Source organism: Pteropus medius, unplaced genomic scaffold, assembly GCF_902729225.1.
Source record: "Pteropus medius unplaced genomic scaffold, Ma_sr-lr_union100, whole genome shotgun sequence".
In the NCBI taxonomy this organism is placed as follows: Eukaryota; Metazoa; Chordata; class Mammalia; order Chiroptera; family Pteropodidae; genus Pteropus; species Pteropus medius.
The window spans coordinates 36,562,188-36,698,477 of NW_024344378.1; the positions used below are offsets into that span (position 1 = coordinate 36,562,188).

Consider the following 136,290-nt stretch of genomic DNA (forward strand, 5'->3'; position numbering starts at 1 on the left):
AAAGGTCCCAGATTCCTTTCATACTTCATTAGGTCTCTTATGAAACTTTGCATTAAAGACTGGGCAAAATTCGAGAAGATGATCATTGCATGGAAGAAATCAGAATTTTGTGAAGTGTGCGTGTCCAATGTAGAAAGCTCAAAAAGCAGAAGTTCAACAGCTGTATTTTCATACCGTCAGAAAATGAGGAATCAAGAAAACAGGGGAAGAGAATGCATTGTCTTGTAGGTTATGAGAAAAGAGTAAACAACCTCTCTTATTATAAAATATTTTAAAAAGTAGAATAAGAACATCAATAAGGGAAAAATACAATAGTCCTCTCCATCTTTTCCGTGGTTTCACTTTCTGCTGTTTCAGTTACCCAGGTTTTTTTGAGGTTCGAAAATATTAAATGAAAAATTCCAGAAATAAACAATTCATGAGTTTCAAATTGCATGTCATTCTGAGCAGTGTGATGAAATCTCAAGTGGTCTTGCACAGGATGTGAATCATCCCTTTGACCAAGTTATCCACGCTTTATATGCTTCTTGCCCGTTAGTCACTAGTAGCCATCTTAGTTATCAGATCGTCTGCTGTGGTATCACGGTGCTCGTGTTCAAGTAACCCTTTTTTTACTTAATATAGGTCTCAAAGCACAAGTGAAGCTGGCAGTTTGGATATGCCAAAGAGAACCTATGAAGTGTGTCTTTTTAGTGAAAAGGTGAGTACAGTACAATAAGATATTTTGAGAGAGAAAGACAGAAAGAAAGAAATGGACCACATTCACATAACTTTTATTATAGGATATTGTTATAATCATTCTATATTGTTATTGGTTACTGTTGTTAATCTCTTACTGTGCCTAATTTATAAGTTCACCTTCATCATAGGTATGTGTGTATAGAAAAACATAGAATGTATAGAGTTCGGTATTATCCCTGGTTTAAGGCATCCACTGAGGGTCTTGCAACATATCTCCCGTGGACAAGGGAGGACTAGTGTACAGCCACAGGGTCTTGAATAAAACATTATTGTGGAAATAGTTGAGCTCCACAGATTGGTTTTCAACCACACCTTTATTATTATTTACCTTTGGTGGTGACACAATATTACGGATTGTGAAGGCCCAAGACCTGGTTCTGCCACTTCCTAGTTATGATCTCAAGCTAGCATAATTCTTCCAAGATTCAGTTTCTTCATCTGTAAGGGAACAACAGACACTTGCCTCCTAGGATTACTGTGAACCTTACATTATATGACGTAATACTATCTACCCACAGAAGAAGTATATTTATACGAAAGATAAGTATTAAATTATTGATACATCATATGAAAAGATTATCATATGTTATGATGATTGGTGTGTTGAAATACAACCACATAAAGTTTCACATAGCTATGCATCCTTAAAAAACCAACCTCTTTTATAATTGCACCTAGAAATCTTAGTCATTCTACTACCAAACAGCAAGCACATTTAAAAATCAAGAAGTTTTATGACTCAACAGGGTAGAATTTTGGGGGAAAAAAATCCACATCAATTTATGTGAATATTTTCTGAACTATAGAGTACTAAACACAATGTTGTTTTTATTGTAATGTCCTATTGGCTTCTAGAATAATGGAAATGTTATCGAATTAAAATTACTTAACTACATTAAACTACTAATTTTTATTCACAGGAATTCAATATGAAATATACTTGTAAAGTAAGAAAGGTTAGCTTTCTAAGAAGTTACAACAGCATATATAATAGACATTAAGTCAACAAAGATAACCAATAAAATTTTTAGAAGTCGTCCCACAATTTCATCTTCTAGACTTGTGGGGGTAGTAGTGGAAATTAATATCCAGTTTTTACATGTCATATTCAGAACGCTCCTGCTCCCTAGGGGAAAAAAGAGAGACATAGTCTCAAATGAACACATTTATAATTCTGATTCTTTAAATTCAATGTAATATTTTCACTATAAAGAAATAACGATGAAGAAACATCTATCAGGCAGGACTTTACATATTTGTACTCAACCAACAAACTAAAAAAAATTTTCCCTAGTAAATTAAATATTTTTCACTCACTCAGTTTGACCAGATGTCATAATCAAATTTTTCTACATGCCAAACTTGCCTTTCTTTCTAAAAAAACAGCTCAGCTACGTTGTAAGGTATATAAATGTCTAATCACTATATTATATATATGAAACTAATATAATACTAAATGTCAACTGCAATTTAAAAATTAATAAAAAGAAAAGAAACAGCTCAAGGAACTATCAGAATGACTATTCTTTTTTCATGTTATCAGTATTTAGAAAGTCTTATCTTCCTAATCATTTATAATTTTATCTGCTAAGTCCTTTAAAATCTTATCTAAATAATTTACATTATTTTACAATGGCATCAATGAAATTACCATTCTTCCAACCTATACAGTAGGTATCACTAGGAAGTAAGAATTTGAAGATATGGGAAAAGGCAGGTGAAATTTTTTTTTAATTAGACAGCAAAAGGTCATTTTCGTTTTCTTGATATTTTCTCAAGAGCCTCTCTTTCATATTCTGATGACTTAATAAGACATCAATCAGTTAATTTCCTCTCCATTTCTGTTTTAATTCAACAGTTAAAAAAAATGGCTAGAATTTTAAAAAGTGTTAAGGGAATTTTTAGAAGTATTAATTTGTAGTCGATTTAGCACACTGTTGGAAATTTTACCAAATGCCAGTCAGGAAGGGAGTTTAGAACCATTATTAACTCCTTTTTCAGAAATGCAAGGTCGAATAAGACAAATAATTTTCAAACACATCAAAATCTTTTATGTACAATCAAAACGAGCATCAATACTTTTAAAAAGTGGCAAGATTGAGGTAGGAAAATATTTTTTGCTGTATTCACTCAAAAACCATAAAGGCAAGTTGGTTTTTAAGAGAGGAGAGAAAGGGAGAGATAGATGAGATTTATACAAGTGTCATTTTCTCCTGCTTAATTTCTGATTGATTTCTGTAATAACTAGCCCCATTCCTAAAAGAGGGAATAATGTGCCCCAAAATAACACAGCAATCACCAGCAAACACCTAGAATTTCCCCTACGTTCAACAATTTCGTTTGCCTATGTTACAGAAACAAGGAGTAAAAATAATACATTAGTTTGCAAAGTAACTTTCTTTGTCTCATAACCACAGCCTCCAGCTGTGCTTCTTTTGTTTGTGCTCTGAGAGGTACATTTCATTTTCTCCAACAACAGTAAGAGAGAGACTGAAATAGGAAGTGAGGGAAAGACCAGACTACTGGTAGAGATTGAAGAGTGAATAGAAACCCATTTCTCACCTGACTTAATCCCAGGTCTTGGCATGTAACACTGGCCCTTGGTTTTGTCTGCTCTTGCTAGAACAAAGTGGATTCAGCACCAGTGGTCTCTTAGCAACCTTGGTTCCTGGGTCAAAGCACATTAAAAGGTTTTATTGGACAGCGAGGTGGTATACGAAGTTGAGGGGCAGGGAGCCTGCATGAAGAAACTAAAATATTCTCAAAGAAGTCAAGCAGAGCGGAATTTGGAAAATATGACACTTTAATTACAATTTATCAAACAGAATTGTATAGCCAAAAACTGCACCTTTAACAGAAGTTTAAACCGAATTCTAGGATTTTGATGGCAGGGCAAACATTCATCACACTTTTAAAACAACAATTTCTGGGTAGGGGGATGGGAGAAATGTTATTTAAGGGTATATACCTGTCACTAGTAGATAAATAAGGACTGGAGACCTAATACATTGCAGTCATAGACAAGAAAACTATTATAAACATTAAACTTGCTAAGAAACTAGATTTTCACTGTTCTCAACACTAGAAAAAATAAAAATTACATGATCCAATAGAGGTGTTAGATAATACTACTGTGGCCATCATATTGCAATATAAATGTATCAAATCAATATATTTTACTCCTTAAACCTACACAGTGTTAAATGTTAAAATAACCCAATAAAAATTCCCTGAAAATTATTTTAAATATGTGTGCATCAATATTTACCATGATAATGAAAAAACAAAACTTCTCTGTCTATGTAAGAGAATATAATTCATGAGGTTGCATGTCTGCTATAAATTTTTTATTTTAAGATTTTTATCACTTTTTTGAACAAATTAGAAAATAGAGGAGAGAATTAATTATAAAAGAGCAAAACACTATTTAGAAAATTGTTTAAATATTTAAATATGATTAAAATCCATATCTTATTATCACCCATTACACTCCTAGTTATATACTCTGAGGAAGTGCATAGATATCCACACCAGAACGCATATCCAAATATCATTCATATTTTCAACTTAGAAACAACCCAAATGCCTATTAGTGGATAGATAGATAAATTCACATAATGGAATACTATACAATAATGAAAATTAAGCTACAGCTACATACAAAGATTGGTGCATTTTACAAACGTAATTTAAAAACTTTTAACGCAAAGGGCAAAAGAAAACACAGTGTAAGTGTATTTATGTAAAGTAGAAAAACAGTTAAAAGTGTATGGTTTAAGAAACTCATAGATACAGAGAACAAACTGATGGTTGCCAGCGACATAAGGGGATGAGCAGGAAAGGGGAAGGAGGTTAAGAAGCACAAACTTCTAGTTATAAAATAAGTCAAGGGGACATATAGTACAACATAGTGAATATAGTCATTAATATAATAACTGTACTGTGACAGATAGTTACTAGATTTATTGTGGTGATCACTTCGTAAAGTATGTAAACGTTCAATCACTATGTCGTACACCTGAAACTAATAGAATATTGTCGACTATAATTAAAAAATAAAGGAGTTTTTTAAGCACATGGTTTTAGGGGTGCATATATGGGTGGCAACTGTGTAGTGGTAAATTTATCAAGAAAAGCAAGGGATTATTTAACATAATCAGGATAACGGTGAGTTTCGTGAGAGGAAGGGAAGGGATAAGTGGGGATGGGGAGCTTTCAGCAAGGTTTCGTTTCTTGTTCTGGGTGTGGTTACACTGGCAATCACTTTTTAACTACTTGTAAACTGTAAATAGAAATTTTATGTGCTTTTCTGCATATTAGACTTCACAATTGAAATATTAAGAAAAGAAGACAGAGATACCTACAAATATCAGTAGTGCCCATAGCAGTTGAATTTGGGTGGAAGGACTATGTGTGATTTTTTTTCTCCTTTGCTTTTTCCATTTCTCACATTTTCATTTAAAAGCATGTTATTTGTGTAATTTTAGTAAACTGAAGAAAATTGTCCCATAATTGCTATCCTTATTCCTTCTCCATGTATTTAAAATATATACTGATTTTATCTTTGTCAAACCAATCCTTTAACAAAAGATTATAGCCTGGTCTTTTATAATAATTTCACTTTTGGAAAAGAACGTGTTTTTGTCTCATTCAAAATGCTCGTGAGAAACAGGAATGTGGGTGATTCCTGTTTGGTTTTCCTCCTTGATGTTAGGTCTGTTTGCATGTCATAAATCATTGTTCGTCACAAGTTTACAAACACACTCAAATTTTACTGTGGATTAAAATCATGAGTATCACAGAACTTTGATTTATATTAGCCAAAAGCTCAGTAATCAAATGTTTTTTCTTTGAGATTGTAGGGACATTCTTTTAGGGAAAAATTGTTTAACAGCAGCGATTTTCAGGAAAAAAAAAGATTCCTTACTGGATAAAACAAGCACCAAAAATATAAATAAATTTCAAACGAGTTAGGAGACTTCAAATAATTTTCCTCCCATTTGAAAGCTTCGACCTACCTTTCTTTTCCTCATTTCCAAAAGGCACTGGGAATCAATTCATCGTTTTATAGAATGTTGTACTGAAAATACAATGAATACTCTCTTCTCTAGTCTTAAAAACTTACCTTTATTTTTTATTTTGACTCCATCAAGAATCCAAACAAACTAAATGAAATTGACCTGTTCGCTATTTATTGAATGGTTGAACACAAAGCAAGTTAGGCAAATGGAGAGTAGCAGTATCCTTTGGTCTCTGGGAGTTGAACTTCATTGTATTCTCTGTTCTTCACCCTGACATCAGCTTATAACTGTGTTTTTATATAAAATAGGGTTTCTCAAATCAACTAACTCCTGAGACTCTAAGAAGAGTACATTTGCTAAATGGCTTGGTCACCCAACAAAAACAAAGCAATACAAAATAAACAAGAAACCTCTATTATCTAAAACTATTCTTAGTACTAAGATATCACCCTTTACTCAATTTCTCTCAACTTCTATTTTTTCCCCTTTTTAGGTATGGATTCTTGGTCAAGGCAAAGAACAGAACATACGTTGCGAAGTCTCTTTTACAATCAAAAGAAAAACACTTTTCGTTGGATTTGAGTTTATAGTCTTAAACACATGAGTCACATTTCAAAAATACTTTCTTGACGAGAATATGCTAATCTTACTTCTTGTTTCTGTCAATATCTAATAGTCAAGATAATATTGACAGAAGTTCCCTAGAGACACATGTTGAAAATGAGACAATTAAGATCTGTCCATTTTTGCTTAATTGGTTATTTAAGTAAAGTATCGTAACGATCATTTATTGAGGGTCTCTGTATGTGCCAGGCCATGTTATGTGCTATCGGGAGACAGAGCCACTTCACCAGATACTGAGTATTCTATGTTGGAGCCTAGCTACTACTAACCTAGGACTCCAGTCCCCAGATGCTACCCTTTTTCAACTACATGGATTTTTTAATGTTTTCAAATAAAAAGTCACTTTTGAAAAGACCCGTATTACAATGGAAACTGTATCAAAATGGAAATATCCACATGTCATTAATGGTCACTCTTCCTCTGCAGTCCAGCTCCTTTGTGCATGTGTGAACTGCTGGTCGAACAGTGAACTGGACAGTCTTGCAGTTACCCCTGTGGGCCTAATGTCCCTGAATTTGCTAGAGTATCTTTAAAACAGCAGTTGTTAATTATTCACTTCAAAACAACCTGCTCTTTGTAAATGAGACATTCACAAACCACCGCTAGGAGCTTGCTGTCTAGCAACCAGGTTAGCTCAAAGAACAGTTTTCTAAAATCTATTTTTCATTAGCTTTTACTACCTGCAATTTTATTCTTGTTTATTATTAGTTTGTTATCTACCCACAGATCAACTTATGACTAACAAGTTTCTCCCTTTGGCCTCCTTAACCTTAGCTGGACAGAGAAATAACAAGAATGCTTCTGGGACGTGGTGATTGAGAGATGGATCCGGAATCAGACCAATGGGGTTTGACTCAGATCTATCACTTACCATGAGACCTTGAACAAGTTACATTAACTCTCTGTGCCTCAGCACACCTTTAACATGGGGGTAATAATAGTACCTACTTCGTAGGGTAGTACGAGAATTAAATGAGATAATACTTTTGCCTAGCAAGTAAACATTTAATAAGCGATGGTGACTAATTTCATTAATTATCACTTAGAATATTACCTCCTAGAAGGTACCCTTTGAATGAATCAATATTTTCAGGCTCTCTTTAAGCACCTAAACATGCAAAACTGTCAGACGCCTATTCATCCTTTGAAACCCAGTGTTACCTCCTTTGTGATCCACCCTGACTTCCTCAGATAGAATTTATTGCCCACTTGTCTGTAACATATTGTAACTCGCTGCCCTGTATTATGGTGATTTGTTTGCATGTACCACCCCACTGATAGTTGCTGTTTTTCTAGAAAGTAGGGATGGCCTTACCCATCCCAGATCCTAATGCCTCATAATAACTGCATATAAAGTAGAAGCTTTCTTGGAAGACTGAAAGGTCATTTTGTTCCAATGACAATTACAAGAAAAACATATATTTAATCTACTTTTCCCAGCAAATTTTTAAAAAATAAAATCCCAGAGTGGGGTGCTTTCAATTTGTCTCCATATGGAAAAGGTCTCCTTCCCATAAAAGTTATGTTCAATAAAATTTTCTTTTAGACACTTGAGAAATCACATGGTAATTGTGTCTTGTTGATGTTTTTGCTTTTGTATTTTGCTAGTAATTAGGAAACCAAGCCAAGTTGTTGGAAGGCACCAAAAATTTGGCACCAGCCCTACAGGTTTTAGAACAGGAGTGTCCTGTTGCAATGTCTACCATTTCTACAGCATAATGGAGATTTGTCCCCTTAAGATTCCAGAAATGGATGCTGGTATGCCAGGGCAGGACATGTAAACTCCTCAAATTTGAGTCATTCAGAAGTTAAATTAAAACTTGGGCACATTCGATGGTAAATGAATTTTGTATGTTCTGTAAGGACCTAAAATTCAAGTTCAAGTTGCATTTTCTGAACTAATTAAGGTTCTACCTAATTCTGCCCAAAGCTGCATTATGTGAGAAAGGGAGTTTAACACGCATCTGAGAAATTAACTCATCAATCATATGAACCTTGTATGAGAAAAAGCTCGAATGAGAATCATAATAAATGACCTATGGCATTATACTTAAATGATTGTTGTTGTACTTTGTTTTCTGATTAAACAGGATTTCAAAGAGATTTTTCTCTTTTCAGCTAAGAAAAACAACAGTAGTGAAAGGTCTGGGATATTGCAGAAATGTTGGCACTGGAAAAGATATTTGAGATTTTGTAAACTTCTCATTGACAAATGAGGCCCAGAGAAGTACAGCAACTTGTCTGAGGTCACACAGTTACTCTTCTTCAGAGCTACTATCATAATTGCTTTGGGAACTGTTTAACATTTCTGATAAACTAGATTCTATGTTTCATTAGACTTGGCTATCTGGAGATGTTTTATCCTCATCACCTCCCAACTTTTTTGATTCAGGCCAAGATAAGACCAGAGAGTCCAGAATAAAGGAGGTGAAAACTGGAAAACTTGGCAGGGCAAACTCAAAGTGGACTTTGGCTAAAAACAAAAACGTGCTTTGCCACAGATGGTCAGTCAGCAAGGTAGAGTAGGGAAGGAGGGTGGGTTTTGGAGTCAGATGGAACTGGTGTTATATCTTGGTCTGGCTGGTATTAGCTCGGTAGTCTTGGACCAGGCACTTAATCTCACCTGCTAGCTCATCTGGAGAACAGAGATAACACCTGCCTTATAGGGGTTTGAAAGGCTTTTATTCATAACTACATTTAAGAAGGGCCTACACGTGCTTTGATATTAATCTCGTAAAACATTATGAGGTGAGTTATGACACTCCTATTTCCTTCGTTAGAGACATAGGCCTAAACATGCTTTGATTTTAATCTCGTAAAACCTTATGAGGTGAGTTATTGACACTCCTATTTCCTAAGCTGGAGAGACCGAGGACCAGAGAAGTTAAGTATGCTACTTAAGATCACACAGCAGGGATGACCAGGGATTTGAATGGAGGTCTGTTTGGCTCCAAAGCCTTATCCACTACAGTATCTCATGATTGGAAGAAGGTAAGGCAAGAGCCCAGCATGCTGCCAGACACTGGATAAAATAGTGGTTGGCACGATGAAGCGGCAGAATCAGAAAGGCAGCCACTTTCCTGCAGCCCAACTACAGTTAAGAGAGATTAGTGACTCAGAGAAAAAAGCCTGATCCCCAGGGGGACAGTGGGGTCAGACTCGTGTGGAACCACTGCACTTCTTGTCTCTTCAAATGTACCTCTCATGCTTTCTATATCAATGCCTGTCCAGTCTGGGCTTTCTCAAGCCATCTATGAACATGCCTCAAATGTTTTAAGTAAATATTTTGGCCCTAAAATAAACAATTTTCCAACACATGAACAAACATCTCCTCTTAATCATCCACTACCAAGACTTCTGAAGGCTGAGCTTTCCTGCTACCACATTCCTACCCCAAATAGGAGATTGGGCATTGCCCCTAAGAAGACATCAATTACTTAGCTACGGGCACTTAACATTAAGAAATATTCTAGAGCAAAAATAATCAAAAGTTTTCTACTTTCTCCCTGCCAAGCTCCCCAACCCTCTCCATGAATCACAGCTGTAGTGTACTCTTACAAGGCCAGATGAACTGCCCAGAGTCCTGGCTGGGCACCAGTCCTGCTGGATTTCAACAGGAAGTCTCAACACAGCAATGCCATCCAACTCTCGTCCTTCCATGGTATGAGGAAGCGTGAGTGAGACTGAGGGTATCTGTTAGGTTTTACCTTTTCATCTGCAGAACTTATATATCCAAACAAGTGTCTTCCTAGTTTTGGGGGGTGGCGAATGGAAGAGAATAGAGAATCTCTGGGACTTTTTGAGTTTTCAAAAGCATTTGACCAAACCCTTTAAACTACCTTCTCGGTCTGCACATGCGCTGCTTTGCATAAACTCACTGGTGATTTTTTTCATCCATTGAGGTGCAGATGTGATCTCTGAAACTAGTTAAATGTTATTTGGAGTTAAGTTTATCTTAGAAGGTAGATGGCTAGGTTGGAGAACACAACTTCAAAATAAATGAATGTCAGTGACCTCTTTAAAGGCAAAATTATATTTTCAGCATTTCGCGTAAGGCTTGGAACTAAATAAGGAAAAAAAATTTTAAATGTGTGTGGGAGCAAGGGTGAGCCGTGACTTTAAGGTGTTGTTCCTCTATGCCTCACAAGCTTATTACTTAGAAGGTGAACCCAAGGAGAAGCCCTGAAAATCACTGAATCATTTTCCAAGGACGTAACAGCCTTCCGAAAGGAAGTCTGACCAATCATGCTCGTTTCTGGCGAGTAAGTTTCGGGTGTGAAGGCCCTGTGGAATGCCTACAGTATCCTGTCTGTGCTTTTCATATATCATGGAACAAACCCATTCTGACTTATAACATGAAACAACTATCTTCTATAATTTAAAGTGTATTGCCCCCTTGCTAAAATAGTACTGTGTTTTGCCCACAGTACAAATTAAATAAACATTTGTAGAATGAAAGCTTGTAGAGGAAAACAAAAATCTCACCCTATCTCCCAAGTTTTAGGGTAACACTTTGGGAAGCAGGTATTCTCTCAGACAGCCCTTCATTCTGTGTCATCCAGACACAGAATTAAATCTAGCAAGGCAGCAAACCAGTCCTTTGGAATCATAGAAGCATGTAACCAAAAGAAAAATTTTAGAATGCTGCTCAGTGGAGCAGGTAAGTTTATTAAGACAGTAGCTTATGCTTTGAAATTGTTTTGCAAGGTTCCCTCCTACCATCGTTGTTCTTAGCTATAGCCTAATGTCCTGAACTGCAAACTATACATCATCCTCCCATGCTCTCATCCTCAGCATTCACACAGCCTTCACCATCCTAAAGACGAAGTTATTAAAAGCAATAAAAGCCAATTATTGTCTCTACAATATAGATTAATGTTTCTCACCAATGACCACATTGGAGGCTGTAGGTTTGAATTGGAAACATATGAGAGATGATTAAGAAGGTTCAAATGAAGGATTCCTAAATAATGTTACCAAACTCGGCCCCTTTTACACATTATGAGTAAACTCTACCATCCTGTAAAACGGTGATGACTCTTATTTCACAAACAAGGAAACTGAGGCTCGGAGAGTTGAATACTTGTGTAAGGTCACATAACTTGTTAGTGGTCCAAGCCAAGGCTCAAGGCCAGGCCAGCACCTGCCTCCTACCAAGTCATTGTAATGCCTCCCTTATACATTTTATCTAGAAGTCCGATGGACATGTTCAAGGGCATTGAACATACGTAACCAAAACAGAGAACTGTATTAGTCTATCGTGCTGAAGAAGAACTGGAGTGCAGGTTTCACCTCTGCTCATGAGAACCAAGCTGGGTATCAGCCTTTCTGGGTGTCAGGAGCCTCCTTTCCAGGCAGAAAACACAGTGACCTACTTTGCAGGACTCTCAGAAGCAACCATTATAAAAAGACCTCAAAGACAAAGCCCTTGGCTAAAATAAGAAGGCAATGAATCATGGGACGGGCGGGAGCCCTCTCTGATCCCAGTCTCAAACGTGGAAAAGTGACATGGCCCAAGTCTGTCCGACACTCTCCTGTGAATACTTTCCATATATGAAATTTCTCTTTGAAATCATGGAAATCTTCTATTTGGAGAGGAAACGCAGAGAGACGGGAATATCAAGCACAGCCACAAGGCATGGTCAAGTAATTTAGATATTATTCATCCTTGGGTCTCCTCCTGTCTATTTAGCCAGAATGAAAGGGGAAAAATAAAATTATAGTTCACTAATCTATCTTGTAATCAACTTGAAAAAAAATTAGAGAGATGTTGAAATGCAGGGAGGGGAAATAGGCTTTATGAGTCTAAGTTTTAACTTACTATAGTCTCCCTCTACCAGAAGCAAACAAGAGTCACACTAAACTTCCCTCCTGCATCAACATTTAAAAATGCAACGATTTTTAAAAACCAAAAAACTTACTGTTCAAGAATTCAGTAAGAGAAGTCCAAAGTCAAGGAGATGATCTCTCTCTTGTGTGAAAAACACCATATGCTCCTAGGTGGATCAGGAGAGTCACTGGACTGTTATTAATAACTGGCTTAGAGCTTTATGAAGAAACATGAGCCAGACCATCATGGGAGGAGGCAAGTGGAAAGGAACTGACAGACACAGGTGGGATAAATTATGACAAAAACGTACTTAGTCCCACATAGGAGCTCAAAGACTCTATGAAGAGGGGATCAGCCCTTCCACAATCAATGGATCTTTATGTCAAATGTTCTAAGAGTTCAACAATCAACTAACAAAAATATTCTTACTGTTTAACTCTGTTGAAAAATGACAGGACTCATTTAATGTTATACTATCCTTTGTTCTTCTGAGTAATGCTTTCTCATGGGTATCTGAATCTCCTCTCAAATTTAGACATTTTTGCCTTGCTTAATTGACTTCCCCCATATTTAATATATATAAACAAATGGATTTTCAAGTGTACATGATCGGTACTTTGAGATTTGTTTACCTGTGAGCAATCAGCCTCTCTCCCTCAGGATCCCAAAACAATTCTGGCAGTGTATCTACGTGTGTGTGTGTGTCGTGGGGAGGTGGGTGATCGTGGGATTGTATCAAATATCAAACGGAAGCTGCAGAATTGAAGTCCAAAGAATGAAAGTGTAATCATGACCTAGCTACTGATTTGTAGTGGCTTTCCTCTTGTAAAAAGCTATATTTCAATAAAGTCCAGTGTATACCTTCCCCGCCTTCAGCAATTAACATCAAATTATTCAGACCATTAACAGCGTGTTTTCAGACCTAAATTATATTAAACACTGGCTCTGTACCAAGTATTAAAAGAAAACTGACAATTAGTTATTGAAATATATAAAGATATAAATTGAAGGGAACAAATACTGATTAAATTACTTCATTCTTAAGGTTATAGCTGTCCCTCACCCTGGCTCGGGCCTGGTAACTGTTCTTTTTTTCAAACTAAACTCTTTTTCAACTAAATACTGGGGCTGGGGAGGTTGGAAAACCTCCCTACAAACTTCACACAGTAGAGTGTCTTTCTGCTGAGGCACTGTCAAAAAGAGAAAGTAATAATCCAGTGCTGGACGGATGAGAGGGAGTAGGAACAGGGCCTTAATTTATTTTTTTTAATACTCTGGTTAGTTTAACATCGTTGAGTATCCACTGAATATGTGTATCTTTATAAAACATATTTACAGACTATTGTAAATATATTACGTGCATCATAATACAAATAGACATTTTCGAAAGATAAACTTAGGAACAAATAAACATTCTCTTAAGATTCTCAGTGAGTCATTTTTCCTGGGTCCCTGGGGCATGAACACTCCACTCTGCCAACGACTAAGGAGGGGTTCAGAACCACAGCCCCACCACTTACAAGCTGTCGTGGGTCGAATTGTGTCCCTCAAAAAGATATGTTCAAGTCTTAACAACCAGTCTTAACCTGTGAATATGGCCTTATTTGGGAATGCCATGTGACAAAGGAAACAGACACTACAGTGCTATTTACAAGCTGAGATTCCCAGGACTCTCTGGCAGGTCTCAGACTGAGGCCCTCTGGTTGCCTTCTTCTCCTTATGTGGTCACAGAATCTCAGAAATTCCAAAGGACTTTAGCAGTCTCCTTACAGGGAACTTAACAGATGGGGAGATAAGGACCCAGAGATTCCAGGGTTTGGGTTCCAGTGTAACATCCACTGAGACCTCCTCGAGCCAGGCAGAGAGGACTTGATATCCTTAAGGAACTCAGCCAAGTGGGAGAAACAAGTAAATAGATGAACATACTCAACAATTTCTCCAAACATACCATGTCTTGGTTTGGAGCTTGTAAATGCCATTCCTTCTGTCTGGCAAACCTTTTCTTCCCCTAGTTCCTTGCTGTGAATTTCTTTCCATCTATGAGTTCCTAGTTTCAACATTACGTCCTCTGGGAGGGCTTTCCCCACACTCCAGGCTGGATTCCTTGACTGGCATATGACCCCTGAAAGTGCCCTGTGCTTGCCTTTCCTGGAATGCTCATGCTGCTGTTCTGCTCCAGGATTTTTTGCCTTTTCCCCAAAGGAACATAAGATCCTGAAGACCACCTCTAGATCTTGGTTTCCATTGTCTGTCCCATTCCTAACACAAAGCAGCTATCTGGAGGTGTGCACACAGCACAAGGGCAACACAGCAGGGAAGACTGACTAATGCAGGAGGTGATGCCAGGGCCAAGTCTGAAAGGAGAGGTAGGAATTTGCCAAGGAGTCAATGGGGAAAAGGCATTCCAGGCTGAGCTATTAACAGAAGCAAAAGTAAAGGGAGGAGGAGGTGCGGGTAGGGTGGAGTGAGAACTACAAGTAGCTTGCATTGCTGAAGGATAAAGATCAAGGCAGAAGCGACCAGAGACTAAGCAGGGATACATAAAATTTTAATATTCTGCTTCATCTTCTACGAGCAGTTTAACTCTGACCAAGTTATTTAATCTCTCTGTGCCTTATTTTTCTCACCTATAAACTAAAGATCGTCACATAAATTTGTCACAAGGATTGAGTGAGTTAACGTGCAGGGAACATTTAGAAGAGCACAGAGTAAGAACTATGTGCTTGCTATTTGTACTATGTTAAAGATTTCATCCTATAGGCAAGACAGGATTAATGCTTCTATTCTAAGCAGGGGCCAGATATGGTCAACTTTCCTCTAGAAAGATTTGTGGAGTTGAGGTTAGTGGGGCAGGACCTGAGACCAGAAATCAGCTGGAAACTATTTCCTACAACAGTCGAAGAGTGAGTGATAAGAACTGAACTGGCCTGCAGCAGGCATGGAGAGGATAAGCAGGATTAAATAGCATTTAGTAAGTCAAATTGGCAAGATGTAGTGCCCGGCTAGAATTGAGAGAGATTGCAAGAAATCCAAGAGGCTGCCCAGATTTGTGCTTTAGGTAATTTGGGTGGCTAAGATACAGGAAGATAAGGAGTTTTGAGCACTTCCTATGTATCAGGCACAGAGCTAGACTCTTGATGCCAAGAGATGTTGAAGAACTGGTCCAAGGCCACTGCGAGTGAGTGAGTGGCCAAAGGAGACTTGAAACTCTCTCTTCAGGTGCCCAGTTTATGCACTTTCTGACACACCCTACTGCAATCTGAGAAATGGGTCCTTCCCAGGGATAAAATTTCTGCCTCTCACATCGTAGCTCTTAACCCATAAAAAGGTCCAACAAGGAAAATTCAGACACTGAAGGAGATGGGAGGGAGGACTTTTTAACTTCTGGGGCCTTCCAAATTAAAAATAGTAAAATGGAAGTGTCTTACTTCAAACCACGTCACTTTGGCAAATTCCTTGTGTTCCATTCATTCTGATGTAATACGTGTTTTACAATACCCATTTTTATTGCTGGGGGCAGATCTCTTGCCTTTATTTCTTAAATTTCCAAAAGTGTTGCAGTTTAGAATCGCCATCGAGTATAAGAATTAAAAAGTATCCTATGGAATGATGTATTCAAGCTATTTTTAAAGTAATTTTTCCTTCATTCCATTTCAAGAAGCTGGTTTGAGTTTTTGTTATTAAGTAGAACCTGGCTTGATAAATAAATGCTGAAAGGAGTCAGTGAAGCTGATAAGAAAACTCAGGAACAAAATTCAGGAACCAACACATTCCCTTTTCACAAACTCAAAGCCTCTCCAAGCACCATCAGAGCAGCAGAAAGAAGTGTTCCTCAAACTCTGGACTCCAATCATCCCTCGACAGGACTGCTAGAGTGGGATAGAGCCTGCTCTTGTATTCACTTTGTGGAATACACAGGGTCCCATGTGACTGCAGCTTTGAGGAAAGGAGCCTGGCTTCTTGCAGGGAGGTTCAAATAAATGAAGGTTAACTGGCAACATGCACCTGAAGGACTGCCCTTCAGTCCTTGATAATATTTATCAGGAAATTACCTTCTGGTCCTAAATAGGCTGAGTATTTTTAAAGAGATGAGAATGGCTTGGGCATAGACAGTAAGGAGGAAGTGACAAAGAACAGTTACCAAGTTCTTGTGCCATCTGACTCAATTTTGACCCAGTTTGTTTCTGGGCAAGTTGAGGGAAAGTTGTATGGCTGATACAGGCAAGAGGTGAAGAGTTCTGCTCAGTTCGGGGCCTGACAGATATGTCATCACATTTTCAAGGTGGAACTTGATAAGAATCAAGCACATAAATTTAGCACTCCAAATGAGATTATATAATACTCAGAACTAAGTTCTGAAAGGTAACCCTACGTATTTAAGATGCAGCATTCACACACTACTACTGCTAAGAAAAGTGAATGTCAGTTTTGAAGAAAGAAATTGCCTTTGGTAAAATTGCATTTTCAGAAAATGAATACTGAAAAAGAAAAACTTAGAGCTATGACAAGCTAATTTGACATCTATCATCAGAACTTAATATTATAACAATCCTGGTGCTGTAAAGCCATGGAATACAGGAACATATACAAACAGTTCTCATATATTGAGGGCTTAACGTGTCCTAAGTTCTAAGTTTCCGTAGTGAGAACTTCATATATAGCGACACACTTATTCCACACAACTCCATGAAGAAGATGAGAAAATGGCTCCGAGTGATTATACAATTTATCCAGGAACCTGAATATCAGTCGTTATCTGAAATCAGGCACTCAGGTTCCAGTGCCCATCCTCTCATTTATACTCAAAAATGCTTAAGTAGCCAGAACAAAAGTATGTTTTGATGAAGAAAAAAAAAAAAAGCCACACCTAAAATCAAATGTGTTATTTATTTTGGTTTCCTTGAAACCACACTTGACAAACAGGTAAATCCTGGAGAAGTAAAATTCTCAGAAACCGATTAGCTTGGAGAGATCAAGGTGAATGGATGAATGTTGACACTCTATGTATAAGCTGAGCTTTCCTTCAGAGACAGAAACAGGCTCAAACAAGCTTATAGATAATTCTATTTACTATGCAAAAACAAAAATGTAACTCAGGGTATGTGCACATAGATACTGTAGGTCAAACCTGGCTCTGAGTTTGAAATGTGAGTATTTTTTCCCTAACATTTGGAGGGGCACTCGATGAATAAAAAAGGCCAGTAACATGAATAACTGCACTTTTGTCTGAATGGTAATAAAACTGCCTTAACAATTGAGGATCTTAATGCCAGTTTAAGGCACTTGTTTTCCTAAAGCATACGGAGAAATATCAAAATAAAAATCACTTGGTTTTTAATTGCTTTACAAATGAAATCACTCCTTTTCCTCTCTGAGCTGCTACAACATCTCAGTAAATCAGCTTTGGATGCCTAAGTCAGGCTGGTCTCAAGGATTTTCTTTTTGAGCAAGGAAATTAAGGACCTCTTTTCGGATGAGAGTATGGAATTTGAAGACAGGGTTCCTAAGATTAGAGAGAGACGATGACTGGAAATCTGGGTACTGGTAGAATCGAACTAAACTTTTGCTGGTTCCATAGCTCAATTTTTACTCTCCTAGACTCTGACTCTGACCTAGTTAAATTAACAAATTCTATCCTTATAAAGAAATTAGGAGAGTAGAGAATGTTAGAGGTTTTCCCTACCGTACATTTGTTTACATTTAGTTTTATTAAACTCTTTTGTTTAATATCCAAGATTAAAGATGTGATGACCCTTTTAGAGATGAAGCTCAGAGTATCAGAAATGTGCTTCCCATGTGGCTATTTAAAATGTTCTTAAATTACTATGCTTTAGTACTGATCTGGAGCTAGTGAGACAAACGTTAGAAGCTGCTTAGAGGTCTGAAATCGGTCACATAGATCATTCGTCACATCTCAGAGCCCCACCCTCAGAGGACTGACCTGTTATTCTGCATCTCACCTTGATCGATGCCTAGTTGTGCTACCCAACCAGCTAGCACATTATATAACCCGAAAGGCTTATACAATGAGTCATAAGCACCTACCACAGAGAAAGGTCAGCAATTTAAAAAACACCCAAAAGCTGAACCTCATATTTCCACAGAGAGATTGAAAAGTCCAAGTAAAATAAAGCCCAATGATTTTCTCTCCCTAATCACACTCTTAAACCCAGGTGTACGAATGGAGGTCTCATTCCACACTTGCTTAAGCATAGACTGTTTCTTCAGAAGCCTCACTGCTGATGTACCTTCTTCTGGACTCATGAATTCATCCTAAGCCTCTTACAGTCCCAAAGTTTCACAAGTAATGACAGTAACATTACATTGCTACTAAAGAGTTAGAACCCCATGGGACAGCTGCATTGGCCTTTCCCAAGCAAAAGGGAAGCCCCAAGCATGCCAGACCTATTATCTGTGGAAAGGTGTATATCGCAACAAAAAGGAAATGAAGGAGAGGATGTTCTCTTGTGTTTAACTTTACCAGGATATAAATCAGTCCAGTTCAGTTGCCCAGTCAACAACCTGCAAACCCATGAACTTATGCTTAGTTCAGTACAACTTCTCACCATGTTTATCATTCGGGAGAGTGGTGTATAAAATACTTCTGCCTTCTTGCAAAAATTAGAATTTCCTGTGGTGGCATCTCTAGCACTATCCTTCCCAAAACTCCCTTCTTCTTCTCCATACTTAAAATCTCTTGATCCCCTCTCTCCATTTCTGAATATTTTATTATGAGAATGTTAAACGCATAGAAGTAGAGAGGTAGCCATCACCCAGTTTGGGGACTCGACATACACCTTCTTATTATTAGACTCATGCTAGGCCTCGCTCCAAACAGGGCTTCAGTTTTCACCTCTCACCCCAACTGCTTCCCCTTTTTCTCTTTCTCATGCATAACACAAGCTCTAGCCACACCAATCTTCCTTCATTTCTCAGGTGCCCTATGCCAGGGGTTCACAAACTCAAAAGCCCGCAGGACCCACACTGTAATAACCAAATGCCATACTCTCATATTCCCATACTCACTCCATGGGTGGAGTGACCACCATGGTGTAGAGGGGCAATGGCCTGCTGCAACCGTATTTGTCAAGAAAAGTTAAGAATCTTGATCTATTTTTAAAGAAAACTCTCCCTCCTTTTAAATAAAAAAGTTTTCCAATTTTTTCATAAACTGTAACTATGTGAAGTGATGACTGTGTTAATTAACTTTATTGTAGTAATCATTTCACAATATATACATGTATCAGATCATTATGTTGTATACATTAAGCTTACACAATGTTCTATGCCAATTATTTCTCAATAAAGCTGAGGGAGAAAAAAAGGAAAGTAAAACATGTTATATCTTTCCACTCTTGGGGAAACAAATGTTTTTTCATGAACACTTCAGGCCAAACCCAATAGATGACAGTGAGAAGTATTCAGCACCCAGGCCATCTGTAGCAGACTTGGTGCAATGCATCGCACCCCCTTGGTGCACCTGATTTCACCAAACACGCATGCACCTTGCCAGCATCCCTCATCAAACACGGGGTGCTACCCTTGGCTTTGTTGCCAAAAAATAATCTTTCGAGGAAGCCTCATTTGCGACCCAGAAAATCTGAACGTGGGGGTCATTCTCCCCAAGGGCACTTTCGACCAACAAGTAAAAGGAGTTGGTAGATCCAGGTCCCAGCATTCCTGTTCTCGGGGGGTACAATGCCGAGGCGCCTTCAAAATTTCCCCGTGGGTCTGAGCTCCAGTTGCCCGCAATGCAAACAGGCTCGTCATCACATCTTTCACTGGTCTCACTTTCTCTACGTCCTCATTGTGCTTTCTGGAATCGCTTCCCAAGGAAACTTCCTGCACATGGTCCTTCCTTGTCTCAGTTTGCTTTCAGGGAACCCCGTCGTCACTTGGATGGATGCTCTTACCTCCTGGTTTCACACATGCTGTTCCCTCAGTTCCACTCTTCACCTAATTCTCACCTGTTCTTCAAGACTCTGCTTAAAGATCATTTTCTCCGGAAGTCTTCTCTGACCTTTCCTTTCTAATGAAAGATCTTGTTGCTCCGTTTCCCCAGTCATGACACTGAACATACTTGTAAACTGTTAAGCTCCAAGAGGCTCCAGGAACCGCAGCATTCTTGCCCTCGCCTGCGTTGCCAGTACTATGCACAATGGCGGGCATAATTTGTGTTTCTAAAAATATTCTTACAATTAATGAAATTGTATGGGGAATAGTAAAGTCACAAAACGAAGAACCTAATATTTTTCAAAGTTTTAACAATATGTTCGTTAAACCCTAATGACTTCTTTCTCATTCTTATTTTAGAGGCAAGGAAACTGCAGCTCAGAAAACTGACTTGAGCTCACTGGACACTCTCTACCTAGCTACCTTAACACCCTGAAGCTTCGTGTCTGGCATTAAGGCAACTAACAAGAGTAGTAACTCAGTTCCTGAGGTTAATAATTTCCCAGTAGTTGTTCAACCCAGGCAAAGCTAGCCCTAGGGGATGAGAAAGATAAGTAAGTCAACTAGACTTATCTAGAATTTCAGGAGTTGCCTTTTTAAAGTCCCTCAGGAACATTTAAAGAGCACAAATCTAAATCTACGAAAGTCTTAAAACAAGTTTTTGTTGATTTAAATTTCAGATATTGTATTTTTTGGTCACTAAAAGTTCAATTTGGGTCTTTTTTATACTTTCATTTTTCTTATATGCTTATGCTTTCCTCTTCCCTCTTGAACACACAGAGAATGTTTATAATAGCTGTTTTCACATCCTTACCTATTAATTCTATCACCTATTTCACTTCTGAGTCTGGTTTTTCCTTTTTGTTTTTAATATAAGAAATTTTAAGATCAATTACTAAGATCTCTTTTTGTGATAATAGTCTTGAAAATTGCACTGTCATTAGTAGAGTATCAAAAAATGAGATGTTTGGAAAAAGATCTAAACATATTTAGTTCAATAGCATTTAAGGTAATATGGAATTAGGGGTGATATGTAAGACAGAACAGAAAACATTAAGGGAAAGGAATAAATTTCTCATGTCACCGTAAACATCAGACACAAACCATAATTGACCATGCACTGACTTCTTTGTCTATTTCTAAAGAGAACGTTTAAAAGTTTAAGCCTGGATTAGACATTAGTGATTTCCACAATTGTATTTCCACAATTTTTAAAAAAATATAAATAGCCTATACATTAAAATAAGAACACAGATTTCCTTATAGAATTTTACATAAACAAAAAATTTTGTAAAGCGTTTCAATTTTAGAAGCACCATGCAGACAGCCTCTAAAAGGTATTAAAAAAAAGAAAAAAGAAAAAAAAGTGCACATGCAGCTTAAACTTTGTTGAAGCATTTTGTGTAAATCTTGTTTTCTTCAAACTCTACCTGGAATCAGAATGGCTATCTCCATTACAGATTAGACAACTGAAGCTGCCAGATGAAACCAAGCCTTGAATTCAGAGGTTCAGATGAAATTGCCTGGTCAGCATTTTCATCAAGTTACAAAACGTAGCTGCCTTGAGTAGCATTTTGAGATTTTGGTCATTTCAATGTACCACTTGACCAGCCAAATTAAAAACTCATTTTATTAACTAACACTTAAAGTGGAATCTTACTTAAGCTAGAGTGAGTCAATACTCACTCAAGGCTATTATTTAGCACCTCTATATAGAAAAGGGTTTAAGTTTAAACAGTTTGAATTCCTAAAATGGGATCACAACTGGGTTCTTGAAGATTATTCTCCTGAAACAGATCCTGCTAAGTAATGTACCTTTCCCTCACAGAATGTGGACTCCAATTGCTTGGAGCTTAACTAAAATGCAACCGATGAGCCACCTACCTTCCCCCGAAACATGTACAAAACACCACCCCAAATAGTCATTCTAAGTATCTTCCTCATTGAATGGATGTGGAAGGGACTTGTCTGTGTCTTATTGTGTGAGGAACTGTACTGGAGGCTTTCTCATTTTAGCAAGGTATAGAATATCATTGTTTTATAGGTAAGGAACTTGAATTCCAGAGAGGTTAAACCGTAACTGGCCTAGTGAAAGAGCTGGGACTCAAACCTAGAATTGATTCTAAAGGCCACTTTGTAGGAAGAAGATACCACATTGACAGATTTAAAATCTTAAGAATAAGCTAATGTATCAAATACAATGTTCAAAGCCTGAAAAAAAAGTTTACCTGTTAACACTTTGGGAATGAGTGTGGCTTTCCTTTCCATAATTTCCTAGGTTTAGGGTTTTAAATTGAAACATACCACAGATAGTGCACAAATCATAAGCATAGAGCTCAAATGAATTTTTTAAAACTCAATATATCTACTCAATAACCAGCATCTGATGAAGAACAGCAGCAGCCCATTTTGTGAACTCTTCTTAAGTTTACTAAGGCAGCCTTCATTACTTAGAATCTAAGCTAGATGTCTATCAGAAGCAAGAGGGAAACAATGTTCATTTTCCCAAAGACCAGAAAGAAAGAGAAAATGTTTAAGGCTTAAGAAGTACATTTTAAAAAATTATCTTTATTTAGGTTTCTGATTCAGCACATGTATCAAAGACTAATCAACATAAAGAAGTAAATAAGACATTAATTGGAAGTCTTACATCTCTCTAAACTCTGACCAAGAATGTCAAGATTGCCACTATTACCAGAACTCCAATCTAGTCAAGTTGTAGACAAGCTATCATGAACAACATACACTGTGCATGGGTATGCAGAGGCAAAAGACATGCTAGCACTTGGTTCTCCTCTTGTTGACGTCTTTCTGCTTGACAGTTCACTTTTGCTTTCCATGCTAAATTCCAAATAAAGTCCAAAGAAGGCTCAGGGTCAACCTGATCAAATAATCTTCTGGAGGAATGCATTCTTAAACTGTTGTGCCTGAAACTTTGTTTTTGCCAGGATGAAGTTCAGATCGAGATATACAATCTAGATGACGGTGCAGACTAAGTCAAGAACTAAAGTTGAGCAGTAACCCGAGTTAAGGCATGAATGCACACACGCACACACACAGCACCCACAGCTTTCATGAACATAAGATTCCTATGATTGCCTAATGAGAGGCAACCAGGGATTGGCAGTTAGCCACAACTACTGAGCATTCTGGAAAATGCTCCCCATAATGTTATGCTAACAGCTGTGTATGTTAAAAAATAACAACTAAGAGACAAAAAGAAAAAAAAACTAGAAACAAAAACCATTTAAAATCCCCTTAATCTCTTACAGTGGCTCTTGAGCATGGAACTCATATAGCAGCGTCAATGGCGGCTCTTGAATAATTTGGAAATTAAAGGTTGTTTCACTCAGTATTTCTTTGGTAGTCATCACTACAAAATTTTCAGTGTTGGTTACCTATAAGACAAGTTCTAGACAGAAGATCGAGTTACACAGAAATATTTCTTCTGTACTGATTAAGATGAAAATATTGAGCTCTCGAAGCACAAGTTACTACGCTTTTTTCTTGTCTTATCAGGCATCTTCTACAAGCAAGGCGTCGTGCAGGAAAAACTCCTGTCTGCTTATCTGCTTAAAGTGTGATACATGTTCTATTTTCCTATAATTAAACAGTTAATAAAAATTCACACTATCAATTACTTCTGGTCAAATCGGTTAGAAGCCAATTACTAAGGGACTGCAGCACTTGGTGTCAAAGCCACATTCTGGTCACACATTCATTCCATGGTTGTGGTATCTCAGGAGCTCAAAATCTAAAACTCCTTTCAATCAACAAAGGACAGAGGTAAATGAAATCTTAAATGCTTCCACCACCTGCTAAATTTCTGGAATTGTCTAGAATGCCAGCATGCTTAATGAAAGAAAGCAGTTCAGAGCCCAGAGAGGTGTCAGGTATTAGGTTAATTTGGTTTCATGTAAAAGGCATGGTAATCTGGCAACAGAATACTTATCCTATTAGCAGCACAGTGGTAGCCAAGGGTCTCTGTCAACAAGACAGGAAAATGAAGCTACTGAAGCTACTATTGCTCCCGCCTGCCTTCGGGATGGCTACTGGTTTTACAAAGGCTTTCTGGGAGTCAGGCCAGGGTTACCCTGGGCGAGTGGTCAACAGGAATGGCAGTAACCATGTTCGGCGCCCCGTGAGAAATGCCCAAGGTAAGGCAGCTTCCCATTGGTGAGGGGACTCCTGCCTCTCCGGGCTCAGGGTCGGAATCTGATGGGTCCCTGGTGGCTAAACAATCACCAGGAAATTGTCTTAGCAGGTACTGCCCAAGTGTGACAAGCTCCAGACAGGGTCATAAAACACTTTAAAAGGATAAGAAACAGCATACATTCAAAACAGTAGTGTTTGTTCTGTCAATTCTGAATGTCTGCAGGGAGAGGAAGTTAGATTTATCTTGAAAAAGTGCTGTTTGAAGGAACGGTTTTATTTTTAAATGAAATGACTAGTCTAGGAGACTCAGCACTACATTTCGGCAGGAGGTCTGGACGTCAAGAACTTTGACTCTAAAAGGCATTTATCAGGGACTGTTTGCTCACTCCAAGTGCTTTTTCATCCACCATATGGCAACGTTCTGACTTTTGTGCTTTCGGGAGGTAAACTGACAGGAAGCAGAGGGAAGATCATTAGATTATGGACTTTCTTGTTTTGGTGCAAGACACTGTCCAACAGCACAGAAATCTATAACCTTGTAAAAGATGCTTGTAAACATATACCATATCCTCCTATAAGAAAAACCGAGAACTGTACCATGAAGGCAAATTTTGTTTGCCTACTCTCAGAATTCCTCGGAGTAGCAATGTACCAAGAGGGGCAGTGAGCCGTCAGCGAAATCCCCGGGTTTGGTCTGACCCCATCTGATCATATCAAAAATCTAAAGCTTCAATAATATGTGAAACTTCTCCCCCTACTTGAGAACTGTACTATTGATTATGTATATTACACACACATTATAAATAAAATTTACACAAACGTACGATATCTTCCAAACAATTGAGGACTGGAGTTCTCAGTTTAGGGGGTAGAAGTAGAAAGAAGTGAAAAATCCTATTGTTGCTTTTACTCTCAAGTTCTTAAAATGCTAGTCAAACACTATTATCCAACAAGACTTTTTTTTTTTCCTTTCTGTAACTCTTAAATATGCATTTGAAGGCAAAAATGGAGGTTTCTATACTGTACAATATTAAATATCTACAATGTCATGGTTCCTTATTTTTAGGAGTGTGTTCAATAAAGAGCTAGCTATTTGAGATGGTTGTCACAAAACATGGACTCTTAGAAATTACTGATAAATTAATTTTCAGTTCTCTGATTATATCCAACAGATACACATTCTCATCATAAAATATACATTCTCTAGTAAGTTATTTTCATCCACAGTATATATAAATATGCAAACACAGGTGGTAAGATTACTTTACTACCAAAGTACAAAAACGGTAACTGCTGAAAAGCAAAATTAAGATGTTGCGAGTATTAAGAAATGAGTGACTCACAGTGTTCCACTTCAGAGTGAAACCAAATGATTTATTTGTGCTAAATGAATGGAAATAATATATTCAGAATATACTTCTTTGTACACACTGCACTTGCTTATACTGGGCGAAATAAGCAGTCATCAATGCTAATGTGCTACACCTCTTCTCTTTTCTGCCAAGCAATAAAGTATTTTGTGGCAATTATGCCAAGATAGTCCTATAACGTTCATTTCAAATAGTATTTTCTAATAATTTTGCACCTTTAAAATATTTGTTCAAACTCTATTTTAGGGGAACACAAAGAATGGGAAGGGGAAATAGCTGTTTTTGTTATAATCGTCACATTGCCTTCTGCAGCAGAAATCAATAGCATGTTCTAACCAGCCATCGCAACCACTGGTGGGGAGGTCAACATTTATGGACTCATGTTAGAAAGGGCCAGTTTCGGTAGATTAACATTAAGGATAAAGAAAGAATCACACCTTAATACACAATAATTATCCATCCCATGTAGGTGGAAAAGGTACAGCCATGTGATCCATTACTGTAGGCTATCTTTTGTACAAGAGACATGGATTTTGATATATACTGAAAATAACCTTATAAAAAGTGTATCTGTAGAAAGCTCTATTAAACAGTATATTGTCTTGGGCACTGATCCATCTAACTTTCCATTCTACCCTGAAAGCTAGATTTTCAAAGGTCTGAATTGTAGTGCTGAATTATTGGTATGTTTGGTAAACACCATTATGAGGGTGGGGTGGTAATAACAGCTCAGTAATTTTCTGCAAATTCATGGGAAAAAAATATAAAAAAGATATCCCTTTTTATTTTACAAACCTAAAAGCCAAAAAAATGAAGCTCTGGGGCCAAGCGAAAAACTGCACACTGCTGCCGAATTACCAATATTGAATAGCAACTGTCCCAGCCAGGGAATGGACGTACATGTAGATTCAAGTAAAACACTGATGGAAAAGTCGTCTGTTTAGTGTTGTAACCCACAACACTGGCTGCGTTTCCGACAAACATTTACAACACAATTAATAGTGAAGCCTAGATAACCTCAGTGCAAATAAGTCAGATCCAAATATGCCGGGGAAGGAAGGAAGCCTTTGGCGTTGAGTAGACGGCTCCACTGTACGAGTCCCAACGTGAGATTCAGACTAAGCACATGCATTAAGGCTGGGAGGGGGGGTGCACCGAATGCTGCGAAGGGGCGGGCTGCGAGGCAGCTGCTGAGGGCACCGCGGGCTGCATGGGCGGCGGAGGCGGAGGCGGCGGCGGCTGGACTGGGGTCTGTGTGTTGGGAGACGGGGGCGGTGTGGGCCGTTTGAATTTGTCAGGACTGTTGCTTCTCCGTGGTGAAGGCCTCTGCAGAGAGGACAGGAACAGTAAGTAAGTAGGTCAGTCTATGTACAAGTGGCTCATTTCTAACACAGCCTGCCTGGGAGCTGAGGCTGTGAAAAGCTCATCAATACAGACAAAAAACCAGCAATTCCCTTGGCCAGCAGTTTCATTACTGAACTAGTAACGAAAACTTAAACGAGGTAGAGTTTACACCTATACCTATTAAAAAGCTATGCAGAATTACTATGTAACTTACACTGACTAAACGACTGGACTTGGCCCTTCAATGAGACAGTCCTAAAATTAAATCTTATCTGCCCGATGAATGTCCTCAGACCTTTCTATCACTCAAAGAAGTTTTCAATATCTTGAAAGGTAAAGCAAACCCAGAACATTTCTGCTTTTACACAAAGCCCATCAAACCAGCAAAAGACCTTCAGAAAAATCTTACATGCTTTTGTAGAACAGGGTTCTTCTTTTAATGATTCCCTTATTGGGAATTCTCTCCTATTTTCCTAAATCCTCTCCTGTTTTCAAAACCCTATTAACTACATTTCCAACTGCTCTTTTAGTCAACTAAATAACCAGTTCTAAAGAAAGAAAATCCTGAGTGAAGTCTGAACCAGATGCACTGAAGGTTCTGAGAAAACCAGGAACAAGGCTAATTTCAGGAAGAGGACTGAGAGTCAGTGAACTGTGAAGGTGCAGACAATAAATATTTTAGACATTATGACAACCAACACTAATTCATTATGGCAAGGAGCTGGCCAGAGTTCAATCAAGGCATTGGCTAGGGTTCAAATTACATTTCACAACGGGCAATTTTTCACAGAAAGTGAAGTTGAAATTTTGCCTCCTGGAAAGGATTTTAGTTTCAACAACACAAATCGGTATCATCCTGTTAGGAAACCTCTATAGTTTTAAGATGAACTGATGGAGGGAGGAAGAAAGAAAGGTAAACATGAAAGGGGATCGATCCTGGTCTCCCAAGGAAGACCAGCTGCTACCAGCATCAGGAGTAAAGTGCTGCCCTCCCCTCCCGCATGGATACTTACTGTGATACCGTGCGATGCTCCCATATGCTGCACGTGAAGACCTGGGGAATTGTAGTAAGACATTCCGGCTCTAGTCAGTGAAGTTGGTGGCGTGAAACCAACTGTGTGACTTGCATATGATAGCCCTAAAATATGACAACACCTTGTAAGTATCGTTTCAAACTCAAATTATCTGGTGTCTTCAACAATCTAGGACACATTAAACTGCAGAGTTCTCAGTCACCCACAAAAATGAAAATAGGTGAGAAGCATGGTGTGCTCACTGAATGGCCTACTGGATGACAAGAAATATAAAAGTCAAGCCCTGGAACCCAGAAAGAAGTCCATGTATACAAGCTCCAACAAAGATGCTGAGGATATACACAATGGAGAAAGGGTAGCCTCTTCAACAAATGGTGCTGGGAAAACTGGATATCCATATGCGAAAGAATGAAGCTAGACCGCTATCTTACACCGTACACAAAAAAACTCAAAATGGATTAAGGACTTGATTGTTAACACCTGAAACTGTAGAACTCTTGGAAGAAAACAGAGGGAAGGTTTCATGATTAATTAGTTTTGGTAATGATTTTCCAAATATGACACCAAAAGCATAGCCACAAAAGCGAAAAGAGACAAGTGGGACTACATCAAACTAAAAAGATTTTGCTCATTTAAAGAAACCATCGACAGAAGATAACCTATGAAATGGGAGAAAATATTTACAAACCATATATTGGATATGGGGCTAGTATCCAAAATATATAAGGAACTTCTACAACTCAATAATAGCAAATAATTAACTCGATTAAAAAATGGGCAAAGGACTTGAATAGACATATTTCCAAAGACAACATACAAATGACCAACAGGTACATAAAAAGATGTTCAGCATAACTAAACATCAGGGAAATGCAAATCAAAACCACAATGAGATACCACCTTATACCTGTTAGAATGACTATTATTAAAAAAAAAAAAAAGGTAAGTGTTGGAAAAGGATGAAGTAATTATCCTACTATAAGCCAGTCACGACAAGACAAGTAGTGCACGATACCACTTATATGAGGTATCTAAGTCAAACTCACAGAAGCAGAGAGTACAATGGTGGTTGCCAAAGGCTGAGGGTAGGAGGACATAGGGAATTGTTCTATGGGCAGAAGTTTAAATTATACAAGAATAAGTTTTAGAGATCTGCTGTACAACACTGTATCGTACAGTTAAAAATTTGTTAAAAAGGTAACCTCATGTTAAGTGTTTTCATCCCAATTAAAAAAATGGAGTTACGCCCTGCCCAGGAGTCCAACTAAGATATAGGTAGGTAGTTGGAAGACAATAAGAATCAAGAACAAAGTGGAAAAAAACAGAGCAAAGTGGTAAAACTTGGCCGCAAGAAATAGGATGTGTCAAAGGTATATTAACAATGATGCAAAAACAGTGAGAGTGTGTGTGTGTGTGCGCGCATGTGTGCGTGCGTGTGCGTGCACACCTGCCATTAGGCAAACAAAAATCAGCACTGAGAACTTTGCAACTTCAGGATATCCCAATGAAGAAAACAAAGCTCTATATATGCTAATGTGCCCCCAAAGAAACCGATATTAGAAGAAGAAACAACCTCCAGCCCACTATAATGTTCTACATAGTCTTCTTCTAGGACATGGGAATCATCTCCAAAGTGTTTTAGAAGTACACATGCCCAGACTCTCCTCATTATTAGACAGATCTGGGTTGAGGGCCAAACAGCTATATTTTTCAAACATTCCAAAACTGGTCATCACTCCCACGTGCAGCTTAAGCAGCCCCGGCCTTTGTGAGTTAGGTGCTCATGGTCCAGAGGTTGGGGCATCACTTATTTATCCCTGAGTAAGTGTAGCTATCTTTATATCTTTGAGTTCCAAGCATCTACCTGGGTGGGTATCTAGCAAAAAGCAAAGTCCCATAGAATGAAAATGGAAACAAAGGAGCAATTTGAGGAGTTTGGATAGAAGGACCTATTGTTAATCACTTTGTATCTAAGATCAACTGTCTGATGCCAAGCAAAATGAACTCTACTTACCTTTTTCTGAATTACATAAACTAGAAGCTGTTAAGGGTGCTTTTCCATACTGTCTTTGGGTTTCCATGAATGGGATGTGTAGCCACTAAGCCTATCCTTAGTTGTCCTGTCCTAGAATTTGTCTGTGCCCTCCCCGTCTAATATTAAGGGTTTCTTTTATTCCTTGGTTTGACTATTAGTGTAGCTTTCCATTTGACATATTTCCATTTCTGATAGTGCATATTTGGTTCACATTTACAAAATGGAGGTCTAGGGGTTAAGTACAAGGTCGTCATTTACTGTGATGTTTCTTTGTATGACAAGGACTTTGTTCAGCTGGGAGAGGGAAGATGAGGTTTTCTTTGGGGAATATAACCCTAATTCTGTTTCCCATGAAAGTGATCAAATTTAAGAGAAAGGCTATGAAAATGGACCCTTATCCCTAGATAGAGAAGCTCAGAGGGTTCAATTCATAATAACAAAAATAAGACCTAGGCTATTTTCTAATATTACAAAGTTAATTATTATAATGTTAAACTGCTAATCAAGAGTCTTCAAAGACTTCCTATTGTCTACCTAAATTTTTTTTAAAAAAATCTCTTCCCTGGGAATTATAAAGGTCTTCTGAATTTGGCTCCAAACTATCTCCTGGTTCTAGGTCAGTGGTTATCAAAGCCCTCACCCGACCCCAAATCAAATGGATCAGAATCTGTGAGGATCAGGGCCCCAGGGCAGCCAGGGTTAAAAACCACAGCTGTCTCAGCACTCTTGGTTTTGACCTCTGCATCTCAGTTCAGAGTGTGCCCTTCGCCTAGGAGATCTCATCTCCACAGGACTTAACTTCTTTTCCCATAGTCAATCAGGACCTCGCTCAGCTTTTGAAGAGGCAAGGAATCCAGACTCCACAGCTGATTGCCTTATTACCTCAGACTCCAGTTCTGCCATTTGGCACTGAGTGACTGTGGGCTTTAGATCCCTCAATTATTACCGTAGTGACCTCACAATGTTGTTGTGAGGATGAAATAAACTAATATCACAAAGTGCTCACAGAGTGCCTAGCAACAAGTATAAGGGCTCAATAAGTTTCAGCTCATTAATACCTCCTCCAAGGCCCATCTCAAAGCTCCGTAAGCTAGTAGCTCTCTGTTATTTGAACCTCTTTTTAGCTTTTTAAAAAATTATATAATCTTTTATTTTGAAATAGTTTATGATTCACAAAAAATGCAAAAATACTACAGGATTCTCATGTGGTGTATTGATCAGATGTTTTATTAACAGACTGCCCCTCGACTGGGATTTGTCTGCTGTTTTATACATGGTTAGACTGGGTTTTGGGAAAAAAGACCACAGAGGTCAAATGCCATTCTCAGCACATCACATCAAGGGTACATACCACTACAAGGGTATGTGACTTGCCACTGTCGATGTTGACCTTGATCACCTGGCTGAGAAAGTATGTGTCAAGTTTCTCCATTGCAAAGTTACTCTTTTTTCCTCACTTTCCACACTGTGTGGAAGGAAGTCCCTACAAACAGTCCATGCTTAAAAAGTAGGGAGTTATTTCCACTTCCTCAGTATCTGTAAATTATTTGAACTTCTTCTATATGAGAGATTTGTCTCTTCTTCCGTATTTATTTACTCAGTCATTTATTAATATCAGCATAGACTCACGGATATTTGTTTTATGTTTGGGTTATAATCTAATATTACATTATTTATTTTATTGCTCGAATTGTTCCAGTTTTGGCCTATGAAGGCTCTTTCGATTACTTTGTGTCACTTTGACATACCCTTGTCTTTTTCTTTCTTAAGCACACCCTTAGTATCTGGCATTACCAAATTTTCCAGGTTCACCTTGTATATTCTCTGCCCCACCCCTGCAAACATCCTTTCTCCTAGTTCCTTTCATTGGAGAACAGAATTAGTAACCATGATCTGGGTGGTGGGTGTGCTTGCTGCTAGTGGGGTACAGACTCTTTTTTTAAACTTCATTATTCCCCATCCCTGATGCAGGCATATCAAAATATGCTAATTGGGAATGACTCTTTCTTAGGCTGCATAAAATAATGGACTACCTGAAAAATAATTATTGGAATGTAACACTCTCCCCTTATATAACTCCACATATAATCAAGAAGAGGATCTTTCATAAGTCCTAGGAAATGTACTTTTCAACCAAATTGTGACACAGGATTCGAAATAGTTCAACATAATAGTGAAAATGTTAAATGGCAGGGTAGGAATAAGAGCCAAAATGCTTAAATTGGAAATGAAAACTATAAGAACAACATAATTCCACTAAGGAAGTGATGATATATTCTTAATACTGAGAACCACAAGTTCCTCCAACAAAAACAAAGTGAAAAGAACCTTGAAAATTCAGGTTTTGCTGTTATACTATGTACAGGACAGCAATGAACTAGGTTAGGAGTAATTCTGCTGCCAAATAGAAGATAAAATCTACTGTGATAATATTATAGAACTTAAAATAGAATTCAAATGTTCTCACTCAAGCTGGCTGAAAGAAAGAAAAATCTAGGTGTTACTTATTTGTAGTTTAAGCGAAAACCAAATAGCTTATCAACACAAGCAAGCCCCATCCCAGAGACAGGGTGCAATGAAAGTCAAAATTATGAGAGTGGAATGAAATCTTCCTACAGAATATGTTACAATAGAAATTAATATTCCCAACAAAGGTCTCACCTTTGCTTTTTGTTGTTTCAATGACCACAACATTACATTTAATGAACTGGAAATCACACACCTCTACAGATTTCTTTATGTTTAAGTAAATCAAACAGAACGTTAAATTATACGTAATATGAATGAGCATCATCATCAATTATAAAAGCTACCCTCCATTTCACTTCTTCCTAACTCATGCTTTCCTTTTATATCAATAAATCAAAAGCAGAGAAGACTTTTATCATGGTAATGAAACCCAAGTGCTATTTGGGGAAAACTGAGAAGCTAGGAAGAGAAGCTTTTGGAAAGACTTAAATGCCACAGGAAAATAGGAGAAACAGATTCAGGAACATCCTTTGAGCAAGAACAAAGAGTGATGATCAGGCCATTGATCCAACAGAAAATCCTTTTGGTTTACAAACAGTCCCTCTTTACCTGCTGGATGCCAGAAAGAGCACATTGGTCCTAGGTGGAGAAACCTGACCTCTCAACATCCCTTCCAACAGCACAGAGAGCAGAGCTTGGAAAGTAGGAGAATCATACGCCTGAACCCAGATGAAGGGACTGGTGAGCCACTCCAACGACTGGTCAACCCCAGATGGAAGGAAGTCAACCAAGGGGACAGGAGAAAGTTTGGTCAGAGGCTAACAAGGGACATATGCTGCCTGTGCAGAACTTTCTTTTGATTTCCCCACTTAAAAAAATCACAGCAGCACAGAGCTGGGCTAAATCAAATCCTAAACTCACAAAACCAAGCCATTTCTACCTTACATTTTATCTATGGCAACCTGCATTTCTGCAGCATTTTCCCTTTAACAATCTGAAGTGCATCCCTGGCTTTTAATTATTATGACAGATAAAATGAGATGTCGACCTAATATGAAGCTGTTTTACTTTCCAAAACCACAACCTTTATCGCTGCCACCCTACTAAAGCAGTCACTTCCTTTCTTTCTGCTGTGAAACTCCTTCTCTACTTTTCCACTTCTCCAACTCCCCACTTATTTCCTCAACTCTGTTTAAAATCTGTTTACCAGCAAGCACAAGAAAATCAGTCTCGTCACTTCAGTCACAAGACGCGATCCTCTGGCCTGCTACCTTTTCTTTCCTCCCTTTACTGCACCAGCCAACCCCCTCCCCCCTGCTTTCTCTTTCTTCCTTGTTGGATCATTTGCTTGCCCTCTTGGCCTCAAAGCCCCACACTGTGCTGGTACTGGAGCCAGAGACCCCAGGGAGAGAGTTTTCAGGGTCAGAGGAAAACAAGCATGCCTTTGAGGAAAGACTTCTGAGGAGTAAAGCCAGAAGCAGAAGCAAAGCCAGTTCCTGGCTATGAGGGCTGAGTCGCACTCACAATTCACTGGAAATATCAGGAGGTAACTCTTGCTTTAAAAAAAAAAAAAAAAAAAAGGCTTTGGAAACAAGACACCCCTGTCCCTGTCCCTTACCACTTTCTGGCCATGTGACCAGTAACTACTGAACCTCTGAATGACTGCTTCCTCAATTTTAACATGGGGAAAAATGATGCCTACATTAATTATCCTGGGGATAAAAATGAGATAATGTATGTAGAACATAATGAAAAGAACCCATGAAAGATGTGCTGTGATGTATCTTAGAAATCTACTCAAGGTTTCTGTCCATCCATTGGCACTTAAAATTACAGTCAAAGACAATCTTTTTAAAAAGGTTTTTGGAGGTAAATTCCTTTCAGGTTAAAAGAAATTTTTTGAAGAAAAACACCAGCTGGCATTATAATATTTATGCTTAAAAATTATAAGACTTGGTCTTGACAGAGATTTGTTTTGATGTTTCTCAAAACACATGACCATCCTCTCTGTTTACAAGATTTTTATATGCTAGAAGGAACACATTCAGGGATGCACCAGAAATCAGTCACAGTAGTAGCTGAGAACATGTACTCACCGGGTGATATAGGCCTGCTTGAGCTTGGAGAAGGAGTATAAGGGATTGGGCTGGACACAGTGCGAGGTCTTAATCCTTGTGCAGACATCTCGTTAAAACACCTAAGGGTTGGAGAGGGGGTGGGAACGATCAGAACCATCTGCATTTCTTAAAGAGAGCTCCTATGAGAAAATATTTGACCTCACATACTTGAGGTCAAACTCAGAATGTTTAGAGGGTGATGCTGTAAGCTAGGAGACATATAAAATGGACTCTCACTGCTCTACTGCTTGGCAGGCCTCTCTCCCCTGAGGTACAGTACAGGTTAGGGAATCCGATGTCTGAGCTGAGGATGCAGGCCTGGTAACAGAGCCGCACCACACAATAGAGTACCAGGCTTTTCTCCATCACACAACAGCTATGTAGAATTCTACTTCCACTGTCCCAAGAAGGGCAGACAGGGCTACACTGTTATGGCTACATTTAAATTGTTATGTAAGACTCAAATCCATACAAGCCCTCTGAGATTTATGTGATCAAATTAAAGATTAAAGATACGTCTTTCCGTGAACTAAATGTCAACAGCTCACAAGGCAAGCCTTCCTCAACAAACAGTCACATGTTAGGACATAATAAAAGACACTTAAAAGACTGCTGATGAGGAAAAATTTCTATTTGAGAGACTTCCTGATAAGCTATCCTTCATAGGTCTCACGGCCAAAGGAAGAAACTGCCACATGTGCAGGCATCTGTATCCGAGGGGCAATCTCAGCCCTGAGAGTCAATCAGTTCACGGGAGAAACTTTTAACACTGTCATTTCTACACTGGTGCTTCAACACGAAGAAAACCAGGCTCCTGAATCTGACATGCGTCCCTCAACCCAAGCACTACTTTTTCCTCTACTCTAGAGCAACCACCATGGGGGCAATAGGCTAGACTTCTTGTATTCTATACCCAGCTAGGCAGCTCAGATCGCCTCTTGGTCTTTAAGGAATAAACACACTGGTAGACGTCTCAAGTGTCCGACTATTTTCTTTCTCCCAAACGTGACATCATCATTCCCAGTAAGGAGAGAAGACGTCTTTATTGGGCAGCTATACTCTACCTGGAATAATCCGGCCTACAAAAGATAAAGCAAACCTTCTGGAGGGAGCATCAGTTCTGAAAGAAAGTATTTATCCAGAAACCCGAAATAGCTTTAGTATTGTCGCCACGGCTGAAAGAAATTCTGAAACTGCATGTCTGACTCAAAATCAGGTACAGGGTACTGTGTAGGTTAACCCATGGTCTGCTCTGTGTCTTATGACAGTTAAAATAGTTAATAAGTTATTTAGTATTTGAGCTGATGTTTTCAGCCAAATGGTTTTTAGAAGACAAGGATTTCAGAGAGAATGAGACATAGAAAGAAATCAGCAAGATCCAGAGTTAAGAATGATAGTTTTATGATATAAACTTGAGAAAGAATCTTTTTTCTCTTCAAATGAGGAAACAGATACACAGATGTTTTAAATAGCATTACCCATTACTCTGTTCTTATAATTTTTTTAATTATAAAAATATAGACCTTCGTTATAGAAAATCTGACTTTTTTCTTGAAATGATAATACCATCATGCACAGCAAACTGATCAAAAGCCTTGTTAACCCACTGGATCTGTTCAATAATAGAAATGGAGACAGAGTGCTGATGTGCTAATATTGCCCACATGTTCTCAAACAACGTGTTTTGGCATCGATAGCCTGTACAACTCATCACACCCATGAGCAGACCCTGGTCTCAGACACTGGCTGCTCAGTCCTGTTGGAGGGGCCCCAAGGAAGCTCAGCCTCACGTTCTGCACTGCAATACTGACCGTGAAAGGCCAGGGCATCCCTGACCCAGACAGAGAATGTCCTGGCTGAAATGATCGGGTTCGCAGAAAGGCTAATTCCCCAACTGTTGGGTTTCTCTGCTGATTGAACTGTTTTTTGTTTTTTGTTTTCTTTTTTTAATTTGTTGCTTATCTTAAGAATAACCTTACTCTCAAGTACAGAAGAGGGGGAAGAAAGGCAAAGCAGGAGGAAAAGAGGAAGGGGAAGAAAATCTGTATGGGAGAGAAACGCTGATACCACTTCCTCTAATTAACCAAAGGATGACTCTTATTTCAGCCCATTTCTTGGCGGGATAATCAGGGGGTCTGATGTGAGGTTTTAGCGGGTAAAATGCATTGGATTATTTTTCAAAAGTAACTGCAAAAAAGCTCAAAAGTTACTAAGTGTGTTAAGGCAAGGCCTCTGGCTTTCAACAACCTCCACCTGCCTCCTGCTGATTCTTTCAACCTGTGTATGCTTTTGTTTCCTCAGGCTGTACCACTGCTTGCCTACCCGTATCTATGACTTAGGATACTTCCACGCTTTAAACAGACATAACACAGGATTAGATGAATTCATCACAAATGCGAGCTCTGTCTCTTTACACATAACCCTGCCTCCATTTCACTCCCCACCAAATAACTTTGGAAACATACTTTTTCCCCCTTTTTTGTAAAATCACACAAACAAACAAATAAAAAACATAAAAAAATCCCCCACACAAAAAACCTCACAAAAACACAAAAAAAAACCACCAAAACAGTCACTCTTCTTTTTTCCCATTCTCAACATCTACTTCGACGCAGTGGTACTCATCATCACAAATAAATGTTTAAAGCCATCTCCTTCCACATCTAACAGGGTATAAGAGACCTCTTGGAACTTGGTTAGTTTTTTTAAACAAGGCTCATCAGACACGTACATACCTTTCGTCATCCATTTCCAAGCTGGACTCACTCTCGGAGAGCTGTCGACAGAGGGCTTCTCTTCTCTCCATCTCCCTCTGCAGCTTCCTCTGAAGCCTCAGGTTCTCCTCTCTCATGTGACGTTCCTCCTCCAGGTACTGCGCCATTTTCTCTGAATCTGAAAAGCCAGAGTTCTCGGTGAAACCATGTTTCACGCAATCATATCCAAATCTTAAAGATGGCAGTCCAGCTCCTGTGCTATAGGCAAAGAACTGTTGCGAGACAGTTCTCACTCTCCTACACACAGATGAAATCTGGACTTAAAGTGTCAATGTTTACCAACAATCTACATTTATAAAAATCATAAAAAACGGCATTGGGACTTTCGGTATTTTCATTCCCACTTACTTGCTTTCTAAAATGCTTGATGTGGAAGAAATAGTGACGTTGCAGCTGCGTCTGGACTTAGCAACTACCAGAGCTCTTTACGTTGCCGGAGCTAAGAGGGGAGGGGGCCCAGTCCAGAAAATAGATTTGGTCCATGGGGGACCCTCTGAGCACCATCCTGTTGCCCCTCAACTCAAGACACAGTGTGGTGAGTCTCCTATGGGAGGCTGTCACAATTGTTTACATACCCACAGTACACTGTGGTAGAGGCACACTGGGACCCAGTATACTAGAACATCCTCAGTAAGTTATGATTCTTTAAATAATAGAAATTGACATAGCACACAACTGTCATATTTCAAATAAGCTAATTTTTGGTGTGCATGTGTTGACTCATGCACAGCCTGAGTTACAAGGCAGGTAAAGACCTGTATGCAGCCAGGCTCTTGGGATGGCATCACACTTACGATGAACATCCCTTCGTCAGCAGCCCACCCCATGCTGAGGTCTCTATTACCGCACTGACCTCCCAGCCCAGAGTGGACTCAGCTTCTCTTTCCTAGGAATCTGAAATGTGGAACTGACATCTTCATGGGCTCTAGAATCTCCTTCTGCTGAATTCCCTGGGTCACGAGCCCTGCTGTTCTGAAGTTATTCTGTGCAGGATTCTTGCACACTTCAGCACCATTCCAAGAAATTATATAATATGACATTCCTGCCCTTTTTCTATTTTGCCTCAGACAGAATCTGTTGTTACTAAGTAACCAAAATAACCTTGATACAAACTCAGTGTTTACCCATCTTCCTTCTTTTTCCCTGTCTTAGCCAACGAACTTGGGAAAAGTAAAATCTCAAAAAAAGATAATATCTACTTCTCCTTTCTGAAAAATAGCTACACATTTCTCAGTAGCCATGATCACACCTAAGAGAGAATCCTACAGGTTACTGCTCCATATTATTAGCCAAGTCCAAATTTAAGAAGGAGCTGAATGCCGCATTGACCACTTCTCTCTCACAAACTGACCCTTTTTCAACTCCCAAGTCCATCAAAGTAGTTTCAATTTTAAGCAACTCCACGAAGGTCTGGCGTTTTAGCGAATAATGACTTTTAATGATAAAAATTCAATGATTTTCATCATTACAGAACATACAAAAGCTCTTGAATGTCCCATTTTAGAAATTCAAATAAAAATATCAAAATTATTAAACACTATTATGGGCACTAAACATTTAAATCCCTCCGTTGTTTTCAATATAACCAGAAACCTTGCTGTTTAATCCGGATGCAAAAAATCTTTTTAATTGAAGGCATGCTGGGAATATACTTAGAAATCATACTTTTAATAAAAACGATTTAAATTACTTCATCCCAAATATGCAAGCATGCAGAATTTTTAACTAGCTCTATGGGAAACAAAAGATTGGCTCATTGCAGTACTTATTGTTTCTAGAACTAGAAGGGCAGCTGTCAGAGCCAGTTGCCTTTCTTTTTCATAAACAGGAAAGCTTCGCAGAACTGAGGATTCATGAGGTTTCTAGGATAATCAGTTAAGAGGAAACGCTGTCTTTCAAAGAAAATGGCAATCCTTTAGCATCTGGGGAAATCAGCAGGGGATCCTTAAACAATAATCTATAGACAAGAAAGTCAGTCACCAGGAGGTGGCTAGAAGACATTCTGGCAGTTCAGTAATTAATGGAGAAGCCAGGGCTTAGAGAAGGCACCAGTTCCAACACCTCTGGGTGTTACAGACCCAGACCCAGATGACTGACACCATGGCATTGCTTGGGTGCCCTCTGCTGGCACAATGAAACACTTGATTTCAAGAGACTGGATTTACTCCCATTTATTTACTCCATTACCTTCCCTCACCTAGAGCTCCCTAGGGCTTAGGGGTCACAGCTTATGTTTCCCCATCTTTAGGCATCTTGCAATATTTAGTCAAAGACAGTCTCAACTGAGGGTGACTTTCGGTCAGACTCCAGAGAGGTGGTTCCCAAATGATCCAAAGGTGGCCTGGACATTTTGCATTCTTTTTCAAGTTTATGTTTAGAAAATACCAGTGCCCAGACCGCACCCAAACCAATTAAATCAGAATCCCTGAGAATGAAGCCTCTCCAGTAGTATATTAAAAACTTCCCAGGAGATTCCAACGTTCAACCAGAGTTGAGAAATACTGGGAGGGAGCTTCAAGTTCAGATATAGGTAGACTTAGAGGATATGGATGAGGAAAAGTCATTAACACATCCTCTAAACCCCATCCAAACCAAGTGCCACTTGCTGCTCTTTGGGTCAGTTTTCTCTGTCCTCACCAGAAAAAAAAAAAAAAAAAATCAAAACACCACTTATGGATGCCTCTGGTATCTGTAGTCTTTTTAAAGACCACATTAGTGCAGTAGAAAGAAGCAGTGGGAATGAAAAATTCTTCCCAATTTCTTCTAAAAATTTCATTGAAAGCACAAGGCACAAGTATATACGAGAAAGAAAAATGCAAACTGATGGCACTGGAAAGAGTTCAGAAAGATTGACTAAAAGATATTTGTCTGCCCAACGCGGCAAAACTCAAAAAACACCCTAAAGCAACCAATATGTTTTCATGGAATATATGTAGTGGTTCTCAATCCAGGGTACATATCAGAGTTATCTACATTAAAAAAAAAATACAGAGAACCAGACTGTATCCATTAAGTACGCCCAGAAACCTATATGGAGTTAGACAAAATAACGGACTCCCAAAGATGTCTAGATCCTAATCACTGAAGCCTGTGAATATATTTATTACCTTACATGGTAAAAAGGGGCTTTGCAGATATGATTAAGTTAAAGACCTTGAGATGGGAACTTATCCTCAATTACCTGGCTGGGCCCAATGGAATCACAGGGTCCTTATAAGGGGGAGGCAGAGAGAGTGAAAAGGAGATGTGATAACAAAAGCAGAGGTTGGAGTGATGTCAAAGCAGGGAAGGGGCCAGGAGCCAAAGAACGCAGGCATCCTCTAGAAGTCGACAAATGCAAGGAAGCAGATTCTCCTTCAGAGCCTTTTATAAGGAATCAGCCCTGCTGACCCCTTGATTTTAACCCAGAGAGACCTATTTTGACTTCAGACCTGAGGAACTATAATATGTGTTGTTTTAAGCTACTGAGTTTGTGGTCATTTGTCACAGTAGCAATAGGAAACTAGCACACTGGAAATTTTTAAAGGTCCAAGGATGATCCTGATACACCATCCCAGATGCAATACCGGACAAGAATTTACAATGCGTTTTAGAAAAGAAAACAAAGATAAAATCATTGAGATTTTAAATGTATATGTTCCAATTGATTCAGCAAATCCAATTCCTGAAAATTATCCTGAAGGTGTGTTTACACAGTTACCAAATGTATGTATATATAGACATTCATTACGGTTGCAGCATCACAACAAGAAGGGTCCACTGGTATGGGACTAGTTAACTAAATTATGGCATAATCACATAATCAAATACTAAAGTAGCCTTTAAAAAAAGGAGTAAGGCAGCTCTATATATAATAGCAAGGGAAAAATAGCAGGATATAATGAATGAAAATAGAAAAATGCAGAAGAGTATGTTCACTGTACTATTTGTATAAAAGAAGTTTATACACACACATACTTATATCTGGAAGAATATATGAAAAATGTGTAACTGTGAGAATTAGGTGGCTGGGGACTGAGGTAAGAGGAACACTTTTTTTTCCCCTGCATACCTTTCACTATATTATCTATTCAAACAAAAGAGTTTGAGCAGCCTAAAAGCTGAAATAGGAGAGACTCAAGCAATGCCTTAATCGAGTATTCAGAAATCTAGTTCCTTTGATTTCCAACTCAACACTCTGACCTTTTCCAAAATAGTAAATATAAATTCCAAAAGCATTTATTCAAGTACCATGAACGAATATTAGCTGAAGCTAAAATTTAGCAGTAAAGAAGATAAAGACTCTACTCTTTGCCTTAATGCCCCAAAAGGTCTTCTGCAATATTTGTGTTAGCATAATCCTAGAGATGAATGCAGGGGAGAAGATTAAAAATATTACCTATGGTTCTGGGCCCTCCTAAAATTATTTAAATTCTTTTCTGTATTCTAAACTATTTTCCCTACCTAATTACAGTATTTTTTAGAAATAATTTATTCCAGGACAACAGACTTATTAAACATGTATTGGTAATGAAATACAATATGAATTTGATTAATGCAAATTAAAGAGTAGCTATCAGTAAAACCCTGTATTTGGTAAATGGATTAATTCTGCGCAGAAAAGACCAGTGAAACCACAGCTACGTACGCTGTAACTGAGCGGCCCTCAGTTGCTTCTTCAGCCTCTCTACTTCATTCTTCAAAAACCTGATGTGACGCATCATGTTTTCTGGAGAGTCAATCTCCATGGAGATGTCTCTAGGTGATGGGGGAGCTGAGACCGGCTGGTCTAATTTCTCCTGCAGGATTCTTGATTGAAAAGAAAAGTTCCAACAATGAAAAATAGTTCCCTTTAAAAGGCAAAACAATATACTAGCTGGAGGGTTTGTTTTAATAGCAAACTCCTGTAAATGGGCAGAATGAATTCATGGGGTTGCTTATCTCCTCTGCCCATTTCACATGAACTTCACGGCACCCTGACCTAGTATTCAAGTCAAAGGGCAGAGCTGAAGGATCCATCCTCCTTTTTTTCTTTTTAATGGTCACTGGTAATTAAGCATTACTGAAAAAAAAAAAATCTCTAACATTTGCTTCTGATTAGTATGTCTGACATACAATATCATCTGCTGCCATAATGTTTGACATGTTGGTTGAGGGCATGGAGATGCTAAAGGAGTTCCACTGTCTCAATGCTTCCTCTTGAAACTTATGAACTCTGTACTATGAATCTCTGTGGAGGCTGGTGTAACACAGAGACTCAGCTTCTAAAATTCCTTTCGGAAATACCAATCCTGAGGGCATGGCAAATTGGATGGAAGACCCTATGCTTCTGGCTACAGCAAAGATAAAAAGTTCAAAACAACACAAAAATTATTGGGCTAATAACTGGCAGAGTTACCTCTCCAACAATTATCGTTAATTTGAATCACATAAAATACTTATTTACATTCAACAGCTTTTGATTTATGAAATGCCGATTTCATATTGCTCAACGCAATAATCTGATATTGATATATATGAAACCTCAATTGCATTTTGCAAAAGAAGACTGAATAGCAACAGATCTCCATGTCCTCTTTTACAGGTGGCTGAGGGTTTTGGTTGTTTTTAACTTTTTACCTTTGAGTTTGCTTGGGGCAAACTGAATTAGGCCTGCTCTTGTTGAGCAAACTAGATATGTGAAATGTTGTAATGGTCCCTACATTTATTATATTAAATAATTTTTCATAATTCAGCTTATTAGTACTACTATGATATGCAAAACATAGCTTGATTCAAGTACAGCTTGAATATTTCCCTATAGATATACCTCTAATTTTCACTTTTCTTAAAGCCTATGGTATGTCTCTATTTTGCAAATCTTGAGATGAACTCTGGTTGGCAAACAAATTAGATTAATGAACATTTTCAAGAAACTCCCTTTCTACACCTATACACAGATCTCGCATACAGAACTCCCTGCCATTTTTCAAGCCCTGCTCCAGCAATTCCACCCCATTAAGAATGCAATACTTAAAAATAAAGGCTTGACAGTATCATGCACCGAGGGATTCAAGAAACGTTTGCTGTTAAATGACATTTTGCATCCATGTACATACATTTAACACAAAGAATCCTAACCTTAAAAATGTACAAAAACTTCTTTCCGTAAGTTTTAAAACAATTTTCCTATTTAAATCTCAGCTTTCCTAATGAAGTACACTCTAAAGATGTGTAATAATTAATGGTACATACGTTAAGCACTTTTTAAAATTGGGAAAGCCAGTTCAATAAGGTAAAAAGTTGAAACTCCAACCATCCCTCAGAACAATTTAAAGGTGAACAATAGCACCTAGACTAATTTATTCATAGCCTGATGCCAAATGAAAAATTCTGCTGCGATTGTAAGAAAGAAGTATGAAGAGGTGACCAACATGAAAAATAGTTCAGAAGGTTTTAACATTTTTTTTTTTTTTGGTTTGGCAAATTAAAATGATATGCATCAATGAAAAAATTAAATGTGCCATTGTTACTCTTCAGTCACACCAGCACGGTACCCTAGCCACATACATACACCCCATACTAAACAGCAAGACTAAACAAACCGCTTTTCGGCTTCAAGTTTATCCATCCTTTTCCAGAGACGATTAACTAGCGCTTCTTGTTCTTGTTCCAAAGTATTTTCAAGGTCGATCTTCTCCCGTCTCAACTAGAAGAAGGAAAAAGTTTTACTGAGAATAGTAGGACACTTAAACTTTGTTAGATTTCTCGATTAGACCATTAGGACTCTATACTTGGAGAAAACTGCGAAGAAATGATCAATTTTCTGGCACAGACACATTAAGTGCATCTAAGTTCTTAAACTTTAATTGAGAAAACCAAGACAGGTTCATTCTTTGATGTTAAAGTTTAATTGTTGTCTGGTACATAGCTTGTTTCTGCATTTATTCAAGGCACATGGAAGGTCTTCCTTAAGGGGTTCTACTGACTTGTCTTACTCGTCTGCTTGCTGACTTATCTGAGTTGGTCCTCCCAGTTCTGCATATTGTTCAATGTAAAACCAAAAAGGTTCTATTATCATTTATATAATAAACAACTCTAATACCTGAAGACAATTCTACATACTGGTCAATGAATGTGCATAAATATGTCTTAAGATATAAAAACATGCACAAAATGATAAACATCAATTAATTCACAATACTGGTTATCTCTGTGGAAGGAGGGAAGAAGGGACATTTGATTTGGGGTAAGATACTCAGTTGTGGAGAGAACCCCCAAAATGTATTCTACTTCATAAAAAGAAGCGAACATGGAAAAAATCATTTAATCAATCAATATGGAGAAATATGTGAATATTGAGAATAATGCCAGAAACTGGTTAACAGGGATGTAACAGCAAACCAAGGAATCAGACATTTCTGTCCTAGTGGAACTTATATTTTAGTGGGGGTCAGGTCAGTAAATGCAACAAAAAATTACATACTTTGTAGAGAGTGAAAAGGATATGAAGAAAAAGAAGACTGGTGAGAGGGATAGAAAGTGCAATGACAAAGATTTCACGGCGACGGGTAGAGGGAATGTGTTATATCATTCTTTGTACTTGTCTACATGTTTGAGACATTAAATAATTTTAATAGGAATTTTCTTTAAAAAGAGAAGGCTGTTACTGCCCCCATGCTGTCCCTTCAACCAACAGCAATTCGCCTTTTCGGTCACTGAGTCAACAAATTATTTTTGATTGCACAGCTGCAAAAATGCCAAGGTGGCAAATTTCCACATTTCCTTAGCAGGTCATAGAGGCAAGCTTCTCAATGATTAAAGATCTCTGTGTATACAGTAAAGTGAGACCAATACCATGTATATAATGTAACCTTTTAAAGCAGCTAAAGCAGACCTGATTTGGCAAGTGAATAAGCCCAGATCACAGAGTCAACTGAAAATACAGCTTCAAAATATTTTCTTTGCATGGAGGAGGGAGGTAGGGGTGCTGGGAAGTCAGAAATAATTTGTGCCGTGAAGTTGGGAGCAGGCTAACACAAAATTCCCCTCAGAATGTTCAGTGGTTCCTACCTGCAGCAATGAGAATCCCCGGAAAGTCTCATAGAACTCCTATAAAACTTAGTGATTCTCTATGCTAACCACGTTTTTGGCCAAGCTTTAAAGTACAGTTCATAGCCACTTTTTTTTTTTTTTTTAAAGAAACAAAATTCCAAGGCATTTACCTTTTAAGGACCTTAATTCCTGTGTTTAACTAAAAGCATTATAGCGGGTACTTGGTAGGCAAGAAAAAATTCAAGCAATGCATCATTTAGTAGTAGAGAAACTTATGCCTAATTACTTATTTCGGAGTAATCATGCATAATGCTAATCAATATTTCTGAAAAGCAAAATCAAGCCAAAGCTGTCTTTGCCCATCGATAACTTATGAGGTATGTGGCTCTGAGCAGGTACTCACCTGCTGTGAGCCTTAATGTCCTCATCTATGAAATGAGAAGACTGGCCTGTATGACTTCTGAGGTCTCTTCCAGGGTTATCTATTAAATCATTCTCTGTCAGTTTCAAGTTGGCAGCTGCCTTCAATCTGAGCTAGCTCAGTTACAGATTTTTAAAACTAGAAGCAGCAAGACAAATCATCCAAATTCACTCTTTCATTTTAGAGCTGAAGAAACCACTGACTGGCCTGGGAGATGATGTGACTCATGCAAAGCAAGACCACCAGGATAGGAATGAAAATCAGACACCATTACAGCCAAAGGAGCTGGGTCTTGTCCAACCGATGAGTACAGAGAATCTTAAAAGGAAATCGGGGTTTGGGGTAAATCATGCCATGGTTTGTGAGCCTACCACCTTTGCCAACAATTCTTGGGAGAAGCAGAATGGGAGAGTGGGGTAACTTAATGAGTCTGAGAGATGAGGAACCAGATAAGAAAGCAGGAAAATGGTTGACAAGGTACATGAATCTGTTTCTTTTGGGCGCTAGCTATCAATTTACTTCTCACTTCAGCAAATGAAGGGTTCCTAGGGGTGAAACTTGGGTTTCCTGTACCAATTTGCTCTCCTAATTTTTCCCATGAAGCAGGCAACACAGGAAGCCCTAGCTCAGCAGCTTAGATTTGGGTGTTTCATCGCACAAGCTGACAGTACTATCGGAGTTCACAATATCTTTAGCCTTAGAAAGAGCAAAGTTTCCTGTCCTGTTTTCTAAGTTTTAAAAATCTCAACTTTTCGGTATTGCTGAGGAGTTCTCATGGACATTAAAGGGCAGAAAAGTCAGAAGACATGGTATTATTTATGATTATGTTTAATTTCCCCTTAAATTCTTCATCAGAGTTGCCCTTCCACCTCCAGCCCACTTAACTCCGCAACCTACATATTTAGAGCCAAAGCGTACACATCAGTTCTGCCAATTCAGACAGAAGTATATTTTCAGTGCCTACATTGTCCTGATATTGAACAATCCTCAAATCTGACAGTATATGTTTAGTTTATAGGGTAGTTAAGTCAGAAATTCGTGCTTGAATTGAAACAGTGGCCCAATGATGCATTGCTTTCATTCTATTGGTCTCTATTGGTAACATTCTCCCTAATCACCCTCCTAATAATATCTGATCACTTTTTTTTTTTTATCAGTGTTTATGCAACAAGCATCCGCTCATCCATCACCAAACATCAAATTTTCGGGCTAACCAGAGCCCTTTCTGACTGCTTATTCTGGGAGCACCAGCACCAGTGGATATATAGCTGATGTGCAGAATATATTCACTTGAAAGGCTGCTTTTGTAAATAAGTCAGTTCAATGGACTGACAAATTCTTTACTTCTCTTCAGTAGCTCTCCCTCTCATTACAGGTTAATGTCAGACCAAGAGTTTTTACTACGTTCCCCAAATAAACATAGAACTTCTTTAATGGATAAACTTACTGTATACAAATAAAGCTGGCTCGTTTGAATTCACAGCCCATCCTGGCTGTGTCTTCTCAAAGGGTAAACACTGACCACCATCAAAAAAGCAGTAAAGGTAAGGGAGAGCCGGGACATAGCTCCAAACACTCCCAGATTTCTGTCTCACTGTAGCCTTTTCCTATTTAATAAGCCAGAACTATGATAGTGGGATGGAGGTAGACGTGGGGGAAAGGAATGCTTGCAAAAAGGCCTGAGAACTTTTAGCTTAATTGTTGTGCTCAACAATAGAATTTTAAAAGGTGTTAGGTGGATCTTTTCAATCTTTCAAAAGCTTTGAAAAGCTTTAGGCCAACTACCATATTTACTTTGAAAAGCTTTAGGCCAACTACCATAGTTTCATCATTTCTAAGGAAAAATATATTTTGAAACTCAAACATCTGACTTAAAAAAAAAAAAAGATTTTGGGTTATGGGATGGATGAAAAAGGGGAAGGGATTAAGATATACAAATTGTCAGTTATAAAAAGTTGTGGGAGGTACAGTATATCACAGGGAACAGTGAGTAACACTGTAATAACTAAGCATGCTGTCAAAGTGTACTAGATTTACTGGGGGATCACTTCCCAACTTATAGAAATATCTAATTGTTATGTTCTACACTTGAAATTAACATAATATTGTATGTCAAATGTGCTGAAAAATTTTTTTTTAATTTTTTAAAAACATAAATTTGGAAGGCAGTCCATTACTGCTAATCTAAGATAATAAAGAGAAGGAAAAGCCCATTATATAAGGGCTACCATATAAACAGAACACAGACATAGTTTGTTATGACATATAGCAAAAAGCACTTAGAATGATGATGACATAAGCAACGTACCTGATGTTTAAAAAAAGAAACAGAGTACACTCTCTAGGACCTATGTTAACCAAACTCTAAGTTGGCTAGATATTTTTTTTTTTAAGAGGCAAATCCTAATAAAACAAGTGAGTGATGGGGAGTAACACAACAATTACCAAAAACCTTCCAGGTTAGGTAGTCTCTGAAGGCCATTAACAGTTTAGCCCAATTTCTGATCAACTTCTTATGTAATACCAAAGATGCTCAAAGCAGTGACTCTGAAGGTATATCAGAATCATCTGAGAAAACAAAAAGCATTATATTCAAAAAATGACTAAAACGATGAATACAGTCTTTGCAATAGAGTGAATGTTTGTGTCCCTCCTCCCAATTCATATGTTGAAGCCTAAATACCCAACCTATACTCTGATGGTATTTAGAGATGGGGCCTTTGGAACGTACTCTCAGGATTCAGTTGATGTTATGAGTGGGACTCCCATGATGGGATTAGTGTCCTAAGAGTTGTGAGAGACCTTGCTGCTTGTTGCTCTCTGTTCTCTGCCATGTGACAATTCAAGAAGTAGGCAGTCTGCAACCCTTAAGAGGGCTGTCACCAGAACTGTCAAGCCGGCACCCTGATCTTAGACTTCCAGCCTCCAGAACTGTGAGACATAAATTTCCATTGTTTATAAGCCAGTCTATGTTACTTGTTATAGCAGCCCATATGGGCTAAGACTGTTTATTCCTAGTAGAGCAGAGACAATAAAAGCTCTTACCTCATTCCACCGTTCTTCGCCAATATACCTGAGTTAATCAAAGTTTTACATACACATAGTAAGTTCTCACTTAACGTCGTTGACAGGTTCTGCAACTTTAAGCAAAACAATGTATAACGAAACCAATCTTACCAGAGGCTAACTGATATAAACAAGAGTTTAGTTCCTACAGCATCTCATCAACGTTATAAAAAAATGACGTCAATTGAGGACCTGCTGGACATAGGAAAGAAGTGACTAACACGATCCATGAGGGAGCTATTAAAATACAACATGTGCAACTGACATGAAAAGAGCTGAGAACAATGCACAATGGTCGTTGCTTCACAGCAAAGCCTTCACAAATTAAAGCAAGAGAGACAAGTAAAGTAAAACTTAAACACTGCCTCTGTTGGCATCTGTTCAGGCAATCAGTGGAATTTTGCTCAGCCCTGGCAATTCTCCTCACAGGCTAGAGGCATCTGACCCTTGCCTTCTGGAACAAATTTTTTTTTTTTTAAAGAAATCAAGCAGCCAAATTGTGTTACAGATGAGTTAAGACAGGTGTTCACAGACCTCAGAGTCCCCAAGGTACCTATTTGATTAATCAAGCAAAGGCTGGTTTCAGAATTGAAAACAAGTTCTAGGTCATCACTACAGCTCGTGCAATGCTGAGCACAGAAGAACCAATGGAAGTCTGTCAGTGAAGATCAAGAGAAAAGGAGTAAAAGGATGGTTACTTTCAAGTGTAGGAGGTCAAAAATTACAGTTAAAAAGAAATTTATCTATATATCTCAGAAATACACTGATAGAGAAACATTGATATCCAAATCACAGAGAAATATATAATAAGTATATAGTATATATATGGCAAGATAAATTGAGCTGTCTCTTGGGTGAAAATAATATTGATGATAATTTATCTTTTTTTCCTGCCCCACCCAACTTTTTAATGAACATTTACTATTTTCAAGAGAAAAAATTTAAAGACATCTAATCTTAAAAAATTACTATTTCCTAATATAATTTAATAGCATATCCATTAATTTAGGATGTTAATTTACATATATAAAATACAGAATGAGCCAATAAACTCTCAGGGGATAAATGACAGTGAAGGCTTTGCTATCTGGAAGATTGAGAATTTTCCAGATAGCCCAGAATTAATCTTCTTTACCACAACTTACAACTGTTTTCTTCTCAAAAACTGTGTTTCTAAAAAAATTAAGTTTTTTTAATGGATATAACTTTAGGACCACATTAATATCCCATTAATATGTGAAAATGACACTATTTCATAGCATACCAACTCAATAAATTTTGCTTTTGTTCAATGATATTGAGAAATAAAAGGCTTTATGAACGAGACACATGTATAATAACTCAGATTTACATGGTTTCTGGACTTACGTTTTCACCACTTGGACATCACCACAATATTATACAAATTTGCATACTGGGTTTATAATTCTAGGGGACTCTTTTTTACCAAATAAATACCATTGGTGGAAGCAGGTTTCAAAAAGTATTGGGTGTACATCCTTTTGCTATATCAAGGGTGCCGTGGAGAAGTCCCTGGGAAAGAAGTTACATCAGTGACTATCATCTGTCCATTATGTAAAATAAGCTTCCTTAAGAAAATAACATTAGGGAAATGTTTCTTGATGTGCTTTATCTAAAATGGAAGTTCTTTGATAAAAGAAATCATTTCTTTTTAGTCATTACCACATCCACCCACTTCCTTACACAGAGTTTTTGGGATTTACTTAGTCATTCATTCATTTGCCATGGTTAAGCGAAGGGAGGCTGCCTCTTCTAAGACACCAAATTCTTGTTCTGGTCATGAAGAAACAGACTTTGTGCATTTCAAAATTACAAGCAACTAAGAAGTCTCCGTATAATATCTCTGGATTTTATTGCCCTTACTGTAGCACACCAATGCCCTTCAATTTAACAAAGTCTTCACTTCCAGTGCATGGCCAGAGATGCAGTTAGATCACGATGAGGTTCTTCTACACAGGAAACACATTTTGAACATTTTCCCTGCCATCATGTAACACTGTCTATGCAAAATGATCCACGTGGCAAGTGGTATCTGATGCTTCAAAATAAAGCTTAACAAAAATGGAATATAGTGCGTGAGTTTTCGTAATTAATTGAAATGGGGTCTAGGGAAGGAATTCTGGGGAATTCCTTTTCTTTTTCTTTTTACTTTTGGTTCCATTCTGCAGAGAGACTTGTGTCCCTGACCAAGGTCAGAGTCTACTTTCACAGGCCTGGAGTTGAGATCTCTGTTTGCTTCATGGCATCCTGACAGCTCCCGGATTTCAAAACAAATCCACTGAACAGAGAGCCTTCCGAAGCTTCTTTTGAGTACTACGTATTGCCCCTAGTTTACCTTCTCGCAAGGCACTGGATCTCGCTTATTTTTCAGCTTCTTCCTGCCTCTACCAAATAAGCAGTAAGTAAAATACTTGTTCCCAAGCTTCTCATGTGGCCTAAACATCCACAAGGATTTGCTACAATCAAAGTCCCATCAAGTGGATTTTAGGGTTTACTGTGTGACTGTGCCCCAAAGCAGCCTGTCTAAATGTGCAGAGATGAATTATGTTTTACCAAAAAACATTAAAAGCAGGGCAGAAAATTATAACATGCCCTCAGAGACAGTATACACGAACTGCCAAAATCCCTTCTCTTTGCTTGCCCAGTAACAAAGAGGAGGGATCCAACTTCACGTTTCCTTCAGGAGCTCTATTCTCTGTGCTCAGCATCTCTACTCCATGCAGTACCTCCATCTGCTTTTTACTGCATAACTTCTCTCCCAGTTCTGTCTCCTCTCACATCCTTACTTCCTTGTAACAAGCTAGACTTAGATCTATCCAGCCCGTATGTCGGTTAACAAACAATTAAATCAAGGGTCCTTCTCAGATGGTATGGTGGTAACGCTCTCCCCTCCAACACAGCACTGCACGGAGCATCCCGATTCACTGTTTGTAGATCCACCGGCCTCCCTCCATGAGGCCAGAAACTTTTCTTAGCAGAGTTTGTGGAGGAATGCAGGCACATAATAAAGGTGTGTTCAATTAATGTAGGATGTGTGCATTTTGTCCATGTACTGGCTGCAGCATGGACAAAAAGTCAAAGTGGTAGTGTCAGAGACGACATAAAAGCATATATAGATTCATAAATTAAACAGACAAATAACCAAGTCAAGGAAGGTAGTGAGGCATTTGAGGCTCAAATAACATGCCCGTGCATTTTCCTGGATATTTATATGATATGTCATTTACCATATATAATAATATAATGTCATTTACCATAGACATTAGATGGAATCTTTTATTGTTAATGGCAGCAGCTACAATTTTTGGAGAGCTTACTAGATGTGATTCACCAGGGATGTAGTATAAGGTCAACACTGTGCCTTCTCTCCTTTATCTTCTAGGGAATTTATAGGGAAGAAACAATTTGATTGTTTGTTAATTGCTATTTGTGTACCAAGTGTTACAAGAGAAAATACTTCGTAGCCCAGACCCCTAAGTGACTGAAGGAGGAAAGTCGTTAAGATGAACAAGGATGGGACAGGGGAGGGAAAAGGTGGTCCATGAAGATCTAAGGCAGGAAAGCACTGGGCACATCAGAGCATATTTCTCAACTGGCAGGTCACGACCCATTACTGGATTGTGAAATCAGTTGAGTCAGTTATGACCTACATTTTGCTAAAAATGAAATAGGAATGAATAGAAAATCAGTGCAAAGCATGTAAGCTTGTTTGATGAAACTTATTCCAGTCATACACGCAATTACAAAAACATCAGTGTGTTTGGTTACCATGTAAACTCATTTCTTGCTGTGCAATCACATTGGAATAATTCTGCTTCATAGGGATGAAAGAAATTCAACATGTGTAAATGTGAGGAGAGGCAAGATGGAAAATTCTCCCAACAAACTTACAAGTTAGATATTATGTCTGTGTCACAATAGTGATCACAGTTTATTCACATAGAAGCAAGATTTGAACCAAGGGAAGATTGTCCTTAAACTACACAAGCTAAAATACTGTCATTACAAATAAATGATAATGAATAAAAAATTACCATTCTAATTCTAATCTTAACCATTAGATATGGATGTCTGTGCTTCGGTAGGAAAGGACATCTTGGATAAGAAAATATACCCCTTGGATAAGAAAATATACATCTACTGAGTTGAACCACACTTAATAGTATGTGCCTTTTAATGCTATGTATCCTTCTCCAGAGAGGTAAGGAAAATCTTTCCTAATTGGCAGAAATTGTTCAGATGAAGATTTCTTTGCATTAAGAGAATATTCCAAGTTCTAAATATTCTTACCTAAGAAAATGTGAATACCAATAAAAGACTAACAGTAAACATATGTTTGAATGAAAATCTTGAAATAGGGTTTACAGACACTGGCCACCACTGTTTGTTAAAAAGGGCCCCTAACAGCACTAAAATCATGTTGACTGGACAAATCTAGTTTATTAGACTAATACTGTTAGTGCTGCAAAGATTTCACAATTTGACATTATTCTGAACACGTTTTACACATGCTTATAAATTGTTAAGGATTCAGAATGCTAAATAGATGCCAAAAGGGTAACATAAAGGATTAAGAACTCACTTGCTTCACAGCTTGAGGAAGGCCTCTTCTTTTCTCCCTGGGTTTCCACTTCCAAAAAAGCAGTGTAAGCAGGTGAGGCCACTTACAAGCCAGACTGGTCTATCACTGAGCAGCGAGTTGCATCCAATCACACCACGCCCATCCCCCCGCCCACCTGCAACAAGGAGGGAGAGGAAATGTGGGAGCAGGAAGCTGTTGTCCCAAATCCTAGGAAGAGATTTGGTACTCTTGCCTCTGGATTTCCTCATGATTTTCCCATTGTCTCACGTCTCCACTAGTGTTTGGGGACAAAAGTAGACTTCCCTATAGCACGGCCTTCCAGCTCCAATAACCTAAGGGATTTCTATATGCAAAACACCAAGAGAACAGAACCATTTACAGCCCCAAGACCTTGATGATCAAGCTGTTAACAATCCCTATTTGAAGAATGAAAGGATTCCAGATTTGAGGCGGAAGAGAATAAGTGCTACCTGACTAATTAGGGTGTCCCAGCTGAAGGTCTGACTTTTGGAGAAATAAACTTACGATGAGGACCTTCTGGCATGTGAATTAACTGGGATGTACTCTGAAAAAAAGGTCAAGACTGAGTTTCAAATCAGGTTACGTTCTGCTTTACAGATAATAGACAGGTGCCTACTTAAAAACCATTACAACCCAAGCTGTACCTTTCAAAACAAATATGTTAGGGCCAACACAAATCCCTGGCAGAAGGCCTCCCAATATCCCTCTTCAGGCTCAACCCATTAGGTTCAAAATATGGATTATTTTTAAATTAACAGCAGTACCTACCTCACGCTGAGTGCTTATGTAGCAGGCATTATATGAATCACCTTATACTCTCTTTCCTTCACTGTACCTAACATAAGCCTGCTATTGTTGCCATTTTATAGATGAGGAAACTAAGGCTCGAAAATGAACTGACAGGGACAACTGGAGAGCCACATGCGAAAGAATGAATCTGGACCCTTATCTCACACCATATACAAAAGTTAACTCAAAAGGAATTGAAGACCTAAATGTAAGGGCCAAAAGTATAAAACTTAGAAGAAAACATACCTTAGATTTGGCAATGGATTCTAAGATATAATACCAAAAGCACAAGGAACAAAAGGAAAGAAAAAAACCAGATAAATTGGACTTCACCAGAATTAAAAACTTCTACACTTCAAAGGACTTTATCAAGAAAGTTAAAAGAACACACACAGAATAGGAAGAAATATTTGCCAGTGATATATCTGATATAGGACTTGTATCTCAACTATATAAGGAAGCCTTACAATTCCATAATAAATAGACCTTGAATAAAAATTTTTCCAAAGATATACAAATGGCCAAAAAGCACCTGAAAAGATGCTCAACATCAACAGCCATCAGGGAACTATAAAACCACAATGAGATACCACTTCACATTCACCAGGATGGCTATAATCAATATGATGCAGCCACTATGGAAAAGTCTGGCAATCCCTGCAAAAGGTAAACACAGAGTTACCACGTAACCCAGCAATTCTACTCCTAGGTATATATATGCCGCCCCCACCCTCAAAATAAAAACAGATGTCCACATAAAAAATTGTATATGAACATTCATAGAATTATTCTTAATAACCAAATGGTTAAAACAACCCAAAAGTCTATCTATCAAACGATGAATGGATAAATAAAAATGTGGTATATCCATACAGTGGAACATTATTTGGCCAGGAAAAGGAATGAAGTACTGATATATGCTACAACATGGATAAAAGCATCATGCTAAGTGAAAGAAGTCAGTCACAAAAGACCACATATTATATAATTCCATTCATATAAAGTATCCAAAATGGGCACATATACAGAGACAGAAAGTAGAGTGGTTCTTGATTATGTGGGATAGGGAATTGAGAGACAGTTGAAGGGTACCGGGTTTCTTTTTGAGGTGATGAAAATGTCCTAAAATTGATTGTGGTTATGATAACACAACTCTGACTATACTAAAAATCATTCATTCAATTGTACACTTTAAATAGATGATTGGTATGGTATAGGAATTATATCTCAACAAAGCTGCTATTGGGGGGAAAAAAGTGAACTAAGATATCGAGCTGAGGAAACAGGTTCATATCTGGTTCCTTTCAAGTACTGCCTGAAAGGACACTACACTGTACTGCCTTCTGAAATACAAATGACTGCTCTCCACTCACCTGTCCAAATCCACACTTAAACTCTTTCAACAAAGCCATGGTAGGGCAAGAGACACATCAGATAATTGCCTTCGAACAGCTTATAATTTTAATTGGTCACATAGAAGAACAAATGCTTATATAATACATAAATTATTATAAAGCCTAGTGTAATATATGCCTTTGCTCTTCTGATAATAATCTATAGTGTAGGATACCTTATATAATACAGACTATGACATACGTAATCCCAAGCGATGACTGTAAGAGAGGGTAAGATCACATCCATGGAAACAGAGAAGAGATTTCTTTCTACTGGAGCAAAAAAGTAAACATTTCCTCTAAACGCTGATTAAAATTATTTATAGCTTAACAAAATATGGAGTAAAAATCCCAACATTTAATCATCCTGGACATATTCAAAACAAAGGGGGGAGAGTATTATGGTAATGTTAAATTTCTCCGTCTTAATTAAAATAGGGACTTGATGTCCCGAATCTGAGATTTATTTCTAGCAATAAGGCTTAGCAAAGCACGTATTCCATTGTGGAAATCCATTTCTTTACTGTTGAGGTCTGAAATAAACCTAAAAATGCACTTGGGAAGACTGTATGCCTTGGGCCTCATTTTAAAGGGGTTCGGTTACTAAAGTCCCCAAAGAGTCTTAAGAGGGTACAGCAAGCCATCTTCTCAGGGGCTGTCCTTCCCTGACACCGGGCCACTACCTCCACCTTGTGGCCACAGCTGAACCCTGGGAGTCACAGCCTGTGTCCCAAAATCTCCTTAGAAGCTTGTGAACAAATACAAGAGCAAAGCTGTTTAAACCGACCACCATCACTGTGAAGGCCATGACCAAGTGACGGTTTCACAATACCTATTACTGTGAGAATTTCACTTGGTTAATTCTTGATTACCAAGCACCAATAACAAGTACTTCGTGTATCAGGGACTTAAACAAGAATCTTCAAAGCTTTAACTTGAGCAGAACAGGCCACTGCCCATCCTGAGAATTAAACAGGTGAACTTTGGAACAAAATGTTTTTAAACTGTGAGGGAGGAGTGTTCCCAATTTAGATACCGCATATGAATTCTGAAGATAAACAGTAAGGACAGATTACTCTGGGTATGTATAAAATAGCCAACCCTTGGAAATAAATTTTTTTTTTTTACTTTTACATGGAAGAGATGGAGAAATTTTTTTAGGGTCATTACATAGTCTTGGAAAACCCAGCAACATTCCTCCCTTTGACATGTAGGTAAGACATAAGAATAACATAAAAAAATAAAAGTCAGCTAGATTCATTTAAAACAAACCCTAACTTCTTTTCTTCTCAAACCTCACATTCCCATCGCTATTTCATTCTCAGGTACAATGATGGTGCTAGAGCAGTTTTGAGGGTGATTTAAGAACCAGTCAGCAGATACACAAAAAGATCCTAAAGTTGGGAAAAATCGGACAACTCTGCATGAAAGGCTTAGCCAAATCATCAAAACGGCAATCAAGATCCAAATTACCAAGAGCTGGAAAGATGTTAATCGGTACACTGAATTTTACATGGAAACAGCGGCACACTATGGTCAGCCTTTTATAATTTAGCTTAGGGAAAACAAAATTTCAGGACACTTGAGTAGGGGAAAAGCACTAGGGAGGATTTATGCCAGGGATTGACAAGCACTTCTGACATATCGACCTGGATGGACTAATAATGGCAGCTCACAGAGTTCTGTGTGCTAGGGTATAAGGACCAATCTGGACTCCCAAGGTAAGGGCTGTGATCAAATTCCAAAGTCTGCCACGGGCAAAGGGATTGTGAACTGTTACTTTCTACCTTTTGTAGAACTTACCATATCCGGTTTTAGTTTGTCCCTCTCTGTTCACAAATGGAAAACTGGGCCCAAAGAAGTTAAGTTAATTCAAGGTCATACAACTAGTTAGTGGCTGAACTGGGTGTGCAACCAAGTCTCTGGCTCCATAACTATATTAATAATTCCAGTTGGGAAAAGAAAGCATTCACATAAGGTCGCTAATAATTCAAAAAAGAAAAATGCTATTGTTTGTTCTGAAGAACACTTGGAAGAGAAGTTTTAGTTCCACAGTAACACTGTCTCAGTAACTTTCACAGAAACTACCCTGTGGTTAAAAACACGTTCTTCCCCCTTTGCAAAAGGAACCTAACATTTCCTGCCTATAAATCAGTACAACACATCTCCTGAAAGTTTATTAATTGCGGTTAAAAAAAGAGAAAGTGTGTTAGAAAGTGAGCAGGTGCTTTGCAGACCCGTCAATGCTTACTTCAGAAATGAAGTCTCCACTGTGGGAAGAAAAAGCTGAAAAATATTTTTCACTTATATTCCTCAGGGCATCTTAAATCTCGAAAGAACAGTTGTATGAGGAAAAGTATAGAGAGAGCTACAGATTCTTACCTGCTCTAACGTAAGCTGCTTAGAAATGGTATCATTCTCCAGTTTTTTAATTTTCTTCATTAGTTTGTTGACCTGGAATTCCTGCTCCTGTTCGAGATGCTGCTCCAATTCGGCTTTCTCATGCTGCAACTAGAAAATGAAAAAACAAGACACTCAAAAGCCACTGAAACAATGGCACCAAAAGCTGGTTACACTGAGTTAAGAGACATCATCACAAAAGTTACATTACTCAGTTCATATATTCAAATGTATACCTAGTAACCTGTTCCTAAGTGGTTCCCTAATAACCCAAAATTATAGTGCAAATACAGGCACTTGATCTTAGCCAAAAGTCTGAGAAATGATAGGCCAAATATATGAGTATGAAACCATGCAAATGCAGATTTCAATTTTAAAAAACATAAGTGGTTGTCTCTGTAGACAGGAATCGGAGGGCTAGGGAACGAGGTAAGAAAGGAAACTTATTTTCAACACACACACACACACACACACACACTCTTTGGTACTTTTTAAAATTTTATACCATAGACATAAACATTAATAAATTTTTTAAAAATTTATGGTTTTTATTAAATACAGTTTACTCAGAATTATATAATGCATGTAGAGATGGAAGAGATGCTACAATCACAAAACATACTTAGTATATTATTCTGAATGCTATTTTCCAATGTACTATTAAGCATATATTGGCAAAAATCCGGACAATTCATTATCTTTCTATAATGAGATCATACATCACAACTTCTATATCTTTCCTAAAAATCTAGACAGAAAGCTTCTTATTTATGGAATTTAAAGATAAGATTATGGTGCCACTGTAAGAGAAAATTAAAAAAAAATTTACTCCAACCTTCAAAACCAAAAGGGAATAAAATAAATCCAGTAGACACACAGGTAGGGTTTTCATTAATAACTATGCATTGTTTCCAACATCTCAACTGCAGATCCAGAGTAGGGACTGGAAGAAACAATATCCACAGGGCCTAACATTTTCAGAACCAAGGAGAGATTACATAAAAGCTATTAAAAAACAACAAAGGACCCCATTTTATTTGATTTAAATTGACACTGATTCCTAGTTTTACCTTCAAAACCATATCGTCAGGCAGACAATGTTTATTAGGTTCTTCACATGCATTAGGCAGGCATGATCACCCCCATTTCATGTGTAACAAAACAGGTTACCAGATCAAGTCTATTTAGCTGGAAAGCAGCAGAGCTTGGGATCCACAACCTGCTCTGAAACCCAATCTGTATTCTCCCACCGGATCCTAGGCAAACCTAAGAGGAGTCAACTTCAGACTCCTCCACCCACTACTGCCTAGTGCAACCCTTGGAGTCTGGAAAGTCAAATGATTAAACACAGAAAATGAGCCACGTAGGCTCACCCAAGGGATGCTATGTTTCTCTGTAAACTCTGTGCATGGTGCAATGGACAACAGAGAAAGCTCATCAGGGCCTGATCAATCTCAAAATGGCTCCCTGACCCTCTCTGTATTTGACACGATTTCTCCTGCTCTAAGAACATATATTTGGTCTTTTTTAAAAAGTTTAAAATCTGAGAATGTCTTCTGACACTAGAAATGTTGACTAAACAGTTGCTGATTTTTTCTTCCAACTGTCTTTGATGTGCAACTCCAAAAAAAGCTGGTCAACCTTGCAGGGACACAGAAAAAAGCAGATGTGAAGAAGTGCTTACAGTGACAAGTCTATTTTTAGCTAGCTCTTTAAAACTCAGGTTCTGCAAGATCAAGCAGTAATTAAAAGAACTAAGAAGAATGGACAGAGAACAAGAAGAGTTCTCGACATGTCATACACGAAAGACCCAAAATGACTTATGAAGAAAAACAGCAAAACGTGTACATCTTCATCTACTAGTTTTAGTCTATAAACATTTGCTATGTCTTCTATTTGTGGATACTGTGCTAATGGTAGGTGAACCGTATACTTAAGGTATCATCTCTGCCCTAATAACAGTACTAAGCTTAAATGATACCTGTTGGTTTCAGAAAAATGAACTTTAGTCTTACAACCTTTAAACTGTTTGCATAAATTTTCTTCACAGTAGCTGTACTTTCTTCCAATATGTTTTTAATTGCTGCCATTTTTATTTGAAAAACTCCCCTCCCCCACTTTTTAGCATTATGCTTCTGCCCTGAGGTAAATTAAAAACAATAAAGGATGCAATCTGACATTGAAAAACCTCTTCCCTACCAAGCAGCATTTGTCACAGAACGTTAATCTGAGAGAAGGGAAAGTCCTCGTTGGCTTACAGGAAAATATTCATATTTAGACAGATGGTCTAATACTGTCAATATCTAATTAATAAAATCTATAAAAGCTCTCTATTTGAAGGGTTTTTTTCCTTCTCAAGAGCTATACCCCAAGGACAATGTGACAGTAAAGTTGTCATTACCAGAACTGAAGTAAGGTCCCTGAGTTATACTAACTCATTTGGAAAAAAATATCAAGTCATCCTGAGATCTAACTCTGCTTGCCAAAGATTCACAGTTTTCATCATCCCCAAAAGACAGAGTTGAATCTGCCACCTCCCAAGTGACATGCAATTTAGATGCAGGGCACTAGAAACAGAAAATATGCTTCTTCCCTGGAACAAAGAATCCAGCAATAAAAAGAGAAACACAGAGAGAAACAGAGAAACTGCTCCCCCGCCCAAAAATATCATGAGACGAGAGTTAAGATGAACAAGAAGAAGGGGAGAGAACAGAGGAAGGGATTTTGAGGAACTAATAACCACAGTTTGCCTGAGAAAAATTCAGAAATTGTTTGTGTTTTAAATAATATGCCATGTAAATTCAAGCTATTTAAGCCCTAACAGGGCTTAAATCAATACCCTGAATCCATCTGACTATTTTAAAGCTGTAGCTCAGGACACCACAAACAAAATCCTAAAAAGAAGCCTGGTTTAGGATGACTCAAAGCTATCAGAAATAAACTCGAGTTTCACCTCTCAGTAGCATCTTCAATACGGGCATAAAATTCAAGGCATACTTTTAAATTTCTAATCAAAAGTATTAATGCTTTATGAAGAATTTTAAATCTTCTAAGAAGGTCAGAGATCCTGAACTAGAACAAAAATAATTCACACTAAAGTAAATAGTCCAGCACATTCTATTAATGTGTTTGAAATAAAACTCATGTTTGCCTTAAATATATCTAAAGCAAAATGCTTACTTAGATAGATTAAAAGTTTTTTGAAAATCAGAATTTTCTGTAAATACACTTTTTATAAAGTGACTCTCAAAGATCATGGAATAGTCTTAAAACTCTTATTTGTGCAGTATATTATTAACATTAACCAAAAAAAAAAAACCAAACCTGTGGAACTGAATTCACATTATATAACGGATGATTCACTGCAGTACTGTACATTGTCATTGGAATTAGGATTACATAAAGGGTTGCTCCTTAGGATTCAGCATGAAAAATATATTAACATAACTGAAAAAGCCATAAGCAAAGATACAACTATAAACCAGTAAAATTCTAAATACTAAAACTTGAGCATTTTCTTATTGTTATCCACTGATTATGTGTGGAGTCCCAAAGCAAACTTCCAGCCCATTAAAAAATACAAGTATAGCATTAATTTGATCTAAAACAGATTATACTTAAACATCATTCAATAATCATTGTCTTAACAATTTACAAATGCTTTCTGGAGCTGTTTCAGTAACACAGTCCTTTTATATAAGAGCTTCAAGAACTCCCCACTATATGATTTTTATTTCAGGCAAAATTCTCTCTAGCAGCAGAAGCATTAAAAATCATTCACCTGAGAGCACCACCACAGGTGCACACGCAGGCTGGCTGGTTAGCCAGGCCAGCATGCCCCCCGTCTGCCAGATGCCAGGCTGGGTGAAGTGTGTTTGCAAGTCTAGGCTTGTTGTCCATCCAAGTCCACGCCAAGCGAGGCAAACCTTCCGACCACCAGCCTCAGGACTCAGCTTTCTCAATGCAATTTGAAAATAAACTCAAGAAGCCCCACTTCTCTTTTAACACTAACATTTCTCTCTGTGTAATAACCATAGTCCTGCAAGCAACATCCTTGTTTTACTGACACCTACCAAAGCCTAGAGCTATCTGCACTGAACAAAACAAAGGCCACCATAGGACATAGCTACATTAAGATACTGGATTATAAAAAATTATCATGTTATTAACATGAGCTTTGAAAAACAGTTCAAAACTATCTCTCAGAACATTGAGTCTCTCTCAAAAACCAACTTTTCAACTGTTCCACTGAGCAGAAAGTCAGCCTCCCACTTCAAACTCAATACATCTCCACTAAACGCCTTGCAGGCCCACATTCATTCCCACTCCCTCCCACTTCTGTTACTGGTACCATTATTCTCAGTCAACACCTCACAGCTCATCAGTTACCAAACGGCATGAAGTCAGCCTCTATAACAGCTGCCACACACAACTCCTTCTTTCTGTGGTCATGGTCTCAGTCTAGCTCAGGTCTTTCATTCCTCTCCACTGGGCTACCGTATAAGTCTCCTGACGGATCTCCCTGGATCTAGTGTAGGTCATCCTGGCAGACAAACCCTATTATATCAACACACAGCTCATAAACTTTCAGTGGCTCCCTATGACTTGCAGACTAAGTCTCATTGGCATGACTCAAGTCCCTCCACGACCTAGTCCCTATGAAAGCTTCCCATGCTTTCCTCCTATTTCCACACTCAGCCCAAGTGACAGTGTAAGGTTTATAAATGTAAATGCCTTCAGGGTCCAAGCATCCAGAATACAAAGAATGGATGAGCCTAAGCACTAGGAGTGGTGGCAACTGTGGTTAAAGGCAAAACTTATAAGTTGTTTTAAAATGAAACTCACCATGCTGGCCAAGCACTTCTGGATTCCACTCTGGTCCAGGGGCTTACAGACTGCAAGCCCTGCTGGTCACACTGACCCACCGTAAGACACGCTGCTGCACATTTTCTGCCCCCTGCTTACACTGTGCCCTCTGCTTAGAGTCCCTGAATCCCTCCCTCCAAATTACTGAAACTGGAGGATGGCTCAAAAGATATCTTCCACAGTGCTTCAACATAAGGTATAGGAACCCTCCTTTAAGCTGTGACAAGGAATTGTATTGTATGGTGTTTTTCACATCCTTTCTATTATAACTTCTAAAAGCAGCTAATGCTTCAAAGCACTAGTTATTATGTACAAAGCACTTTACATACATCAATACTCTCAATCACCATACTCTACAGCAGGTACTACCGTCTGCATTTTACAAAGGATGAAACACAGCTTAGGGAGGTGAGGTAACCTGCCCAAAGTCACACAGCTGGTAAGAGGTAGATTCAAGGTGAGAACCTAAGTCTCAGGCTTCAAGACTGTCCTTACTCCTGATATGTGCTGCAACCCTCGAGCACCCTTACAGGGCTGCAAGCATTATGAGGAGCAGTGACCAGGACTAACTCAAGAACATCTAGAAAAGGCTTACCAGTGCAAATACTGATTGGATGAGTGATAATATCCTTACTTCCTATAGACTGTTTACCCCTAGATTTAGCCTCAGGATGAACAAAACAAGGAGGCAAGTATAAAGGAGACCATTAGTAGATGTATTACTCATAGGTGACTATCACTCACATATAACACTGCCAGCTCCTCCAAAGCCCCGCCTATCACCTTTTCCTGATCACAGCCCCACATCTGCTAGAGGTAATCACTCTCCTGATTCTTAAGGTATTCACTTCCTTGCATCTTTTTTCTTTAAAAAATTTTTTGCTGCTTATGTGTTTACTTCTCAACATTAGTATTGCTTGATTTTGTATTCTTTTTCGTCTAGCTTCTTCTGCTAAATGAATTTGTGGTTTCATTCACCCATGTTAGTGAGTCTAACTGTGATCAGTACTTTTATTGCCTTATAGTATCCCACTGAATGAGTATATCGCAATTTATCTACTCTATGGGTGATGGGTATTTGGGTCATTTCTAGATTTCTTTACATTGACGAACAACACCACAAAGAACATTCTTCTACACATCTGGTGCACATGTGCACACATTATGAAATAAATCCTGGAGTGGAACTGCTGGGTCATAGACGATGAGTATTTTGTCTGCATTAGGTAATGCCAGATTGTTTCAAAATGGTTGTAACCATTTCCATTCTCTGACAGCAGTGAATGAGAATCCTCTAGTAATATCTCACCTTTCCTGATTACTAATGGAGTTGTATACTTTTTTGTTTACTGACCATTTGGTAATCTGCTTATGTGAAGAGTCTGTTCAAGCCTCTTGTCAATTTCCTTCCGAGTTATCTGTTTTTCGTTTCGCAGTTATATATGTTGTAAATATCTTCTCCCACTCCTGCATTCTCTTTACATGATTTCCTACAATACATCTTTGGTTCTCTTCTCTAGGCATTAATTAATCAATGACAACACTCTCAAATTTATATTATGAAGCCAGATGTCTCTGCTGAGAGAACCTCTGTCCAGCTGCTTATTTGTTATCTCTATTTGGATGTCTAGACATCTCAACTGAACTTCTGACCTTTCATTTCAGGTCTACTCCACTTTCTGTCTTTTCTATCTTAAATTATGGTAATTCTATTCTTCTAATCATTGAAGCCAAAACCTCTAAGTCTTCTTTGATGCTGTCTTTTGCTCACACCCACTCCTAATCTATCCTGAAATTCTATAAAACATGCCTTTAAAATGCATCCAGAAACAATGGTTACCATCTTCACTAAAATCCTAGAATAATCCACCCTGTCTCTTGGTGTGGATTATAGAATACCCTTGCTCTCTCTTTGGCCTCCATTTCATAAACTCTTCTCAACATAGCAATCAAAGCAAGATCACTGCACTATTTTGCTCAAACTCCCCCCAGTGGCTCCCATCTTTGAGTGAAAATCAAAGTCTTAACTGTGGCTCAAAAGGCCTTACCTGATCTGCATGCTGGCCATCAAAGCCCCAGACCCACTACCTCCCAATCCCATCTCTTACTCCTCCTCCCTGTCTCTCAAGGCTGTACTCCAACTACACGGACCTCTCTGCTGCTCCTCCTACATGGCAGGCACAATCCCACCTCTAGGCCTAAGGAATTTCTTATTTTCTCTGGTTCTCATGCTTTTCCCTCAGAAATCCACATGACTAGCTTGCTCTTCTCCAAGATTCTGCTCTGATACTACCACAATAAGCAACTTATTTAAAATTTCAACGGCCCCCATATCTTTTACAGTGTTCTATTTTTGTCTGTAGCAGTTAATACATTGTCAAGATTTTTGATAAGTTTTCACATTTAACTGGTTGTTGCTGATATAAAGAAATACTCTTAATTCTAATTACTTACCTAAGTTCTTTAAGATTTTCCAATTACCCAACCATAAATAAGTAGCAATTTTAATTCCCCTTTTCAATGCTTACGTCTTTTCTCTTTTCCTTGCTTTTCTGTACTGGCTAGAAATCTATAAAAATGATGAACAGAAGTAAATACAGCAGACATCCTGGTCTTGTTCTTGATTTTAAAGGGAAAGTCATTAACTTCTTAATTCGACACAATGTTTGGTAGCCTTTTTGTAGACACTATTTTAATGTTTAAGTTCCATTCTTGGTCCACTATCTTTTTATCATGAATTGTTACATTTTATCAAGTCCTTTTTCTCTATCTATTAATGTGAACATGATTTTTTAATTTTTATCCCGTGAATGTGGCAAATTACACTTACAAATTTTTTATTGTAAAACTAACCCTGAATTCTTTGTATGAATGCAACCTGGTCGTGATGCATTATCCTTTTACTATAGTTAAATTCATGCTCCTTATATTTTATTTAAGATTTTTGCTGATTGACATTTCACTATAATTTGCCTTTCTTGAACTGTACTCGTTAAGTTCGAGAATGATGTGAACCTTAAAATAAGCTGGGAGGCATGCATACACACACACGCACACACACACACACATACACACACACACACACTTTTTTTTTTTTAAACTTTAGAACTTAAAGAAGAATAAAATTATTTCATCATTGAATGTTTGGTACAAGTCTTAGTGAACTATCTAAGCCTGGAATTCTTTTTCTAGGAAGGCTATTGATCACTGATTCAATTTCTGTAATAGTTAGAAAACTCACATTTTCTATTTCTTCCTCATTCAGTTGTAGAAAGTCATGTTTTTCTAAGTCTTTGTCCGTTTCATCTAAAATTTCAAATGTATTGCCATTTGTTATTCATAAGTTATTCACTTACCTTTTGAATGTTTGCAAGAAGAGCTGTGATGTATTTTCGGTTTCCTAACAAAGTTTCAAGCTTGTCTTTTATTTCTTTGAATGTAGTAAGCATGGTTGCTTTGTAGTCCGTATCTGATCATTTCGATATCTAAAGTATCTGTAAAGTTTATTTCTGTTCTATTCTCTATATTGGTTTACCATTCATGAGATCTCATATATCAATAGCCTGGTTCTTCTTGTGTGCTGGACAATGTATTTGAAATTTTTGTTTTTTAATACCTATAGCACCTGGTCTTCTTAGGTGGTCTCCCATTCAAGTACTAACCAGGCCCGTCCCTACTTAGCTTCCAAGATCAGACGAGATTGGGCACATTCAGGGTGGCCTGGCTGTAGACCTATTTGAAATTTTAATAGTAGAAACCTGTGGCCTCAACTGATGGTTATCTGCCTCCAGAAACTGCATTCTCTTCTGCCAGACACCATCTAATCTGGTTCTATCTAACCCAAAACCAAAGTTTCATGTTTTCTGGTTCACCCAGATGATGTAAAACTGAAATGCTCTTATAGCCTGAAGGTGTGGCTCTTTATCATGCCATCTTAAAGCAGGGGTGATTTCTCATTGTCTCCACTTTTGGCCAGACCTGAGATTTGATTTCTATAACCCCAGCTCCATACAATCACCAAAACCACAACTCAGTTTCTCAGCTGTTTCTTAACGAAGAGCAAATGCTCTCAGGACAAAAGGCTGGGGTCTTCTCTCAAGTCCCATGTTCTCCTGACTCTCAGCCCAATAGTTCTTTACTATCTTGTTAGTTTTTTAATGCTTTTAATAAAAATGTAAAAGTATTTTGTTAAGCTTTCATTCATGCTCAGTGAATCTAATCTGTCATTTTCTAGAGAAGACAGCACATACATAACTTCTGCAAGGGAGGAAAAGGTCTTTCCAGAAAATTCATTATTATTTAAATGTTATTTCCTTGTCAGCATTCTCAACACAGGGACTAGAATCACACCCTCACTTCTGAGCGAATCCAGTACAATATGAGGCTTCCCATGCACTCAGCACACCTAAAGGGCTAAGTAAGGTTAAGTTTCCTAGATTTCCAATAGCATGATGCTACTTAAAAGTATTGACACCTTTAAAGAAGTATGGTTAGGAAGAAGGTTAAAAAAAGATGCTCCACAAATAAGTAGCCCTTTAGGCTCTGGAGCTAGCCTACTGCACTGAAAATTCATTTTGTTAAAACTAGCAGTTTCCTCTTCTAAGGTATAGAGAATGTTTCACCCAAAGAAAGAATTCATTCTAAGTTGAGATATTATTGTAAATTAAAAGACTCATCATTCTTATCTAGTTTATGAATAAAGAGGAGGGCGAAGATAGCAAGTTATAACTCTGTATTTTAAGGTAATTACTGACATCGCTGACTGTAGTTCATAGTTTAAAAATAAAAAAGTACCCCCAAAATGCAAAACAATGCAACATTAGTAACTGCAAAGTTTTACAAGCATTTAAAAAGCATTTCCAGAAATAGCTATCTTTCAATAACCAAGATTCACCTTTTCAACTCAACATAAAATGTTCACCCCTACTCTGGTGAATAAAGCAACCTCTCATCCTAGCTTCATCTAATTATTTTTATTTTCCCTTTTACTGTTAATTTCTCTCTACTTGCATTTTCTTACATTTTGTCCAAAGTCAGAATGGGAAGCTTCTAAGCCCTTACTCTTGCCCTTAATTTTGGGGAATCTGTGTTGGTACATCAAGTCTAACCACAATGTGAACACACATACACACACTTTGAAAGAAACTCAATGCTTCCTTAAGACTAAAGAACTGCGTCAACATTATATGTTCTAATCATAATGCAAATGATGTTGGACTGAGAGATTTCTGGCATGCTACCAACAGAAAATTTTTGGTTTCTAATTTGGCCTCTGGTGCTTGCAGCATCTAAAATGTCTTAAAAACATCCCGGGGGCTCTCTGCAGATGATGTATCATGAATGCAACGTGTAAGCCTCATGCTCCATGAAAAGAAATGAGAAACAGACAAAGCTGAACATCAGAGAATTTGGAATGAAAAACAACACACACACACACACACACACACACACACGCATGCACGCACGCACGCACGCGCGTGCACCCCGACGGTTTTGTAAGCTATTAGGTGACAGCAGTTTTTTCTGACCAGCATTAACAGCCCTGAAAAACTAAAAGCCAAGAGGGCCACGCTGGTCTAGCCACTGTAATGAAGAATATATTAAGTCTCTTCTCCCCTGCCATGGGGAGAACCAAGTTTTCATTTGGATGGATGCAATGGCAGTCCTTGAAATTAACAGTTACATACATATTTATCTCCATGACATGTGATTTTACTGCCTGCACAAACAAAATCATTTCATTGCATCTTAATGACCTAGGTAACTAGGAGGGAAAAAAAGGCAGTCTCAGATTCTGGTGTACATGCTTGAGAAGAAGGGTATTGGGAGTCTAGGCTAATTTCTGATACCTGCAGTCATGTCTGCTACCCAGAAAGACAGCCTTTCTGGGGTTTGGGAAGCATACGCTCCAGAAGACTAAATCAATTAAGAAGGTATTGGAAGGAGAAACTACTCTAGAATTGAGGCAAAAAGAGGGAGAAGGCAAATGAATGGCATGCCTTTGTCTAGATGAACAGGCAGATTTGGAAACTTGCTGAAATTCTCCCTCCCAGTTTTATTCCTGTGCTAAGGGAGATGAAAGAATAATGCTGTTGAATGATATCCTTCTGAACTGCTCAGCTATAAATCATTTGGGAGTGGCAGTTTTATCGGTGGTTTTTGCCCACAACTTCCTTCCTTTCCTCTAAATATCATCTTTCAATAGATGCTAGGAAACTTCAAGTACTTTAATTCTAGAAGGCATTCTAATCTTAGGGAGCAAGCTAATAATAAGCCACGCCACTTAGCAAGAGATTCAGAAAACTTATTTTTTAAGTATTTTTAATAATCAATAAGAACGTGCCCCCTATAATTTCAATTATTGCTATAGTGGTATTATCTTCTGAGGACCACATCCAACTTCAAATGTAAATCGAAATTACAATACTATAACCCTATTTATTATTTTAAAGTCTGAAATTTGAAAGATGGATTAGATTGAAATGAATCAGAAATGTATGTAATACCCAGTACTCTTTTTATCTCAATTCTGCTCCAGGGTTTTAATAAAAGGAAGTATGCGCTGACTTTTGACAGTGGCATTGGTTGAGAAGAGTGTAAGCGACAATTATATTTAGTTTCTCAAAGAGTGGGAATTTAGCAAGTATGATTCTAATACAATATTGTTGTCTACATGTGTTATACCGCATTAGACTTTTTATTTAATAAACATGTTTCATATCAAATTCTGATGAAGAGTTTGCTCACAAACCATTTGTTGTAAATTTTAATTACAAATTACGATTAAACTACCTCTCTTCAATGCATTTCAGGGCAGAATTAAGTTCTGATGCAGGCTTATGCTGAACTTACCAGAAGTGTAAGAAGGATCTTTACAGGACAATTTCTAACTAGTCAGATAACTAATCCCACAGTCTGAGCTGAGGACACAGGTTTCTCAGACAAGAGTTTTTATAAACTGAAGACATAATTTTGTATCTATCTATTAGACAGACACAAAAGCAAGGGAGAAAAGCTGCACGGGGTGTGTGTGTGTTGTGTGCGCACGCGCGCGCATTAACATATATGGAGGAATTTAAACTATCTCTCAAGCTTGACCTTCTAAAAGGGCAAAGGGATTTCCTCTCTTTTCCTCTCTACACCTAAAGAAGCTTGATTCAGTTTTTAAAGTATTAGATACCAGTTCAGTCATAGCAGACTGGAAGGGAGGTGTCTCTTCCATAGCAATAATCTCGGTTTGTTCTCAGGCCCAAAGAATTCCTTTGAAATGCACATAAAAGCAATGTTCAATCACTGTGAGAGACAACAGCCAAAGCATAATGACAAAACCAAAACTGTGCTATAAATAGCCTCTCAGTGGCCTTTGGGTGAAAAATGCTAAACACTTTCATGGTGAACAAGGTCAATTCATTCATTTGTCTATTAGTGGCACCTGCAGTACCATTTCTCTTAGCAGGCTTTTCATAACAAAGCTCTATCCAGAAGCAAATGTCTTAGAGAGCCGTATTAAAGTAATTACACAGTGGGAAAAGTCTATTGGTACCAATTACCCTAAAAACCTTCCAGATGGAGAGCAGTTCTTCCACACTGGGTGGCAGAAAACGTGAGCCTTCAACAAAGAACTCGCTGAAACCCTTAAGGAAATATATACTGGGAAGCCTGGAGGATGGATAACGCAGGCCCGCAGGCCCACAGCTCTTCCATCCTCAGCTATCTGAGGTCTTTCCAACTGGCTAACAATAGAAGAGAGCTTCTAGGGTTATTTACCACCTGATGTTTACAGTGAGATATCACCTACCATGAAACAGAACAGACATAGCTCTTTAGAAAGATCCAATGCCCCTCAAAAAATTTAATTTTTTAATACATGAATTTTTTTTTCTCCTGACCAAGTAAAACTATTTTTTTAGATGTAAGAATTACGAAAGAAAATCACTATATTTCTCCAGGTTATAGCTGTATAGGATGCTCAGAGCTTAAATTTTAAGTCCAAACTTTCTTATGCCAAGTATATTACTATAACTAACTTCCTTTTCTTTTGTACATGGCTCTTATGTTTTCAGCCATATTTAGTATCTTAAATGTCCTTGGAAAGTAGGTGGGTGGTGATGGTCAGAGAATGAGAGGCTGATTATCAACTACACACTACAGAAGTACTCACAACGAAGATGAGTCTTTTAGAGAAAAGGAATGTGATTGGCTAGGTTCTGACTGCTTTATAATGTACTTTGGTCAAAGACTCCAAATACAAACAACCACGAGCGCTGAAAATAAAAAAGGTTTCTTACAGTGTTAAAAATAAGGATACCTGATCACACATCAAAGACAGAAAAACAAACCATAATTGCATCTTCATAGATCTAGAAGCAATGTGCATCTCATAGTTCTAGAAGCAACATGAGGAATAAGTCGTCTAATGCTGCCAAGGTGAGATATAGTCAAAGGCCAAACTTCTCCATCATTTTTTCTCAAAATCGGAATGCACATGAACAAAAACGTGTCCATGCAATAATTCTGTCATAAAACTCTGCTAGACGCTAATGCCTGGGAACCTCTATTCTTCACATTTCAACAACTGCCATATAAATCAAATTTTGTGCAAGACTGTCATGGTATCTTCAGTAATCAGATAGAAAAATGAGAATAAAAGAAGATGGAGTTAACAGTTGCTGGGACCACTGTATGGTCTTAATGCTAAAGTTTGTATACTAAAGCTTCTGGTCTTTTATAGAATAATCTATGGCATGGATGCTAAGAAAAAAATTTAGGAAGTTTTTTAAAAGCCTCAAATATCCTTTTATTATAACCTCACTAAAATACATATGCCAACCAAGTTAATGAATGAAATTGTTAGTGATGACAGCGAACAGGAAATACAAGGGGGTGTTTCTGCCTTTCAGAGCCATCTGACAAAAAGTACATATTAATGGTACTTCTAGGATAATTTTATACCTGTTCACTATTTTGGACAAGCTATGTTAAATAATGAAAGCTCAATATCCTACATATTCTTACGTTCACACTAAGTAATCCCCAAAATGTTTGCACTAAATGAATTTTACTTTTGTACTTTACCAGTAAGCTTCAAGGAAAAAAAAGGGACGGGGGAGAGTCTCTGAATTAGAATAATCAAACCTTCCTATATGTTTTGTGAGGTATCTTCTAAATACTACTAGTGATTAATGTTAAGTTTTAACAGTTTGATATTTGTTCGGTAACATATTACTTACCTTTGAACATGATTATATATCATTTTAACCACGGAGCACAGGTACTTATTTTTTCCCCCTCTAAAATGGACATTTTACCTTATAACCTCATATTTCAGTGCAAAAGACCCACTTCTGCCTGCCAAAAATGTTTATGTATTCATTATATATTCATCATAAAAGGAGAAAGAAATCTCATACTTGGTGTTAATCCTATACTTCCAAAATACTACATACAGCATTTACTACCATCTGAGGCCTCAGGGTCAGCAATTTCTTGAAATGCTCAGCATATAGACTATCTTGTCTTCCTTAAGCAGATAAGCTACGGCACCACAATCTTGAGTATACACTGCTGCCATCTTTACCCAGTATTTTTAATCTCCAAAGAACATTAGCTACAACCTCATCAGCAAATGTTTTAAGCAAAGTGCTGTATCAAAGTCATTTTTTCCTAGAGAGGAAAACAGGCAAGGAAGATGAGAGGAGAGAAAAGATAATTTACCTGCATCAATTTTCTGGAGAGCTCATTAGTGAGGAACTCTTCTTCCTTCTCATAATTTACAGCAAGGGTTTCTTTCTCCTTCTGCAAAGCCTGAATTTTCTTGAATAAAGTGTTACTGATGAATTCTTCTTCCTGCTCAGCCCTGGCTTGCTGTTTAAAAAAAATTAAAAGGAAACAAACAAAAAAAAACACATGTTAAGGAAACAGGAAATTTGCTAATTGAAATATAGCTCTTATTTCCAGAGAGAACACCCATTTTAATTAGAGCTCTATTTTTAACTTGAACCAATACACCCCAAAAAGCACAAAACAGAGGAACTCATCAGCAACCATGAACGTGAGTACTGCTATTACTCCAAAGGGCCTCCTTGTACTACGTTCGGTCCCTCTTCTTAAAGGGATAGTTCAAAGAAATTAACAAAGAAAGACTGTTTTGCAGTTTCTAGAAGCAATCCCAAGTCAATAATCAGAATACAAAGCTCCTTCTCATATGGCAAATAAGTTCAATTCTGGGGTATGTGCATCAATTCATAACTCTCCATAAGTCACTACATCTCAAAGGGTTATACAGCAGGTCCTCACATAACGTCACTTTGTTTAATATCGTTTCGTTATAATGCTGATGAGATGCTGTAGGAACTTAACTCTTATTTATATCAATCAGCCTGTGGTAAAATTGGTTTCATTATACATTGTTTGGCTGCAGTTCCAAGAACCTATCTCCAATGTTAAGTGAGGGCTTACTGTAATTAAAATACCTAGGCAACATTTTTTTTACTGGAGCAGAGAAATTCAACTTGCTTAATATTATGTCACCTTTATGATGATACTGGGAGGGTCTGGACATGTCAGTAAAAAGCACTATATGAATTCATTTACACGTTCATTGAGTAGCTACTGGAAGGAAATAAACCAAATGGTTAAAAAGCAGTTGTTGCAAAGTAGTGGGAATCCAGGGGGTGAAGAGTAGGGGTAGATAAGCGGAGTTTCATTTTTTACTTTATTTCTCTACCGGGAATTTTTTGGAGGTGAGGGCAAGGACAGGCATTACTGAATTTCAAAAAACACTAAAAGGGGGTCAGGCACAATTCAATGCAGATGAAAATGTCTTTTGTAGATCCCTCCCCCTACCTATGTTTTAACAGAATAAACAGAAAAACCAACCATCCTTGAAGGAAATTCATCTTTTCAGAAAGGAAGTACTTGTTCCAAAGGGACTCAACTCTATTCAAAACACTTTTTAAACCACAACATTTTGATACGTTAATCTCGATTAATGCATTCCTGTTTCAAATGCCAAGTCAAGGGTGGGAGAGCTACTGCCAATTCCAAGCCTCGGGCACCTGTCACTCATAATAACAAGCGAGACAGAGGACAGGAGACTAACGGGCACCTGCATTAAACAATTACCAGGTTTTACTGTAAAAGGTCCATCAACCACTCCCAACTCTGGTGGGTTTAGGTTTCCGTACATATTCACCTACTTCCTAACAGGCACGGTATGCGGGGTGGCGGGGGGTAGTGGTATCCATCCTCCCTTCTCTCCATCACAGTGGCCTGGAGGAAGTTTGCCAGTTCCTGGAACTGCTTTACCAAGCAATTCCACAAAAGAGCGCCACATGTGGTACTCAGACTGAAAAACACAGCTACATAAAAAGTGGAAACTTCAGGAGAAGGTCCAGCACTCTGGTTCTTTAAGAAATCATTTGGGATAGGCCAGGAGAGTTGAGCAATTAAGAATACATCACAGCTAATAAATTTTTATTACCAGCTAAGAGCATCAAGTGAGCATTCCCCTAGGTCTCCAGTGGTTTGCTGTATTTTCGTTAGCACTTCTCAATGTCTTATTCTTTCTACTTCTCAGGGAAATCTGCTGAGGATCGGTGCTTCTCCTCCTCCTTTAAATTAACCTCCACTTGCCTTCAAAATCCATCCTTCATGATCTCATATTAGGGCAATGGAGAGAAATCCAAAGGATTTATTAAAGGCATATTTGACACATATATCTATGCCTGTTATCTGTTCAAGCTACCTGTTTTCTGGTTTTGACTGAAGAAGTCCTGTATAATTTAAATTGATTATTGTAAAATTTACAGAACAAAAGGTAGAGGAACTGTGATGCTTTTGTTGGTGATTCTGCACTTAGAATTCAAAAGAGTGTTTGCCACAAATTAATTTCATTATCAAGTCAGTCTCAATAACTTTTCACAAGTTACCATTCACTATTTTAGACTGGTAAATTTAATCACAAACAGTAAAAGAGAATCAAGACTCACAGGCTCCCCAGACCAGCTTCCCTTTGCACTGGGGCCTAGAAGTGAGAAGTTTAAAATAATAGGCTAGACCCAACAAGTTTATTCATGTAGCTTCTACCCGCCCCCCATTTCATCTAACCATTAAGTTACAACAGAGTTAATGGAAAACAGAACATTAGAAAGTAGATTAGTGGGTGTTAGGAGCGGGGGATGGGGGGAAAGATAAGGAATGACTGCTCATGAATACAGGGTTTCTTCTTGGGAAGATGAAAATTTCTGGAATTAGTGCTAAGTTCACTCAACCTTGTGGTTATACTAAAAACCAATAAACTGTACACTTTAAAAGGGTGAATTTTTTAGTATATGAGTTACATCTCAATTAAGAAAAAGAACTCTGATAATTAGCAGGGTCAGTATTTCACAGAACACCTGGTTTTCTCTGCAATTCTTTCCAGTGTTCAAAGAAACAACAGACCCAGAATGGAGTCACTATGGTAAAAGCCCCACCAAGACCTAATTCCTAACCAACTGCATCTCAGCCTCTCTCAGGAACTGTATTTTGTTGTATTGTGTTGTGTTGTTGTGTTGTATTTACACTAGAAAAGAAAAGCTTTATTTGAAGGGAAAGTGGGCCTGGGCAAGAGAAGCCTGGCTCAAAAGGGCCAGGAATGGAATTTTAAAACCTATCAGTCTGCACTTTCCTGTCAGGTCTAGTGAGAAAGTATGTATGACAAAACTCGCTGCCTTCAAGAAGGTAACCTTGAAATAATGCATTCTTAACTTCCCTGTCCCACCCTCTTTCTACCTATAAAAACCTTCCATTTCATACAACTCCTTGGAGCATCTTTCTATTTACCAGATGAGTGCTGCCCAATTTATGAATCATTCAATAAAGCCAATTAGATATTTAAATTTACTTGGCTGAATTTTTATTCTTTAACACCAGGGAAAGTAGCAAATTTTTAAAAGATGGAGGCAGGGAGATATTGAAGAGAGCCAGGTCTACTCTAAAAGTACCTTCCAAAGTAAGTTACATGTCACCTGTTGTGAGAGGTTGGAGCCTAAGCAAACATCATTCATTATTCACCACTTTGGAATAGTCACTTATTTCTAGGCAAAGCCCATTAATAGGAAAATGCCACTTTCACATACATACCATGAATAACATGAGGAATCGTTCTACAGAAGCTGGTTAAAGCCCAACCAATACTGAGTAAGGAGTTGATGGGCCTAACACAGATTTTATTAAAGGCCTTCTACTTAGCGAAGTTTTTGTCACTTCTTAGTTCTCACTGGGGGGTTGCTATTCTGCCTCCCACATCTGAACATCCACCGAAAACCCAGCCAACAAGAGAACAAAATTCTCTACCCCCTAAACACAAAGCCCTAGTTTACCCTTTTTCCAATTGGTCACAGATCATTTTAGGAATTAACACATAAATGAGGACAAAAGACAAGATGCTGTATCCTATTAGCCTCAAAGAAAATTGTTTTAAAAGATCGGATAAGGTGTATTGACAACCATGGGTAAATTTAATTACCAGAGTATGAGCCACGCATCACAGAAAGGCAGAAGGTATTCACTTTGATTTTTCCCCGCAGCTTTGCCCCCCACTCTATGTGTATTATTACCTCAATCTTAGTCTTAGTCCTTGCTTTTTCCTCCCCTAACTCCAAAACAGGCCTTTTTAGTTCAGCCGTAAAATGAATTACCTTTGCAATTTATTCCCTACAAAAAAGCCCAAAACGGGCAGACAGTAGCCTAGGAATACAGAAGCAAGCCCCTGATGCCATTTGCAGCAGGTGTCTCAAAACTGGCTATTTTATGAAATTTTATCAGTATTATCAATATATTTCCCTTTTAATCTGAAATGCTTAAAAATCTCAGCATACCTAAACACATCCAAATTCAAAAATAAAACTGTATTTCAAAAGCTACGTAAATGAATCAAGGTTTACCTATAACTCCATAAACTCTCGAAAAAAATATGAACAAAAATATTAGGAACTCTTTGAAGGAGGACAAGCCTTTTACTCAGTGTTTTGCATTTTTGTAGACTGGAAATTGGAAAAATCTGAGGGAAATAAAAAAATCTGTGATTATGTTTTCATGTTCAATGTGGTTCTAGTTGTTATGTTTAGAAATGGAATGAATTTGGTATAATCTTACTTATTATTGTCTGTCATTTTGCCCCTTACCCAGCAGTAATCACTCCATGTCTGCTAATATGAAGACTAGAGCATAAAACATCTTTCCATCATTCTTTCCCCATCCTACCAAAAGAACAAAATTATAAAGGGGGGGGGGACAAAAAAATGAGGAGGGAAGGAGAAATATACCAGCCCTCTGGAAAAAATTAAACACCAAAAAAATTCTTAGAGAAAATTATTTCCTTCTGAGTGACCACTTATTTAGGCAACCATACTGTAAGTGAGCACAATTTTCTGCAGATAAGGAAAACACAGCTCATTCTAACCCACTGCAATTATGAGCAAGGCACAAATTTGATAGGAGATTCCAATGTGATTGTATAGTGCTTCTGCTCTTTATCAGTGGCATTTGGAGAGCAAGGGTTAGTACAGGAAGGAGAATTCAAAGACTCTCAACAATAGCACTCACTGCTAAGGAGAAAATCCAAGTTTCAAAACCAAAATTATGTAGGATGATGCAATTCATGATCTGTCCGGCATAAGAAAAAGGACAGTTTCCAAAGCAAGAAATACAGGCAATATCTATCTGATAGCAGCCATAAGTAAAGGACATAATCAAGGAAGTTCAAGGGACTACCAAGATACCACATTTGCATTTGTTTTGAAAAATTCCTTTTGATTGCTGACTTGTTTTAATAACAAAAAAAAATAATAAACCTAAGATAGTTTAAAGCTTTAATGGGAAAGAATCCAGGCAGACTCTATTTATGATTTTATTTAAATTATTTAAATGTAGGAATATATTTAAATGTGTTATTCTAATTATTTAAATTTACTATTCTGTTGACTAGTCACAGTCCATATTTTGATGATCTTAACATCTCAGTTTGAAATAGCATCTGACACCAAATTGTTACAAGAGCAGGAGCCACCCGTGCAACTGAATAAAACCTTGTTCTTTCTCCACTATTATCTATTAGGTGCACCAGTGCACTATTGATTGTTCTAGGAGATGCTCAGAGTTCAGCAGAATTCATAACTGATTGGTGGCAGCTTTCATAGGATTAGCTCAAATATCGGTCATACCAATGGGTTTAGCATTGTCTTAATATTTAAGTGTCAGCATTGAAGGGGTACGTGGCAGGTGATGCATTTGTTCTATTAGAAGAACGAGGAGATGATTTCAATTACATGCTTAAGAATTACAATTCTCTATTTAGTTGGTGGAAGCACTAGGTTATTTTGTGCTTCCTCTACAGATTACAGACTATTTTATAGTAAAAGCAATTACTGTCAATAAATGAAAGCACTTATATTATTCTATTCCATTCCAGTATTGCCACCAAATCAATAACTACACAGGGATCAGAGCGGAATCATGATTAGCTCTCGCAACTGCTACTCCCCCCCAAGAAACTATACATACCTAGGTGTTGTTACAGGACTGCAGGGCAAGAGAGAAAACAGCAACAAAGTGTGACTTTCAGGATAAGGAGAACTCAGACAATCTTCATGTTAAAAAGGACCCTAATGGTTACCAAGTTTTACTGACAAACCAGCTTTAGTGTAAGACCTCACCACTGATCTACAATAGACCAACACATACCCCTCTATGCGTGTCCTATTACACATGACTAGAACACAACTCTGCATACGTGCCTCACACCACATGAATTCAACACCATCCAAACTGGTCCACACCCAATTCAAAAAGATGAGTCCACTGGTCACTTGCTTGGATACTTAATGTCCAAACTAAACTTAGACATTTAGAGTCCATACTAAGCAAATCTGAAGGGACAGGAGGTAGATTAGTGGTTGACTGGGGCTGAAGGTAGGGGGAAAATAAGTGACCACTAAAGGGTACGGGGTTTCTTTTCGGGGTGATGAAAATGTCCTGCAATTAAATAGTGGTGAAGGTGGCCTAACTTTACTAAAAACTACCGAATTGTACATTTTATAAGAGTGAATGGTATGGTATGCAAATTAGATCTCAATTTACAAAGATGGGGAGGGCTTAAGCCACTCTGGGAGAAACAGCAAACCTTCCAGTCCCCAGGGCCCAAGCAGAGCCCCTGCCTGTTTCAGGAGGAGAGGAGGAAGCAAAACCAGTCTGCATGTGGAGGAGAGGAAACCTCCTGCCTCCAGGAAAAGGGCAGGAAACCCACAGCAGACTCGAGACAGAGATTGGCAACAGAGCAGGAATGCTGAGAAGACCATATCTCCATGGCCCAGGCACACAAACCTACCTGTGACTAAACCACAGAAACTGAGAACCACTCCCCCTTCCTCTACGATGAGCCCAGTGATGAGAAACAACCAGCAGTGGTCTAATGCTAAAGGTCAAGGGCGTGAAGATTAGACTGTAGCCCAGGCACTCAGACACTGCTGAAAGCTGAGAAGGTAGAGCTAGAACACTGAGGAAAGTAGGGTATACCAGGCCCCACTTTAAGTAATATAAAGTAATAGCAGCCCACCACAAGAGAAACTTAAAACTTGTGGTATGATGACAGAAATAATACCAACAACAAAACTCAAACCTAGCTCGACTACTGATTAGATTGACTCAATCCCATACTAATGACCTAGAAGAAAAAGGGACATGCTCATTTCTGGGCAAAAATACTATTTATTTCAGTCTTCTACATGAAATATCTGTGGTCAATAAAAAAAATTACAAAAAACACAAAAATAAGTGAACAGAAAAATCTATTCAAGAGACGGCTATCAAAAGATTAGACTCAGAGATGACATGGTTGTAAGAATTATCATACCATTATTTTAAAATAATTATGAATAAAATGTTAAAGATTTCATGGAAAAGATGAACATGCATGAATATGTGGGGAATTTCAGTAGAGATGGAAACCAGATGACCTAAGTGGAAATGATGGAAATAAAAAAACAAAACAAAACATGATATTAGAGACGAAAAATCCTTTCGATGGGATAAGTAGACTTGGTGTGGCTTAAGGAAGACTCAATAAATGGAAAAATAAGTCAATAAAAATTACCCAAACTGAAATAAAAATTGGAAAAAAGAAAAAAAGAGTGGGAAGAACAGACAGACAGATAGAACATCAGTGGAACAATATCAAATGGTAGTGTAACTAGAATTCTAGAAGAGAAAGATAACAAGACAGAAGAGTTACTTAAAAGGAGTAAAGGATTTCCAAAATTAATAAAAAACAAATAAAAAATCCAAGAAGCTCAGAGAATCCCAATCAGAACGACGGAAAACAGATACGTGCCTGTAAAAATGATAATTAAACTCTTGAAAAATCAAAGAGAAAAAGGAAATCTTGAAGGCAGCCTGAGAAGAGACAGCACTAACAGTGAAAAGGCGGCCCTCAAACTGAAGGAAACTTACGAAACACATAACAAACCAATGAATAGTATCCAGAATAGATAAATAAGTACTATCAAGAAATATAATATCCAATAGAAAACATAAGCAGGAACTTTAGAAAAATGAAGATTTGAATGACAATTTAAAAAATTTCATGATCAACCTCAAATAACCAAGAAGGTATAAATTAAGTTCATCATTTAAGAACACCATTTTCTACACCCTGACCAGGAAAAATTAAGACATTTGATAATGCAAAGCATTAATGAGGATGTGGATCAGTGAGAATTCTCATAATGAAGACAGAAATGTGAATTGGTACAGTATTTTGAAAACTTAAATATTCTTACACTCTACTACAAAACCAATTCTACTGCTAGGTATCGGTCCAAGAGAAACCCAGATGTACAAGGAAACAATTCAAAAATATTCACTGCATTTTTGTTCTTAAATACTGGAAACAGCTTAAATATCTATTCAGAAAAGAAACAATGCATTCACACAGAAAACTAAAAAGCAGTGAAATGAAAAGAAGTACAGCTAAACACAATGTGAAGAAATCTAAGAAACATAACATTGAATGGGGAAAAAAGAAACTACAAAAAATATACATATTTTATTAAACTAAAGAAAACAAGGAGGATAAATGATACATTGTTTAGGGACACATTTCGGGGGAACAGGATAGGAATGAAATTCCTGGGTAGCTAATAGTATCAGTACCATTCTTGTTCTGAAGTTGAGTAGTGGGATTCCAGGAGTTCACTTTGTCATGTTTTATAACTTACATGTGCGGCTACGCGATCTGTTTATCATTTTTGTTTGAATAAGACACTATACAATAAAAACATTAATGAATGGTTATATATCCATGGTAGTGAAATCATTTTCCCTCTTAGTATTGATACGAGCTACAATGTGGATAAACTGCAAAGACGTTATGCTAAGTGATAGCAACCCAATACAAAAGACCACATATTATATGATTCCATTTATATGAAATGTCTGGAAAAGACAAATGTATAAAGACAGAAAGATTTGTGGTTGCATGAGGCGTGGGGCAGGGGTGAGGGGGCGTGGCAGCAAGTAAGTGGGGGGAGAATGAGTGACAGCTGATGGGCACAAAGCTTCTTTTAGGGTGGTGAAAATGTGTGAGATTATGGTAATGACTGCACAATTCTAAAAACATACTAAAAACCACTGAACTGTATACTTTAGATGGGTGAACTTTATGATATTTAAACTATATATCGATAAAGCTATTTTTAAAAAAGCATTCTTTCTCTAACGAGCATGTTTTATGTTAGTATAAGAAATATCAATGGAATATAAAAAATGTTAAGTGACCTAAGATAGAAACAAAAGAGAAACAGACTTAGACACAAATCTATAACAAAATTACGTAAAATATGAAAAAGCCCTAACTTTACATCACTATAACAATTCACTGACTTGAAAAATAGTCCATCTTTCAAATATCAAGTCTACGATGGTTATAGGCAGACTCCCACCTATTAATAAGTTATAAATGCTCTAATTTACAAGTTGGTTAGGATGGCATTTTCTATTGCAACAACATAAATTGTGGTTAAATTCCCAAAATCCACTTTCAAAAGCTCATTCATGTCATGATTTAAGTAAAAAGAAGTAGCCTGAAGCTGGCTCCTAAGAGAAAAGAGATCCTATACAACAAGTAAGATAAAGGAAGATTTCCCTCTCCAAGTAGAGAGCCAATTCAAGGCACACTTTTCAAAAGTTTCTTTGGCATTTTCTCATTGTTCCTCTTAGAATTCTTTTTCTCCTATTGTTACACTTACCAGATCAGTAAGTAGTACACTCAAATTGTTCTAAGTCCCTACCCCAAACAAAACTCCCAAACGATCCTTTCCCCAAAATGAATCATGTCCCCAAATCAGCTACTTTCCTTCTCTGTGAGGTGTGAGCACCTGGCAGCCATTTCAGCTGGCAACTGAGAAGAAAGGAATCAGAATGATCTATATTATACTAAAATGTGAGAATTTTTCCTAACCCTGATTTTTATTCTTGAAAGTACAGGTGGGCATAAAGGATCCCTGCCTGAGTATCATTATCCAAAAGAAGTTCATTCTATTAGTTTTCTATTGCTGGGTGGTTCCTTGGCTGGTTTCACCAAGCTCACTCATAAGGCTTGCCATCAGCTGGAGATTCAGCTGAGCTGGACCATCCAAGATCAAGAGGGTAGGAAGTAGACTCAAATAGCCTCCATCTCTTAATGGGAAGAGCAGTAAAACACTGCCTATAATTCTCAATAAACCACACTCAACCAGGATACTTCTCTTTTTTCAAAGCTTCTTCCCCATTTCTGAAGGCACAGATTTCCTAAAATTTCTCAAGGTTTTTCTGCAACTATCAGCATGGGAGAGAAGCAATGTTAGAATATGGTTTGTATTTTAGGTCATGTATAAGTCAGAGGATTACCTGCATTGTTAACGACCGAATTAAGTATACGTATAAGTTTATGTATAAGTCAGAAGCTCTCTTCTTTTTAACCTTACATGATACATTCATACTGCTAAAACTCATTTCCTCTCTTGTTGACAGCATTAGAGAATGTAGAGTCTCACAGTGGAGTAACAATCCTAACAATCCATTTTCCTAATTATCAGCACAGGAACTGGTCCTGCAGTGTGATGATGGGTAATCTCAGATCTACAAACAATACGTAAAAAGATTTCTGTGCCTAACAGTCTTAAACCACACACATTTGTAAGAACAAATGTCACAAACTAGACAGATACAGATCTATGGACAGAAACAAATGGAGAAATGACCATGTCAGTGTTCTTTCTGGGAGCCACATCACTGATTAACTTAAATCCATGATCTTCATGCTAATGAAATTACTACCTCCTGGGTATATCTTGACTCAGAAGCCATGGGGTAAGTTACCCATTTCTCTTGAAAGATGTGTTCATAAAACTGCAGTCTCTATCATTTTTCACAAGAAAACCATCAATGCCACACCTTCTATAAGTCAACCTACCCCCCAATACCCTGAGATTTCCAAACCTGGTGCTGGGGCAGTGACTGAAGCCTGAAAAATAGGATATAAAATGTCTATAGGTCTATATGCTTGGAAAATGAGGGTTATGACTCAGCTGCTATCTGTATGGAGAAAAGGAGTCAGACAAACACATTCCACTCCAAAAAATCAATAGGGGGCGCTGTGGTTAAGTGACCTCTGTGGAACAGGAAGGCAGGCTAAAAAGACTGAGGAATTCACCTCTTTTCTGACTCTTCTGAAAGCCAGAGAAATCATAAAGGCAATTTAAAATGACAAAACAAAACAAAAATTTGATCAAAGAATAAACTCAGTAGCAGTCAATTTCACCTTGGAGGTAAAGCTGGCTGCAAATGAATATTATTCCTGATTGAATACTGGCCATGCACCATTTACCATGTGCCTAACTCGAAGTTTCCATATACCAGGAGCCTTCTATTTCTAAATGCGACCCCACGATTTCTGACATGAGAGGGGTGATGTGTGCAGGAAGCATCCTGCATCTGCTTCCCCCCAATAATAAGTTCCCACCCAGGACAGCTGACAAATGGAAGCAGCAACTACAGTCATTAGATTTCTTAAATTTAATTCAACACATAGTATAGAGAATCTCCTACATGACAAGCACTGTGTGGATATGGCAGGGAATACCACAGACATTGTCCCTGTCCTGGAGGGGTATAAAATCTTCCCAGCAATTAAAGTAAAGTAGCATCATTAATCCATACATTTAGCACTCGGCCTTGGAATGATCCTGACTGCAGAAAATAGCCTGCAGAATCAAGGGACTTAAAATGAGATTAAGCTACACAAAAGAAAAAGCTAAGTATTTTGTCCACTACTGTAACAGAAGAAATGGCCTGGCACATAGCACTCCAATACCTGCTGAATACTGAGGGGCACAGGTGAATGTGAACACAGAAACTTTCTATTATATACATATATATATGTGTGTGTATATGTGTATATATATATATATATATTTATAAATGGATATTTAACTCTATGGACTCCATTCCTATAATAAATGATAATGGCAGTCAATGTTTAAGTATTGAATATATTTCTAGCACTGTAGCAGGCTCCTCCACACATTACCTCATTTAATCCGCACACTGGCTGCATACATTTCAGCCCCACATCCTACATGAGGAGACAGGGGCTGAGAAAGATCAAGCAACTTGCCCAAGGATCTAAGCTACTAATTACTGGCCTATAGATCAAACCTAAACCCTAGACTGGCCACAAAGCTCCCAGCCTTCTATGGCCTACCCCACCATTCCAGTAACGACATCTGCCACTGGTCCGAGGATGTAGCATCATGCTCCAAAAGCCAAAATCTACTCACTTGGTCTTAAAATCAACATTACCTGTGCTGTCGCACAATGCCTGAGCATCACAAAGCAGCTCATCTTTGGGAGGGGATACCCTGTAATTTCCTTTTTCAAACAGAGACGTTGGGTGGCTGACAGGTAGTCTTTAAGAACTGCAAAAGCATCACTTTAAGCTACTGCTACCACTGCTGCTGCAAGTATGACATTACATATTTCTTGATGGCTCACACACCATATGTATTGTTCCTGTGTGTTGACAGCAAGCTCTGGTTATTTAGCTTCACTCCACATGTTTTTCTCACTCCTCTTTCAGATAGTGAAGAAAGGTGTATCTGGCAAGGGTAAGGAAAGATATATCAAAGAGACCATGGGGCAGGTCTGCCATAGGAAGACCAGTGAGGATATGGATTCAAGTCTATAGAGAGATTGCAGGATAAGAAAAGTCACTCTCTCTATGTAGCACGTCTAACTGCTACCCTTTGAAAGTCTGCTTACAAGGTTAGCCCTTGGCTGGTAACTGGGAACTTAGATTTGGAAGAGTTCCCACCATCCTGATAACTGGTACATGCTAAGCAGAGGGTACCTACATGACTAGTCCTCAATGAAAACCCTGAGTGCTGAGACTCTAATGCAGCGGTCCCCAACCTTTTTGGCACGAGGGACCAGTGCTCCTATGAGAATCTAATGCTTGATGATCTCAGGTAGAGCCTGAGGTGGTGATGCTAGCGCTGGGGAGCAGCTGCAAACAGAGATGAAGCTTCGCTTCCTTGCCTGCCGTCGCTCACCTCCTGCTGTGAGGCCCGGTTCCTAATAGACCACGGACTGGTACCAGTCCAGTCCGTGGCCTGGGGGTTGGGAACTCTAATGAACTTCCCTGGTAGACAACATTTCACATGTGTTGTCACAGCTTGTTGCTGGGGGAATTAGGTACATCCTGTGTGACTCCACTGAGAGAGAACTTTTGGAAGCTTATGTCTACCTTCCTGCAGACTCCTCTCCATGCGCCTTTTCTGTGTTGACTTTGCTTTGTAGCCTTTTTCTGTAATAAATCTTAGCTGGGAGTATGACTAGATACTGAGTCCTGTGAGTTCTCCTAGCAAATCAAACTTGGGGGTGGTCTTGGGGACTCTTGACACATCCTATATCTAAAAAGAATGCCCTTTTATCTGTCTTTCAAAAGCCATGGGAGCCACAGAAAAGAGCACGCTTCTGACCTATCGTGCCCTAATGATCTCGGTGTAATGGTACAAACTATAACCCAGAGTCTTGAATTTAAATACAACTTAAGAGGCACTCGAGACCACTTAACCAGAAAAATCTCTCAGATCTCCAAGACCCTTAACCAACCACTTTTTTTACCCAATCCAACCAGAGCTCATAAAGGCACCTCAAACATAACCAACCCCAAACACATCACCTCAAACATAACCAACCCCAAACACATCTCTTGACTAAGGTTTGGTTTTTCTTTCCCTCGCTATGTTGTGCTCATTCAATCCTCAGAAAGCCTCGTTTCCAAATGAAATAGAGCCAGAATGTTTCTTTCTATTCTTCTCATTGCTTTTGCTCCAGCCACCATCATCTCCATCAGGCTTACAACAGTCACCTAACTGGCCCTGCTGATTCTTCCACTCTTGCTCTCTTGTAATCTATACTCCATTCTGCGTCCAAACTGCTTTTAGAGGCAGAAAACGCATCAGTTCATTGCCCTGCTTCAAGTCCTCCAGTGGTGTCCCATCATATTCAGAAATAGCAATTCCTTCCCATAACCTACCATACCGCCTATGAGTAAAGCTTTAATGAGGATATACAAAATGCATTCATTTAATAAATACAAATTCTAAGTTTATTATGTGATATAAATGTATGTAAATGTCATGTATATAAATTATTGTAAATTTTTAAAAATAGAACTGTGCCCAGGAAATGTTAATGGTACTCCTGGAGTTAAGTGACTAATTTGTCCCAAACATTCACAGGGCTGAGAACATTGCCCTGTATATACTAAGCACTCAAGTACTGTAAAAATGAATATTCACCTTGTACATACACACATGCATCTGTGAGGGGATGCCCTGTAGGCAAAGGATTCCCAAAGCCCAATATCAAGATTGCATTAATATTATCTAATATTCATTTTAGAAAAAAGATCTGATGCCCAGCCCCTCTGCTGATACACTGGGCCAGCTGAAGGATGGGGCCCAGAGGTTCCGACAAGCAGTCCAGCTGGCGAACCAGAAACAAATGAAAGGATACTACTCTAGCCACTGGGAGACCTCAGCTCTGGTTTTGGTTTTATGCTAACTCCTAATTAACCTTGGCAGGTTTCCTTCTTTCCTAAGCCTGCATTTCTCCCTTTGTAAAATATGAGACAATCGAAAGTCTCTTATGACACAACAGCTGAGAAAAATATCAGCCACATCCTCAACAGGAATTCTAGGGAAAACCTGTTGTCACCAGAGGACACAGGCCAAGGAAGATGGCTGGTCGGTAGGGAAGTGGGAACCAGAACCTAAATCTCCCTATATTCCTCATTCAGTGTTCTTCCCACAGCATCATCCTGCCCTGTGAGGCGGTGGAGTATCTTAGCCTGCTTTGAACAGCAACTCCTAGGAAGTATTCTCCAAATTCATACTTGGCAGCAAAAGAGGACAGTTCTGTTTAAATATAAGGGAATACAATTCTCCCCCAAGAGTAAAAGTCACCAGATCAAGGGATTTAGAGAGGAGGAGAGAAGCAAGTGAATAACAAAGAACAGAAGTATTACTGAGAAGTAGAAAACTCCCAAGTATTTATTTAAAAAAACACTGCTATTATGAAAAGCACTGCTAACATTGTTACCCATCCCTTCTAGACTCTATGCTTATACATGATAAAACTGGTTCACATTATAGGCAGTGCATATTCCTTCACCCCTCTTATTCTATTGTAAGTATTCTCTGTGATTAAATATTCCTCCAACTATTTTTGATGTCACAAATATCCTGAATACCCATCCTCTCTCACTGAAGTACCCAAACCAGGTTCCTGACAGTCCAGATGTGTCCAATCCTTTCTGCAGTAAGAATTGTTACAATGAACATGTTTCAACACTATCTGATACTGTATTAGCTGGAGGCTCTTCCGGCAGATTCCCCAACTCTGGGTTTTGGTATACAGGTAAGACATGGGGATTTTAGCAAACTAAAATTCTGTCCATTTGGTGACAGACAGAATGCTGCTCCAATCCATTGGAGGTGTTGTCATAGGTGGCATGTGCTCAGTATTACCTTTCCATACCCTACTCCATTATGTGTTGAATGGTGTCTCCCCAAAAGATATGTTGAAGCTCTAACCCCAAGTACCCGTGACTCTCACCTTATTTGGAAATAGGGTCTTCACCGATGTACTTGAATTAAGATGCCATTAGGGTGGGCCTTAATCCAACATAACCAGTGTCCTTGTAAGAAGGGAAAATGCAGAGACGAAAGGGGAGAAAGCCATGTGATGTCGGAGGCAGAGAATAAAGAGCTGCAGCTGCAAGCCAAAGAACACCAGGAACTAGGAGAAGCTGGCAGAGGCAAGGAAGGCTCCTCCCCCTAAAGGCTCCTGAGGGAGCCTGGCCCTGCCAACCACTTGATTTCAGATTTTCAGCTTCTCAAACTGTGAGAAAATAAATTTCTGTTGTTTTAAGCCACCCAGTTTGTAGTATTTTACTATGGCAGTCCTAGAAAACGAATACGCTGCCAACCTCACAACCAAAAAAACCCCTTAATTCTCAAATGCATCTGGCCCCATGGATGAGGGACTGTGGCACTGTATTTTAATGTGTCATTTTATTCTGCCTATTTCCAAGTAATTCTAGGTTTCGTCTCCTCTTTCTGGCAATTGGTATTTATATAAATTTGTGAAGATTTTTATAATAAACCGTTTCTGTATTTTACAAAAGGGGGAGGAGAGAGAAAGAAAGAGAACACAGGACACATAGTTAGCCTTTAAATTTAGCAAGACAGAACAGTTGAAACCTTCCATCTTAAATGCTTTATATGAGAATAAATGTCCCCCACTTCAATGATGTTGAGGCAGTATTACATTAAACACAAAACAGCTGTCAACATCCAAAATGCTGCAAAATTAACCATGGTTAGTAATTCAGACAGAGTATCTACTGAGATTTAATACTGGAAAGGAAACAAAGTAGAAGAAGTTTAATGGTGAAGTGAGCCTACATGCGTGTGTGTGGGTAATAAGTGTATATACTAATTTCCTTACTCATTTATCCAGCAAATATATAGTAGTAAATGTGTATTACATCTGCCAGAAGGCACAGAGAATATAATAAAGCTATAATGAGAGACAGAACTTTACACTCTAACAGGAATGGAACAAAGAGATAAATTGGTCTGCTCCCAGCTCTGAAAATTTCTCTTTGGCACCAAACTTGCCTTCTGTTCTACTACCCAACCAAGACTGAAGTTTCTGCAACTTGATAATTTTTGTCCAACATTAAAATTATCACTTTGAAATATTCCATTTACAGAAAGGTGGTCCATTGATTAACCAGAGATGCACAGAGTATGACATATGATGTTCAATGAATTGTCATCCATACGAATGCAAACCAACCAATTTATGAACAATAGGAGACTAGTGGGGACAGACTAATACTTGACCCACCTCAAAAAAAGACAGCCATGTCATAAATACGAGAACCTGTTAATATATTACTTATCTGGCAAAGAGGAATTAAGGGAAGAGAGGGAATTCTGGTTACTAATCAACTGACTTCAAAGAAGGATTATCCCGGGATATGGGGGGGCTCAATGTAAACACAAGATCTTTAAAATGAAACATGGAGGCAGGGAGGTCAGAGTGATGCCATATGAGAAGGACTCATCCTGCCATTCCTGACTTTGAGGATGGGGAAAAGGAGGACCAGCCAAGGAATACAGGCAGCCTCTAGAAGTTGGACGTGGCAAGGAATCAGATTCTCCTCTAGAGCCTCCAGAATGGAAGGCAGCCCCATCTGCCAGACTTTGATTTTAGCCCAGTGAGACCTCTCCTGGACTTCTAACCAGAGATATAGGATGATAAATTTGTGTGGTTTCAAGCCACGAAACATATGGTGATTTGTTACAGTACATAAAAGAAATATAGGAATAAATGTTAATTATCCTAACAATGGATTAATTATGCAGCCATAATTAAGAACAAGTGACAATTTTCATGATATGTGTTCAATAGAGGAAAAAAAAGACTGGGAAGCAATACCATGATCTCAATTTTACTTGCTTAAAAGATTCACACCAATCCTTGGATGTATTAGAAATGACTGGAAGCACATAAACCAGACCAAAGAGGCGATTCTGAGGGATATCACTGATGACACAGTCTTTGTATACTGAACCTGTTTTTCAAAGTTTCTACAAGAGATGATAGTTATCTGTTATCAGAAGAACAACATTTAAAGTCTGGCAGAGATCTGCTCCTCGGCAACTCACCAGATATGGCCTGGGATGGACTCTGGAGGATGAAGAAGAGCATGCAGAGGAAAGAAGGGGTTGGAAGAGTCGACGAGTTCAAAAATTCTCGTCCAGATGAACTCAAAGGACAAAGAACTTTTTAAAACCTATCTCCGAAGGCTGAGTCTCGGGCACCCAGTGGGCACCTCAACCACTGTCAGTTTATCTGACAGCTGATGATCTGTTGAAAACTACTCCACAAGTCCAAGTTGCATCTCGCAAGGTACCGAACGCTGGTTAGTTCTCCAGCTACAGCATCGCACAGACTGACTGAGTGGGCTGCCCCAACACTAATATCCCCTCAAGCCCTAATATTTTTAGTGTGTGATTTTGCAGAATGCAAAGTTTTTCAGGAAACATATCATGTTTGGGTAGAAATCCTTGTACTCGATTTCATGTTTTAAGACCTATGTAGGCACCAAACTGGCTAAAACTGACCAAGCCAAAAGCTCTGACCATTCTAAGTGAGCCACAGGGCATTATGAATGTGTTTGATACTATGCCAAGAGCATTGATGTTTTGGACATAATTTCCTACCATAGACTCCTACCAAAATACTAAAGTAAATTATGTACTTCTGAAAAAATGGTTGCTAAAAATCTCAAAGAGCAACTTCACAATCCCAAGCACGTGTGTGAGCAACATTCATGAACACAGACACAAATGTGCTTACACATCTGTAATTTTTTAAAAAAGACTCAGCACTGAGGTGTGACATGCCCAGCTAAAGAGGTTACTTGCCATCACAATTCTCCAACCATAAAAGCTTTTGCCATTTTTAAAAGGCTTCTCCTACCTATAAAGGACACAAGCCCCAAATGGTTTTTAAAGGCAAGTTCTACCAAATTTTTAAGATAAAGATAACTGTCATGTTATATAAATTATAACTTAATGTTAAAGAGGCAAACTACCCTAAAATGACCCTGCTTCCAAAAGTGTATAACAAAAAGCCAAAGGCCTTTTATGTAATATATGTACAGAAATCTTGAATATTAGGAGAATGACTATGAATACAGTAACATATTTTTAAAAAATCATTACTTAGTAGGGTTTATCGCAGAAAAAAGTGGGTAGTTCAACATTAGATGACATATTATTATATTTCATTACATTAATATGCTTTAAATATCATCTCCACAAATGCAAAACATGACAAAACTCTGCTCATTCGTGACAGCAAATAAAACAAAGCCAACATCCTATGTCTAAGCTTCTACCAAAAGCTGTTGTCAGACCACATATTTAAGAATAAAGCACTAAAAGTGCTCCCATTAAAGTTGGGAACAAGAGGACAACTGCCATCATGGGTATTATTCAACATTGCACAGAAAGTCTTGGCTAATGCAATAAACAGAAAGGAAATATGGTGGGGGTGCTTCTTATGTTAGAGTTGGCTTCCAAGGTCAGCATATAAGTGGAAAATGGCATAAAGCCAATTTTCCTTTGATTATGATATGGCTGGGGTAGTGTTAGGGAATCCCATTCTATCACAAAAACATGCCCCAATAAAAAGGTACCAAAGATATCAGTACCCAGTTGAGAGGAGAGACTGATCCAGGACCTACAAATGCCCATGGAATAAGCGAACATTGTTTAAATTAGTACTCTCCTGTTTACTAGATATAAATAGCTAAGCATGTTAATTTAAATGTATGACCTGATTTTATGATGACTGGAAGATGGCAGAAAAGAGGGGATACAAATCTGTCATTCCAGATGTCATCTATCCAGAAAGTGCAAGAGAATGAACTAACAGTTGTTCGGCAAGGTAACCGGAAGCCATACAATATATTAAAAACACATAGTCATCCCTAAATATGAGAAAGTAAAATAGAAAAAAACCCTACTCACAATGGCAAGAACAAGGTAGCTGAAAAAAGACAGCGAGCCTGCAAATCCTAGATGAAGTATTTTTAGGAGCCACACTAGAGGGTTAAAATAAAGAAATACAAATCTTAATAAATGAATAAATAGAAGATTTGTAAGAGATAAATTCTCCCCAACATAAAATCCCCACAAGATTTAAGGGACATGACATATGAGGGAAAAATCATAATAGCCATGACAATACAAAAAACAATGTGACAGAATTTGGCGTACAGTATGGAATAGTAATATCTACTATAAAGTTATAATAATCAAAACGGTTATTAACACAGAGATTAAGGAATCAGAAAAGAGTATACATAACTAAATCTGAGTGTTTATGGAATTTAGATGCCATTTAAAAGCATTTCAATAGGATAAATGCCCATATATTCAGACAAAAATATAATTAGGACCTCAAAACACGAACAAGAATACCACACTTGACAGCAAAAATATCAACTTCCTATCTCCTCTCATTTTTTTCTCCACCCCTTGCATCAGTTTAAAGCTCTTTTTCCATTGATCCAAACACTCCTTTCTTCATCTTTGCCCCTTCCTTTTCTCAAATATTGTCAGGCTGGATGTTGTTAGGTAAAACTCACCGTTCTCACTAGCCAGTTTCACATTCTGCTCCATTAAACAGGATGAGAATTCACACACAGCTGCAACTCACAGATAAGACTACGTTTACAAGCATTCTAGTAGCAAAAGACAGGTGACAGAAATCATAAGGTTAAATGCTGTTAGACAAGAAAATTAGAAAAGCATGTTCTGGTCAAGTCCCATTCTTAGCCCTTGTGAAAGGGTCAGGAGTCTAAGGTGACCCAGAGTATGTGCAAGGCCCTAGCTCTTCACAACCAATCAGAACACCAGGCTCACCAAAGTGCAAGCCGTCTGCTCAAACCCTGCTTTAAAAAGCAATCACAGTGACATATTTCAGTACCTGCATGAGCAACCTAGATGAAATTTTCTTAGATTGAAGACATCCCACCCCTTTCAGAAAATGTTTTCTTTGTAGGCAGGGAGGTGTATCCCAACTGTGATTGTTCATGCAGGCCAAGCCAGAAGGGAAGGGAGGAGAAGGAAGATGTGGCTAGAGTGCTTACAGGGAAGACATCATCTCTACCACCTCGAATCCCTATCGGAAGCAGGTGCAATAGAAATAAGTAGCTATGATCTGATTGTGAGATCGAACCATTACATCACAAGGGGCCATTAAGAATTCTGGGTCACTGTTCTAAGTACCCTCACTCAACAGGTAAGAAGAGAAGGTCAAATGTGATTAAGCAATTGCCAAAGGCCCATGTGACTTCACAAGGATTACCTAAAACCACTAAGAAAACAGTCCACACAGGGCAACCCCAATCACTATGAAGCCTGAAAACAGGATCTAAAGGGTAATGTTCTAAATATACTTTCTGCTCAGATTCTTAAAAGGAATCAGTATCTACTAAAGGTCACTCATATTTTAAGAACATTTGTATTATAGATTTGTGAAAAATAAAAGCCTAGAAATTTTCATTAAAAAACAAGAAGTCCAGCAGCAGGCCCTAATATCCATGAGCTGATCTGAAGGTCACAGGTAAGCCTCAATATTATAAACTGATCTGACATATACAGCTAGGTCATGTTGTTCTCTTCTAGGACATAAACAATCTCGTAGGACTTCCACAGCCAACAAGGTCACTCTGAAACTATGATAAAATGAGACAAAACCAGATCACTGGGAAATCCAGAAAATACCAACATCCTCCTCTCTTGGCTAAATTGAGTGACTGCTGCCTCTTTACCCATTACAGCTTTCACCTGACTCTACAGGTAAGATTTATTGAGAACCCAATCAGAGAACTGTCCCCAGTTTTTGAAAACATCAAATCTAGAGAGAACCTGTGCTTCTGTAAACCCTCTCAAGATTACCCAACCCAAACCCAAATCTCATCACACGTTCTTCCTCACTCTGGCTGCAATGAGTAATACTCAACTTGTTCAATGACAGGTGTGTTCCTAGCAAAAGGGCACACATTTCACTTAGCGAATTTCCAATTTCTTTCCCCATTAATATCCTACATATGCTTATATTTTGATAAAACCAAATTTAACTTCATTTACTAACAAACTTTTTAGGATTCTGGTTACTGCATAAAAGCATGTTACGTCGGTAAGACAAAATTTCTCTAGCAGAGACTCTGAATGCATCAAAATTTTTACTCCATTCTTTTAAAAACACTACAGGGTATTGCCTTGTTAATATATCGAATCCTTTACACCAAGGACTCTGAAAAACCAGATAGCTTTTGCTTCTATAGTTCAAAGCATGGCAAACTGTGATGATACCTAATACACTACATTTAACAAATTTATAAGTTTTTGAAAATACCAACTGTACAATAAGAGGACGTTATAGCCCTATAGTATAAATGGTTTTTCTAGACACTTTGGGTCCTGTGCCCAATCTCAAACAGAAGAGATCAACAACATAAGTGAATCTCATAGGCATAAGGCTGGAAGAAAGAAGTCCAACACAAAAGAGTGCAGACTGTATGATTCCAGTTAAACAGAGTTCAAACTCAGGACAGTGGTTCCTCCTGGAGGGATGAAGGATGAAGACTGGGAGGGGCAAAGCAGGGTCCAGAGTGTTGGGAATGTTTCTTGATCTGGGTGCAAGTTATATAAGTGCCTTCAATCTGCGAAAATTCACCAAGCCGTATATTGAGCATACATGTATATTATCTAAGTCATACCTCAAAAAAAGTCTTAAAAGGGGGAGGATAAGGATGAAAAAACAGCATGCCAGCCACCACTTAACTGAGACTCTGAAGGTAGCACAAGTCCACCATTTGGGCTAAGTTTCGTAATCTCTCTGAGCCTCATTTTCCATCTGTACATGATAACTGCTTACACTTCACAGGGCTCTGAGGGTTTCATGAGATAATGCTTGTCCGCAGCCTAGTACCTGGTACAGAAAATACAGTGATTCAACCAATCAGCTGGATGTCCTGCCATTCAGTCTCTGCCCAGTCATCTCCTCTATACAACTCCGGGAGGGGTGGTCATCTCTGACATGGTCTGAGGAGATGGCAAAGAGCAGACATGCATCTCTGACTGACCCCTTCCACACTCCTTCACCTTCTCCTTCCCCAACCAGGGTCATCCAGTCCAATTCAGCCAGTCTCACCAGGCTCCTCACCATGCCTTCTGGCCATGTCCACAACATCTGCTATTTCAGATGATACCCATCTCTGTTCTCGAAATTGCTGTAGCACTGTCTGTACCATGCCATCGATACCCTTTCTCTATTGTCTTTACTTGGTTCTCACAGATGTAACCATGTAAGGGGTGCTCACTTCCTACAATGTCGTGGGCCCCTGGGACCGAAAGTCATACCAGGTCAGAGCAGGCAGAGCTTTCCCCAAGAGAATGCGAGGCCCGGGCTGTCCCTGAGAAGCTGGCCTGCACCAGAGTGTGACTTGCCCTGTAACCCTTCAGATGAGAATGCTTTACACATGAACATCAAGGCAGCGTAGTCAAAAGAAAAAAAACAAAGTGTTGGGCTTTAGAAGGGGGAAATTCCACCTGCTTTGTCTTGGTGTCCCAGAAGGGGCATAGTGAAGTGAGACAATTACAACCCACTCTTCTCTTAGGGGTCAGCTGAGTGCCTACTGCAATTTCAGATTCCCTTTGCGCTAATTTTGATACACCAATTCATCCTAAAATGTCAATGCTCTTTGCATAAATATATAAGGTTTTAAAAGGAGAGAAGGCTAGAATGATCAGGGGGAAAAAAAAGTCTAATAGCCAAATAAAGTTAAAAGTTACACAGATGCTAATCAATAAGTCATACACATTTTGAAAATTTAGTTCTGCGTGTCCTCGCAGCCTAGCAGTTTTTGTTGTCCTAAAACTGAAGAGCTTTACTTGGTATTACAAAAACAGTTTCTTCTGTGAGTCCCCATAAAGGGGACACTGTGTGACAGGGTGGATGGCAGCCTCAGAAATATTCTTACTCCCATGTCCCTGTCCCTGGGAGATACACACTGAAAACTTAGGAGTGAAGTGATCTGACATCTGAAACCTACTTTCAGATGGTTGGGCAAAAGGGAACAGAGCCAGAGAGGAAGGGAGGGAGGGAGAAGTCTCTATGACGTAGGAATGGTATGACGTTTAAAACTGGTGAATTTAAGTGAGGAGTATAGGGTGTTCGTTGCACTGATCTGTCTACATTTTATCTGAAAAATATTTAATTCGATAGGAAAAAGAAAAAAAATATATACTGCTACCTTGAAAACATAATGAGTAGAGGGATTCTGAAGGGTCACACCAAGCTAAGTAATCAGCCTACCATGATCTCTCTCATCTCCATTTCTCTGTTCTAGCAATGGATCTGACGATCAGTCTTTGGAGTTAAACACTGTGTCTTTGCAAAAACCATACAATATGTCAGTTCTACAGAAGACTAAAGTATAACAGTGAATGGGAGGTGATCCTGGGAGTTGGGGGACAGGGAACTAGAAAGGAAAATAAACTCTTGTGACTTTCAAGTGAGATGATGGCATCAGTACCTTGCAAAGGATGAAAGGGTCAAAAACTAAGAGGTACTCAGATGTAGCTGATGATTCAACTGTCATGAATAATATCAGAAGCAGTGCTAGTACTTTTTGTGGGAGCCATCTCATCCCCCGCTCCCCGAGGCTCTGTATTAAGAAATCCAGGCTTTCCTTTTTCTTCTCTTTGCTCTTATTCTATCAACTAAACCCATGTAAGCACAGGTTAATGACAGGAAAAAACCTAATTAATAAGTAATGTTTATTGCAAGGTTGCTCAAATTATAAATCCTGTCCAAATGGACCAAATATTAAAAGCTGGTGTTCCTTTCACTGGTTCGACTTACATAAATTGGGCTGAACTCAGCTGACTATGTACTTAATGAGGAAATCCACTTTACTCTAAAAATCTAAAACTCCCTAAAATTCCTTGAGAATGTGGGCTAAAAGTCCTATCACGTGGACTGATGATGATCAAAGTAGAGCCTGTCTTAAGAAATGGATCTAAAGACTTTGTATACAGTATACACCAGATAAAGTTTAATGTGTTGTTGTCAGAACTTCAAAACTCAGTATAAGAATAAAAGATGTTTCTACTTAAAGGACAAAGAAAAGGCCAAAACAGACGAGAGAATAAAAAAAGAAAGGATCACTAGTGAAAAGAGATGACGATAAAAAATGACTTAATATTGCCCATATGAATAAAAACAAGAACATTTAAAAACACACACCCCTTGAACTGGTAATCCCAATTCCTAGATATTTATCCTACAGATAATACTCATGAACTATTGCTAAAGTTCTTGCTAAAAAAAATTCTTAAAGAATGTGACTATTTGTAGTAAGCAAAGGACTGAAAACAATCCAAAGAGGAAGAGTTAAATAAAAACTGCCCACATTTCATGGAATAATTTATAGGGAACCCTTCAAAAGAATGAGGCAGTTCTATGCCCGCTGATAGGGATGAACTCATGAGATGTATTAAATGAAAAAAAAAACAGGATACAGAACATCATGTACAATGTGCTCCTATTTCTGCATACAAGCCCACCCTGTATCTGTATAAAATACACCCAGAAAAACACTTAAGAAAATGCCAAAGAAACTAGTAACAGTGGTTATGCCTGTGAAGACAACCCAGGATCAAGGATAAGAGAGACTTAGCTTTCACTTTTGTATGGCTTGAATTCCAAAAGCACCAATTATTTAATATTTAAACCTATCTTTCCTAAAATATAAAACTATTCACATTTTTCAATTTTAACATGGAAACTATACATTTTGTACCTGTGAAATGTAAGTCTCAGATGATCTTTGCAAAGTGAATAACAGCAGAGGGCTCAGTGCTGGGAACAAGAGATGAGCACTTAATAATACTCAATGATGGAATGGGGTAAAGAAAGAACATAAAACATTTTGGGGAAAATGCCAGTGGGCTGTTCCTGCTTGTCTTCATCTACAGTCTTAAACCCACCAATATGCAAAGGGATGTGACAGCCTTGGGCAGGAAACACCTGAAGAGCTCTCTACCTTACAAACTTGCTAAGTAAGCAAGCCCTTTTCGGGCTCCTGGTGCCCTCTGCAGACCCAGATCACACCCTGGATGACCTGCCTCTTCTCCATTCACAGTCCCAGGCAGCTGTCCCATACATGAGGTAACTTTCCTACATCTGACCCCTGCTTATCTAAGACTAATATTAATCATTCCTCCCTACTCACCCTAAAATCTCTCCTCTGGCCCACCTCATTGGTAGTACTGATGAATCCACTTTTTCTTTCAGGCCCCCTTTCCATCCCTAACTTAAGCAGCCAAGATCTGTAATGTGCACATGAGACATTTCGGAGATAACTACAACACAAAAATGCACAGACTCCAATAAGGAAAGGTCTTTGACTCACTGCAGGTGCAGATTACAGGACTCCTTAAGACATTAGTAAGACGCTAAGAAATTCCATTAGGGACAGGAACAGAGAAATTTCTTCTGGACACATTTACTGTATATCTATAGTCCTTCCATCTTCATTCGTTCTTCAATCCCCCAGCCAAGTCAGGAGGTTTGCTTAACAAGCAGCAAATCTTTTTGCCACATTTGGATTTTAAAACATGAAGACTGTTGGCAAAAAGCATCCTAATGAAAAACTAAAAAGGAATGGATTAAAATGCCATTTTTTGCAGGCCAAATGTAAGCATCTGAAGAAAGTTCTAGATTGGCATAGTCACTGGAATAAAAACCTATTCCTAATTTAAAAGGCACATATGCCAACATTGCTCCTTGAATTCGATGCTCTAGATACTAAAGGGTGTATCAGACACTGTCGGATTAAAAGCATGGACATGGCCTCAGCATATCCCACATTCCAGAAGACGGTCTCCCTTTTTGTGTGGTATTTTTAATAAATGTTACCCAACAAAATTCTTAAATGATTTAATTTTCATACTTTCATAACATTTCTCAAATAAATCAGTAAAAAAAAAAAAATCACACCAGAACAGATTTTAATTTTTAGTCAGAACACTTATCTTCAGAGGGAAGAGGAAGTGCAGAGTACAAAGAACACAGTCTACAAATCAGGAGACCTAAGTCAAGTTCTGACACTATTGTAGGCTACCAGTGTGGATTCGGGATAAATCATTTGATTTCCCTAGTTTATCACTTGAAAAAAAGCGTAAGACTAACAATAAGTGACATGTAAGGTATTCTCAGCTCAGAAGTTTGAAAACAAACAGACAAAGCCAAAGAGTAGGTCTCTTCCCTTCAAATGAATGTCTTAAGTATTTTACTAGTGGTTCAGGGTTTATTCACAAACTCAGTAGCGTCAGAAGAGACTATAAACCCTGTCAAAACTGGCCCCACCTACTTCCAGATCCTTCCTCAGGCCACATCCAGATCATACTCCGACCACACTTCTCTTTCAGTTCCTCAAATTTACCATGCTTCTGTTGCTTTCAAGATTTCTGCATGGCCTGTTCCCTTGGCCCAGAACACGCTTTTACCAATCTTCTGCATGGTTAACTTTTATTCATTATTCAGACAATGGCAGGCCACATGTCACTTCGGGGACGCTCTTCTGGCTGCCCTAAACTAGTTCAGTTCCTCCTATCATATCCTCTGAGAACCATCTGCATATCTTTCAAAGCATCTATCACAATTTTAATTCTGTAACTCGAAATCAGTTGTCTGATGTCTATTTCCCCCTGTTAGAATATAAGCTCCAAGAGGCAGGGACCGTGCCCTAGACCCTAGCAAGGTACCTGGCACGAACAAAGATGACTGGCTAACTGGTCATTACGAAAGAAGATTAAATTTAAGGTCCAGAGCTTTAAATCTATCTTAAGCAGGGGAAATGGAAAATGCTGCAGAGTAAAACAAAACCATCAGATAAACAGAGTCGGAAACTGACCAGGACAGAGAAATCATGCCAATTAAACTCAAGTCCTCTTAAGAAAGTTCTGGAGAGAAGAAAAGAATACAGTAGTATCCAGAATGCAAACAATTCATCACAGGAGATTTTTCCTAATTCAAGATCGTATATGAAATATAAAGTGATAACTGTACAGAAAAATGAGAGGGGAAAAGACACCAGAAGATATGTCTCTAATATTCAGCTATGAATTAAGTAGTTTAATGAGATTTAAAAGAATATCTAGCATCATTACTTCTATTTCTTCTGAAATTCTCTTAAATGCACTGTATATTATTTAAACAAAAACACAACAGTAGTCTGTCTACAATTTTCTTCAACAGTAAATACAACATAAGGTTTGCAATAATATCATAACAATATTTCCTGTAGATTATAAATGCCTGTAAGAAAGTACAAAAGAAACTTCATTGTGGCTTAAAAAACACCTAAAGCCAATTCAAAAGATAAATGACAAGTGGGAATTTTTTTTTGCAATTCAAAATTAGAAAAAAGGGCAAGTCTCTGTAATAGACAGAGTGCCAAGAGAAAAGGAAGAAGACAAAGACCAACATCCCAATAGACAAATGAGAAAGACTATGAACTAGGCATTTAAAGAAAAGGAAATACAAACGTTCTTACAAACATATAAAAAGATGCTTATGTACCACCCTTGAGAGAAATGCAAAGACTACACCAAGATGCCATTTTTCAATGACCAGATTGGCAAAATCCAAGTTTGATAAAAACGTGGTATGGGGCCACATGTAACCTCGTATCCTGCTAATGTAAGTATAAATGAGTATGAGTCTTAACGAGGATAATTTGGTAGTAACTATTCAAATTACACATAAATTGCACATCTCATCCAGCAATGACACTTCTAGGAATTTACCCTGAAAGGCAGTATCTCAAAGTGAAGGAATTCCTCTGGAGTCAATCTGCCTAAGTGTGAATTCCGGTTGTGCGATTCTCTAGGGTGTGACTCTTGACACCTTGCCCAATCCCTTTGATCCTCAGTTTCCTCATCTGTAAAATAGAGATACCTCACAGGACTGATATGAGGAATGAACTGCTATAAGGAAATGGTTTAAGAGAGTGGCTGGTACATAATATGAGGTAGGTGAGCAGTAGCCAATGCTATGTAGCCCGCTAGATATACTTACTCACCCCCATACAAAATGATCCATGTTCAAGGTTGTAACATTATGAGACCAAAGACTGAAAACATATTAGATACCCAATGAATTACTATGCAAGCATAAAAAAGAATGAGGAAGTAATCAATGTATCGTTACAGAAAAATCTCCAAAATATAATTGAGAAAGAAAAAAAGTCGTAGAACAAAGATTCATCCATAGCATCTTTTGTGTAAAAGGGAAGGGGATAACATATCATAAGATGTCTTTCCTATTCAAAAAATGCAGTTAAAAAATAAAAGAACACTAGGTAATTACGTGAGGTGATGCAGGTGTTAGCTGTAGTAACATTTGCAATATATACAAGTCTATCAAATCCACACGTTGTATACCCTAAACTTACACAATGTTGTATGTGAATTATTTCTCAATAAAGCTGGAAAAAATAACTAATGGGAAAAAAACAAAAAGACTATTTTTAAAAGGGCAGCATTTTTTCAAGCCTCAAGTGAAAATATTATGTATTCACAAATGTATAGAACAGTGGTTGCCAAACTCTCTTGCTGGGTCAAAAGCAATTTTTAAATTACCTGAGAATCTAAAACAATACTAATGCCTGGCTCCTCTCTCCAGAGGTTGAAGGATGTGACCCCAGATATCATGAATTTTGAAGTTCTCCAGGTGATTCTGATGGACAGCAAAGTTTGGGAACCACTGACTGAAAGATGAAAGGCTATTGACAAAGGTCAAATTATACCCACAAAGAGCAACAGCTCCAAAAATAACCAAAGTCCCAAGTCCCCAAGTCAGCGGCCCACTTTAAACAATATTTGACACAGGCAAATGAGAGCAAAGTAAAATAATTTGGACCTTCCCTTGGAGGTAATTTCAACAGCTAGAACTGTCCACATTTCTTTTCCTGGATCTTATAAGCGAAGGAGTTGGCCATCCTGTCCCAGCCCCCACTGAGGCCTCATTCCCCACATCTGGTGATCCATCTTGCAGAGGTCCAGCAAGTATTTGGATAACTTCCGGTAAATGGAGACTTGTTACTTTTTACCTCATTCTCCTTCATGAATTACTGTCAAAGCTATGTTCAGTCTCCTTTGTTTCTAAGTGTTGAACTTCTTGACCACTTTTCTCCTTCTCTACAAAAAAACTGACAGAGTGGAAAGAACCCTGGCCTGGGAGTGAGGCCATCTACCTTGCAATCATGCCTGTCCCATCTACCAGCACTATTCCCTGGCCAATAATTTAACATTTCACCTCTGCCCCAGATCCTTTGTTTGTGAGGTTCCCACTATGTACCCCATAGACTTGTTGCAAGACTCAAATGACACAATGGAGTTAAAATCATCCTACAGATGCTGCACAAGCTGTAGATTTCAGAGCTGAGGACCCTGGGTAAGAGTCTCATTTTTCTACCTGGCCATAAGACATGTGTCTCTGCACACAATGCCCACAGCTTCCTGTCTTGTGCTCTCCAGCCCTGCGTGGCTTCATACACAACACTACACCAGACTTTTTAGAAGCTCTAGATGCCAGGCCACCTTCCTACAGCATAATTCCTCCAGGATGCTCATCGGACATTTCCCAGCTAAAAGGAAGACAGCAAAGAATGCCTCACTTCAGATTTCCTTGCAGCCAAGCTGAAAAACCAAGATTCTTGTCCCATATGCACATGTACAAGATGGTGACCTGAGATTCACCCGGCTGTGTGTCACTGTGGCTGGGAAGCCAGTCTGCATACCTTCCTGAGGGCAAAACCAGCATGACCAGGATGCTTGGGGGACTAATACCAAGAAACAGGCCAGCAGGTAAAAGGTCCCAAAGCCTGCTGTCAACATTCTAGAGGGAGAGAGATTTAGATCTGGGGCCAACAGCCTTAAAGCATGGGGGCAAAGGCTCAAAGCAGAAGGGAAGCAAGAATAACATATTTAATTCCAGAAAAGCTTCTGCTATTTACCTTTCAAACATTACTAAGGAAAATACACTACTATTTTTTAGATGTGATAACAGTATGGTGGTTATGAAATCCTTATCAGAGATGCAAAATGAACTATTTATGGGTGAAATAATTTCAAGACTGACCATGTGTTAAGTTGTGAAGCTGGGTGGTTTGTAAATCCATTCTGTTTTTGTGTATGCTTGAAAATGTCCATAAAAAAAGCTTAAACAAAATCTTCTATCATCATAAAAACCAATTTCACAGCAGGGGAATGTGAGAAACATATTTTAACAGCATGACCAAGTGCCAGATGTTTGGGCTAGGGGACAAGGCCACTAAGTCACCAATGTGAGCAGATATGTCTCCTCCCAAGGCATCAGCATCCTCATCAGAGCCCCAGGTGCAATGGGACCCAGGCACCGAATGTAAATGGCACTGGCCATGAACTCCATTCTGGTGTCAGCAAGGCATCCCAAGCTCTTTATCACTGTTAAAGGATGCATGCTCTGTGTCAGAAGCAGCTGGTCTTAAGGATATTCAGGGTGCAGCTCCCTGCTTGGCTTTCCCCTGTGAGAAAATTCAGGTCAGCCATAAATGACAACATGGACACATGAGAAAGCATTCCATGAAAGGGGATTCTGAGACAGAAAAAGAGGGATGGAAGACTTCAAGTATCAATTCAGCCATTCAGAGTTGCATACGATGCTACTAGTGAAGCCTGCTGTTTCAAGCTGCCATGCCTTTGTCCGTGCAGTTCCTATGCCCTGGAGCGCCTTCACTCACATCTTCCTGGGGGAATAAAAGCCTACAATCCCTCCAACATTCTGTCATCTGTGAAGTATTCAACAACTGCCCAGGCCAAAATAGTCATTTCATTTTCATTTCTTCCTGAGCCAGTCCTGGGTCTGTCTGGCCCAAGATCCCTCCATTGTCCTTCCCCTGCTCTGCAAGGTAGAGTGACCTCTGCAGGCTGCATCTTCCAGTTCCCGGAAATCAGCTAACATCCAACTGGATCTGGATGGAAAGTAGGAAGAATGAGGGTGTTTCTCCCCTTTCTTCTCCACCTCGGGCAGCATTCCCGTCTCCAGGCTCCCCCTTGTTCCAGCTTTCTCTTAGTGACCCTTGCCCTGGGCTCTGATAACTAGCCTCCCCACACTGTCCTCCAGAGATGGTGTCCTGGTGTTTCAAAGCCCTAGGCTGCCTCACTGCACCTCCCAGCGAGTTACATTCTCAGCAAATCTACCACTGAGATGACCAATTCCCTGGGTTAAACTCTCTCCCTCTCATCCCACGTGGTTTGTTCTCCTGTGTGAACCCAAAAAAGCCAACTTACCGGCTTCATTCAACCATGATGTCGTCACTGCTTTCTCACCTGTCTCTCTGACCAGCCCCTGTGTTCCTTCACAGCAGGTCCAAGGTCTCTTTCTGCTTTGGGTGCCCTTAGCCCAGGGCAAGGCACTCAGTTATTATTCATACCCTGCCTTGTTCCTAAAAGAACATCTCAAGCTGGTACTTAGCAGGCATCCAAAAACTATTACGTTAAATGAACACCAACGAAACCTCATTATCTATAAAGGTTAGAGAAAGACCACAGGAAGAGGCGACTCATGGAAACATCTGTAAGAAATAGAAGGAGGATCCTGAAGGGAAATTTATTATAAGGATTCACTACTCGAGAATTAGAGCAACTGCCCAGACGATTAGGAATTTAAAACACAAACCAACTAAACTGTGCTATATTCTGAACTCCTACAAGGAATTTCATAGACCCTCACAGTGCAAATGGTCACAGAAATATAATACAGTGGTTTAAGGACAGGGGCTCCAAAGCCAGGCTGACAAATCTTGGCCCTACCACCTACCAGATGAATGACCCTGGCAAATTAACTTCTCTGTACCTGGGATCTCTCAGTCTGCAAAGCTGCAATAATTGTGCCCCGTGGTTTTGTTTCAAGAGCTAAATCAAACGGTGCACGTTGGCTTCATTAGTCATGATCTGCAGCATAGCTCCAGGGGTCTCAAACTCAACTGCCATCAGAGAAGGAAGTAAATAAGCATGTGACGCTGCAGGGGTGCATGTGAAGCAACAGAGAGAGGTGATACCCAGGACAAACTAGAGTGTCTCTGCCTTTCATACGACATTCTCTTTCAAAGCTCCTTCAAAACTCTGAGGCCAAACCACTCACCTGCCGACCAAACGCAGGCTGCCAATTTGCAATCCCTAAATCCTAAACAAGCCTTCTAAGCAAAATGGGGAGAAAACTGAGGCCTCCCCCCACCCCCCCAAAAAAATACATGATTGTTACCTGGCCCCACAGTCAGCGAGAAGCCAAGAAGCCCAGTTCTCTCTGTGCCATTTCAGGCTCAAAAGGAAAGGAGAAATGAAACAAGAGGGCTGGTAACATGTGGCCAAATACAGGGAGACACCTAAGAGATACAGTCAAAGTTGGCTTCCAGAGAGGAAGAAATAAGGAAGCTGGTGGTAGGTGGTCAGAAAAAGTGAAAGCAAACTGAGAGCAGCTTACAGAAGAACAGGAAGTGACATTCTGAGAAGACCCCAAAGAGCCACACTAAGGAGAGAGCTCACAGACATGTTTAAACTGAACACCATCCTTGAGCATCCTTTCATGTACTAATTAGTCATGTTTATATCTTCATTGGAGAAATGTCAATGTCAATGTCAATTCAAGTCTTTTGCCCATTTTTGGATTAAGTTGTTCGTTTTTCTTGTGTTGAGTTTTAACATGGCTATTTTTAAACCATTTTCTGTCCTTGGAGTGGCATCACTCTTAGATAATTTGGTTGATTCCTAGATCCTGGGAAGGTAGACAACTTATAATGTCCAGTTGTGTGGTTGGCTTCACAGCGGAGAAGATGGGCAAGAAGCAGATCCATAATCTCTGGCTGGATAAAGTGGGAAAAGGAAGATATGCTGAATGCATCCTGAGGGCTTTCTTAAATCACATCGTTCATCCCCAAAACCTGAGCAGTAAGACATCATGATCCCTTTTTAGAGAAGGTATGGTGGCTTAGGGGTCAGATAAGTTACCATATGATTACAGAGCTGAGAGGGAGCAGAACTGAGATTCTTTTTAAAAAGTTGTACAGGCTTGTTTGTTTGTTTTTCTATATAAAATATAGGCCCAGTTAAATTTGCATTTCAGATAAACAATAATTTTTTGGTATACGTATGTTCCATGCAACATTCAGGACCTGCATATACTAAAAAATTATTCATTGTTTATCTGAAATTTAAATACAGCTTCTCATCCTGTGTTTTTATATGCTATATCTGGCAACCCTATCTGGTTTCCAAGTCTCTTTCCATTATACCAAGTTCTCTAAAAGAACCTTAGGGTAGAAAAACAGAAAAGAGTTAAATAAAATTTAAAGGAGGGATAATTCACACAGACGGCCTAATGGAGAAAGCTAATCTGCAACACTTAAATTAAAAGCATAAAAACAAAAAAGGTGAGCAGGGGAGTCTACGGGAATCTGAGAGCTAGAAAAGAATGCACTGTACTTATGAAAAGCGGCAGAATCGACTGGTTTCCATTTGTGGCCAAATAAGTCAATTCCAATTGCCTTTTCACATCGCCCATCAGGTACCAATGGCCCAAAGCTACAAGGCTCTGGGCCAAGTAAGAACCAACCAAATAAGGGATTAAAGTCATTAGTACTAATCTCCCTTACCTGAAAAAGAGCTCAATGGGAAGGCATTCTAAGTAGCCTGGGAGGGAGGTACAGAGAAACCAAAGACTCCATACCGTGTTGGCTAGAGCCACACCTCCCTGGTGGACTGCTGATAGCCAAAAACCTAACAGCAATCCAGGGTTCAAGTCAGCTTACTATAACTTGTTTATTTACAACGCCAGCTGAGTCCCTGGCAAACTGTCCTCCTTGTCCCCTCTCATCATACCAAAAGCCTTTACACCAGGATAATAAAACCACAATAGACTCCTGGTGAAAAGCAGGCTCCTTCAACCTTCCGAAAGTTCCCAGGCTACCACTTCTATCGCTAGAGCGATCCAGAGGCAACAATAAGAAAAGAGGTCACTTGGAGTCCCCTGCAAACAGAGAGACTACTGGTCTCCCATAGACCTGCCCCTAGCTCACAAGCTGGGGCTATCCTGTCACTGAGTACTGTAAGGGCACTCTCGTAAAGTCAGTCAATGCCAAAGACATCCGTGTGGTGGTCTCTCTCCTTTAGACCAGCAGCTAAGCAGGAGTGGCACTCGTGTCTCAATCATCAAAGTCCAGCCTTGGGAATCCATACCCCCGCGAAACAGGGTCAAAAGCCACACGACAGAGAAGTTGGTTTTGACTGGCTCCTGCTCACAGTGCTACAGACAGAAAACTGGGAAAAGGCACGTCAGCTTTTTTTCACGAAATAATGGAAAGAGCCCTGCAACTGACCTAAAAGAAAAAAATGGATCGTTTAGGAAAAATGTTTGCCTCCTGCTGTCCTGGTAACTTTTACACAGCCACACGAGCTGATTTAATCCTGACTCACCAAACCCTAGGAATCAGCCAGAGTTCTCGGGCATCCTCAAGTGCCAGAGAAACACAGGCCCTGAGAAGCCGGGCTGCAGAGCTCCCAGCCCGAGGTCTCCAGAGAGCTTGGTGCTTGCAGCCTTAACCGCCCCCTCTCAGCTTTCCAGACATTATTTTACTATCGTCTTACAGGATTATCAAGAACAGTTTTGATTTTGAAATACATTTTGGAGAAAAAGAGAAAAGTGTGGGGGGAGGGGTTTACTAATAATCTTTGCTATCATTTACTTAATAATTCACAAATAACCAAAATACTTTCATGTGTCTTATTTGATCTTTCTGAAAACAATGGGACGGAAACAAGACTATTATGAACCCTAAAGACTGTAGTTTTAACAGGTTAAGTCTACCGAAGCTCAAAGACACTGAATACAATATAACTTGGCTAGGAAGGTAGCCAGAACCTCAATGAACCAGAGCCCACGTTCTACAGGCCCGTGTCCTCTGCTGTGCCACACTCCTTTTACACTGTCCCAATGCCCAATGAGGGAAGCGGGGTGGGACTACCCAGAGGGCAAAGGCTAAAACTGAAAACAATTCCACAGATACAGAAAATTCATACAGTGGAATACTGTAGAGCAATAAAAAAAAAGAACTACCCCTCTATGCAACAATATAGATACTGTTTAATATTAGTAAATGTATGAACTAGGATAACAAAATAATTTAGACACACACAAAAATACATTCTGTATAAAGCCACTTCTTGACGTTCAAAAATAAGCAAATCTATAGTTATAGAAGTCAGAACAAGGTTACTGTTTTTTAGTGGGGTGAAAGCTTCAAAGGGGTGCTGATAATAACATGCGTCTTGAGAGAGGTGATGATTAAATTCCTTTGCCAATTCATTGAGTACTTTTTAATAAATTTGTGCATTCAAAGCTTGCGTACTTTACTGTAAGTATATCATACTCTGCTAAGAGTTCATAAAAAGTCGACCTGGGCATTCCCCAAAATAAATTCCACAAACTTTATAAAGCAGCTACTGGGTTAAGGCTGAGGAAAAATGCAAATGATCCTTCAAAAGGTAGGGTTTTTATGTGCCAGTCACCACACAAGACACCATCAACACTGCCTGCACCCACATCCCTGTCCTACCACTTACTGCAACCTTCGAGAGTTGCTGAGACTGTTAAACCTCATTTCTTCAGCTGTGACATGAAGATAGCTATGGGTTGCTATGAGAATGAAGTGAGTCCCTAAAGTTCAGAACTGTACTAGGCACATGGTAAGCCTGTAATATATAGCTATTATCATGGAATAAGACATCATTTTATAGACAATATATTGACAAAAGTACCTGTCATCAAATAGTTTAGAAGGAAAACAAAAATAAATGTCTGCACTAAGCAGCTAGAATTATGAAAATGCAGAAATGCTCCTATTGTTCCCCTGCCCCCTCCCTCCCCTCATCTACAGTTGGCCCCTGGATGGAACCTAGAAACAGAGCGCACCAGGCTTGCCACCCAGGCCATGCTCTCCTCCTCGGTTTCATTTCTTTCCCCTCATTCAGGCTCTGCATGAGTAAGGGAGGAACGCCTCCTTCTGCCACCGCCCGCACTCCCACCTTCCTCCAGATTACTTCGATTTATCCTTCAGGTTTTAGCTTAATCATCACCTCATGAGAAAAGGAACGCTCCCTGACTACGGTCCCAAGTCCCCAAGTGCAGTCTCATCCCAGTTGCTATATGTGGCACACTGCCTGGCATACAGCATGTGATCGATACACGCGTTGAAAAAAAATCCACTATTACTGTGCTGGTTGGACTATTTTTAAGTAGAGGTTATAACAGAGGTACTACAAAGAGACTGATTCTAGACTGGGATGGAGAATCTAGATGGCTGCTGTGCTTTAAGCAGAGGTGGCAACCTCCTGGGGTACACTGGACAGGGTAAAGGGGTGGAACAGACTGAGGCTCAATACTGGAGGGAGACAGAGCCAGCAAGAGACGAACAGGTCGTCCCCAAGAACTGGAGGCGCCCTCCCTGTCACTGTTTCTTTTCCAAGGCAGGGAGTTTGCTGCCCTGGAAACACTCCCTGAGGCCTGGCATCCTGGGAATCTGCTGTGGTAATGCGGCAGTCGTGACTACTTTAACTGAAAGAACAAAACAGTGCAGAAATGACTAAAACACCTACAGTGAGATAAAGATAAAACTATTCGTAAATTAATTTCTATCTCACCCTCCCACAGGCTATGTAGTCTTGTGCTGAAGCTCTGAGGCCAGACCTGGGTTCAAATTCCAGCCCCACCAGATAGCCATGGGACCTCAGACGAGTTACATAACTTCTATGGGCCTAAATCTACAAGTCTGTATTAATGGATAACATCAGTACTGATTACACGGGATGGTGCTGAGGATTACACAAGCAGACATACGCAAACCCCTCTCCACGGTACCTAACCCTTAGGAAGCACCGGGCAAACATTGGCTGTTATCACAGCAACACCAAATGATTTGGAAGTGGCGTGATGTTGGTTCATAAGAAGTGTTAATTTCTTCAAGCTTTTCTTCAAACTTTCTTAAATTATGGTGTGTCTGAAATGCTATTTTACCACAATTCTTTAAATCACACACAACACAAAAAAGTCACTGGTCCTTTTCTCCGAGTACCTAATGTATTTCTCAGTAGTAAGCAACATGTGTTCGAGTTTCAAAATAATGTGAAATAGTTCATATACTTTCCTTAGCAGGTAGTGATCTGAGCCAGAAGAAGTTCTAACCTCTACTTTATTTATAGTAAAATTGTACTCTTTGCTTAACAAAAACGTTAAAATCATCTAGCTGATTTTTACCCCCTCAAATTTTAGTGTTTCTATAATTGGGAGCTACTAAATGAAGCTGAGACACAATGTTTTGACTCTCAGCAAATGTCTTTGTTTAGATAAATTAAGGCCTGTCCAATGAAGAACCAAAAGACAACAACCGAAAACCTCAATAGAAGTTATTATTTGAGTTGACTTATTAGGACAATTGAAAAAAAAAAATTACTGCTTAAATGCAAACACAATTAAAAACCAAATAAATGATTTTTCTCTCAAGTTTGTTTCAGCTCTTTTAATCACACACAAGACTGCTCACTTGTGAAAGCAACACATGAAGTGTTTAATGCAGGTACTAGATTTCTAAGAACTTTCTTTAGTTCACCCACACTCCATGCTGTTTTCATCCTTCACCTTCCTCTTAAAACGTTTTTGAATTATGACCTATGTGTTGGCTGAATATCCCGACTCTACTCCTCAGTACTGAGTGGCCTCATGTGATCCCAAAGTGCCCTCAGACGCCCTGGAGGGTATTACCCAGATCACCCCCGACACACACCTGGCACCCAAGATGATCTGATCTGGAACAGATGCCTGGAAGATTATCCTGTCAATCAACACTGCTTTTAAAAACACTGGAATTTGAAATTGCCATAAACTAGTATCTCTAATTAATTTTAATAGAAAGTCTTTGCTTTCACAATTTCAGATTGAAGACTTAGAAAATTCCAGTCCATCTAGCAATATTCTGTGAAAGCAAGATGAGTGGGCCCCAGAGTGTAACAGGAACAGAAGGAAAACAACCTAGATAATTTCAATCTATAGACAGATGCAAATTATGACATTAAAACATCAATGTCCTTTCTTTTCAAACACCACATAAAAAATTAAAAGCAGAAGCCTCCCATGCCATTTCGACAGAGGCAAATTGAAGAACAACTCTCCCCAACTCTGCCCTACACAATAAACTACAAACTAATTGAACTGAGCAAATATGACATATTGTGTCCTTTAAAGAGATTCACGAGGTAGATGAATTCCATTTAGGTTAGGAAGGTGGAAGGTAACAGAGCCCTCCCTGGGCATCCCTACAGGAGTCAGCGTGAACTTCCTTTCTTACTTCTACTTATATGTTGGTTATTTCTGTACTTCATGACACTCCAGGCTGGAATTCCCTACAGGACCCAGCCAGGGCCAAGCTGAATGAAAGTCAAGTACAATCCTTGGTAGGCTGCTGGAGAAGCCCTTACATTCCTTCTGGATATTTCAGAGTATCTGGCACAGTCGGCCCTTCTTCATAAGTACTTGTAGGCTGAATTCCGCCTGTTTCAGGCTGTATATATCATAGGCTACTTTGTGCCTTAATAAGGAGGCAAAGGGAAGAGAAAAAAATTACAGCAAATTTCCCAGCATTAAACAAATATTAGAATGAATTTTAATCATTAAACTGCATCCCACACATCATATCTAGGGACCAATAATAAGGAAGGGGTAAGTTAATGCCAAATAACCGTCAATCAAACGATCAACCTTTTTTTTTAGCATTCTTCTCCCTAGATAAGAACAACTACATGAAGTCCTATTTGCAATTTACTGTTTTGAGCACTGGGATAAAATTCACAGCTGCGGGCCTGACAGCCCTAAAAGATAAGAAAATTTGACAGCCTTGGGGGAAGCAAGAAGGGTCTGCAAGTCAACACCACTCCAAGATCCTGAAGATTAGAGATATTTTCCAGAGCATTAGTTTCCCTGCGAAGAAAATTTCAACCACCACCAACACACTGGACCTGTGAACATTTATTTCTCTAGCTTTGACAATAATGCAATCTATTCAAAAGCAACTGCACTGTGATCGAAAACAAAACAAAATGAAACAAAAAACACCTACCCAAAGAGGAAAAAAGTATAGGAGGGAACAAGGAAGATGAGTGTTATCCCTTGCTCATTCTGACTGTACTTTAAAAGCTCAGATTAACATTTCTAAGGTGTAGCGATTAGCGCTGCAAGGCATGATTCAAGGAAGAAAAAGAGAGAGAGAAAAAAAAAACAAGTACATTGTGTGTGAGACTATATCAACCTTCCAAACTCCTCTCTGCAGGCCACACGTGGACACGCACAAGGATTCAGCAAGTCGCCCAATCCTATTTGCAGATACTTCAATTGGAGCTTCAGCAGGTCACCAGTACTTGCATTGCTATATTCCCCTCATCATGCTCTATGCTTGTTTTCCAGAGGCTGCTGGGGGGCATTTCGACATTAAAGAAAGTCTTAAGAAACGCCTGGAGTGATCTGTCACCATCGCCAAAACTGAGGTGGCAAGTCTGAATGAATACTTCCAACAGAGCCACTTCCCCTAAAAGCCTTGCTCAAAAACCCTTTAAAAGGTGAACCTGAAGACACTTTGTCCCCTTTCAGAGGTGAAATGTATCATGAACACCTAGGTATACGCTACAAGGTAGCCCACAACATCACCCATGGTTGGAAGGCAAGGGCTTGGGGAACGCACTGACTGTAGTGGTCCCCAAAAGTATACAATGTATCCATTCATCCACCCAGATTGTTCAACCATCTATGGAGAAAATGGGTGTTTGTTGAACAGGACACAAGCAGGAGAGTGACTACTAGCACAAGGTCAGAAGACAGTATTCGTTCCCTCACCCCAGTAAAACAAACAACAAAAAACACTTCACCGCCCAATGCCTCTGGAATCAACTCAACATCAACAACTGTTGAGCATCTATCGCATGCCAGGCACTGAGGAATGAGACTGAGCAAGGCAAATTCTGCCCCCAGAGGAATTTACACATCCCCTAGGGGAAACCTATGTAATGGGGAGGCGAGTGGCAAATGGGTCCTGTGAGACATGAATGGGCACAAAACCCAGTGTGTGGCTAACAAAGAGGCAGTGCCAGTGTATACTGGGGTGGCGTTAGGGGTGGCAGTACCGTCTCCTTGGATTTATGAAGTAGAAGGGAGGGGAGGAGTAGGGAAGAAATTAAGAGCAGGAGGTACATCCTAGAGTTCAGCCTAGTGAGAGCTTCGAGAACGTGAGAGTTGCGTCTGTGAAGCAAGAAGGAGTCAGACTGTGTAAAGCTGGTGCACCATCAGAACGTTTACCTGGATCCAGAGGGCAATGGGGAGCCAATGAAAGTTTTAAAGCAAGCAGTGACTATGCCAGACTTTTTGCTTGAGGCCATCTCTCCGCTCTAAAACAAGAGTCATCACAAACCAGATACTGGTGATTCTCTGAACTATTCCCCACCCCCAGTAAAATAAATAAGGAGAACACTGTAAAAGACTGTCACAAACTCCTCTAAGATTTTTTTTTTCCTAATCGAATATAGATAATGTGAAACATACAGAAGGAACGTACAAATATGAAGAACTTTAACTAGACTATAAAAATAGCATCTTTAGGAAGAATGAACTTATGTACAATTAGACCTAACTATGAGGTCATACTTTTCTCAAAGTTGTGTCTAAAGTTTCATACAAATCTAAGATTTTTTTTTAAACAAGAAAAAAAAGAAAGAAACAGACTATACAAGGGCAATGGTGATCTGATAAAGAGTCTGCCAAAATGAAGTCTTAAAAATGGAAAATAGTGTAGTAGGCTTCCAGAGTAAATAATTCAAAATCCACAACATTAACTATATGAAACCATTACACTGTTGATGTTTAAAATAGCCAGGTACCAACATATTTTTCTACTGTAACTTCCAAACGCCTATGTATTGCTGTTATAAAGGACTAATTTTATGGTTAGAAAGATACTTAAATACTAGTGATTTATTACAGGCCTTTATTTTCAAACCAAACACTGAAAGGCTGAACTGGTCTAAAAAAGGCTCACACCTTATAGCAGCGGTCCCTAATCTTTTTGGCACCAAGGACTGGTGCATCTATGAAAATCTAATGCCTGATGATCTGAGATGGAGCTGAGGCAGTGATGCTAGTGCTGGGGAGCAGCTGCAAATACAAATGAGTCTTCACTCGCTGGCCCACCACTCACCTCCTGCTGTGTGGCCCGGTTCCTAATAGGCCATGGACCAATATGGGTCCCAGGCCCAGGAATTAGGGACCTCTGCCTTAGAGAACTAGCCACAACAGGTGTGAGACCTTGCTTATACTCTGAGAATACTAGCAACCAGTCCAGAACTTTGAAGCCATCCAATTACTGCCCACAATTGCATTTCCTCACCTCCTCAGAGACCACCGCGCCTGGATACCTCTCACTATACTGCATCAGATAATCTCCAATTACAGTTCACTCGCAGTACAAGCCAGATAGATCTAACCTAACATCTATAAGCTACTGAACAGGGTGACTGAGCATTTGTTGTTTTTTTTTTCCCTTCCACTTCAAAGAAGAAATTATGATCTATAATCAGCAGCTTGGTTTCACTGCTAATTTTCTGGGAGAAATTGGAGAATCACTCAAAAACATTCCATTCCACCTCTAATTCCCAAATAAAATACTAGGAGTAAGCTCTAACTCCCAGATGCACTTGGCACTTGTAGACATAGATGAAGGGCCTCGTACAGCTGAGTCTTCCCCATAGATGATGTTTACCTCTAAATGTTGAGGACACGGACCCATGAAAATAGTCCTTTATTAATTGGGTAGCTTGATCAGAATAAGCACTTATATACCATCAAAAGAGATAGAAATAACCATTGGTTAAGAACTTCTATTGGCCTTTGGACTTGGCTTAAAAAATGGGTGGAGGGCACGAGACACCACTGCACATCTATTAGAATGGCCAAAATCAAAAACAGTGACAACACCAAATGCTGACAAGGATGTGGAGCAACAGGAACTCTTTTTCATTATAGCCAGTTTAGCAGTTTCTTAACAAAATTAAATGTATTCTTACTACAAAATCCAGTAATTGTGATCCTTGCTATTTAACCAAATGAGCTGAAACCCTTTCTTTCCACACAAAAACCTGTCCACAGATGTTCACTGAAGGTTTATTCATAATTGCCAAAACTTACCAAGTCCTTCAGCAGGTAAATGGATAAACCGTGATATATCCAGACCATGGAATATTACTTAATGCTAAAAAGAAATGGGCTATCAAGCCACATAAAGACATGGAGGAAACTTTAATGCACATTACTAAGACAGACACCAATGAAAAGGCTACAACTCTGTACGATTCCAGCTATATGACTTTCTGGAAAAGGCAAAACTATGGAGACAGTAAAAATATCAGTAGTTGCCAGGGGAAGAAGGAATGGAAATACAGAGCACAGAGAATTTTTAAGACACTGGATCGACTCTATATGATACTATAATGAAGGATACACGTCATTATACATGTGTTCAAACCATAGAGTATACAACACCAAGAGTGAACCCTTATGTAAACTATGGACTTTAGGTGATCATGATGTGTCAGTGTTGGTCCACTGGTTGTAACAAATGTCCCACTCTGGTGGGGGATACTAATAATAGGGGAGGGCAGAAAGAGCAGGGAGTATATGAGAAATCTCTGTACCTTCCGATCTATTTTGCTGCAAACCTAAAACTGCTCTAAAAATAAAATCTGTTTAAAAAAAAAAGGAAAAAAGAAAAAAGAGGGTGCCTCTCTCTGTTCCAGGGTATGGCTGCCTAGCCATACACATTCATAGTCACCTTTAGTGCTCAAGAATGCAACAATTAATATTAGAGGAACTAATTAGAGCCAGGAAAGCAAGTAATAGGATTATGATACGATCTTTGCTTCAAATTAACAAAAATAGTGGAAAAATCTAGCAAAGCCTTCACTTAATTGAACATCTAGACCTTGTCACAAACTTCTTAGGCAGCTATTAGCAAGGGCTATGTTTAAGTTAAAGTTATCAGGGGTTATGTAGCTTAATCTTGACAAACAATGACATGGCATTGTTCAAGGGACTCATATCCATGGATCCATTTCATGCAGTTACACATTTCTCCTCCCAAATGACAATCCACCCTAACACAATCTGGGTCCAAGGTCCGTTAACAAAATTCTCAAAAACTTAAAGGAATCTCTTCTTTGCATATGTCTTAGTAACCACTCACCAAGTACTAGGGAACCAGATAAACCGCAAGCACTTTTATTTGTCTCCCTGAACATATCAAAGATTAAGGAAGAACTGAGAGGTTTCTGGTACTTGTAAGCTGTCATCTAAGGCAATTTTTAAACTTTACTCAGTAAGGCCACAAAGTATATTTGGTTGGATGTCAGCTGTAGCTAAGGGTAAATGCTAAGAAATAAAGCCACCACCTTACACTCTTCAAGCCAAATGTTCAGAAGGCCTCTGATCTTATACATCAGGAATGAAATTGTCTGTGCAAAACCAACGTGTTTGTGTACAATTTACAGACCTACTTACAATATGGTCAAGTATCAAACAGATAACCCTTTCATAGCATCTCCAACCCAAGTTCTCCCTCCCAAATAAACAAAAACAACCTGAATTGCTCACTGTATGCAAGAGGCTCGAGATTCTGCTTCATATGTTTTACTACTTTCTGTGGTTCACATTCTCCGAGACTAACCCTCTCATTTACTAACTCAAACCTTAAACTGCTTCCACCAACTTCTCCCTCTTCTCAAACCCTCACTCAGCGGACAACTCTCTTGGCCAAGAAAGTTACAGAGGAGGCTTGGAAGTGGCTGCCTCTGCAAATTCCTCCCCCTTCCTACCAAAAGGGCACCTCAAAAACTTCACAGTTCCAATTCCATTCACCAAGACTGGTGTCTTTCTACGATCAATTTCTATTTAGGCTGCCAACATACTGAAACTTTGGTGGCAACCTGCTTTTTAAACAAAATTCAGAATGCCATCCACTTCCGATGTATAAGCCAGATCTGGGAGCCGATATACGCCCACTCACATATACACACTCCTCCACCAAAGACTTTCCTGGCACAGGGGCATCCCAGACTTTCCCCAGTTCATTTCCACAGTGTGATCTTTGATCCATGCCCCAATTCATGCCTTTTTGTCCATCTGAAGTTCAGTCTATCAGCCATTGTGCAGCAGCTACAGCAATTTATCCCCTTGATTTCTTAACATGTTCTTCTCTGCTCCTCGCTGGGAAACTGTTTTGATCTGAATAGAGTTGTCTGTATGGGGATTCTGCATGTTAATGATGCGGCTAGCTGGCAGGGATGTTAGGTGAGAGCACACACTGTACTTTTTCCAGTTATGTTTCGCCCCATCACAACTATAGTGGCCTTTCTAAACGCCTGCTACACTGGGAAGGAGACCTACACATCTAATCCTACCCTCTCCCGGGGAGCTTCTGGGGGACGGCTGGAAACAGAACAGACAGCCAGTTCTCCAATCAAATATCTGGACTCAAAGGCAAAATACCCCCAGACACCTCACCACCAATAAAACAAACACACGTACATCTTGCTCAGCGAAGGAGTCGCTACCCTTCACTCTGCTTTCAGCCTGCCCAGGTTTCATACCCTTCACTCTGTCCAGGCCAGTGTAAGTTACTGCATTCTCCCGGCTGTACACCGCCTCCGCCACCACCCACCTCCACCCTCCCTACCAAGGAAAGGACTACCAACGGAGGTAGGAGCATCAGCTCCGGTACCCGCCCTTCCCTCTCGATCCTGGCCAGAAAACTCCACTTCCCGGATTCCCAGCCACTCTCTCCCGCCTCCTCCCGGGGCGATCCAGCTAGCGCCGTCCTGATGCCAGCAAAGTGCCCAGCCCAGCTGCGCACCCCCCGCACCTCAAGCCAGGCCCCCGGAACAGGCCCCATCTTCCTCCCTCTCCCCCAGCATAGGGCTCTCCAGATTGTGGACGCACCCCTCAGGCAGGCTAGGACTGAAGAAGTCCCACCCCGCCCTCCAGCCACGCCGCCAGCCTCCAGCTTTGACCGGGAGGGGCTTCCTCCGCAGAGGTGAAAAGGGAACGCGGCTGGTTGTCCCAGTGCCTTCTCCCGCACCCTATGAGGGGCCCGGACTCCTGAAAAGGACAGACCCGCGCGCCCCCGAAGGGACACCATCCTCTCCCCCACCCTCCGGAGGCCGGCAGGTCTCGGTAGGGACTGTGCTCGCTGCGGGTCCCTGGGAGCCTCGGGGAGCCCAGGGGCTGCCCAGGTCAGGGTGCAGCTTCTCCCTGGGGCGGGCGGAGGTCGGCGCTGCGGCGCGCCCCCGGGGGGCACTCACGATGGTCACGCTGGCTTTGCGCAGGTCGCGGTTCTCCTCCTGCAGCGCCTTGCACTTGAGTTTGTACGTCTCCAGCTCGATCTTCAGCACCTTGTTCTCCTGCTGCAGCGAGGCCAGGCGGTTGGTGAGCTCCTCCAGGCGGAACGGCGAGATGACAATGCCCCCCGACTTCCCACCGCCGCCGCCTCCCCCGCCGCCACCGCCGCCGCCACCGCCGCCCGAGGTCGACGAGCAGGATGACTGCATGGCGGCCGAGCTGCTGCTGTTGCCCCCTGCCCCGTCCGTGTCGCTCTCGCTGGCGCTGTCCGCCATGGCCGCGGCGGGCTGGAGAAAGTAGGAGGAGCAGGGAGGCGGCGGCAGCGGCGAAGGCTGGGCTGCGAATGAGTGGGCGCCGGGCGAGCACAGGGGAGCGCCGAGCTGGGCGCCTGGCACCAGGGCGCAGACTCGGAGCGGCGGCGAGAGAAAGAGAGGGAGCTTCCCGCTGCCAAGGGACCTCCTCTGCCAGAGAACAGAGACCCCGCCCGGGCTCGGGCAGTATTGCACTGAGGCTCGCTCTGTCCCGGCCTGGCGCGCTCGCTAGGCCGCCCTGCAAGCTTGCGGAAAGCTCTGGGACCCGCCCGTCGCCGCCGCGGCCCGCCTCCTGGCGTCGGCCGGCGGGCTGGGGACGCGCGGGCACAGACGCTGCGGGAAAGCCAGGCCAACCTCCGCACCAGCAGCTCGCGGGTCGCACGTGTTCCGAGAGAGGGCCTCCGAGCGCCCTGATTTAAGCAGACGGCCGTCGGGCCTCTTCCGGGCTCGCCCCCGCTCCTGGGAAAAGGAAACCCAATGCCCTACTAGCCTTGCAGGTGCTGGGGACACGTGGAAAGGTCAGCCGGGTTCCGGCATCCAGCACCAGCTGAGTCGTGGCCCCATCTTCCGCCAACTGTGTGTGCTGGTGTCTCCCTCTGTCTGTTTCAAACATACACGCAGCGCTTTCAGTTTTCTCTTAGTGAGCCTGACTGACTGAGAGGCTTTGAAAAGCGTTAAGAGAACAGAAAGTTACCCTGCAAGGAGCAGAATGGGATGTAACGACAGCCACAGGTTAACCTGGTTAAGGAAGAATTTGCAGAAGAGACACACCACACCCTCTTTGCTCTTCCTAACAATCTCATAAACCACACTGCACTCAATTGTTTAAACAAGGTGCAACTCTTTTTTTCTCTTTGCATCTTGCAAACGGTGCCAGGACATGTCACGCAATACGATTAAGACACTGATGTCTAATCCAAAAAGAAAAAAAAGATAAACACTTGGTTGATTGAAAGACTTCTCTTTAAGTGCCAATTTTCTAAAATAACTGCAGACACAGCATTATACTATAAAAACAGCAATGATTAAATAGGAATGCAATATAACCACCACTTTTCCTTACTATAGTCCTGCCCACTCCTAAAAAACTTTAATATGTCGAAAATAAATCAGATTAATTACTCTAATGTGGTCTAATTCACGGTTCTATTTTTGTAGCATAAGAAATTTAAAATCAAAAATTTTATTCACCCCTTTCCCCTCCAAAAGAAAGGTTTGCTGGAAATTGGCCCAGCAGGTGATGATTCTAAACACTTGACACTGTTGACACAAAACAGCTTTCACTAAAGTATAAAAATTGGAAAGTGAAACTGACCAGGCTGGTTTTATTATCCAAGCTTATTCAAGGGACGAACAAACACATGGAAACAAAACAACAAGAAAAAATGTCAAAATTTTTCCTATTGCTTTGAACTTGTGGAAAAGTTTGTAATGTGTTAACAAGGATAAAGAGGTGGGGAAAGAAATGATTTTTATAATCAACCACTCCTCCATCATCTTTAAACCTAAATGTGATCTAATGATTAAACTGTTATTCAGCAGCTAATGGAAACTGGTACCTCGGAATAAACTAATCCAAGTGTTCCAAATGACATCATCTTTTACCAAGATGGCTGCTTTAGCAGACAGCTCGGAAATGCCAAATGCAATTAAGCCCCAAATTTCTCCTAGGTTTTTGTTTGTTTGTTTTGGGGGGTTTTTTTTTTTTTTAGTTTAGTTCCAGAGGACTTCTGAACTTAGTCACTTTTGGTATGGCGTGGGGAAAAAAGTTGGCTTTGCTCTTCAGAAATATACAGCCAATGTAAATAATTCGGTTAGAAGGATCCAGTTTAATTTTCACTGAACTTATTTCTCTCCCTGACTTTTCATTTTGGAGATGTGGTACATGAGACAAGCAACTCCTTAAATTGGACATGGCTTCTGGAAAACTCACTTGCTGGGTGAGATGGAAGAGTAAAGCTAGCAGGGAGTAGCACTACAGGGGAAAACCCAACATTTAACAGCATTCTTTCCACTTTATTCAACACCATGATAGAATCTAAAGAGTGGGTCTGGCTTCTATACTTCACAAGTTTCTATTGTTCCCTAACCCATAGTGTGTTAAAGCTTCTACGTTTGGAGTTTATTGCAACAGAAACAGTCCTTCCAGGAAGAGCAGAGGGAAAGCCCGCTCAGTCTTAGCTTTATCACCAACTGCCCCAGAAAGGCAGACTTACTGCTTCAAGTCAGCAGAGGGGTGGGGTTTTAACTGCCTGGCTTTCTTAAAGGGCCCACGTCAGGGCAAGCTTGAGAATGTATTGGTCTTCAATGGGATTTGGAGGAAAACTGCATTTTGACATGGTGCTTTTAGGCAGTAATCGTGTTTAGGAGACTTTAGGGGGAAAGCTATCTTCTAAAGCTCCCCTGCTGATACCGATAGGAATAAACAGGAGAATATTTTTTCACTGTGGTTTTTATTGTTATTGCAAAGCAGAAGCATGTCTAATTTTCTACTTCTTGTAAAAGTGATTCCCCTTATAAACAGACATTTGTTCAGGAATCACATTACAATAAAAAAAAAAAACTAGTTACAAAACCAATAATATCATAATAAACCTTTCTCAGCTTTCTGGGGGAAATGAATTAGAAGAATAAATGGTAGTGTGTGCTGCCTGGAGGAAGAAGAGACAAATTTAGACAATCACTTCTATCTGATAAATAATGAAATTTACCTTTACCCTAAATTCGAGTTGCAAAAATGTAACAACAAAGAATGCCTTAGAGTCTAATTGCAAGGCACAACATCAAAATCTTTTTTTGTCTTATGCCATTTGTGCAGCTGATTTACTCTATGGCTTTGGACTTTTCAATAGCAATTGACAATGACATAAATCATAGGCAAATTTTGTTGTTTAATTTTTAATGTCTATAAATAAAATGTACATATCTAGTTACATTAATGTCAAATATGAATGATTTTATTCAAATTCTGAATGGATTTGGTGGTTGAAGGACCCATCATTACAGTTTTGAAAAGAATTCAAGTGAGACAAGTATGAAGTAGCTTTTGCAGAATGTCAGAATTTGTACGGAATCATAGAAGAATCTGCCACTGTGGTGCTATCATTTCTTGAAAGGTAGTTGATTTAAATAAAAAGTGTTTATTTAAATATGCTTCTGATTTAGAAGTTATGTCTAGTCCCTAGGTCGAGTACAGGGTTTCTCAACCTTGGCATTATTGACACTTGGAACTGGAAAATTCTTTGTTTAGGGGGTGAGGATAGAGTCTGTCTTGTGCATTATAGGATATTTAGCAGCCTCTACCCTAGCCTCTACCCACTAGATTACAATAGCGTGCCAACCAAAAATGTCTCCAGACAGTGCCAAATATCCCATGGTGGGAGCAAAATTGCCCCGCTTTGACAACCACTAATCTAGGAGAACAATTACTTCTGCAGGACAAAAGTAGAGCCACTTTGCAGTGGCTCTTCTGGCAACACATAGATTACATCCCACTGACTCATCAAGAGAGTCTCCCTCTCATTTCATATTCCCAGTGTCAACTAGCCAGGAGATCCTGGACCCAAACAACCATATCTGCACTTCATACCATTGCTTTTCTTCAACCACCCCATTTCTTTAACATGCTTTTTTAATATTTCACACATATTAACGTCAAACTAGCCTTGCATATGCAGCATCCCGCCCAGGCAAGGGATCATGTATACAAGATTAATTATGTATTTCATCTCTAGCTTCATGTTTGCTTTCACTCATTAGTTCACCAGAATCGAAGCCATTTCGAAATGGCTTTCTAAAGAAATAAGTCAAAGGCTAAAAGTAAATCAGATGAGAATGAAGTAAGAATTTTAACAAAAACTGAAACATATGACTTATATGTCAGGAGATTTGGCAGGCTATAAAACCTAAAACTTGTCTTGACACAGATCATACAGAATTGCTGACCAGGAAATGCTTTTTAAATTCTACTAAATAGGGAGCAGAGCTAGAAAGTTTCCAAAAGCAAAGAGAAAAACTGGAAATAACCCAAATATCCACCTACAGTACTATCCTGTTATATTCATGCAATGGAATAATACAGAGCAATGACAATGAACAAACTACACCTACATGAAGCAACATGAATGAGCCTCATAAACGTGATAAGCAAAGGATGCCAGACATAAAAGAGTATACACCACATGATTGCATTTTTTAAAGTTCAAAAATAAAGAAAATTAATCTATAATGTTAGAAGTCAATATAATGATTCTCCTTGGGAGGAGATAGTATCCATTGGAAAGGATACTAGGAAATTTTTACTAATGTTCATTTTCTTTACCTGGGTACTTATTACATAGGTATGTTCGATTCTGAAAAGGTATTGAGCTATATATATTTATGATCTATGTACTTTTCTATATGTATGTTAGACTGTAATAAAATGTATCTAAAAACTTGTCAGCTGAAACTGGGGCAACAGCACTGTGGGTCTTATTAACCATGACATTTGAGTTTTATGTCCATCAGGGATAGAACTTGAGCAAGGCAGGAAGATGTAACTAAGACACCTAAATAATGCTAGACTATCAAAGAGCTACACACACACTGAAAGACTGGACTAGGGGAAAAGTTTTCCTACCAGCAAACAGGAAAATAACAAGGAAGCTTGTTTGCATTAAACTGGATTCAGAGTTGTTGTTGTTTTTTTTAAATCTCTTTGGAAAAGTTACAATCTAGACCTAAACCTCATGGAGTCAGAAGCTTCACAAATACAATTTGTACTAATATGATCCAGAAATCCTCAAGATGACATTATATCTTAAAAGTTGGGCTAAAATGTGAACTCTCTGAGTGATAGAAATGTTCTATATTTTGACTGTGCTGGTGGTTACATAAATATAAACATTTGTAAACTCTCATCAGACATACCTAAAAAGGGTATTTTTACTCTATGTAAAATCCAAGCAAAAAAAAAACCAAACTACAAAAAATAGTTGGTGTTGTGATGGTAATATCTGTAAGTGCAGCTGGCAGAAGCAAGCAAAAGTTTACTCTGGAAGCAGTCTCAAAAATAAAATGAGATTACAATAAAAAAGTGTAAAACACACAGAAAAATAATCTATCTTAAACAAAAAGTAGCAAACAAAGAATTGGATGGTATCCCTAGAACTTCAGTTAGGACAAGTGTTGGCTGGAGCTGACTTAGATAAAATTAAGTATGTTTAAAATACGTATATACCCCCAACAACTATAGAACAAATATTCTGTTCAGGTGCACAGTTTACCAAAACTGACAATGAACTAGACCACAAAGCAGGGCTCATCTCAAAATATCTCATATTTATTAGGTGCTTACTCTGTGCCAGGCATTGGCTAAATGATTTAGTGCTTCAGGCTTATTAATTTGTTTAATCTTTGCGACAACCCTACTTGAGTAGGTGCTATTATTATCCCCATTTTAAAGATGAAGAAACTCAGGCTAAAAGAAACTATGAAAATTGCCCAAGGTCATCCACTGACTAGTTGGAAGATTGGGGTTTAAACTAATGCAGTGTGCAGACATACGTTTGTGTTTTTTTTTACAGAGGAAATTTAAAAAGATCCACAAAAGTACACATTCTCAATACCCTAAATTTATAAGTTTTGCCATTTGGTCATATTTCTTCTGGTATTTTCCCTTTTTTTTTTTCCTAAAAGACATAGAGCATTTACAGTTAAGTCTCTTTTAACTCACAGTTTGATTCCCAAACTCTTCTCCATGACAGATATGTATCCTTCCTTCACTTTTTGCAGGTCATTAAAATACTGAAGACACTTGTAGAGTGTTTTATTTCTAGGTTTGCCCAATTTTTCCTTTTTATATTGTCTTAACTTTTTCCTCTGCCTTTTGTGTTTCCTATAAACCAGAGTTTTGGGCTAAAGTTTATCTACATTCAAGTTGAAATTTTTGCATCATAGGTGATCGCAATACATCAGGAAGCATATATGCTTGGTTATTGTCTAAAAATGAACGCTGAAATTAATCACTGAGTTAAAGTGGTGACATCTAGGTTTCATTATTGCAATGCTATAGTTTTTCTCCCAGAAAATAATTGGTGAAGTGATATTTTGGCAGTGGATACATTCTGTTTCTGTCTCCCATCGCCACGTGACCTAATGGTTTCAATATCCATAGATGACCCTAGTTTCAATCAGTAATTTCTTTAAAGGTTAGAAAATGGCGTTTGTTTAGTTCTGTAATTTTTTCTACATCAACTAGCTGTCATTTTTTTTTTGTAAGAAGAGCCTTTTCTCATTATTTGGTTGCCCTGATATACAATTCCCACTGGAAAGGTAGGATAAATGCTTAATTATAGGGCATATACTCTTAACAACCATGATCTCTTACCTTTTCAAAGAATCAGTATCAATCTTCTTGATCATAATGCAAGCAAATGAGAAATTATTAATAAAATGTAATTTAAATAATATGTATATTTAGAAATTTCAAATAGTTTCTAAATAAGATGTCCAAAGTGAATTAAATATGAAAATTAACATTTAAAACAATGATAATTTAAAATCTACTTATCAAAATGTGGGATACTGCTAAAGTAGCAAAATACCAGACAAACAGTAAGTTTCAGCAAGGAAAAAAGGACAAGGGGCAAAATACTTCTAAGCAATTTTATAGCAAGAAATAAAAATTTAGATAACATATACAGTTTTTGTAGAAAAAAATAGTTTGCCAAGAACAAATAGAAAACCTGAATATAATCATTGAACAAATTCAATTAAAAGTTTAAAATGTTCCTCCAAAAAACAAAAACAAAAAACTCTCTCCCCTGAGGTCTGAAAGATTTATAAGAAAGTGCTACCAAAGAACAAATAATCCCTGTCTTTTACAAATTGTTCCAGAATAAGAGAATTAGAGAATAAGGAAATAAGTCACAGCTATTTTATGAGAACAATAAATTTGATACTGAAACCAGAAAAGGGCAGTGCAAAAAAGAAAATAAAAAAAGAAAGACAGACACAAAAAATGAAAGAAAAAAGAAAGTTAAAGGCTGTTAGACTGCTAACTATTCACCAGACTTCTTCTCTCCTATTTAGGCATACAACCAGACAGTATCTCCCAACCTTTCGGTTAGGTGTAGGCATATGATAATATTCTCCAGAGTGAAATACAAATGGAAGTGATACATGCCACTCACTGCCACACATGAGGAATAAAAAATTTCAAGCACAGTCCTTCATGCTCTTTTCTTTCATAAGTAACTGTAATGGTGACCCACCAGGAACACCATAGAGGACATCAGCTCAGGATGGCAGAAACCCTGTCAGCCTGGATCCCTGAAAGACTACATATTGAAGGTAAGATATTTGTACCTCATATATTTGACAAAGGGTTAGTATGCAGAATATGTAAACAACGAGTACAAGTGAATAAGAAAAAAGACAATGCATTTAAAAAAAGGCAAAGGATATTGATGAGACAATTCAACAGAAGCAGAAAAACAAATTGCCAATAAACAAATGACAAAATGCTCAATCTCACTAGCAATAAGTGAAATTCAAACCATACCACAGTGAGATACTCTTGCATAGCCTTTAAATTGGCAAGAAAATTTAAATCTAACATAATCTGGAGTTGGTGAGAATATGAAGTAATAAGAACTCTCATCTCTCATTCATTGCTCATAGAAATATAGACTGGAGAACAATTCAGTAATATCTAATAAAGTTGAAAATGCATGTTTTTTATAAGCCCACAATTCCTTGGTATACATTCTAGAAAACAACCACACTTCTATACAAAGTGACATTAACAAGAATCTTTGTAGAATTGTATGAAAGAGAAAAACATAGGAACAAGTAAATGTTTATCAGCAGGAAAGTAGACAAACTCATTCTGTATCAGAAGAAAAATAAATTCTTTAGAGCAATATGTATCAACATGGATAATTTTCAAAAACATGCTAAAGGGAAATAAAACAAGTAACAGAAACATAGTACATATGATACGATTTATATAACGTTCAAAAGTAGGTAAAACAATAATCATTTGTAAGCACTTACATATGTAGTAAATATATAAAGGCATATATAATGATAAACACTAAATTCAGGACAGTGGTTGCTTCCAGGAAGAGAGAGAAGATAACAGAGAGCTTCAACTGTGTCTGTAATGTGTTATTTCTTTAAAAAATAAGTATATGTAAACGTAACAAAATGCTAAGATTTGACAAGACTGGCTCTGTATGCCTGGCTGTTCAATATTTTTCCATATGTTTGAAATATAATTGATCTTAATTATTCACTGATTCCATATTTGTGAATTTGTTTACTCCCTAAAATTTATTTGTAACTCCCAAATCAATACATGTGGTGCTTTTGTGTGCATTTGTAGACATGTGCAGCGTGGAAAAACTCAAGACGCCTGAAACACACATTCCCAGCTGAAATAAAACAAGGCAACACTCTGCATCTCAGCTCTTATACTGTGCAAAGTATCATTTTCATGACCTTTTTAGAGCCTTTTTGTGTTTTGTATTTTTGTGCTTTTTGTTGATGATTTCACTGTTTAAAATGGCCCTCAAGTGTAGCACTGACGTGTGGTCCAGTGTTGTTAAGCAGAAGACTATGACATGCCTTAGGGAAAAAACAATGTGTGTCGGATAAGCTGCCTCTAGGCATGAGTTATGGTGCTGCTGGCCATGATTTCAGTGTTATTGAACACATAACATATATCAAATAAGGTGTCTTTAAAGAGAAATGTACATAAAACAAGTTTACGTATTGATAGACTGATGAAAACATTATGACCAGAGGCTCTCAGGAACCTAGCTCTGCATTTCCCCTAGGAGCAGTGGCTCCCAATTAAGTGTTTGCTAATTGACTAATTCACTGTTTGCAGAGATAGTATAGACCATAACTACCATGAGTAACAAGAATCAACTGTATTTAATTTAAAATATGGTTTCCAAGTAAAGTACAGGCTGTGGTATCTCTCTGATAAATTTGGAAAAAAATGGAAAGAATGTAAATAATAAAGACATTTTCATGATAGATCTAATCTAACTACAGGATGATTTGGACCATATTTCTCATTCTAAGATATAATTTTATATTGCACTTTTTACACTTTCAAGACATGGATGCACCCTATTGTCTATGTGTTCTTTAATGCGGAAGTGTTTCTTTACTGCACTCAACTGACCATGGGTTGTACTATTGGTGATGTTTTACAGTGTAGGAAATAAGGTTGGTTTAAGTAATTCTAATAAGAGTTATTGATATCTAGTGATTTCGAGCAGAGGCAGGCGTGTGGTTGGTGATTAGGAATGTGCCCTGAACATTCCCTCTTAAGCCTCTACCAGCCTCTGCCCTACTTAGGCAGTAGATTCTTTTAGCTTTATCATACTTTTTCGGTCCCCTTTCCTGATAGAAGACATAGGAGGAAAAAGAGAATAACCTCTGAAGAATAATTGTCTCAGGTAAAGAAGGCCGAGGGATGTATCAGAAACAGGGAGTATCAGCAGATTACAGGGAGGAAGAGAGTAGTTTCATAAACACAAGAAAAAGAAGAGGAAAGTGGGATAGTATGAAAGCCAAACCTTGGAAGCTACCTGGTTATACAGTTTTGAATTTAGAACCATGTCAATGTTTTACATAATTAAAAAGACAACAAAGTGTTTTAATTAAAAAAAAATAAATTCCTAAAAATCAAAAACTAACTCAAACAAAGGAATATAGGAGTCCTCTGTACTGTCCTTGCAACTCTTCTATAATTATTTTGAAACAAAAAGTGTAAAAAAGACTAACTGAAATAAATAGTCTTAATTATATATCAAGTTGGTAGCAGAACCACAGAGAGAAAGGTTTTTCAAATGTCTATATGTGGTAGACAGAACAACAGCCCTTCAAAGATGCCTCACTCTAATCCTTGGAATCTGTAAATATGTTACATTAAAATGGCAAAAGAGACTTTGAAGATATAATTAAGATTATAGACCTTATAATAGGAAAATTATCCTGTATTATCTGGGTAGGTCCAATCTAATCACACAAACGCTTAAAATCAGAGAACTTTGTCTGGAAACAGAAGACACGTGGCAGAAAGAAAATCAGAGCGATTCTAGCATGCAAAAGATTCAACATACGGCTGCTGGCACTGAGATAGAGAGGCCCTTGTGCATGAAATGGAAAGAGGCTTCTAGAAGCTAATGATGACCCCATGCTCAATTTTACATTCATAAGAAACTGATCTATGCAATACCCTAAATGAACTTGGAAGAGGATTCTTCCCTAGAGCCTCCAGATAAGAGAGTCCAGGCTGGCCAACATCTTGATTTGGCCTTGTGAAACCTGAAGCCGAGAAAGCAGCCAAGCCAACCTGGACTTCTGACCTACAGAACTCCGAGGTAATAAATTTGTGTTGTTTTAAGCTGCTAAATTTGTGGTGATATGTTTTGGCAGTAATAGAAAAGTAACACACTATAAAACACAATATTTTGGCTGTGTATTCCTAGAGGGATATATTGTTAGGACAAAAGGAAGTACAGTAAATGTAAAACTTCATACTACATAGTCTTATTTTTGGTATTTCACTAGTATTATTATTTTGAAACAATTAACGGATTTATCAGTAGTCATGGTTCCAACAAGAAACAAGTAACAGTCTCAAATTAAGTTAATTAAAAACACTACAGAAGTATGAGCAGAGTGTAAAGAAGCACACAAAAAGTGGAGCTGGAACCTATAGCACTCATAGACCTGAAGGGACAAGGGAGTCATTTCTAGCACCTATGAGGAGAGGGTTGTGTGAAGACAGCTGCCTGATAAAAGCAGTAAATATTGTTGAATGAATGAATAAATGAGCAAGTGAACAAATGAACTAGTTTGATTAAATAGTAGAGCTGAAAAAATCTGCCCACACAAAATGCTTAAGCAGAAAAGAGTTCTATAGATCTAATACGCTTTCTTGAATCTGTTTCAATGCCATCTTTACCTCCAGATTCTTTTTAAAAAGTATTGAGCTTATTGGTCCCAGTTACTCATTCCTCTCTAATAAAAATATACATCTACCCCTTTCCCACTTACCTTCGCAGTGTCCTCTCTCCAGCAGCAGAGTGCACTTCCTGTTCCATTGACATGAGCAGAGGGTTTAAAGGTGTTTTCATGGTTTAGTCTATCTCTTGAACTCCTGTGATCCATCAACCATTGGTAGCTGCAGGTTCAAAGAGAATGTGGAGACATATGAAGTGGACCTAAACCCAACATGCGTCCTGTAGTCTGGAGCCTCTGTTCAGAGCTGGGAAATAGCCAAGTCCAGCTGAATCCAGCTAACTTCAGACAAGTATGGCCAAACGAAATTCTGAAGCAGAGCCTCCCAGCCAACCCACAAACTCATTCACATTGACTCAGAAACATTGTACTAAAGTTTCCAGCCAGAACAATTAAGCAAAACAAGCAGTAAAAGGCATCTGGATTGGAAAGGAAGAAATAAAAAGATGTCAGTTCACAAATAAAATGGTTTTTTTAATATAGAAAACCTTAAAACATCCACTAATAAATTATTAGAACTAATAAGTTCACTAAGTTTGCAGAATGCTAGATTAATATGTAAAAATCGGTTGTATTTCTATACACGAATAATGAACAATCTAAAATTGAAACTAACAAAATAACTCCATTTACAACAGCATCAAAAAGAATAAATACTTGGGAATAAATTTAACAAAAGAAGTGCAAGACTATACACTAAAAACTATAAACCATTATTGAAAGAACTTAAAGAAGACTTAAATAAATGGAAAGACAATTAATTGGAAGACATATTGTTAAGAAGGCAATACTACCCAAATAGATCTACACATTCAATGCAATGCCTAGCAGAACCTCAGTTTTCTCTTGCACAGAAATATTCCAGGTGATCATAAAATTAATATAGAAATGCAAGGGATCCAGAGTACCAAAGTGGTCTTAAAAAGAACAAATTTGGAGACTCACCTTTCCCGATTTTAAAACTTTCTACAAAATTACAGAAATTAAGACAATGAAGATAGACCTATAGCTCAACAGAATAGAATTAAAAGTCCAGAAATAAATTCTTACATTTATGGTGAGCTGGTTTTCAACAAATGCCAAGACAATTCAATATGGAAAGAATTGTCTCTTTTACAATTAGTGCTGGGACAACTGGCTATCCATTTGTAAAATAATGAGGTTGGATCCCCTACTTCACACCATATAGAAAAAATAACTCAAAATGGATTATACACCTAAATGAAAGGGCTGAAGCTATAACATTCCTTGAAGAAAACATCTTCATGAATTTAAATTAAGCGTTGGTTTCTTAAACATGACAACAAAAGCACAAGTGGCAAAAGAAAAAAGTAGAAAACTGGAATTCATTAAAATTAAAAACGTTCATGCTTCTGTATACTTGAACTAATAATAAACTTAAATTTTAAAAAAACTTTCATGCTTCAAAGGACACCATCAAGAAAATGAAAGCTATCCCATATGAAAGAAAATATTTGCAAATCATATATCTGACAATGGAATGTATCTAGAATATATAAAGAACTCTTACTGCTCAACAATAGAAAGGAAATAACCCAATTAAAAAATGAGCAAGGGATTTAAACAGACAATTCTCCAAAGAAGATATACAGATGGCTAATAGCACATGAAAAGATGCTCAGTATCATTAGTCATTAGGGAATTGCAAATCAAAATCATGAGATACTACTTCACACCACAAAGAAGGAAACAAACAAAAACAGACATTCTTAAGTGTTGGTGAGGCGGTGGAGAAATGAGAACATTGATGGTTGGATTGTAAATTGGCAGCCACTTTGGAAAACAGGTTGACAGTTTCTCAAAATGTTAAACATAGAGTTACGTATTACTCAGTATTTTTATTTTTATGTATATGCCCCAAAGAATTGAAAACATATGTTCATACAGAAACTTGGATGCAGATATTTATCACGGCATTATTCATAATAGTCAAAAAATTGAAACAACCCAAATGTCAATGACCTGACGGATGAATAAATGTAGTATATTCATACAATGAATATAATTCAGCCATTAAAAGGAATAATGTACTGAAACATGCCACAACTTGGATGAATCTTAAAAACATTATGCTTAATTAAAGAAGACAGACGTAAATGGCATTGCATGATTCCATTTGTATCAAATGTCCAGAATAGGGAGATCAATAGAGACAGAAAGTAGCTTAGTAGTTTCCAAGGTGTGGAGGAGGGAGAAATGAAGGATGACTGCTAATGTTCAAGGCCACACACACAGAAAAAGTTGGTTTATTCATTTTTTAAATGCATGTTCTCATATGATGAACCAGTGATCACAAAATAGGGTATTGAGCTTGAATGATCATCTCATCTAGGTTTGTTACTCTATCTTTTCTTCCCTTCCTTCTTTTCTTCCTTCCTCCCTTCCTTTCTTCCTTCCTTCCATTTTGAACTTTTCACTATGGAAGTTTTATAATAGATTCAAAATAGATTGTATAATGACTTCCCTTCCATTTGAGGGGACAGTAAATGGTCAGACATACCCACCAGCTACCTTTCAACAACTAATATCAATACATAGCCATTTTTTTTCATCAACATTCCCATTGATCCCTGTGTTAGGTTTGGTATTCTGAGAGGTAAATGTGAAGACAGGATAAAAGAGACAAGAGATTTATTGGGGAAAACACCTATGAGGGAAAAAGGGAAGGGAGCCAGAGGAGGCTAGGAAACTGCAATGCTAGTTCTAATCCCTGTGGAGAAGAGAAAGGAGGGATGGATGAGCTTGGGTAGGAAAAGTCTTAGATCTCGCTACAGTTTTAAGAAACTTTTAACAAAGCCTTTGGGGAATTCTTGAGCCAAGGTGACATATAAGATGAGTCCTGCATCTCCTAGGAATGGGCCTGCCTTCGATGTCTGCCACACTCAATCATTGCCTGAGAGTAGTCCAAGAGAACCATGGCCTCAGTGTAAACTGGTGAGGAGTCGATTGTAAAGCTCAGTTCAGCTGTGTGCAGTGTTCTACATTCACCTAATCTTTTCACAGACAAAATTACATATAAGCAAATGCAAAGTTTGCATTATGCTCAAATCGTTTTCTAATAAATCAACTGCATTAGAATAAATTCTCATTTCAAAACAAGTGTTCCAGCAGAACTTTCAGAACAGAAAAGGATATTTTCCACCTTCCCTTCGAGTAGCATGGGAAAAAACACTTTGGGAAACTATGAGAGCCTGGCGAGTTACTTGTCTTGCCTGCGACTCCCGGAATGCTATGTGCTATGGATATTCCTGAGCTGGAGTTCAATCACATTTTCTTGATGTCAATGCATTGATCAATGTCCAATGTTTGTCAAAAAAGAATGAGGTAGACTCAAACATGCCTTTGATATTTAGCTCATGTAGTCAAAACTGAAAGGTAATTCTCTAGAGAAGTTTCTATCATATGGAGAATTGCCTTTATCCTTTGATTTTTTAGGTTGTTCACTGTGAGCATTTTATTTTCTCTTTTCTTTATCTTTCCTCGAAGGTCATCAATTAAAAAAAAAATTCTTAATAAGGTTCTCAGGAAGGGCTAACCACTTAGGAATACATTTCTTCTGTCTAGGAAACTACTAATCAAAAAATTTAAAGGCCTTGTATTACCTATTCCTCAGAGGGGAAAAAATGATAAAACATATGTATAATGTTGTTAATACCAGTATAGTATTTTTTTTCGGAGTAGCAAATTTAGGAAGAAATTTCCATAATTTGAGAAGGAATGGAGCGGTACAGGATAAGGTACCAAATGAACATAGGGGATTGGGTTATATAGGTTTTGTTTTTATTTTATTGTGATGTATTTCTAATTTTAGGCCCCATAACATTCCCTGGAATGAATGTTTATTGGAATCTACTCCAAAATAAATTTTAGAAACCATATGTTCTTTACTAAAATTTTGATTTTTTTTAACTGTGTGACCAACTAATTGTTAAAGAAATAATAGTTTACTTTTTAACCTTCATATATGTGTATTATATTCCCCCATAACTCTGTGATTTGGCTTCTTAAGTAAGGTAACATTATTGGACTATAAAATGACAATAAATATAATTTTGGTGTAATAACTTCACATTTTTGCAAATAAAACATTTGTTTTAATTGGTTACTCATTCCTTTAAAGAAGGATATTTCAATATGATTTTTAAAGTAACGTTTGCAATGATAATACATGATAATGAGTTATTAGCCACTTAATTGTTGCTTTTTGAAAATCTGTTGTTGAAGATGTTTTCAGTTTAATTCTTACGTAATGACATAATAATTACAGAAATAAATTACATTTTGTAGATTGTACTTAAAATTCTGTTTTCTTTTCGTTTACTGAGAAGATTAGAAATAATTTCTTGATTTTAGTTTTGGGAATTTTTATTCTATTTCAAAGAGTAGAAACTGTCTTTTTAGTAAAAACCACTAAACAGCATCATTTTTTAAATAAAGGAAAAAATTAAGCATTTACTGTGCCTTTTTAGGAAGAATATAATTCAGCCCCAGTTAATGAGGATAAACGCTCCTTTATAAAAGAATATCAGCTAGTGAATCTAGAAGAGATGATATAATTAGAAGGTCAGAATTCTACATCTCCCTCCTGCATGAAATAATTGATGTAGGAAAGGGTCATCAACAGGTGCTAAATAATTGGGTGGAAGTTTAGCAACAAGCTGGTTTCTGGATGCTAAAGCATTAACCCCATAAAGGGGAAAAATATCTAAGGCAACCTAGCAATCAGTGTCTTGACGTAATCACCAAATTTATAAATAGTGATATAGACAGACAATGTATCTATTAATAATATGCAATAGGACATGTACGATGACACTTATGAAATACATATGTTAAACCAAAAATTTTTAACTTCCCAAGCTGAAATTCTTTTTGTAAGCAAGGTTTTATTAAATCAAAAATACTGGGCAAATGACTGGTCTTGGGGCATGGAGTCGAAAGACAGCAGCAAGGCTAGGTAGAAAAGATAGCATGCCAGTGGGCCCAGAGTTTTATATAGTGTTTTTATACATCAAGTAGGGGGAAAGAGGAAGAAGGAGGTAGCCTGAATTTACATGAGCCGTAAGCAAAGAAGTAGGGTAAGGTGAAGCAGGCCCAGTTCTGGGATAGTAGAGTCCACATAAAGAAACGTCTGCTCCTGTGGATTAGCTGAGACAGAAGTCAGGAAACCGCCCCCCAGGAAACAAGTGGAGGGTCCTGACCTTCGATGGTGCCTGGATAAAATAATTAGCTGAAATAGCAGCCTGGAAATTAACTCGAAATTCCAACAGGCAAAACAGGGATTTGGGAAATCTTTCGTTAGCTGGTCAGCAGCCATCAACAGAGTAGCAGTTGTCTCTCATTCTCTAGAGACTGTGATTTAATTTAGAACATCTCAGACTCTTCTAATTGTCATTACTACTTGTAATATGCTTTGTTGAAATCCTCTCATTATACACATTTTATTAAAAATATTAAATCAAATGTCATTTCTTTTTTCCTTTTTTATTTTTATTTTTGGCAAGACCAGTGTCAGTACCCCAGAAATCTGAGCTCTGATTACCTTAAATTCTCCCTTTGAAATGACTGTAGATTCTTTCTAATTTATTAGTTAAAATACTATTAAAAATTTAATGACATATGTATATAATCACTATTCTCATGCTAGCCACATCCAGTGCTCTCACAAATCTTATTACTAAAAGCACAATTCATAGTTTATTTTTTAAAGATCACATTGGGTCACAGTGGATTTCTCAATCATAGATATGAAGGCTACCAAGACTCCATTTGGGGGAGGTAGTAGAAATAGCGTCCTGAGTTTCCTAGTTGAGGGAATTGCGTAGGTAAGAAACTTTAGGGAAGTAGCCAGGGAGGCCAGGAAGTCCAGGGAGAGGCTCAGGTGATTGTCATTGCCAAGAGATGGGAGTTGGTTTGTGTAGAACGATGGGGCTGGCCTCGGTGCCCTAGGGCCTAAGCAAGTCCTAGGTTACATAATAAATGAGTCAAAAGCTCCATCCAAGGGTGAAATTAGAAGTATCAGTGTCTGAGCCGGGCTTCGAGTTTTCTCAACCTGGCCATCTGGAGCAGCGGTAGGAGTGAACAAGACAGCAAGGCGGAGCAGAGAGCTGCGCAAGCACACTGCGAAGC

At 38.7% G+C, this 136,290-nt stretch overlaps 2 protein-coding genes, 1 long non-coding RNA gene and 1 pseudogene across 3 annotated transcripts; all 4 read right to left on the bottom strand.

Moving 5' to 3' along the window:
• Positions 1-560: 560 nt before the first annotated feature.
• MRLN (myoregulin) lies at positions 561-6,874 on the bottom strand. The gene is made up of 3 exons (XM_039871865.1): positions 5,867-6,874; positions 3,304-3,409; positions 561-1,867 (listed from the first exon to the last, which is right to left on the bottom strand). Exons 2-3 carry the CDS (start codon positions 3,326-3,328, stop codon positions 1,707-1,709), a joined length of 186 nt encoding a protein of 61 aa, XP_039727799.1. The 5' UTR covers positions 3,329-3,409; positions 5,867-6,874; the 3' UTR covers positions 561-1,706.
• Positions 6,875-22,717: 15,843 nt separating this feature from the next.
• Positions 22,718-119,303, bottom strand: CCDC6 (coiled-coil domain containing 6). The gene is made up of 9 exons (XM_039871864.1): positions 118,765-119,303; positions 72,755-72,904; positions 58,157-58,285; positions 44,031-44,134; positions 42,095-42,255; positions 37,429-37,585; positions 34,673-34,773; positions 28,052-28,176; positions 22,718-27,020 (listed from the first exon to the last, which is right to left on the bottom strand). The coding sequence occupies exons 1-9, from the start codon at positions 119,074-119,076 to the stop codon at positions 26,826-26,828; spliced, it is 1,434 nt and encodes a 477-aa protein (XP_039727798.1). The 5' UTR covers positions 119,077-119,303; the 3' UTR covers positions 22,718-26,825.
• LOC120609396 (uncharacterized) lies at positions 45,608-55,711 on the bottom strand. Its single transcript, XR_005654763.1, has 2 exons — positions 48,347-55,711; positions 45,608-45,962 (listed from the first exon to the last, which is right to left on the bottom strand). It is a non-coding gene; the product is annotated as an uncharacterized LOC120609396 (long non-coding RNA).
• On the bottom strand, positions 66,654-66,772 carry LOC120609890 (uncharacterized; annotated as a pseudogene).
• Positions 119,304-136,290: the final 16,987 nt, after the last annotated feature.

Excerpts from the sequence above, each read along its gene's own strand:
- MRLN (XM_039871865.1), bottom strand. The coding sequence starts at position 3,328 with ATGCCAAGACCTGGGATTAAGTCAG. Across the intron at positions 1,868-3,303 it reads AAGACCTGGGATTAAGTCAG|GGAGCAGGAGCGTTCTGAAT; the intron begins GTGAGAAATGGG and ends TTTTTCCCCTAG.
- CCDC6 (XM_039871864.1), bottom strand. The coding sequence starts at position 119,076 with ATGGCGGACAGCGCCAGCGAGAGCGACACGGACGGGGCAGGGGGCAAC. Across the intron at positions 58,286-72,754 it reads TCTCCAGAAAATTGATGCAG|TTGCAGCATGAGAAAGCCGA; the intron begins GTAAATTATCTT and ends TTCATTTTCTAG. Across the intron at positions 34,774-37,428 it reads TTGGAAATGGATGACGAAAG|GTGTTTTAACGAGATGTCTG; the intron begins GTATGTACGTGT and ends TCCAACCCTTAG.